The 144179-nt window shown below is 40.5% G+C and overlaps 1 protein-coding gene and 1 long non-coding RNA gene across 2 annotated transcripts; one reads left to right on the plus strand and one right to left on the minus strand.

The window, feature by feature from the left end:
- Positions 1–1817: 1817 nt before the first annotated feature.
- On the minus strand, positions 1818–58904 carry LOC137227025 (uncharacterized). The gene is made up of 3 exons (XR_010944655.1): positions 58869–58904; positions 4457–4518; positions 1818–1916 (listed from the first exon to the last, which is right to left on the minus strand). It is a non-coding gene; the product is annotated as an uncharacterized lncRNA (long non-coding RNA).
- Positions 58905–110904: 52000 nt separating this feature from the next.
- LOC137227026 (S-adenosylmethionine decarboxylase proenzyme-like) lies at positions 110905–111919 on the plus strand. Its single transcript, XM_067742414.1, is given in 3 exon segments — positions 110905–111020; positions 111102–111624; positions 111626–111919. Coding segments are annotated over 3 exon segments (933 nt in total).
- The last annotated feature ends 32260 nt before the right edge of the window (positions 111920–144179 follow it).

A 144179-nucleotide genomic window follows, 5' to 3' on the forward strand; every position in this document is an offset into this window, starting at 1 on the left:
CTCAGTAGTTGTGGCTCACGGGCTCTAGAGTGCAGGTTCAGTAGTTGTGATGCACGGGCTTAGTTGCTCCACGACATGTGGGAACTTCCCGGACCAGGGCTCGAACCAGTGTCCCCTGCGTTGGCAGGCGGATTCTTAACCACTGCACCACCAGGGAACTCCCTCAAGTGATTTTTTTAATATGTTAAGTTTAAGATGCCTATCAACATTTAAAAGAAGATGTCAAGTGGCACTCAGATCCAGGATCCTGGAGTTATCAGGGAAGTCTGGTTTGAAGATACAAATTTGAAAGAGATTAGCATTGAGATAGATACTTAAAGCCACAGACCTAACAACATTCACCCAAGGAAATGGTCAAGGCAAGAGGGCTCTATACCAAGCCCTAGAACACCAAAACATCTGAATAGTCATGAAGATGAGGAGAAACCAGTACCGAAGGCTTAAAAAAAGAAAAAGAGCATTGTACACCCATCTGTGCCTGTGAAGGGAAAGCATGACCAGTCAGCAGAAAAACCCACTTTAGCAATGTTCACAACATTGGCTTTGTCTTCTCTAAGCAGTTTTCCAGTTCCTCTCTGAGTAGATGATCTTGGATTTAAGCTTATTACATAGCCCTGGAATAAAGAGAGCTTCCTGGATGGAAACCCACGGACCAATCTAAACGAGACCAGACAACTTGGACACATCCTTATGTTCACCTGGGGAAAACCCCCAAAAGTACAAGGGGAGGAGGAAAAGACGGAGGGAGGGAGGGAGAAAAGGAAAAGAGCCTAACACTCAAGGTTGGAGTACTTCCCTGGACTGTCTTTTTTCGGGGCATTGGGCTTCCTTAGCCCCTGTGCCTTGCTCTATGGTTTCTCTTAAGCTGATTCCTTCCAGACCCAGTAAGCCAGACGAAGGACCCTTGTTGTCATGAAGCCGGAGATACTGACCAAACATTTTCATGTGATCTGTTGTTCTTACTGTGTTGCTTTTTAAGTTCTCATGTCCTTGAATCAATTTTCTTATAACTAATTAGCATCCCTTTCAAAGTTCAGAAGCTTGGAAAGAGGGTTAGTGAGACCAAACTACAGTGAAGTAGCTAATTTCTGTCTTTTGATTTTCCATACACACATCTGCTACTTTGTGCTCTATCAGATTTCAGGCAGTCCAACTAAGATGTGATTTAACTAACAAGTGTCCAAGCAAGAAGGTATGGTTTATTCCTGTTCTCAGCTCTGACATTTGAGGAAGACTGTGCGATTAGAATCTTATGATCACACGGATGCCGGAGTAATTCTCTACAACTATTTATTGAGATAAAGATTTATGAAAATAATCCATTAGCTTTGACCGGTTCCATTTTCTTTAAGGTTCTTTTGAAGACTGTCAGGAATATGAATGCCTGTTGTCACCACTTAATTCTATACTGTTTCTTTCTCTGCAGTATCCTTTTTGAAATTCACAGGGCAGTCCCTTCTTACCAAATTCGCCTAGAAGAATTGTGATTCTCAGGGCAACAGAGATGTTGTTTAATTAAATTTTCTTATCAACAAGGAGTTAACCCAAAACAAAGCAAACAAAATGGTGAAATGCCTCCTCTTCTTATTTGAAACAGTAATCCAGACAGTGATATTCCTGGCTGCCTCAGGAAAGCTTTTGTGCTTGACGCTAACAACAAAGGAGGAAAGGGTGGAAGGCTCAATGCCCAGATAAGCCAGCATTTAGCACTGCAGCCAAAAGGAATTACTCAACCACAGAAAAGAATACCCCATCAGAATAGTTCAAGCATTCAGGAGTTTATTTTTCTCATACAGCAAGAAGTCAGGAGGAAGGTCACGGCTGCTGTGGGTTCTGGGCCTAGGCCTTAAGAGATCTTGCAGCTTCTCTTTTGCCCCTTGGAAGCCAGCCATCACGTGAAGAAGTCCTGTCTCCTCCTGCAGGACAGGCCGCATGAAGAGAGAGTCCCGAGCATGAGAAACCATGTGGAGACAGAATCAGTATGGAGCAGACGGAAGGGCCCCAGCCAAGAGCCAGCAGCAAATCCCACACACGTGAGTAAGGCTTTCTTGGATCCTCGAGCCCAGCTGAGCTGCCCAGTTGACTCTATGCGAAGCAGAAGTGAGCCAGTCCCCACTGACCCCACCATAGTTCCTCACTCACAGAATCATAAGCAATAAAACGCTTATTGTCTTAGGCTATCCAAGTTTGGGGTGGTTCATTATGCAGTAATGGAAAACAGAAGCAGAAGGTTTGCGTAAGTTCTTAGAGTGATGCGTTTCCCCGGTAGATCTCAGTCTTTTATAGAACTCTAACTCTTTGCATCAGCAATGCCCATCTAGATTGTGTTTAGTGTGAGCAGATCCACCAGTCACTAGAAATCCAGTGTGCATATGTGTGTACATGTGTAGGTTTGCGCACGAGGCATACGTATGCTTTGAATTAAGATCAAGTACCTGTCGATCTAGCAGTGAAAGCCAACAGCAAGGAAAAAAATAATGATAAAGTCCATGTGTTTATTACACTTTTGTCTAACTTCCCAGTCTCAGGAACAAATGACTTATTTAAGGATTACAATCTTGTTTATATTAGTAGCAATACCTGGAATGTTTTTCTGAAACTTCTCTTCTGCAGGCTCCGCTCTGCATGAGGTAGGCACTCACTAAGTAACACTGATGTCGACGATTAGGCCTTCATACTTTACTTTCAAGCCACTAACTAATGTCTTTTCATTTTTTATCGGGTAGGGAAAAAAAAAGGGTACAAATGAACTTATTGTCAAAACAGAAGGAGAGTCACGGATGTAGAAAACAAACTTATGGTTACTAGCGGATAAAGGGAGGGGGGAGGGATAAATTGGGAGGCTGGGACTGACATACACACACTACTGTATATTAAATAGATAACAAATAAGAACCTGCTATACTGCGCAGGGAACTCTACTCAATACTCTGTAACGGCCTATACGGGAAAAGAATCCAAAAAATAAAGAGTGGATATATGTATATGTATAACTGATTCACTTTGCTGTACACCTGAAACTAACACAACATTGTAAATCAACTATACTTCAATAAAAATGAAAACAACAAAACAATCTTATCAGGTAGAAGGTAAAGATTTTATTATCCCCAGTTTGCACATAAAGCAAGAAAGATATTGGACACTGCAGAATGAATATAAGTATATTTAGCTACTTAGCAACAGGCCTTGCGAGAGTGAAGTTAGTCACAAACCTACATCACCCCCTTTGAGTGTGGTGCCCTTTCACACCACTGTTAGGAAATGGGGCACCTAAGTGTGCTGATGTATCTCATGGCCCTGTTTGTGTTCGCAGGAGAATCAAATCCTTCAAAGAACAACCTTCGTAAAGCAACATTATGATAAATATAAGCCTTTTACCTCAGTACGAAATACCTATAAAATAGTTATGACCTGCATCTAAACACTCAGCGTCCAACACAGTTTTAGTAGCAAACCAAATCAGCTCAGCCTTGCAAAAGCTTTCCAAAACTATTAGACCTGCCAAAATGCTGACCAGCCTTCTGTCAGCAAATTCTGATCTTACCTACTTATAGTCACCCAATTTTCTGCTCTTTCATTCTGTCCCACTACATCTCCACGCATCCATAAACTTCCAGAGAAAACTCTGACCCCCAAACAAATACAACTGTTAACACAGATTCCCAAAAAGGAAGGGGAGAGACAGACAGGATTAACTTTCCTTTTGGCCCACTGCCTGATTCTCATTAAGCCCACTGTGGTCACATGATACAGGCCACAGAATACATAAAAGTTCAGTTTTCATTTTACAACTATGGAGAAGAAACACAGCATTACATTTGTAACCCAGATGCAATTATGAAGATGACCGCTTAGATGTAAAACTGAAGCTCGGTTTTTCACAACTTTATTAGTCGTATGAAGAAAAATGATTAAGCCTGACTTCTATTAAGTTTGTTTTGATTTCTTTTAGGCCCTGGGAACGTGAACTAGTGTTTGTTTTCATGGCTGCCAACGTTTAAACGTTCCAAGCAATTTTGGATTCAACAACTGAACACATTAAACAGCTAATGTATAACACACACCATGTTCCCAGTCGAAAACCCACAGCAACTCCTGAAACATTTTAAGGCGTAGTTTTGTCATGAAACTATTGTAAATCTATGTTTGAAATCTTGTTTAAGTTTTGTTTAAACCTTTCTGCAGGAGGACGCCCTTTTAGAAAATGGTTTCTGGAAGTGTTTATATCAGAGGCACTTATTAAAGCCTGACCCATGGCCATTGCTAGGAATTTAGTACGGCAAACCACTTTATTTCAATTTTGGAGGCAGTATTCCTCCATGTACTAACCTAGGTGCTAAGTGGAAAATAAGTCCTCTGATTAAAGAGAATGGAAACAGGATGTGAATAGGAGAGATTCTCCAGTTTTCAATGGAATGACACTTTCCTCCTTCTCACCTACTCCCCACCTCACCTTCTCTTCCACGTCCTCCAGTCTCTGTCACGCAGGTCAGATAACAGTGCCCAGAACGGAAGCTGCTTGTGAGAAAAGATGGTCATAAGATTCATTCTTCACAAGAAAATGGCAGGATGCTGATAATTGCTGAAATTGGCCGAAGGATACATGGGGGCTGTGTTGTCTGAATTTCCTACTTTGAGATATTTTTGAAAAATTCTATCATAAAAAGTAAAAAATGTTTCCTCAGGCAAAAAGCTGTAAGCAAGGGTAATGCTATTGGTGATGATACCTGAATAACAGAATTAACTCTGTTTTCTACTTCCTACCTGATGAAACAGACAGTAATTCTGATGTACCTAAATCTGTACTGTCAAAAGCCACAGAAGATTTTAATGTCAAAATGACTTGAAGGCTATTTGGAGGATCATTTGACTCCAAAAGTCCGAGTTAAAACCATTTCGTGTAGGTGACAAGGAATGTTTGTATTTATTTGTTTGAAGATTATTACGTTTTTAGTTCGGGCAGTACCTAAAATGCTAACTTACAATGTGTTCCAGTTATCTATTGCTGCAAAACAGACTGCCCCCAGATTTCGTGACTTCAAACAACAACTATTTCATTTGTTGCTGAATCTGTAGATCAGGAACTTGCACAGCAAGAGTGTCTCAGCTTCAGGATATCTGGGGTCTTAGCTGGGGTGACATAAATGAGAATGTCTGAGAATGACTGAGAATGACTGAGAATGAGCTGGACGGTACAACTGCGGTTCTAGGTCTGGGGCCTCGCTTATTACTGTTGGTGGGGCTTCTCAGGGCTCCTCCCTGTGGCCTCGCCACATATCTAACTGGATAGATTCACCGCGTAGAGGTATGGGGGTGGCTGCATTTCTTACATGGCAGCAGGTTTCCATAAAGAAAAAGAGGAAAATGTCAGGCTTCATAAAGGCTAATAAGCCCAGAACTGGTATTATGTGATTTTTGCTGCATGATCAAAGGAATCAGAGGGATCAGCCCAGATTTAAGGAGATGGGCGTCCCTTGTTAATGGATGAATCAGCTCGCCCACATAGGGAGACAAGGGATTGCCGGCCGCCATCTTTAAAGACTATCACATATTGTACTTTAGCTGGCCTTGAAAGAGCTTTGTATTTGGCATCCATCTTAGATTTAGAATCTTGAGCCCATTGGAAAACACCATTATCTGGAGGCAACATATTCTTATTTTTAGAAGATACCTAAAAGCAGAAAAAAGTTTTGGGGTAATGAAACAGTAAACGACCTCAGACTATAAAATAATACCTTTTCTCATAAATTAAAGAAAAATTACTAGAGTAATAAAGGCACAGCGTTTAATTCATACTACAATGCGGATGTAGGCAAAAGTGTAATTTTATTATTCAGTCTCTAATCTGGCTTGTTCCCCAAATGCCTACCCACTGGTGAGCAGGGAAAAAATGTATTCAACATGCAGTCTGGCTTAAAGCAATGACCCGTGACCTGAACAATCCACTAGGCAATGTTCAGCCTCTTTCCATTCCTCTGTTTATCTTCCAAAGAGCATCTGAGTATATGGAGAGAGAGAGGGGGCCTCACGTGTTCCCCTGACGCTGAGGGAACAGAGTTCTTTGGGCTTGTGCTGGTCCTTGGCTATTTGCCTGCTGGAGGGATCGCTCTTCTCTTCCTGGTCATTTTGCCTCCTACCGGCCTCTGGTATTGTCTGTGGTCCATTCTTTTGCTGTGAGAAATGCTCTGGATGGAATTCCCCAGGCAGCTTGGCCTCGCCCTTACTCCTGCTGGTTGCAGACCCTGACTCTGCTGAGTCCTCCCTCTCTGGACCAGTCAACCCCACCCACCCCAGCTTCTCCTATGGGATCATCCATCCCTCCTTGCACAGCTGACCCTGTGGCAGTCCATGGCCTTGTAACGCAGCACCCGTTCTTCCTGAGAACTGAAGGCTGCCAGGAAAGTCTATCATTAGAGCCTCTCTGCCTAACTGCACAAAAAAAGAGTTACAGCAGGCCTGAGACAGCTACCCTAAAGGCCTGCTTGCAAGGGCTGGTGTCTGTGAACTTGGATTCAGGGAGAATTCCTACCATACTAACGAATAAAAATGAACCAGTGTCTCTAAACTCTTTGTGCAAATAACATGGTTTATGCTAACACCTGCTTTCCTTCCAGGAGTCTGGTATTTAGGTACGTGTGGGAGAAGGATGCCTTCATGACCAGTCCCCAAGAAAAACCTGGGGCACTTCTAAGTGTTCTGAGTCTCCAATGTGCTTCCTGGAAGACAACATTTTACAGAGCTGCTGGGGGAATCAAGCACATCCATGTGACCTACTGGGAAAGGACTCTTGGAAGCTTGCATCTGGTCTCCTCCAGACTTTGCCTTAGGTGCCTTTTCTCTTTATTGATATTGTCTTGTATTCTTTCACTGTAATAAATCACAACCAAGAGTATGACTATATGCTGAGTCCTCCTAGCAAATCATCAAAACTGGGGGTGGTCTTGGGGACCCCAGGCACATGCTCTGCCACCATGATTACTTTGATGTGGTGGCACACGCTTGAGTACACACACATAACCCCTCAGGCCAATAATATCAGATGAGTTTCTTTACTTTTCATGTGTTTGTAATTTTACTTCATAATTTTCATCTTTTGTTTTTCAATTTGGAAAAAGAGATAAATTCACCGAATAGGAAGCAAACCCACTGGCATATTTTCCTTTGTAAAGCAGTTTTAAATAAAATACTGGATTTAAAACATCACAAAAAGGGGATACTTAATGTTGTGCATGATTTAATAAAAATGTTTTACTTTACTGTCCCAAAGGTAAATTTTCTAGATGATGCTAGAAATAATAAGCAGGCTAAGTCATCAGTGTCACCTGGTCCAGGGAGTCTGAATGGTGTGGGTGGCATGAACACTAAGAAAAGGGCACAAAAGTAAACCAACTAACGACAAGCACATTCCCGTGATGGCTAGTGGCCACATCCCTGGGAGAGCACGTAGCCCTGTAGTAATCCCTTCTTTTTTTCCCCAGCTTTGTTGAGATATAATTGACATATAATATTGTGTAAGTTTAAGGTGTACAATGTGTTGATTTGATACACTTATATATTGTAAAATGATTACCACAATAGCATCAATTAACACCTGCATCACATCAAGTAATTACCATTTTGTGTGTGTGTGTGTGTGTGTGTGTGTGTGTGTGTGTGTGTGGTGAGAACATTTAAGATCTATTCTCTTGGCAATGTCATCCCTTCTTCTGACTCACTCTCTCCTTACCTGAATCCCCTCAGAAACAACTTTCTCCCCCACTTATTTACCAAAATAAATTAGGTAATAAACAGGACTCAGGCAAACAGACATTACTTGATTTTCTACTAGGATCACCCAACCCCGAATTTCACTAACATATGAGGTAAAAAAAAAAAAAAAAAAGCTGGGTAAGGGTCTTTCGGAGGAGGGTAGTTGTTCCCATGCAGCATTGTCTGATTTTATTATCAAACTGCTTTTGTCTGGAATGAAGAGGAATCCAAAAATAAATGAACTGGCTCGGAAACACTTGATGAAAATAACGTTGAAAGGCCCTATCGCTGGCCACTGTGCCAAGGAACTGAGCCCCAGCCTCCACCTCCCTCTGCCATGTCCCCTCCCACGTGAGAGCAGCTCACGTCTGCTGCTCGTGCCTGTTTAACATGGAATTCTTCAAGTACCACTGCAAAGCATCCAGCAAACACACCAACTCTAAACTTAGCCTTACATATGTAGCCAGAGACATGGATAAATATAGAGACCTAGAAATACATACAGAACTCCAGAAAAACGTGTTCTCAGCCAGAAACATATTGTGAATATGCAAATAACTCAGTGTCTGGTACCAAAGCTTTGCCCTTTAGCACTTGCCTAACTCCATCTTTCTCTCTTTTTCCCTCTCCACCATGCCCCGCTCCACCAGTATCTTCCCATCTGTTTATTTTTTCCAAACTTCCATTTAAAAAAATATGGTATCACCTCTTAAAAATAAGAAAAATATGGTGCCACAAATACCACTGCCAGGTGTAACATATGATGCTGCTTCTGGGAGTTGGGGAACAAAATGTAGAAAGGAGGCTGCATTCAAATTTTCTTAAAAAGGTTACCGGAAATGGATTTTATCCATTTTGTCTGAACTCTGTTCGTTCCTGGTTAGATTTCAGGCCTACTTTGTACTTCAAAGAAATTGTATAATCCAGGCCTTGTCATCAGCTTTCTTAATTTATTTCCCTGAGATGACAGGCCCGGCAGAGGCAGGCCTGCCTCTCACATGTCTGGATTACAGTGTAGCTATGGAAACAGGTGTTAAAGTGCCTTGAATGTCAAGTGACACTGGTACTTTGCACACTGCGTTCTATATGGACGGCATGTTATTTTACATGCTGACCAGCGCAACTGCATCCCTCTCCCCGATTTACAGAAGATCGTCATCAGAGAGGAGATTTGCCCATATGAACCCCGAGGTATTCTCTGGGAAGAGAACGAAGATGGCAAATTTGTTGTGTTCTCTAAAGCTCTGATTGAAGTTCTCTATTCTGCCAAAAAATTAAAATAAAATTAAATTAAATTGGATTAAATTAGATTACATTAAAATAAATAAAATAAAATAAGAGAGAGGGAGGGAAATCAGAACAAATTTCTTTTCTATGGGCTAATGATATTTCCTTCTCTTGTCTAAAAGGGAGAAAAATGAGAAGAATGTTATAAGAAAAGATCCTGCTCTAACTCATGCCCCCCTCCTCTGTAACTTTCATGAACATTTTTATTCCCAGCATTAAAGATCTAGTGAATTTCAGCATCATTATGTAGAAGTAGCTATTTTCAATAGCTTGCAAAACGCATTGCCCATCATTAATTTGACATGCTCAGCAAGAAAAAGGAGCAAAGGAATGGATGGTTCGGGAGTAGCCACCATGTGCTGGCCTAGCGATCAGACATGAGTTATTTTATTTCATTTCATTTTTACAAACAGCAGTGCAGGGGAGATATAACCCCTGTTGTATGGGAAGGGAAACTGAGACTCAGAGAGGTTAAGTAAAATGCTCAAGGCCTCAAGGTTATAAATGCAACAGCCAGAATTCAATCTGAGGTTTGTCTACAAAGCCCATGTTCTTCCCACTGAATCAACCTAGACAGCAAGTTTAGGGCATGTAAGGCCAAACTGGCATACCCTCTCCTTGGCATGTTTCCCCCTTCAGTTTAGCTGGTTTAAAAAGACAAGGCTTCATATCTCCGGTCAGGTCACAATAATTAGGTGTGGTCCCCTGACACTCAAATCATGTTGGCCTGGCTCCAGCTTCTATAGTAGCATTACTCAATTGAAATTTTATCCAAACCCTGGTGAGTTATTAAATCAAAGTCTCATTTAAATGGATGGTGAGAAACTCTACACTTTTTAAAAAACAGCGGTGTAAAATCTAATGGATCCTATTTGCTCCTTTTATAAATACTTACTGTGATTTCTGATGCATCACTGGCCTTACGGTAGGCAAAACAGGAATTAGAGAAGGGATATTCCTAAACTCACCTCTATGTAAAATAAGAAAAAAATATTTTTTTAAGTTTGTGCTTCTGAAAGGCCATGGTGAGATACGTTTGTATTTGACGTAATGTGATCATTTACATGTACAAATTGTCAAATACAGACAAAGCTAAATGACTACAGGTGTCTATCCTTGTGATCTCATGAGCAGATGAGAAAAGAACTTCAAAATAATGGAACCCAAAAGAATAGCAAGGATGTTGCAAATTGGCTCCTGAAACTAGCAGCAACTGGAGAAGTTACAGCACATTCTGTTAAACTACTGTCGCCGCATACTTAGAGGTTCTTTTTCAAATCTGTACTAATTCATAGGAAAGATGTAAAGCGATATTACTCTTAATGTATTTTGGCTGCAAGTTACAGTATTCAAAATCCAAAAATTTAAATCCTGAGGAATCGTCGCCACAATCCAGGCAATGTAAATCCAGTTCAAAGATGCAACTGTACCTCTCCAGAAGAGACACAGTTTGTCACATATGGACTTGGCGTAACGTGATTAGATCCCAAGTGAGCTCTTGGCTCATCTTACTTTTGTGCTAAAAAGAATGCAAAAAAGCTCTGGTCCTCTCTCCTAATTTCGTCTCTTTCCCCAAAGGTCTTGGTGACCACCAAATCTTCCCCCAGGAAGTACTGATTTCACACATTCCTTGGGCTACATTTCCCCTCCTTCCACGCAACAGAGACCCCACCCCATCAGTATAAGCCATTCAACATGTGTAGGTATCCACATATCAGGAAGTGATGAATACAGACTATATATATGCCTCTGTATAATACTAGATTATGACAAGTCTATTTACAATTATAATCTCCTTGCCATTTGGTATCTGAAATTCAGTTGGTATCTAGAATAAATTTTCATTCAATCCACTGATACATATAATTGGTATACGTGTCCCCAAAAAGCATCTCTTTCATATTTCTTATAAAAATAAATACCTTGTGATACTATGAATAACATTGAAATGTATCCCCCCGCTTTGTTATTCTTAAAGATCACATGCTCTAGAACAATTATACCTGACTAAGTATGTGAGTGCTGATGTAAAGATGACTTTAAACTCAGCCAGGACATAGAAGCATTAGGTTTCGTTCCCTGGACCCTTTTTTGTATTTTGAACTGACCACACTTGATTTACTAGCCTAACTTACGAAGTCTTTCCATTTATCCACTACCTTCCAGTCACCCTCAGGTGCTACTGTGCAAACCTTGTCCTTTAAACAGAAAAACACTTTGCTGTTCTGGTCAAATGGAGGCCTGCAGTGCATACTTCGGGTGGCTGAAGTTTCCTCTGAAATGAAATATAGGAGCCATAACTCAGTTTCTCTGGCAATGAACCACAGAAGCCATTTATCAGGATGTGGCAGACACTTATCTCCTCAAATACTCCAAGGCAGATGGAAATAGCATCTAGCCTCCTGTCAGAATGAATAACCCAAATATTGCCCCCCACCCATGAAAAGACCCAAACAGATCAGCGGCCATAGATCAGCTAGAGGCATACCAAACCAGTCAGCTGTAAACCTTCGCTCCCACTCCCTTCGCGGGTTCACAACGGGCCCACATTCTAGAACCCAAGCCTTCTGGCCTCTGGGCTTTTGTTCTGACCCTCTTAAGCTAACGTGTTATTTTCTACTATAAAGTTCCAATCTTGCCCTCTCCCGACTTTACCGGGAAAAGGATTTTTTCCATTTTCTAACCTAAATACAAACATTTAAAGAGTACCTCCTCCAAAGGACAGTTTGGGACAAGCTGTTTCCCTCATTTCAAGGCAAATCAGTCATGTACTGATTTTAAAAATGGTTAAAATAGTAAATTTTATGTTATGTGTATTTTACCACAATTTAAAATACATTTTTTAAATTAAAAAAAATCAGTCTTAAACTCTAGAATAGATCAAATTAATAAGAATGCCAGGTTTTTAAATGTTGGACTTTCTTGATTGTATCATGTTTATAACAGACCTAAGTCCTCTGGAAGATAGGCACAGTGGTTAAACTAGCTTCCCCCCCCCCCCCATAATGCTGGCCTTGTGTTAAAATTGTTTATTAAGTCTCTGAGGCACTCAAAGCTATCGATACATAGTGATAGTTTAATTTATGAAGTTTATAAGCATGGGTTATTCTAGACCTTGAAGAGGCTAACCTAAGCCTAAACAGATTAACCTAAGAATTCTACTCAGCCCTTCCTCACTCCATTCCTAAAGAGGCTTTTTGATCGATATTTTGCATTTGCAACTTTTAGCTGTTTTTTTGTTTTTGTTTTCTTAATGAGAAAATACTCATTAGACCTTTTGTGTCTGAGCTAAGAAAATCTCTGATTTTAAAACCGAAACGTCACAAATAACCAAGGCATTTCCTTTTATTTTATGTAAAAATCTGGCTTTTCCCCCCAAAAGTTCACCCTACTTTTTATAAAGTAGTCCCATCAATGATTCTGAGAGATTATTAACTTTTTAAGAAAAGAAGGTGATGATAGCCACTGTAATGCCACCTTCCAGAGCATGCTGCCATGTCCCTAGCAGGTGTTCATAAAGGCTTATTGGATCTATTTGCATTGGCAGGACAACTGGACACTTCTAAAAAGTAATTTGGGAAATGACAAAAGTAAAGGCATTCTCCTAGACGAATTGGTATCCATTTAGTAGTCAAACACTGTCCCAGAAAAGTGAAACATCCAGAAAGACGGCCAGAGGGTTTTGCCTGGTCAGATGCTTGAGCATCTCTTTGTAAAAGGAATAGACGGGTACAAAAAAAAAAAGAGCTTAAGCATTATCTTCTACAAGTGAACTGGAAGAGATCTGTAGGTGCCCAACTATTCAATGAAGGAACCCCAGATTATTCCCTTGGAGACTAGATCCTGGGATACTGACTAAATTATTTTCAGCAGTTTGGGGTTTTCACCCTAATATGCCTTTAAAAATCTAATATTGAGAAATGCACACACACAAATGTTCTGAGAAGAGCTTCTCTTCTTTTAATATGGAGTTTGGAAGCTAAAGAATCATTTGAAGCTGGATTTCTCCTGAAGAGCTAGGTAACTCCTGGATACAACATGAGTATTGAAAATCCTTCAGTGGTCCTCCAGAATCTGTAAGATCAAGTCCAAGCTTTAGGCTCTGATTCACGTCCACCTCTCTAGCTTCTTACCTACAGCTCCCTCAATCTGCATCTGTGTTTGTTACTTTCCAAGCAAGCCATATTCTCACACCCTTGTGTCTTTGCACGTGCTGCCCTTTTATATACAGTATTCTTTTCAACATTGCCACCTGGAACACACCTACACACAATTTAACACACACATAGTGGTCTGTGAGGCTTTCCCTGACTGCCTGGTGAGACTCAGGGGATCTCTTCTTTATTCTCCCCATGAGCTCTGAGTGTGTCATAGCCAGAGCACTTCTCATCGTGTGACAACTGTTTGTGCAAACGTTTGTGCCCCACTCCCTCTAGATTATGTAGTATCTACAAGGCCAAGAGTCTATTCCTCGCTTATCTTTATATACCCAGGAAGGAAGGGAGGAGGGAAGGAGGAAAAGACTCACATATACTAGTGCTAAACAAATGTAGACCATTCATTCATTCATTCACTCACTCTCCTATTCACCTGAGAGACTTCGGTCTAGGATGGAGCTCAGAGGACTTGAGAGAAAATGCAAGTTGGTGTCTTACAGCCAAAAGATAAGATAGAGTCAGTGAATCACTGCTGTCAAGGTCAAAATCAAGCTAAAGTCCAGAAACCCAGGAGGCAGTGGAGAGGCCTGAGTCAGGGCTGGATCATGAGTTTAAAGGTGAGACCATTCAGCCAAATAGCCCCTACTCACTTCAGATGGGACATGTGTGGTTTTCAGTTTTCTGCAGTTCCTACAACTCCTTAATAATTCATCTACCTAGATTCATTCAATTATACTTCCAATCTAGATTCTGTAGGTGTATGGGTTTTGGACCTATGACCTAAGGGAGCCATTTAACAAATGATATTTTTGGAACTCATCTGATCCACTGGCTTGGATGCCAAGAATTTAGACACTTCTAAAAGAAAAATTGCTTATTACTGACAATGTTTTTAAGCCACAAAGCCATAAAGCCTTTGGTAATATCTCTAGCTTCATTCATCAAACCAGGCATTCTAATAGTCGCTTGAGGGCAAGGAGCACTTGATGACAAATGACTGGCAAAACACGTAAACACACAGACATACGCATGGCCACCACCACCCTCACCACCACCACCATAAGAACAACAAGAACAAAATAAACAAGCCCTTTTCCCTCATGACACTGAGGTCCTTTATTCTACTCTCTCCAAAGAAGACTTCATAATTTTGTACACTTTACAGAGCTCCTGTACAATACGAGAAAGGGCCTTTTCTTAGTTCTAGCCTAAGAAGAATTATGATCCCGTAGTTCAACACCAAAATCAGCTGCTGTTGCAGGAGTGTTCATTTTCAAGCAGACCTGAAAAATGGTTGTGCTTAGTTTTTTTTGTTTTTTGATGGAGTGGTGTCTCTTTTGGCCTCCTTTAGAGGCAGGGCTAGAGGAGATGGCAAGAAGTCCTTGAAATCAATTAGCTCTATGAAAACGAAGGATCTAAGTCATCCTTCATTTGCTCTAACCATAATCCACTGGACTTGCATTTTGTGCTCTGTCTATCAAATCTAACCTTCCCCAAGGAAAACCTGATTCTTTTAGGCCCAGTCTGTGCTCTGAGAGCACAAGCCACATGGCCTACTTCAATAAGTCCCCATTACTGCCGACTGCACTGCTTTCGGAGCCAAATCCCATGGGCTCTCAAGATGGATCATTCAATCTTCTGAGTAATCAATCCCGAGAGCCTGCCGATCTGGCCCTGCTCGGCTGAGCTGGGGAGAGGCCTGCCTCGTGGCCTGGCGGACTTGGACCTAGGGAAGCAGCAGCAACATATAACCTCCAATTTCAAAAGCCTCTCCACAGATACTTGGAAAGGGCAGCAGGAAGGTGTGAAAAACAAAAGCAGGGCTGGGGGAGGAGGCTGGGAGATTTGATCCTAAACAGGTTTCGCTTAAAAAAAGAAAATGGTTATACGACTCTTTGCAAAACCCTCACACTCTGTGGTGCCCTTTGGGGAAACTTGAACCTCCCAACTATGTTGTCACACATGGAACCCACACCCAGAGTGTTAAGTATCATTGGCTCTCAGACAGAAAAATGTCATCATTCCCTCCTCCTGGCTGGTGTCTTTAAATAGCTCCTCTTATTTACGGGTGTACATAGTGTTAACGTCCTTCAGTTGCTCTATTTTCAAGGATGGAAAAGCAGTTGCTAAGCATTTCTAAATGATAGCCCTAGGGTTCATTAAAAATATGGCAAACATTTGCTAAGCTCATTAAGTGCAATTTTTGTGTGTGTGTGTATCAGATTCCTCCTCTGCATGTTCTGCGTGACCAAACATCTATTAACCCTAATCCCATTGATGAGTCTGATACATTCAAACCTGCAATTAGACAAAACAAAAGGGATATTTATGGAGAGACTCCTAAACGGGCTTTCATATGGGTCTAAGCTGTTTCAAAACGACAGTTTAATTCCCCTCTGTTAATCCCTTGCTTCCAGAGCACTCCCTTTGTTTGATTATAGGCTGTCAGATTCAGGGATTCTGACTGAATCAAAATTTGAGGCACACTAGAAACACATAATAATTACGCTATTTAAGCCCCGTTGCCTACTGTATAAGCAGACGAAGTGCTCTATGCATGAAGACTCCTTGGCACAAAAGGGTTCTAAAATGTGCTGCTTGTACAATTAGAAGCTATAGAATTTGAATTAGGTGGTTGTTTCCCCAGATCCTTTAGAAAATCCTCCAGTTGATGAATTTGGTGGTAAAATACCATGCATTCAATCCGTTGACTAGGCAAAAATATTTTAGGAAGGGCTTCCTCTGCTCTCCCTCCCTCCACCCGCTCACCTCCCTCCGCAACCGCAGCTGTGGACTTGTCTGACCCACAGTGGTTAATCTGAGCGCCGGCTCTCACTTGGCCGTTCCAGCTTTCCATTAACTCAGGGCCACGGTGGAGGTATTATTAGAGGCGGAAAGGATTCTGCATCACTTACATGGTGTAAAGCTGGACAAATAAACAGGTACTGACTATGGATGTCTCCCAAACGCACTGGGCCTCAGTTTTTGAATGTGCTCTTTCAAATGGCAAAATGACCCTTCTCTAGCTTGTAAAACCTCTCTTTGTTTTCCCTCAAAGAGAAGGAAACTCACCCAGAGGAGTGGACTTTTGACAGAGTTCCCCAGCAGTAACATCATTTTCAAGTGGCTCTTGACCAGCTGAGCTTTTTCAAAGTGTAACTTTTATAGCCACAAAGGATCATGTCTTATTTGGGTTCATTAAATTTCCTCCTACTTTGCAAAGGGCTGACCAAGCTCACAGCTGCCACGAGAGAGAAGCCAGCCCTTCATCATTCCTCAAGTCGATTCAGCACTGGTCAGGGCTCTATTTGAAAGCTCTACCCAGATTTAGACCTCATAATTTAGTCTCTGTTAGAAAAGAACAAACAAAAAAGAAGAATTCCCTTGTTCTGGTTAGAGATGGATCTCCTTCTGTTTCTGGCGAAAGTTCGAATGTTGCCAGTGTTAGCGTGGCAATGAGAATCCACGCTGACTTCTGGGAGCGTTGCGTGAGAGAGACCGTGGTGCCGGGGCTCACAGTGAGAAACTTCATCAAGCAGCAAAGAGAAAATGAACCTGAGTTTAACAAGAGTCAGACTGTGAACTCAGAAGCCTCCTCGCCTCCTCTTGCTCTCTCCCCTGGGAACTATAGTTCCCAGAATTCTCTACCACCAGGATTTGGGGTTAGACGTTTCCAAGGAAAGGTTCCCACTCGGGGTTTGGAAAGCAAAGAGGAGAAGCCTCCTCTCTCCAGCAGCAACTGAGGCCCCAGTGACTTGAGGTCTCAGTGTCCTATCAAAAATCACTTTGAGGCTGCCATAGCTCTCCTCTGCTTCCTACACGCTTAGATTTCCGGAGCACCAGCAGTTCCCTCCTAGCCCTGGCTCCCAGACCTTCTCATGGATGTGCAAGCCTCCAATTTCTGTGTTAAGGTATTTCCTGCTTCAAATAACTGGCTGGACCCTGATGGATACCGGTAATAGATGCCCGGAGCTAGGAAAGAGAGCTGAGCTGACTGAGGGCAGATCACTTTGAAGGATGGGACCTGAAGCTTAGTGTGGGGAGCAATTTCATTCATGTGTGCAAGCACCCTTTCAACAAATCCTCAACTGTGCACCTACAAAATCCTAAACCCTCTGGCAGAAAACAGTGATAAAGAGATATGCTCCCTAACATGTAGATCTTATAGCGTAATAATAAGGGGAAGGGGGCAGAGAGCTACAGCTGCCATTTACGGGGAGAAGCAAAGAATAATTGACAAGCAAAGAATAATAGGAATGTAATTTAGGGGAAAAAAAAGTTAGCTGGGAACCTAATAGACCCGAGGTACAATCTCAGCTCTATCATTTCCTAATCATGTGGCCTTGAGGCAACCAAATGAGTTTACTCTCTGAGTGTCTGCTTCTCGGTTCTCATTTTACAGGATTGTTATGCAATTAGAGACAATGCAGGTAAAGTACCCAGCATAGTAACTAAAATATAGTAGCCACTCATCAAAGGGTATTTAAACCTTTTTCTCCCCACTACGCGCTAAGCTTCCTAAAAGCAGCCGCCGTGTCTCACTATCGTGGTGGCCCGAGGATTTACCCAGCACAGTGCCTTAGGTTGAAAGGTGTTCAGTAGCTCATGAATGAATGATGGGGCAAGTGAATATACGAATAAACTGTGTGGCACATAATGCATGCTTAGTAACTGAGCTATCTGTATTATAATTAAATATAATTAATAGACTGTAGATACATACTAAGTTCAGTGGGGAAAAAAGAGAAGGAAGTCTTGGGGGAAGTAGAGAGGGAAGACAGCATTTGAGCTGAGACTTGACGAATGCAAAGGAACAGGTCCTACCATTTGGACATGATGATGACACCAATACAACCTGCTGAAAAGAGTGCCCCGGGCACTCCCTGCCCGGGCATCTTCCGGCCTCCCATTCTAGATGATGATGGAGTCTTCCTACCTAGGGCCAGGCTGAGCCTCCTGTGACTTTTAACTACTAGCCCTGTGGTTCTATGAGCTCTCAGATAGGAAAACCCACACATCACACAAGAATGCCCTGTGAGCGACGCAGGCTCTCATTTCTACTGAAGGAAATGAATTCAGAAAGAAAATGATAATCTACAGGGAGTAACACCCACACAGTTATCACTCAAGCGATCCCAAAAGGATCTGAACCTGATTGGAGCGGTGCTGCATAAACTTCCTTTCAAGGGGCTTCTTTGTCATCTCAGTAATTATGAAAGACTTTTATAGTCTGATTAAATATGTTATAATCCCTGTTCAATTTTATACTTATTTTAAAACTATACCTGTTGTTTCTCTTTTTCTAATTTTCTTTTTCTTTCTCTCTCTTTTATTTTTTTTTGGCCTATGCAGTTTTAATTCCATGGATTTTCCCCTTTTTTCTCTTTCCCACCTCCTCCTTCTCAAACACCCTCTCTAAATGTCAGTAAAATCCCAAGATCATTTCTAGGTGATATCTTCATTGGTGGCACATTTTTCCTGGTCTTCTTCTGGAGGAGTCTCAGATCAGTGCAATGGCTGCAGGCCTGGCTAATTTCCACACTCATTCAATCATTTCATCATTCATTCATACACTCCATAAGGAATGGAGCTCTAGGCACTGAGGATATAGCAGTGAACAGATCAAGAGATCAGGCAAGGTCCCTGCTTGTGGAACTTACCTTCTGATAGGAGCACACAGGTGCCCTCTGGATAGATAAAGTAAGTGAAGGGAGTAATTAAAGTTTGCCACTGGAACCTTCTCACTCCCCATTTCAACAACTCTTTGGTCCTGTGTTGCTTCCTCTACCCAGCTCACTGGCAAAACTTCTCTCTACCTGGATTCCCTGCCGGGTCCTCAGTGGAGGCTCACAGGCAAGCATGCCCACTCCATGTTGGACCTAATCCAAATCACTCAAATTAAGTCAATCTGTTCTGTATCCTAATGCTTCTCAAATTAGGATATGTGTACGGTATACCAGGAGACTGCAAAGCTACAGGAAAATTCTACTGCATTTTCCTGGAGCATAAAGTCCACCAGATGATAAATAGGATATAGCAGAGGGTAGAACATAAAATTTTAGATATAACAAGGGAAAAGAGACATCATGTGCTTGGTGCTTTGAACTACGTACCAGAGTCCTCAAGAGCAGTAAGAAAGAGACAAATGGGAACAGAAGAGAAATCAAGACAGAGATGGAGGTGAGCCGGGGAGCAGGGAGGTGCACATTCACTCTCTAGATACCATCAGGAAACCTTTGAGAGCCATGCTGGACGCCACTTCCACAGGGCCTGGGTCTCCAGCCTTACAAAGGAGCTGCTCTCCTGCTGAAAGCCCTCCAAAGGCTTCCTGTGGTGACAAGAAAACAGCCTCTGCCTGCTCTGCACCATCTGTGCTTGCCCACCTCTCAAAGCTCGTATACTGGGCTTCCCTGGTGGTGCAGTGGTTGAAAGTCCGCCTGCCGATGCAGGGGACGCGGGTTCGTGCCCCGGTCCAGGAGGATCCCACATGCCGCGGAGCAGCTGGGCCCGGGAGCCATGGCCGCTGAGCCTGCGCGTCCGCAGCCTGTGCTCCGCAACGGGACAGGCCACAGCAGTGAGAGGCCCGCGTACCGCAAAAAAAAAAAAAAAAAAAGCTCATATACTACCTTTTCCCCCTACATGTCTTTCTTCCGCCACCGGGGCCTTCTTCTCTTCCTAAACGTATCCATCTTGCTCTCTCTCTCTCGGGGTTTCTGCACGAGCTGCAGCTGTCTTTGCCCTCGATGCTTCCCACCTCACCTGTCCTCACCCACATGTCTTCACAGGGTTACAATCTTCTTCCCTTCTTGTCATTCACTTTTTGCTTAATGACAGCTTCTCTGAGACATGTGATAACACCGATCCAAAGGAGCCTTTCAGCAAATTGCTCCGATGTCGCCCTGTTTTAATTCTCTATATAGCACTTATCCCTATCTGAAATGATCTTATTCTCATATTTGTGAATTTAATGTCTATCTTGCCCAACCTAGATTACAAGTCCCATGAAAGCAGAGACCTGGCCCATCTTATTTCCTGACACATGCATCCCCCAAAGTGTCTGTGATAAAGCAGGTACTCCATTAATGTTTGTTTTGTCATTAAAGATGGAGGCAACAGACTGCATAAGCCTTTCCTAAGAGAAAATGAGGGGAATGGTATTTAAAAAAAAAAAAAAGGAGAAAAAGTTGTACAAATGAAGATTCTTTTCCCTTGCTTTTTAGTTTGTCATAGAACTTCACCAACATAGCTCTTTACATGGGCAACTGATCATATGTACAAATTCCCAAGAACAGCCCATTTACTGTAGTGAACTTTTTAATTTAGATTTCTTGTTCTAGACACTGTCAGGCACTGAAGACCTAGAGATGAATGCTACATTATTCATATCTTTGAGAAAGTAGGGAGAAAGTTACTAACAGTATGGAAAGTGCTTTGGTGAAGTTACGTACAAATTATTTTGAGCAGAAAGGGTACCAGCTAAGTCTGGTCTAGAAGAGTTGCAGAAATAGCACTAACATACGTTCTGGGTTTGAAAAGATAAGACGATGAAGGGAAAGTTCATTCTAGGTAGAGGGGCAAGAACACATACGATAAAGTAAAGTTTTAAAAGATGCTGCTTTTATAATCAGGTAAAAGCTGAGTGTTTCCCACATGGTGGGAATCCAGGGAGCAGAGAAAGGTGGTGGGAAGGGTCCAGTGAAGGGTCTTTGCTGTCAAGATACACGCTTGGACAATCCTGTGATCACTGAAGAGTTGTGGAATGGTTTTAAGGGGGATGGTGACAAGATGAGAGCCTTATTTTAGAAAGGCAAGTGGAGGTGGTGTGAAGAAGGCTCGTCCAGTGGCCCTGGCAAAAGACCCAAGCCCACTGCACTGATACAAGCAAGAGATGATCAGGGCAGCACACTGGATGCAGAGACATCAACCCAGAGCTAGGAGTGACAAGACTCCCTTCCTAATTAGATGTGTGTGGTGAGGCGATGAGAGACATCATGGATGGTGGTCATGGCAGGAACAGACAAGGAACATGGGAGAGAGACAAGTTTGAAGGGAATTCTCTCAGGTGCTAATACAGTTGAATGTGTGATGCATTCCAGCAGCCTTGGCATTTTATTGGTTGTTACAGTCCTCTAAGCCTTGGCCAGCAGGTATTTAAAGGCTGAGATAAAAGCATCATGACAGGCCAGCAGGGTAGGTATTTTTAAGACAGGGTCAGAATCCCCAGAATCCCCGTCAGTCACCCACAGAGACCGCTGCCTTCATTAACTGCACGTGGGTCAAGCCTGCTGCCAGCCACCACTAACACCCCCTCCCCAACATCCCCATTGTCATACATTATAGGTCGTTTCGATGCATCTAACATAATGAGACCACTTTGCAATTCCATTATGATTCACTCTCAAGTTGAAAAGCTACAGTCAAAGCTCCACGAAGGAACAGCGTTAAGGAAGTGCGGTGACATCCTTTGGGTCCCACATGCCTCTCTGGCCAATCTTCTGAGCATACCTCTTAAAGGATATTTGCCAAACTCTCTCTCCAAGAGTAGTAGTAAAAAATCTATAGCTCTCGGCTGGATACCAAATGCAGCGGCCACATTCCATGCTGGTACCAGCAAAGTACTTCACACAGGCAGACAGCTTTCTGAGGCTGCTTTATTTCTGGTCAGGCTTTCAAACCTCACTCCAACAGAAATCTTTTGTATTTAAGCTAGTGGCCACGAAACCAGAATGTGTCTTCTGGTCAAATGTGCCTTTTACGTGTCATACCATGTTGCTTCTCCTCCCTGATTTTTTTTTTTTTTTAGGATGGAAAAACTGCAGTTGGCTTTTCCTGATGCCACGTTCCCTACAGTCACAAACATCCTAACAGAAGCATATCTGTTCACATGGAGCCTTCCTGTGCCCAGAGAAATGCCGTTCACAATTCAATAACTGTATCTGCCTTATCGCCTTTGAATACAGGCTTCCTTAGTTTAAATTTTCTGTGAAGCCACTAACACATTGTCAGAGTCCGATTAGTAAAATGAACCAATAAATCTCTTCTTTTTTCAACAACACTTTGTGTAGTCCCATTCTCAACCTGTCTGGGGTAATGTTTGTACAGTTTTGAAAGAAGAGCCACGCGCATTCTTCTTCAGCCCAGCACCTTCTTCTACCACCATATTGAAACTGAAGGTTATGGGTTTCCAGATCAAAGCTCAGAACTGGCAGGAAGCCTAGCTAATTACTCTGCTGGCACTGAGCCCCTTGGGAGATCAGATGGGCCTTCCTCACCTTCAATACAGCTCAGAAACGGGGAGTTAAATACTGGATAAGGAACTGAGAGGGGTCATTCACTGCAGACAGAGTTGAACAGAAGTGTCTGTTGGAGAACAGGACCCCTTGGCACCATATCTGAGGCCCACAAATGACAAAGCAGATGTGAAACTCTCCTGGGGGGGAAAGGATTGGGAAAGACCTGAGGGACCTTTCGGAGAATGCTAAACCTCCCTGAGAGGGTACGGTTCAGAAAACGGAGAAAATTTCCTCCAGCCAGCAAACTGAGCACATCAAACGTGCAAAACTTTTGTATCTGAATCACAATATTCCTCTAAAAATGATTTTTAAGGGCATTGCTGTAACTCCTTTGGCTATCCCTTAAAGAAAACTCTCCAACATTTCATAAAACAGATTATCTGTTCCTTTTTTCCAATGAACACTTTGTGTTGTGCTATGAGGTCTCAAAAAATCACCAAGTCACAGTGCCTGCCCTTGACAGCCTCACAGTCTGGGGAGACAGACAGCCATATCATTATAATAATGTATACAGAGGTCTTTGGAAGGAAAAGAGGTGGTAAAAAGGATCTAGAGGTGGTGAAAGGATCTAGGTGTCAGAGAAGAGGGGATATTTGATTTGAGTCCTGACTGACTGATTGATTATTTGAGCTTTAGCTGACAAGGTAGGGAAATGGAAGAAAATTGAACCTGGAAGGAACAGTAAAAGCAGAAGGAAATACTTGAGGAAGTTCAGGACATGCTGAAAGAATAGTGAGTAGAACTGGTATATGGAATGCGTGCTTGAACTGTGTGAGGAGTAGAAAGTGGGAAATACAAAAGGTAAGGCCGCCTTCAACATCTAAGAATTGGGGGATTTCTTCTGTATACAGTGAGGAGCCATCGAGTAGCTCTGAGAAAGAGAAAGGTGTGGCCAGATGCCAGCTATAGGACGACAGTGGGAAACAGTGGGTATACTGGATTGGAGGGGTGAAGTTCTACAGTTAGAGGTAGCATTATAATAATCCAGGCATGAGGTAAGGCAAATCTGATGGTAACAAGATAGAGGGAAATGGTCAAGGATATGTGTGGTAGGCTAAATAATGGCCTTCCAGAGATGTCTATGCCCTAAATCCCCAGAACCTATGTATGTGTTACCTTATATGGCAAAGGGGACTCTGCAGATGTGATTACAGATCTTGAGATGGGTAGATTACTCTGAATTATCAGGGTGGGCCCAATCTAAACACAAGATTCCTTATATGAGGGAGCCAGGAGGATCAGAGTCGGAGAGAAAATGCAAGGATGGAAGCAGAGATCAGAGAGAAGATGCTGCCCTGCTGTCTTTGAACATGGGGTAAGAGGCCATAAGCCAAACACTCGTGCAGCCTCCAGAAGCTAGAAAGGCAAAGAAGCAGACGCTTCTCTAGAGCCTCCAGAAGGAATGCAATCTTGCTGACACATTGACTTAGCCCAGTGAGACCCATTTTGGACTTTTCACCTCCAGAACTGTAAGATAATAAATTTGTGTTTTAAGCCACAAAGTTTGTAGTGATTTGTTAGTACAGCTACAGGAAACTAATATGAAGTCAGACACATTTCCCAGGTAATATTAATAGTATTTATCAACTGACTGGATATGAAGAATAAGAAGAATGAAAAATTGAAAATGGCTTAGCAAAATCATCGATAAAATTAATTAACCATTAAGAGAAAGGAAAATTGGGCAGAGGAGAGTATGGTGAGAGAGAATGAAATTCAGAGGGAAAGAGAGTTTAGAATAGAACCTTGAAGAACAGTATATCAGTCCTTTAGAATGAGGTTGACAGATGCCTCCAAGGAGGGGAGAAAAGGGAACTAACCTCCTGGGTCCTACACTATGCCTAAGACTAAGCTAGGCGACTCACATTACTCATCTTCTTAAAGGACTTATAATTAATCACTTGGGGATCTTATAAAACTTATGCCAGGACTATTCCCAGCTTAATTTTCGCTAGATTCCTCAGCATTCTGTGTCCCTTTTCGGGAATGTTTCTTCTGATTTATTACCCCTGTTATGTGAGTAACTTAGATTTCCAATTCCCTTTGTCCTTCTTTTCATGCTCACCACAAACCACTTGGCAGTTCTATTTAAACCCATCTGCTCTCTAAACTCTCCACCATGTTAAGTCACCCTTACCAGATCCAGCTCTCTTGGAACCTGTTCCCTCCTACCTGGATGTTCCTATAGGAATCTCCTATTTCTCACCCTTCTGTTAGGTAAAGGAGCGCACAATCACCCCACCCCCCGCCATTTCGGAGACCTGGGCGTCAGTCGACATTCAGGCCCCGGAATCCCCACTTCATTCCCAGGTGGCTTTTCAAAGAACTTTCCGAACAAAGACCTGCCCTACCTCTAAGGAGGTATAAAAGAATAACACTTCCCTCAGAGCATCACAGGTATATTTGTGGCACACAACCTCCTTTGTGGAACAAGGCTGAGTGCAAATAAATAAGCACCTTTCTTGCCTTGACAAGTAAGTGCCCAGAATTTCCAAGTGCTTCTTAGGGTAGAAATCTGTCTGTCCGGTAATCAGAAGACATTCAACTCCTTCCTTTTCCTTCTGTTGGGAATACAATTAAGTAAATTATAGAATCAACGTATCATTGTAAAACTGAAGACAAGATCACTTGTTCACATCTTTCAAAAACTTTCCTTCCAAATTGCACCCAACTGTCTAAATAAACTGGTTTAGCAACTATCTTCCTTGTGATGGGCTCAGCTGGAAACAGCTGCCTTATCCAACTGGCACTATAGACACAGTGACAAGAGCCTGTGAGCTATTCAAGGACCCATGAAAATGCTGGAGACCTAATAAAGGGTTATTGTCTCTAAAATACAAAAAGAAGATGGAAATTCAAAATTAATAAATGTTTAACCAAATGCCTATAGAAATCTTATACTCCTATTCACCAATCATTACATTTAATATTTGCACAATTTCACTCCAACTTGAAAACAATCAGTAGCTTGTATTTTCTCACTTAGTGAGAATTTTGAATGCACAATGATTTCCAAAAAATCACAGTCGGTCGTAAAGTAAATGAGTTATCTGATATGAAATAATTTTCAATTATAAAAATCTTGTCTATAATAAAATTTGTATTTCACTTCGGATGTTGAGATATATTAATGTTGGATGCTGTGTGGTATGGAAAACCCCAAAATAAGATTCTTTACGGTTTATGAAGACTGAATTATATTAAAACTTTCTAGTGGCTAAGAGCACGCAGGCTAGTGGGATGTATGGTGTGTAACTGGACCCACTATCATTCCGAGTTTCAAACTTACTTGGACTTTTACGCCATGGAAATGTACAATCCAGACTTTTGAACAGAGCCTTACATACCCCAAGGCCTCCATAACTAGAGCGCGAAGTATATTGCTTGCTCCTCCTCAGGGCACCCCAGCTCCCAGAAATGCATTTTCTCTGGGGTTCACTGGTATGACTTGCAGCCTTCCAGAACCAGCCTTCGTTTTTGTTCCTGCTTTAATTTTGCTGGCCTGCCTTTCTCAAGCACTTGGCAGAGGGAATGTTATAATCCCAGTGGCCTGGGAACCTCCATCTGGATGTTTAGCTTTCTAGTCGCTCTCCTGCACTGGCTGCTGTTAAGTGGCTGGCAAGTCTTCTTATAACCCTTTCTCCTGTCTCTCCCCTTCCAGATATCTATTTTTCAGCGTCAAAAACAGCAGAACCTTTTCCCTTCCAAATCCATCTTCATTTTCATAACCGACTCGACGTTCCTGAGGTGGTCAGAAAATGCCTGTTTTTATCAGAAGTTTAGTATTCCAGTCAAATTCTTGCCAGGCTCTTAAGATGTGGATTGTTTGTTCACTAATTCAGTGGTGGGGCACATTCCATCTGGGCTGAAGAGAGAGTTGCCTTTGGATTTTCTCCTGGATTCTTAGTGCTTAAAGGGATTTGAGTTAGCTGACTACCTGTATCATCATTCCTATGCAGAATTTCTAGACTAGAGATATTAAGCTGACTGTGTCCTGGGAGGAAGACTTGCTCTCCCACTCCCCTCCCCCACTTCGGTCTCCACTTCAACTACTGGAAGAAAACAATAAGAGAAAGGAAACAGCGCTATGAGTCTTCTAGGCCAACCAATTGCAAAAGTAGGGAAATAACAAAAGCTGTTACATTCGACTCACTCACTGAGGAGCAGACAATCATAAATCAGGCAAAAATACATGCATGAAGCAAGGGAGTGATATACTATGGAACATGTTATTGTAAATGAGGCAATTACCAGCAGCTCCAGAAACGGCCTGCAGTGTGCTCCTCTTACGTGGCCAGGACGTGGCCACCGGATGGCATAATTTTGGTGAACTACAGGAGGTGGTAATTACTTAGGGGTCTTATTCTTCCAATGCTGTTGATACGGAAGCTTGTCTAGAGCTTGAGTAATGTTTTCTTGAGAATTCTATATCCTCTATCTTCCATGCCTTTACAGTCTCATCTTTTCTTTAAATATTTGAAAGCTTATGAACCTACTTCCTACAGGCAATCTATTCATCCCTATAGGGCTTTTCAGAAGTGAGATCAGTATAAGTGAATGGATAATATAAAATATACCACAAATCTTAGGCAGTGTTATATTTAGAAATATAGGTGGACTCTCCAAGTTATACTAATTTGCATTAAAATGTGAAATGGGCCTTCGTCTAAAGAGCTTCTATGCTCTTTCCACAGAAAATCTTTGGCACTTATTGAAATAGTTAAATTAGAAAAAACTTTAGAGACTCCTCCTAATATTGCCAAAAGATTTTAACATCTTATGTAACAGCATCTTAAAACCGTTCCCAAACCCTCAGTACAGTTCCCAAAGCCTAACCCAAAATTATGCTCTTTCACTCATTTTGTAAATCCCAAATTTTGAGGCTAACAAGAAAAGAAGATGCGTTTAGGAAGTGAATTACACAATGAAACAATCAATGTTTTTAAGTTCTGAATTCCATGATAAAGAAACTCTTCCTTTATGAGGAAATAAAAACACATCGTGGCAGGTGCCATGAAAGAAATTTTCACTTTATACCCAAAGCTTGGAAACAACATCTTTCTAAAATCATAAGTTCGGAAATAACATGTTAGAAAGGAAGGGAACAAATAATAGGATTTATTGGCAACGTTTTACTGCCAGTGGTGGAGCAGAAACAACGTATCTGCATTAAAAGCGCACTGTTTTTAGGCAGCCAAGCTGCCAGCCCCTAAGGCCTTCAGGCTCAGTGATTCCAGAAGACTTGGGAGATTTTCCCACTGGCTTGCTAAATCTGATGCTAGCAGGAGTATCCTTCAACTTGCGTAGCTCTCATTGAAATGCATATCCTATTACAATGGAACAGCAAGTTTCTAGATCTTGACCAGGCTGGCATTTTGCTCCTAAGAAAAACAGAACAAAATGGTCCACAAAGGGGCCATTGATGTTCAACTGGGTCTAGCTAAAATTACAAACGGCCTGTTAGGAGCAGATGATCAGCCTTGGTTTCCTGAGCTTGCGTGAGCACCAATCTGTAAAGGACATGGGGCCAAAGAAAGAAGGGGATGAATGCCAGCCCCTCATCATGATCCTTCTACAAAAGAGGGGCCCTGTGTCAATCCTTGCTCTTACCTTGAGAAAAATTAAACTACCCTGGGGAGTTTAAAAAAAAAAAAGTCTTCGACAACTAGGGCGCCTGCTGGCCACTGGTGGGGGACTCTGATGCCCAAGGAGACGGGAGGAACCCCAAAGTGAACTGGTAGGACGTAGGGGGAATGAGGGGGGCAGAGAAGAAGTGGAGACCAGACAGGATCGGTGCCCCTGAGGCCAGGGAGATCAGGAGAGGCAGGCGGGAGGGGCCCTCCCAGACCAGAGGAGCGAGAGAGGAGAGGAAGGCATTTGCCCTGCCTACTTGAGCCCAGGAAGCCTGCTGGGCTCCCAGGTGAGGTCGCCTGCCCTCTGAGACCAGGGGTGGGGGGCACACCTCGGCCCCTTCTGTTCCTTGAGCCTAAGTCCCACCCCCCACAGCCTCCAGGGCCTTTTCCAGCCCTGTGGGCCCTGAGCATTGGCCTCACCCACCGCCCAAACCTTGCCCTTGCTTAGGCCCCGCCCTCCACAGCCAAGGCCTCCCCCCACTTTTTATTTTTTTTCCTTTTCCCTCCTCCTCTTTTTTACTATTGTGGTACTGATGTACCTGCCAGTTGTTGATTCATCTGTATTTTTATTTTTATATTCTTCCTAACATATCTGTTAGTTTCCGAGTCTAATTTTATTTTTTACCTTATTGTTGTGTTTGTTTTGTTTTGTCACCCCAGGCAGCTTGTGGGATCTTGGTTCACGAGCCTAGGGTCAGGCCGAAGCTCCTGCAATGGGAGCTCTGAGTCCAAACCACTGGACTAACAGAGAACCTCAGATCCCAGGGAATATTCATCGGAGAGAGTTCTCATGGAGGTCCTCATCTTAGCACCAAGACGCAATAGCCTACAAACCCCAGTATTAGAAGCCTCAGGCCAAACAACCAGTATGACAGGAACACAATCTCACTCATTAAAAAAAGAGATGGCAAAAAAATATGTCACAGATGAAGGAGCAAGGTAAAAGCCTAGAAGACCAAATAAACGAAGAGGAAACAGGCAGTCTACCTGAAAAAGAATTCAGAGTAATGATAGTAAAGATGATCCAAAATCTCAGAAACAGAATGGAGGCACGATTGAGAAAATACAAGAAATATTTAACAAAGATCTAGAAGAACTAAAGAACAAACAAACAGAGATGAACAACACAATAACTGAAATGAAAAATACACCAGAAGGAATAACAGAATAACTGATGCAGAAGAACAAATAAGTGAGCTGGAAGACAAAATGGTGGAAATAACTGCTGAGGAGCAGAATAAAGAAAAAAGAATGAAAAGAATTGAAGACAATCTCAGAGGCCACTGGGACAGTACTCAATGCACCAACATTCGAATTATAGGGGTCCCAAAATAAGAAGAAAAAAAGAAAGGGTCTGAGAAAATATTTGAAGACATTACAGTGGAAAACTTCCCTAATATGGGAAAGGAAATAGTCACCCAAGTCCAGGAAGCACAGAGAGTCCCATACAGGATAAACCCTAGGAAAAACACACCAAGAGACCTATTAATCAAAGTAACAAAAACTAAATTCAAAGAAAAAATATTAAAAGCAGCAAGGGAAAAACAAAAAGTAACATACAAAGGAATCCCCATAAGGTTATCAGCTGATTTTTCAGCGGAAATTCTGCAGGCCAGAAGGGAGTGGCAGGACATATTTAACGTGATGAAAGAGAAAAACCTACAACCAAGATTACTCTACCCAGCAAGGATCTCATTCAGATTCGATGGAGAAGTCAAAAGCTTTTCAGACAAGCAAAAGTGAAGAGAATTCAGCACCAACAAACTAGCTTTACAACAAATGCTAAAGAAACTTCTCTAAGCGGGAAACACAAGAGAAGAAAAGGACCCACAAAAACAAACCCAAAACAATTAAGAAAATGGTAATAGGAACATACATATCGATAACAACCTTGAATGTAAATGGATTAAATGCCCCAACCAAAAGGTACAGACTGGCTGAATGGATACAAAAACAAGACCCATATATATGCTGTCTACAAGAGACCCACTTCAGACCGAGGGACACATACAGACTGAAAGTGAAGGGATGGAAAAAAACATCCCATGCAAATAGAAATCAAAAGACAGCTGGACTAGCAATACTCATATCAGATAAAATAGACTTTAAAATAAAGACTGTTACAAGAGACAAGGAGGGACACTACCTAATGATCAAAGGATCAATCCAAGAAGAAGATATAACAATTGTAAATGTTTATGCACCCTATAACATAGGAGCACCTCAATACATAAGGCAAATGCTAACAACCATGAAAGGAGAAATTGACAGTAACACAATAATAGGAGGGGACTTTAACTCCCCACTTACACCAATGCACAGATCATCCAAACAGAAAATAAATAAGGAAACACAAACGTTAAATGACAGAACAGGCCAGATAAATCTAATTGATATTTATAGACTGTTCCACCCACAAGTGGCAGAATACACTTTCTTCTCAAGTACACATGAAACATTCTCCAGGACAGATTACATCTTGGGTCACAAAGCAAGCCTCAGAAAATTAAAAAAAATGAAATCGTATCAAGCATCTTTGCTGACCACAACACTATGAGATTGGAAATCAATTACAGGAAAAAAACCTGTAAAAAATACACATACATGGAGGCTAAACAGTGCACTACTAAATAAGCCAGAGATCACGGAAGAAATCAAAGAAGGAATAAAAAAATACACAGAAACAAATGACAATGAAAACACGACGACCCAAAACCTATGGGACGCAACAAAAGCAGTTCTAAGAGGGAAGTTTATAGCAATACAATCTCACCTCAAGAAACAAGAAAAATCTCAAATAAACAATATAACCCAACACTTAAAACAACTAGAGAAAGAAGAACAAAGGAAACCCAAAGTCAGTAGAAGGAAAGAAATCATAAAGATGAGAGCAGAAAAAAATGAAATAGAAGTGAAGAAAACAATAGCAAAGATCAATAAAACTAAAAGCTGGTTCTTTGAAAAGATAAACAAAATTGATAAACCCTTGGCCAGACTCATCAAGAAAAAAAAAGGAGGATGCAAATCAATAAAATTAGAAATGAAAAAGGAGAAATCACAACTGATACTGCAGAAATACAAAAGAATATAAGAGACTACTACAAACAACTATATGACAATAAAATGGACAACCACGAAGAAATGGACCAATTCTTGGAAAGGTACAATTTTCCAAGACTGAACCAGGAAGAATTAGAAAATATAAACAGATCTATCACAGGTAATGAAATTGAAACTGTAATTTAAAACCTTCCAACAAACAGAAGTCCAGGACCAGACAGCTTCACAGGCAAATTCTAACAAACATTTAGAGAAGAGCTAACATTGATCCTTCTCAAACTCTTCCAAAAAACTGCGGAGGGAGACACACTCCCAAATTCATTCTACGAAGCCACCATCACCCTGATACCAAACCCAGAAAAAGATATCACAAAAAAATAGAAAATTATAGATCAGTACCACTGATGAATATAGATGCAAAAATCCTCAACAAAATACTAGCAAACAGAATTCAACAGCACATTAAAAGGATCATACACCATGATCAAGTGGGATTTATCCAAGGGATGCAAGGATTCTTCAATATACGCAAATCAATCAACGTGATACACCATTCCTTAACAAATTAAGGAATCAAAACCATATGATCATCTCAATAGATGCAGGAAAAGCTTTTGACAAAATTCAACACCCATTTATGATAAAAACTCTCCAGAAAATGGGCACAGAGGGAACCTACCTCAACACAATAAAGGCCATATAAGACAAACCCACAGTAAGCATCATACTCAACGGTGAAAAACTGAAAGCATTTCCACTAAGATCAGGAACAAGACAAGGATGTCCACTCTTGCCACTCTTATTCAACATAGTTTTAGAAGTCCTAGCCACAGCAATCAGAGAAGAAAAAGAAAAAAAAGGAATACAAATTGGTAAAGAAGAAATAAAGCTGTCACTGTTTGCAGATGACATGATACTATACATAGAAAACCCTAAAGATGCCACCAGAAAACTACTAGAACTAATCAATGAATTTGGTAAGGTTGCAGGATATAAAATTAATGCACAGAAATCTCTGGCATTCCTATACACCAACAATGAAAAATCAGAAAGAGAAATTAAGGAAACACTCCCATTTACCACTGCAACAAAAAGAATAAAATACCGAGGAATAAACCTGCCTGAGGAGGTGAAAGACTTGTACTTAGAAAACTATAAAACACTGATGAAAGAAATCAAAGATGACATACGATGGAGAAATATACCATGTTCTCGGACTGGAAGAATCAATATTGTGGAAATGACTATACTACCCAAAGCAATCTACAGATTCAATGCAATGCCTAACAAACTACCAATGGCATTCTTCACAGAATTAGAACAAAAAATTTTACAATTTGTATGGAAACACAAAAGACCTCAAATAGCCAAAGCAATCTTGAGAAAGAAAAATGGAGTTGGAGGAATCAGGCTCCCTAACTTCAGACTATACCACAAAGCTACAATAATCAAGACAGTATGGTACTGGCACAAAAACAGAAATATAGATCAATAGTACATGACAGAATGCCCAGAGATAAACCCACGCACATATGGGCACCTAATTTACAGCAAAGGATGCAAGAACATACAATGGAGAAAAGACAGCCTCTTCAATAAGTGGTGCTGGGAAAACTGGACAGCTACATGTAAAAGAGTGAAATTAGAACACTCCCTAACACCATACACGAAAATGAACTCCAAATGGCTTAAAGACTTAAATGCAGGACTAGATACTATAAAACTCTTAGAGGAAAACATAGGAGAAAGACTCTATGACATAAATCACAGCAAGATCTTTTTTGACCTACCTCCTAGAGTAATGGAAATAAAAACAAAAATAAACAAATGGAACTTAAACTTAAAAGCTTTTGCACAGCAAAGGAAACCATAAACAAGACAAAAAGACAACCCACAGAATGGGAGAAAATATTTGCAAATGAAACAACAGACAAAGGATTAATCTCCAAAATATAAACAGCTCATGGAGCTCAATATCAAAATAACAAATAACCCAATCAAAAACTGGGCAGAAGACCTAAGTAGACATTTCACCAAGGAAGACATACAGATGGTCAAGAGGCACATGAAAAGATGCTCAACATCACTAATTATTAGAGAAATGCAAATCAAAACTACAATGAGGTTATCACCTCACACCAGTCAGAATGGCCATTATCAAAATCTAGAAACAATAAATGCTGGAAAGTGTGTGGTGAAAAGGGAACCCTCCTGTGCTGTTGGTGGGAATGTAAACTGATACAATCACTACAGAAAACAGTATGGAGGTTCTTTAAAAAACTAAAAATAGAACTACCATATGACCCAGAAATCCCACTACTGGGCATATACCCTGAGAAAACCATAACTCAAAAAGAGATATGTACCACAATGTTCATTGCAGCACTATTTACAATAGCCAGGACATGGAAGCAACCTAAGTGTACATCGACAAATGAATGGATAAAGAAGATGTGGCACATATATGCAATGGAATATTACTCAGCCATAAAAAGAAACGAAATTGAGTTATTTGTAGTGAGGTGGATGGACCTAGTGTCTGTCATACAAAATCAAGTAAGTCAGAAAGAGAAAAACAAATACCGTATGCTAACACATATATATGGAATTTTAAAAAGCGGTACTGATGAACCTAGTGGCAGGGCAGGAATAAAGAGGCAGACATAGAAAATGGACCTGAGGACATGGGGTGGGGTGGGAGGGCAAAGCTGGGGCAAAGTGAGAGTAGCATCGACATATGTACACTACTGAATGTAAAATAGTTGGCTGGTGGGAAGCAGCAGCGTAGCACAAGGAGATCGGCTCGGTGCTTTGCGATGACGTAGTGTGGTGGTATAGGGAGGATGGGAGGGAGGATCAAGAGGGAGGGGATATGGGGACATGTGTACGCATATGGCTGACTCACTTTGTTGTGCAAGAGAAACTAACACAGTATTGTGAAGCAATTATACTCCAATAAAGATCTATTAAATTTTTTTTAATTAAAAAAAATAGTCTTCAAATTTTCAGCCTCATTGCTAACATCAAATAACATTTTCTGCAGCATTTGTTTTTTGCTCTTTACCAAGCATTCTGGTTGAAGTAGCACTTCTGTGATGTGCTATGCAGCTTCACAAATATTATCTTGTGTCACCAGCCAGTAAAACTATAAAATAGGCTCTCATATTCCTGCTGTGTAGATGAAATATAGAATTTCAAGAAGATTAAATGACCTGCCCAAAGTTCACCACTAGTAAATGATGGGATCGGGGTAGAACCTGTGTCCTTAAAGCCAAGTCCCATGTCCTTTCGTCTATGGCCCAACAACCTCTCGATGTCAGTGTACCAGAACACACAAAGCTGCATCAGCAATATTTGAGTCCCACCAGTCCTGCGGGTTGTAAACTGTCCAAAATTTTTACAAAAAATTTTCCTCAGAGCTCCCATGGATCTCTCATGCTGTCACAGAAAACACAAAAAAGCCTCGGATTAAAATTCCAGCTGTGGCACTGGCCTTCTGTGGGTCTTACTCAAGTACTTATCTCTCATGCACTTCAGTTTTGTTACCTTCAGATCGGGGATAATAATTGTGACTAGATAGGGTTCTCTTTATCCCTCTGTCCTTTTCCATTCTCACACCTGGTATAGAGAGGGTTTGCAATTTACATATCCATGCTAGGCTGTGTAAGGTAGCAAATAGTAAGAGAAAGATTTGTTTGTTTCATGCTTGAGACTGTGAGGACCCTCCTGATTATAATACAGCAACTGTGAAAATATTATGACTCAACACAGAAATTTGAACACTACCTTTGTATTTAATGATATTAAAGAATTAGTGTTAAAAATTTTTAATGTGCAATAGATTTTATTAATATAAATTTCCTGGTTGTGATACTGTACCATGATTATGCAAGATGTTACTATTGGGGAAAACTGGGTAAAGGATATACAGAATTTTTTTGTACAATTACATATGAATTTATAATTATCTCTAATTTAAAATCGGTTTAAAAATTTAGATGTGATAATGCTATTATGGTTATACTAAAAAATCTTTAACTTTTAAAGATAAATAATGAGGTATTTGTGGATGAAATAATTTAGAAATACACATTTGGCAAAAAAAAAAAAAAGAAAATTTAAATGCTGTTTTCACATGATATACCAAAATAAGATCTGATTTTTAAAAGAAGGAATTAAAGAAAATTACTAGTATAAACATCTACCAAACTACTAAAAGCTGTATCATAATCCTAAAAATAATTCATGCCTTTGATCTCAGTGTTCCCATTTTTGTGAATCAATTGCAAACAAACATTATATATGTGTACATATACATATATATATATAGGAATATACATATTTATGAGAAATGTATATAGCACAAATATAGAATCAATCTACCATCATTTGCAAGTATGTCAAAATAAAAAGAAAAATAAGTGATATGTGAATAAAAACAGTGTACACTTTTTTATCGACAGTACGATTAGAAATGTTGAAAAGCAAAAGCAAGCATATAAAAATATATTTCAACAAAATTTTTTTTAAGAATTCAAGGAAAATGAAATGAGACTTGCTGGCTCAGCCATGAAGTGATGGCAACTTGCACTTTGGTTTCAGGGAAGAAGGGAAAAAACAAAAGAATCCAGGCTCGAAGCTAAATGCTTTATATGAATTATCCTTATTTAATCTTTACAATAGCCCCAAGAGGTAGGTAGTACTACTGTTACACCTATTTCACAGATGAAGAAACTGAGACATCAAGAGGTGAAGTAGTTCACCCAAAGTTACAAAGGTAGTAAATGACTGAGCTGGGATTCAAACCCCAAGCAGTCTGGTTTCAGAGCCTATACTGACAGGCAAGACAGCTAATATCAGCAAGAGAAAGGTTTGCTCATTCTGTAGGGTCTCCTCTCAAGGATTTGAAAGACTTAAAGCTTCTTTCTACAGTGCACATAAGGATATTGCATTGTAATTTAAACTAGAATCTATTTATCAGTTGAAGTAGAAATTTCCAATGGGAAGAAGAAGCACACATACAATTAAGGACTCTGTGTCTCCCAAATCAATAAGAATTGACTGAAAAATAAGCAATTGCCCTTTATCTGTTACAGTCAACTGCAGTCCCTCTTTCACTAAATGGTAATGAGAAATTTAGATTGAACTCGATGGTTTCTCAGAAAATAGACACATTTCCAATGTGAACTGGGATGATGGAAACACAGGCAACCCACTTTATTTGAGTGCTAACTGTCTCTGGCTAAGTTTCCACTGCAGAGAAAGGCAGCAAAGCGTTTCCAGAAGGAAGGGAGGGACAAGTTCCTGGTTCCCTACATTTACTCACCCATTCGTCCCCTTTGACCCTAAACAAGTGTGAAGTAGGTTAATCGTCCATGCAAAAATGAGGCCCTACATCATTTAGGTGCTGCAGGAACACTTGCTGGTTTTAGTTAATTTCTCATTCCAGAGCTATCGTTTCCTTTGTGTTTTGGGGGTCACCCCTTACTCACAAAGAGGCCCCAAAGTTTCCAATATTTGGATATTCTCTCCTCCTTACCACCATTAAAATCTTGCTCACAGGAAATTCTCTGACCAAGCCACTTATCCCAACCTGCAACTAACTTTTCTTATGTTTGAACATTTTAATAATAAAATTGGGGGGGGGATATAAAAGAGGTTTCCAATTTAAAATATTATCAAACACAGGACACTTCTGGAAGGAGCTGCCAATGGTCAAATCTGGGTCACTTTGATCTTGGTCACAAAATAAATAATAATTGTAATGAACATCTGTGAGTGCATACTGTATAAATAAAGAGTTGTATAAGCAAATAAATGGAGCAGAAGGGAAAGTTTTCACTACAATAGAATTCCAAAAAACAGATTTAGACTGAATATTTAAAAATCACCAATTCAGCAAACACCACAGTAATAAATGCTTCAGGCAAGATTAATCAATAGGCATTAAAACCGGTGTCAGTACCATCATTGATGAATGCTAATATTAGTGAGCAAAGGATGCAACTAAGTATACTGACATAGTCTCAGAGTATCTTCCTCAAGACACTTATTAATTACAAAGAGAAAAACAGTCACTCTACAGTGGAGAAATCTGTAAGACACCATCTTAACCAGTCACCAAAGTGATCACCAGTAATGAGACGTCAACAGCATATGCCTCTGGATTATGAGGTACTGAGAAGGACACAACATCATTTTGGTGATGCTCTTGGACAAAATTCATAATTTGAATTTACTCATGAGGCAATATCACAAAAATCCAGATTGAGTACTGGCCAGTACTCTTTAAATGTGTTATGGTGAGGAAATACCAAAAGACTAAGGAACTGTCGCAGGTTAAAGGAGACCAAAGAGATATAACAACTAGAAGGTACATGGGATCCTGGATCAGATCATGATCTAGATCATTCTCTTTATGTCTACTGTATTCTCTTTTAGCCTTATGACTTTCTGCTTTATGAAACATGAGCGTATACTGAAAAGGCAATAAGCCAAGTTTATTTATAATTAATATAATAATTATAGTAGATGCAAGGCACAGATTTCAAGATAAAATAAAATGTTAGATAAGAAAGTGTTAAGAGGAGCTTCAAGATGGTGGAAGAATAAGACGCGGAGATCACCTTCCTCTCCACAAATACATCAGAAATACATCTACATGTGGAACAGCTCCTACAGAACACCTACTGAACGCTGGCAGAAGACCTCAGACCTCCCAGAAGGCAAGAAACTCCCCACGAACCTGGGTAGGACAAAAGAAAAAAAAAAAAAAAAAACACAGACAAAAGAATAGGGATGGGACCTGCACCTCGGGGAGGGAGCTGCAAAGGAGGAAAGGTTTCCACACACTACGAAGACCCTCCGCGGGAGGAGACTGAGGGTGGCGGAGGCGGGGAGCTTTGGAGCCACGTAGGAGAGCGCAGCAACAGGGGTGCGGAGGGCAAAGCAGAGAGATTCCCATACAGAGGATCAGTGCCGACGAGCACTCACGAGCCCGAGAGGCTTGTCTGCTCACCCACTGGGGCGGGCGGGGGCTGGGAGCTGAGGCACGGGCTTCGGTCGGAGCGCAGGGAGAGGACTGGGGTTGGCGGCGTGAACAGAGCCTGAATGGGCTAGTGCACCACGGCTAGCCGGGAGGGAGTCCGGGAAAAGGTCTGGAGCTGCCAAAGAGGCAAGAGACTTTTTCTTTCCTCTTTGTTTCCTGGTGCGCGAGGAGAGGGGATTAAGAGCGCTGCTTAAAGGAGCTCCAGAGACGGGCGCGAGCCATGGCTAACAGCGTGGACCCCAGAGACAGGCATGAGACGCTAAGGCTGCTGCTGTCACCACCAAGAAGCCTGTGTGCAAGCACAGGTCACTATCCACACCTCCCCTCCCGGGAGCCTGTGCAGCCCGCCACTGCCAGCGTCCTGTGATCCAGGGACAACTTCCCCGGGAGAACACATGGCGCACTGCAGGCTGGTGCAACATCACGCTGGCCTCTGCCACCGCAGGCTCACCCCGCATCCGTACCCCTCCCTCCCCCCCCCGGCTTGAGTGAGTCACAGCCCCCGAAGCAGCTGCTCCTTTAACCCCGTCCTGTCTGAGCAAAGAACAGACACCCTCAGGTGACCTACACACAGAGGTGGGGCCAAAGCCAAAGATGAACCCGGGAGCTGTGCAAACAAAGAAGAGAAAGGGAAATTTCTCCCAGCAGCCTCAGGAGCAGAGGATTAAATCTCCACAATCAACTTGATATACCCTGCAACAGTGGAATATATGAATAGACAACGAATCATCCCAAATTGAGGAGGTGGATGTTGGGAGCAAAGATATATATTTTCTTTTCCCTTTTTCTCTTTTTGTGAGTGTGTAAGTGTATGCTTCTGTGTGAGTTTGTCTGTATAGCTTTGCTTTTACCATTTATCCTAGGGTTCTGTCTGTCTGTTATTTTTGTTTCTTCTTAAAATTTTTTTTAATAATTATTTTAATAATTTCATTCTATTTTATTTTACTTTATTTTACCTTCTTTCTTTATATATTTTTTCCCTTTTATTCTGAGCCGTGTGGATGAAAGGCTCTTGGTGCTCCAGCCAGGTGCCAGGGCTGTGCCTTTGACGTGTGAGAGCCAAGTTCAGGACACTGGTCCATGAGAGACCTCCCAGCTCCATGTAATATCAAACGGCGAAAATCTCCCAGAGATCTCCATCACAACACCAAGACGCAGCTTCACTCAACGACCAGCAAGCTACAGTGCTGGGCACCCTATGCCAAACAACTAGCAAGACAGGAACACAACCCCAACCATTAGCAGAGAGGCTGCCTAAAATCATAATAAGGCCACAGACACCCCAAAACACACCACCAGACGTGGACCTGCCCACCAGAAAGACAAGATCCAGCCTCTTCCACCAGAACACAGGCACTAGTCCCCTCCACCAGGAAGCCTACACAACCCACTGAACCAAGCTTAGCCACTGGGGACAGACACCAAAAACAACGAGAACTATGAACCTACAGCCTGTGAAAAGGAGACCCCAAACACAGTAAGTTAAGCAAAATGAGAAGACAGAAAAACACACAGCAGATGAAGGAGCAAGGCAAAAACCCACCAGACCTAACAAATGAAGAGGAAATAGGCACTCTACCTGAAAAAGAATTCAGAATAATGATAGTAGAGATGATCCAAAATCTTGGAAATAGAATGGACAAAATACAAGAAACGTTTAACAAAGACCTAGAAGAACTAAAGAGCAGTGATAAACAACACAATAAATGAAATTAAAAATTCTCTAGAAGGGATCAATAGCAGAATAACTGAAGCAGAAGAATGGAGAAGTGACCTGGCAGATAAAAGAGTGGATATAACTACTGTAGAGCAGAATAAAGAAAAAAGAATGAAAAGCACTGAGAACAGTCTCAGAGACCTCTGGGACAACAATAAACGCATGAACATTTGAATTATAGGGGGCCCAGAAGAAGAAGAGAAAAAGAAAGGGACTGAGAAGATATTTGAAGAGATTATAGTTGAAAACTTAAGGAAAGGGGAAAGGAAATAGTTAATCAAGTCCAGGAAGCACCAAGAGTCCCACACAGGATAAATCCAAGGAGAAACACACCAAGACACATATTAATCAAACTATCAAAAATTAAATACAAAGAAAAAATATTAAAAGCAGCAAGGGAAAAGCAAATAACACACAAGGAAATCCCCATGAGGTTATTAACAGCTGATCTTTCAGCAGAAATTCTGCAAACCATAAGGGAGTGGCAGGACATATTTAAAGTGATGAAGGAGAAAAACCTACAACCAAGATTACTCTACCCAGCAAGGAACTCACTCAGATTTGATGGAGAAATTAAAACCTTTACAGAGAAGCAAAAGCTAAGAGAATTCAGCACCACCAAACCAGCTTTACAACAAATGCTAATGGATCTTCTCTAGGCAAAAAACACAAGAGAAGGAAAGGACCTACAATAACAAACCCAAAATAACTAAGAAAATGGTAATAGGAACATACATATCGATAATTACCTTAAATGTAAATGGTTTAAATGCTCCAACCAAAAGACACAGACTGGCTGAATGGATACAAAAACAAGACCCGTATATATGCTGTCTACAGGAGACCCACTTCAGACCCAGAGACACTTACAGACTGAAAGTGAGGAGATGGAAAATGATATTCTATGCAAATGGAAATCAAAAGAAAGCTGGAGTAGCAATTCTCATATCAAACTAAATAGACTTTAAAATAAAGACTATTACAAGACACAAAGAAGGACACTACATAATGATCAAGGGATCGACGCAAGAAGATACAACAATTGTAAATATTTATGCACTGAACATAGGAGCACCTCAATACACAAGGCAAATACTAACAGCCATAAGAAGTGAAATCGACAGTAACACAATCATAGTAGGGGACTTTAACACCCCACTTTCACCAATGGACAGATCATCCAAAATGAAAATAAATAAGGAAACAAAAGCTTTAAATGATACATTAAACAAGATGGACTTAATTGATATTTATAGGACGTTCCATCCCAAAACAACAGAATACACATTCTTCTCAAGTGCTCATGGAACGTTCTCCAGGACAGATCATACCTTGGGTCACAAATCAAGATGTGGTAAATTTAAGAAAATTGAAATCGTATCAAGTATCTTTTCCGACCACAATGCTATGTGACTATCAATTACAAGAAAAAATCTGTAAAAAATAAAAACACATGGAAGCTAAACAATACATTACTTAATAACCAAGAGATCACTGAAGAAATCAAAAAATATCTAGAAACAAATGACAATGAAAACATGACGACCCAACACCTCTGGGATGCAACAAAAGCAGTTCTAAGAGGGAAGTTTATAGCAATACAATCCTAGCTTAAGAAATAAGAAACATCGCAAATAAACAACCTAACCTTACAGTTAAAGCAATTAGAGAAAGAAGAACAAAAAACCCCAAGTTAGCAGAAAGAAAAAAATCATAAAGATCAGATCAGATATAAATGAAAAAGAAATGAAGGAAACAATAGCAAAGATCAATAAAACTAAAAGCTGGTTCTTTGAGAAGATAAACAAAATTGATAAACCATTAACCAGACTCATCAAAGAAAAAGGGAGAAGTCTCGAACAAATAGAATAAGAAATGAAAAAGAAGATGTAACAACTGACACTGCAGAAATACAAAGGATCATAAAAGATTACTACACGCAACTGTATGCCAATAAAATGGACAACCTTGAAGAAATGGACAAATTCTTAGAAATGCACAACCTTCTGAAACCAAACTAAGAAGAAATAGAAAATATGAACAGACCAATCACAAGCACTGAAATTGAAACTGTGATTAAAAATCTTCCAACAAATGAATGCCCAGGACCAGATGGCTTCACAGGCGAATTCTATCAAACATTTAGAGAAGAGCTAACACCTATCCTTCTCAAACTCTTCCAAAATATAGCAGAGGGAGGAACACTCCCAAACTCATTCTATGAGACCACCATCACCCTGACACCAAAAACAGACAAAGATGTCACAAAGAAAGAAAACTACAGGCCAATATCACTGATGAACATAGATGCAAAAGTCCTCAACACAATACTAGCAAACAGGATCCAATAGCACATTAAAAGGATTATACACCATGACCAAGTGGGGTTTATTCCAGGAATGCAAGGATTCTTCAATATATGCAAATCAATCAATTTGATACACCATATTAACAAATTAAAGGAGAAAAACCATATGATTATCTCAATAGATGCAGAGAAAGCTTTTGCAAAATCCAATACCCATTTATGATAAAAACCCTCCAGAAAGTAGGCATAGAGGGAACTTTCCTCAACATCATAAAGGCCATATATGACACACCCACAGTCAACACTGTACTCAATGGTGAAAACCTGATACCATTTCCACTAAGATCAGGAACAGGACAAGGTTGCCCACTCTCACCACTCTTATTCAACATACTTTTGGAAGTTTTAGCCACAGCAATCAGGGAAGAAAAAGATATAAAAGGAATCCAAATCGGAAAAAAAGAAGTAAAGCTGTCACTGTTTGCAGATGACATGATACTATACATACAGAATCTTAAAGATGCTGCCAGAAAACTACTAGAGCTAATCAATGAATTGGGTAAAGTAGCAGGATACAAAATTAATGCACAGAAATCTCTGGCATTCCTATACACTAATGATGAAAAGTCTGAAAGTGAAATTAAGAAAACACTCCCATTTACCACTGCAACAAAAAGAATAAAATATCTAGGAATAAACCTACCTAAGGAGACGAATGACCTGTATGCAGAAAATTATAAGACACTGATGAAAGAAATTAAAGATGATACAAATAGAAGAAGAGATAGACCATGTTCTTGGATTTTAAGAATCAACATTGTGAAAATGACTCTACTACCCAAAGCAATCTATAGATTCAATGCAATCCCTATCAAACTACCTCTGACATTTTTCACAGAACTAGTACAAAAAATTTCACAATATGTATGGAATCACAAAAGACCCCGAATAGCCAAAGCAATCTTGAGAACGAAAAACGGAGCTGGAGGAATCAGGTTCCCTGACTTCAGACTAAATTACAAAGCTACAGTAATCAAGACAGTATGGTACTGGCACAAAAACAGAAATATAGATCAATGGAACAGGATAGAAAGCCCAGAGAAAAACCCATGCACATATGGTCACCTTATCTTTGATAAAGGAGGCAGGAATGTACAGTGGAGAAAGGACACCCTCTTCAATAAGTGGTGCTGGGAAAACTGGATAGGTACATGTGAAAGTATGAAATTAGAACACTCCTTAACACCATGCACAAAAAAAAAACTCAAAATGGATTAAAGACCTAAATGTAAGGCCAGACACTATCAAACTCTTAGAAGAAAACATAGGCAGAACACTCTATGACATAAATCACAGCAAGATCCTTTTTGACCCACCTCCTAGAAAAATGGAAATAAAAACAAAAATAAACAAATGGGACCTAATGAAACTTCAAAGCTTTTGCACAGCAAAGGAAACCATAAACAAGATCAAAAGACAACCCTCAGAATGGGAGAAAATATTTGCAAATGAAGCAACTGACAAAGGATTCATCTACAAAATTTACAAGCAGCTCATGCAGCTCAAGGTCAAAAAAAAACAAACAACCCAATCCAAAAATAGGCAGAACACCTAATTAGACATTTCTCCAAAGAAGATATACAGATTGCCAACAGACACATGAAAGAATGCTCAACATCATTAATCATTAGAGAAATGCAAATCAAAACTACAATGAGATATCATCTCACACCAGTCAGAATGGCCATCATCAAAATATCTGCAAATAATAAATGCTGGAGAGGGTGTGGAGAAAAGGGAACCCTCTTTCACTGTTGGTGGGAATGTAAATTGATACAGCCACTATGGAAAACAGTATGGAGGTTCCTTAAAAGAGTAAAAATAGAACTACCATACGACCCAGCAATCTCACTATTGGGCATATACCCTGAGAAACCATAATTCAAAAAGAGACATGGACCAAAATGTTCACTGCAGCTCTATTTACCATAGCCAGGACATGGAGGCAACCTAAATGTCCGTCAACAGACGAATGGATAAAGAAGATGTGGCACATATATATAATGGAATATTACTCAGCCATAAAAAGAAATGAAATTGAGCTATTTGTAGTGAGGTGGATGGACCTAGAGTCTGTCATACAGAGTGAAATCAGAAAGAGAAAAACAAATACCGTATGCTAAAACATATATAAGGAATCTAAAAAAAAAAGAAAAAAAAATGGTCATAAAGAACCTAGGGCAAGACAGGAATAAAGACACAAACCTACTAGAGAATGGACTTGAGGATATGGGGAGGTGGAAGGGTAAGCTGTGACAAAGTGAGAGAGTGCCATGGACATATATACAGTCCCAAATGTAAAACAGATAGCTAGTGGGAAGCAGCCGCGTTGCACAGGGAGATCAGCTCGGTGCTTTGTGACCACCTAGAGAGGTGGGATAGGGAGGGTGGGAGGGAGGGAGACGCAAGAGGAAAGTGATATGGGAACATATGTATATGTATAACTGATTCACTTTGTTAGAAAGCAGAAACTAACACACCATTGTAAAGCAATTATACTCCAATAAAGATGTTAAAAAATTTAAAAGAAAAGAAAGTGTTACAACTAAATCAAATTTAGACTGGCCAAGCTTTTAATTATTAATGGTGATAAAGGAGAGATTGATATTGCAAATAATCAAAAAATCAAAGTAAAAGGCAAACATGAGAAACACTGTCTAAATTTTGTTTTGTGTGTGTGGTACGTGGGCCTCTCACTGTTGTGGCCTCTCCCATTGCGGAGCACAGGCTCCAGATGTGCAGGCTCAGCAGCCATGGTTCATGGGCCCAGCCACTCCGCGGCATGTGGGATCTTCCCGGACCGGGGCACGAACCCGTGTCCCCTGCATCGGCAGGTGGACTCTCAACCACTGCGCCACCAGGGAAGCCCCCAACACTGTCTAAATTTATAGAGGTAGAGAAAAGAAAATCTTTGAAAGAAAATGACAGATAAGGAATGAGAAAGTGGAGATCAAACCTATTAATTATATATGTTCCCCAGGGGGAAAATGTACATGATTCGAATAGAGGCAGAAATCACAGATGAAGAATGCATTCCATTGCTAGTTTTAAAAACTGACTGAATATACTTATCAAAATTATCAAGGTCATGAAACACTGTCATACACTGGAGGATTCCAAGGAGGCATGACACCTAAATGCATTAAATCCTGGAAGAGAAAAAGAACAATGGTGGAAAACTGGTGAAATCTAAATAAAGTCTGTAGTTTAGTTAATATATTGCATTAATGTTAATTTGTTAATTTTGATAAATATAATAAATTAACATTTATGGTTATATAAGATGTTAAAATTAGGTAAATCTGGATGAAGAGTACATGGGAACTCTGTATACTACCTTTGCAACTCTTCTGTACATCTAAAATTATTTCAAAATAAAAAGTTTTTGTAAATAATAGGACAGTCAAATCAAAGGAGTTGATTGTGTTCCTAGAAAAACTGTTGAGAAGAACCCCACAAATGTCTATGTTCAGGCAAATGTTAAATTATTTAATTAAAAAGATAAAAATAAAACCTTATAAACATCCAGAGGAAATAAGGCAGTTAGCTCCAAAGATCTAACTAAGTAACAAAGCTTCGAAACACTACAGTTAAAAACTAACAGAGGGCCTCCCTGGTGGCACAGTGGTTAAGAATCCGCCTGCCAATGCAGGGGACGCAGGTTCAAGCCCTGGTCCGGGAAGATCCCACATGCCACAGAGCAACTAAGCCCATGTGCCACAACTATTGAGCCTGCGCTCTACAGCCCATGAGCAACAACTACTGAGCCCACCTGCCGCAACTACTGAAGCCAGCGCGCCTAGAGCCCATGCTCTGCAACAAAGAGAAGTCACCGCAATGAGAAGCCCGCACACACAACAAAGAGTAGCCCCCGCTCGCCGCAAGTAGAGAAAGCCTGCATGCAGCAATGAAGACCCAATGCAGCCAAAAATAAATACATTTTTTAAAAAAAAGAAAAGAAAAAACAGACACTCCAGGAAAACAATTATTATGGGAAATTTTTATGTACCCCTTTTTTAGGTCTTTTGAGTCTAAAATATGTTTTTAAAAATAAAGATATAATTTGAATAATGTAGTTTTAAAAAGCTACAGATATAGATATATAATAAATAAAATATATATGCATACCTTTGTTTGTATATAGATATATGTATATACAACACATACATATATATAAAACCTTAGATTTTCAAAAGAAACACCTTCCAATTGTCCATATTATTTATAAAATTAGAACATTAAATTGCAAAATAAAAGAAACCCATGGATCATAAAAGAAATCAAGAGGACAGTTACAGACTGTTAGAAGAGTGAAAATGGGAGAACTGTATATGAATTTACATACTTAATTCTCTTGAATATTCTATCCAAGTTATAGACAAAAGTAAATTCATGATCATTAAAACTTTTATTATAGGTAAGAATATACATGAAATAGCATAGAATTTAAGATATTAAGTAACTTTAAAAATTTTACTATAAAAATCAGGATAAAAAGAATCCTTTTTTTAAAAGGAAAAAAAATAATGAATTATAATACTGTAAAACAGCTAAATAAAACCCAAACATTGTTTCTATGAGAAAAAATGGTTTAAAATGAAATATAATAAATGATGAATACAATAAATAATAAAGGATAGACTTGCCTAATAAATATTAAAATAGAGGTTAAGAAAATAGAAACTACTCTATGATTCTAAAAATAAGGATACTTTTTTTTTGGCCAAGCCACACGTCTTGTGAGATCTTAGTTCCCCAACCGGGGATCAAACCTGGGCCCCAGCAACCAACAAAAGTGCCGAGTCCTAACCACTGGACCGCAAGGGAATTCCCAAAATAAGAACATCTTGATACAGTACTTGGGTTTAGGGGATAATAGTATATTATCTTAAATGATTCAATTAAAAAATTTAAAATATGAAAAGACTATCACAGGGAAATTATTTAAAAGTTTATCTAAAAGCTACTTTTAAAAGTAGTTTATCTAAAAATTATACAGATTTTCAGAAAACAGATCATTCTTGTGCTACAGAAAGCACTCAATTTTTTTATAAGCTAACAAACCCTAAGGCCAAACTAGACATGAAGAGTGCATGCGCGCACGTGCACACACACACACACAAAGACACAAATCTTACTTATTAATATAAATACTGCAAACTGAATTCATTAGTACAAAAGAATTAGCCACCGTGACTAAGTAGGGTTTATCCCAAGAATTCAGGCACAGTAGTGGGAAATCTCTTAACATAATTATTCAAAAAATAGGCCTAATAAGAAAAAAAGATAAATCATTTAATTAAATCATTCAGATGTTTCAAAGGCATTCAACAGCATTCACTATCCATTCCTTATTTTTTTAAATGTTTTTAAAACCTTAGAAAATTAAAAATAAAAGAATAGTTTTCAACATGATAACTTGGATAGATAATTCAATAATACAAGAAGCAGGCAAAAAGAAAAGAGATGGCTATTGGAAAGGAATATTTTTAATCATCATCATTAAAGGAAAAAATATTTATTCAGAAAGCCCAGCAAAATATACTCTATAAATCTTAGGATTAATAACTACAATAAAATATAATACCATACAATAAAAAACAAATATACATGATTCAATTGTTTTTCAGACAAAAGATCAACAATAACATATCAACAAAACACAAAAATATTCTGGAAAAAATCTTTTTTTTTTTTTTTTTTTTTTTTTTTTTTTGTGGTACGCGGGCCTCTCACTGTTGTGGCCTCTCCCGCTGCGGAGCACAGGCTCCGAACGCGCAGGCTCAGCGGCCATGGCTCACGGGCCTAGCCCCTCTGCGGCATGTGGGATCTTCCCGGACCGGGGCACGAACCCGTGTCCCCTGCATTGGCAGGTGGACTTTCAACCCCTGCGCCACCAGGGAAGCCCCTGGAAAAATCTTGATTAGAATGTTGGGGTGTCAATGTCAGGAAAATTTAATTTTCTTGAGAAATATAAGACCTATTTGTGTAACCAGACTGGACACTGCAAGTATTTTCATTCATAGCTCTGTTAATTGGGTTCTTCTCATCCTATTTTAGTCATACCATGATTATACCTAGCAGACATACCTTGGGGTGGGATCCTAAGGGAGGTACCAGAAGCCCACAGTCATGGGAAGGTGGCTGCTCTCTGAGATTTAAACTACACAATTGACTACCAGTACCATTTTTATCGAACTAGAGATCACAAGAACTTGCCAGAGACTGTGCAGGAAAATATGATATAGCTTTCCTGAAATATGAGTTTCATTCATTATTTCGAAGCATTATTGTTAGTGGACTGTGGAGAGCTGTCTTTGTTTTTAAGAAACTACCATATTAGACCACTCTGATTTTGATGGTAGGGTCTTGAGGAAATGATATGGAGGCAGACAGGGGTAACAGAAGAGAGTCAAACTGTTCTGAGATTCAGAATGTTCTACGGACTCAAAGATGAGTCATTAGGAAAATTCCACGAAGAAGTAGCATGAAATAGCAGTTTGGAGTCCAGTGAGGAATTCAATTCATGATAGGCTCCTGAAGCACTTTTAGGACACAGTTGTCTAATATTCCATCCTGAATGCTTTGCTATATGCTTATCCTATCATCATCCTAAAATTTCAGGAAACACCAGCTACAAGAAACGTTTTAGGTAAGCGGTTTTGATGGAAATTAAGAAAAGTGTCTTTGCTCTACATACAGATCAGAATGGAGCAGAGAGAACCCGTCAGAAAAGGAGAAACCCTTCAGAACAAACAAGAAATCAGAACCACTATTTGACTAGAATAGCATAAACATCCAAGAATCATACCATTCTTGAGGAGGTCTTAGACTTCTGCGTGGCCCAAGAAAACTAACTCAATTTTATATCAATCTTAATGGACAAGGGGACAAGAACTGATAGGTGGATAGCATTATTTAATGGAGTAGGGTCTAAGGTTTTAGAATAATGAAGAATAAGAAAATAAATTTTAAAAAATGTTGAACTTCCCACATATTCTATTAGGCCTTCTCATATCCACAGATGAAAGTCCACTTCCCCTACTTTTAAGCTTTGTAGACATGTCTGTGATATACTGAATTAGATCAGCACAGAATGGCCTGATGTCCAGAGCAAGCCTTGCTTTCAAGTTGTCTAAATATCTTAACCTATTCTAGAAACCATCTTGCCAACTTGGTGTGTAGAAAAACATGCTAGGCAAGCACATTTTAGCAGTGTCTATCCGGCACTACTTAGCGAGCAAAGATGATCCTGGTGAAGGGGTGGGAGCACACATGCCCTTTAAGAAAGGTTCTCCTCCAACGGAGGTGAGTGCATCATGCCAGCCTATGATCGAAATTCCTAAAATTTGATGAACTTGTCTTGCTCAGGCCACACTCCCTAAGCAAACTTTTGATGTAATTTGACATTATTTTGGTTTTCATAGCAGTTTGCCTACTGCAAGAGAAAGTGTTATCTACGGACATGAGAGCAACAGTTCTCTGAACTGTTGTGATTTTTCATGGCACAATAATAAATTTGCATCCAGACTTATTTAACAGTCTCCTGAGGATTCACACCATCCCTGAAAGATGAATGAAACAACAAAGTTTCTGGGTCTGGAAAACTAAGAGTCACAACTAAGTTCATCAAGATTAGATGTCTCTTGGTTTTCTTACTTGTGAATGACACATCCCACTGCCATATGCATTCTTTCAGCTATTTAAAGGAACTCTACTAGCATGTCTGTGTTTGAAGGGTTCAAAAGGGAAAACGGGACAAGAAAATCTATCTCAACTCTGCAGCTCTGTTAGCATAGCACACTAATTCCTTGTTTGGATCAAATTCCATTCATAATATGGAGCAGCAGTTCTCAAAGTGTGTTCACCAGACCTTCCGCATCAGCATCACCATGGAGGTTGTTAGAAATGCAAATTCTCAGGCCCCACCCCAGACCTCCTGAATCCAGAACTCTGGAGACGGGGGCCCAGAAGTCTGTGTTTTAGCAAACGCTTCAGGTGATTCGAGCATGTGCATGCAGGAGTGTGTGAAGTTATGATGGCCTTTGGATTTTTTCATTAACTTCACTTATCGCACGTGGCAAAAGCACCACTCTCTCTCTAATATCAGAGTGAATGTGCCCTCCCTGAGGTAGTTTGTAAGCATAGGGTCATTAATTTAAACTCATTTGTCTCTTAATGTCACTTGTCACCATTAGCAAACCGAGTTGTGTGCCCCAATGGGAGAGAAAAAAATCAATCACTACTGCTTGGTTGGAAGCTGAGTAGGCATTGTAATAAACTACAATCTAGACACCCAACTGATCCCTGCAGCTCAACAAGAGATCAAAATCTAGCCAGAAGATGAAAATGAGGAGTTGCTTATTTTGAGAGGCAGTGAGGTGGACTGAAAAATCACTGAACAAAAAATCCAGAGACCTAGATCCACTGTACTTTATCTCTTTGGGCTTCAGTGCCTTTATTTACTTAACATAATAAGTTGAGCAGCACATTAATATGAAAATAACAATTCTCTTTAAAAAATCAAGCATAGGCTCCTAGTTCCTAAATATCTTTAACTTGTGATTTCTGTCAAACGCACTTAAGTGAGCGGTTCAGTGCCTTAACTATTATGTGGTTGCTGGTAAACATCAGAGACAGTAGAGAGGAATGAAGAAATACTGTGCAGGAAAGTGCAGATCCAGCTTGACTCTCCACACATGACTAAAGCGGTGTGACGAAGAGCAAACATCAACTCCCACGGGCCTTCCCCACTTCCTGCTGATGGACAGAACTCTTTCAGTTGCAAATAAACAGAGACTCAACTCAAGCCTGGCATGTAGAAAAAAAGAAAAGTGTGTGTGTGTGTGTGTGTGTGTGTGTGAGTGATTTCTTGATTATGTATCTTCAAACTCTAGGACGAATAGGACAGCTGGATGCAGGTGCTTAAATAATTCATTAGCATGCAGCTCTTCTCCACTCCTGGATCTGCCTCTTTCGGCTGTGGATCCATTCTCCTGCGGGCTGCCCCACATGGCCGTCCTGGCATTTTCAGGCTTCTATCCTCACTGTTCCAACTGCACCAAAGAGAACACACTGCTTTCCCAAGAGACCCAATAACTGCCTCTTCGTGCGGGGAAACCTCTTTGACCAGGCTTGGGTCAAACGTCCATCCCTGGAGACAGGGACTGGGTCAGACTCACTGTCTCTAAACTGGGCCAGGACTAGGGTCCTGAGGCAAGCAAGCATCCAGGGCACATTATTTAAGAAGGCGCTCTCTGTTATTGCCAACCCTGTTCATGCACAAACCTGAGAATGAGGGCCTCCTAACTGCACCCCAGGTGCCTCAGTCGCCCCATCCTAGTCTCGGTGGTCCTGCTACTGAAAGTTAGGTGGTGGGGGGGCGGAGGGGGGGGAAGGTTCCCCAAAGGAAAATCAGTGTGCCACTATCTAAAGAAGAGGAAGGAATGATGCGGAGACCAACAGGTAATAGATGTTCACTACAATATTATTTTCATGAGCGAAGGCAGGAGATTTGACCTGATCATCAGTAAGGTCCTTCCTTGCTCTAAGATACACAGTTCCACGATCTGTTCTTCAGTACCACTATCTAAATGCAAGAAATAACCAGAGTCAAATTTATCCAAAAAGGAGAAAAGAACAGCAACCCCCTAAAGATGAGTCACTTAGTATCTGGGCTACTTATAAAACACACTATCTTCAACCCTTTCTATTCATATGGAAATTAGATTAAATTCACCAATTTCCTTAACTGGCAGTCATGAATGTAACAGAAATAGATAGCCCAGTCGTTGGATGATTCAAGGTTGATCCTTGGTCCAATGAGGACGTAAACACATCTAACTCCAACATAAGGCAAAACTGTAAGTAAGTGTTGTAATTAGCACGACCATTATAAAGTAATAAAGATGGAACCACAAGCATAAACAGAGACTTTCCAGGGCAAACCAAGACATACGTCACCCTAGTTTAACACAGATTTACATAAAGTGTTGTGAGAGCACAGAGCAAGAGGCTTTAAATATAGGCTATGGAACTCAGTAAAGGAAGTTGTCATCAAGGCTTTGACTCAGTGGATTGTCTACAACGAGGAGGAAAAGATTTGATACCAAACAAAGCACACCGATAGGAGAGAATAAAAAAATAGAATATGTTCAAGACAATATGAGTAGGTGAGGCAAGCAGCAATTTGAGAGAGAGAAAAAGATATGGACATAATAACAGGTTGGGGTCAGATCAGGGAGAACATTAAATGCCGTAAGAATTTTCAGTTTATTCTAAAGACAATAAGGAGGAGAGGAAAAGTGACAGACAAGCAGTGTGGTGAGGGAAACCATAATCTTAAATCATTCCAGGACGAGTATCAGTTTCATCAGAGAAATAACATAGTCACGATTACCTAAAGAAATGGTTGCAAACTTACTGTCCTGGCGTCCAGTTGGGTCCACAAACTTATTCTGAGTGGCCAATGTGATTTTTAAAAATAATTAACTTAAAATAAATTTAAGTAATCGTAGGCATGACATTCTAGTTCAACCACAGACTCTGCCACTCCCAACTGCCTCACATTGAATAGATACATACATTTACCTGATGGGCCCTGAAAGCACTTGTGTTTGAGAGAACACCTCAAAATGGGTACTTCCTGTTTTATCCTCAGGTTATTTTAAAATTTTTCTAGGGATAACATATCGTTTCTTTTCATCTGCCACCGACTTTAAAAATTCACAAGGTCTTCTTCATGGGAGAGTTTATTAACTCTAAGATGATAGAAATCAAGAAATAGATACTTATGAAATTTATTTCTACGGATATATTTACTGTGCTCTACTTCCACAGAAGAAATCATTTCAAAGGAAGAAAGAGGAAGAAAGGGAGGAAGGAATGGAAAAAAAGATGGAAAAGTAAAAGAAGGGAGAGAGAAATCTGAAAGTAAATTCAGTACCTGGGAAATCTAAATTCGCTAGATTGTACTTGCCAAGATAGAATCTCCACACAGATGGAGTTTGGCTAGCCCCAAACACACAATATTTGTATCACAAGATCCCTATAAAACACAGAAATGATGCAAGTATGGGCATAAATCAGTAGAGAGGGGGTGGAAAGCAATCCTGTCTTCCAGATTGAGGAATAGAGTGAAAATAAGTCATTTATCTCAGATTTTCAATCTCAGAAAAATAAAAAGATGTCAACCCCACAGTGTGGTGGATGGGTGCAGAGGGCAACTGGTCAAGGAAAGAGACATACGTCATCAAAAGGACCCTGTGAGCTTGAGAAACACATTTCTGCACACCAAGATAAATACGAGCATAGCTCCATACACTGACAGTGTGGATAGCAAGAGTTACAGGAGACATCCCTGGTGCGCTGAGAGATCTTCAGACATTCCTCAGTAGCACCTGGACTCCTACCCTCACCAGTGGTGGTCCCAGGGGCCTAAGCTACACAGGAGTAAGGATAAATGGTTGACAGAATGCTCCTAGGCCTCTGTAGCCCAGGCATTTGGGGTCAGAAAGGGGCAGACCCTCTAGTTCAGGCACGCTCTGATGCTCCAGTTGAAATGGCCATAAAGGAAGCCTTCTGCCCGGAAACAGTTATTGAGTTCTCAACTCTGCTCAACGTTTTTCTTTCCCCGGCCATCTGACACTTGTTTGGTTTTGGATGCTGGCTGACTGACATTCTCCTTGTCAAAGCACTGCTAAGAGGAAGCTCCACACTATAAATCTTCTTGGGTGGGGCCCAGGACTGGTGCCTACACAGGCTGAAACATGTCACAGAAGAAGGCCATTCTTAAGTCCTATAAGGGCTGTCAGTGGATGTGGGGACTGGAAAAAAAGAAGATGGGGGGCAGGTTTAGAAAGGGAACTTACAGCTAGGTCACTGAATGTTAAGGAGCAAAGAAACTATAGAAATCTTATCCCTATGCAACTGGATGAAGTGATTTTCCCAATGTTGACCAATCAATCATCAACAGGCCTGATATTAAAACTGAAGACCCTTGTCTCTAAATTTAACAGAGCAGTGTGTTCTGGGAAAGGGCATCATTCTGGACATCATGGCGGGCCACTCAAAGCTGGGTGAGTTTGGCTAAGTCACTGATCCCGCAGTGTTTCAGTTTCCAGGTCTTGAAGACAGAAGTCTTCAGTTATGATACCCAAGGCTGCTTTTAATCCCCAAATTCCAGGACATCTTACCGGATATACTGTGCTCCTCATAACTTTTCTCCAGGCCCCAACACACACATATACACACTTTCATCTGGTTATTTTCAAATAGAGTCCGCTGCTTGATTTTCTGTTGGACTGTGAGTTGTATCAGAGGCATGTAACACTTGCTCAGAGGATCATGGGGAACCATGAACTCTGTACACTTTTAAAGGGAGGTCAACAGGGACTTACTTCCCAAGGATCTGGCCTCCTGTGAGTCTCACCAGTTTATTCTGCAGCTAAAGGGCTTGAATTATCTCAAGCCTCTTGCGGGTTGAGTTGTTGTAGAGTTTGCCCAATGGCATTGAACTCCTCTATTATATTTCTGAGTAGGTAAACTCAGTGCCCTCCCTTATTAGAAAGGTGGGAATGGCCCTAAATCCTAAGTGTACATTTGTTAGCTTTTGCTTCCTTCATCTCCACCGCCTCTGCCTTATCCACCTGCCTCTGAAAATACTAGAAATAGTAGTAATAGTAATGGAATAATAGTGATACTACTACTAATTAATATCTAATTCATTAGGTGGTTAAAATGGTAAAACAAATTCACACGTGTAAAGAGCTGAGAACAGTGCCCTGTCCTTAGTGAGCACTCAATCAATGTTATCTATTGTAGGTATCGTGCCACAAGCCTGGAGGGGCACCTATATTCCAGAAAGGAGCAAACGATAGGTGTTTTTAGAGAGAAATGGGCTACGTGATCACAGCAAGTCTGCTAGAAATTTAGGAAAGCTGGTGGGCCTGTGACCTCAAATCACAGGCTTTTATAGGAAAATGTGAATTACTTCTTCCTGTCAAGAAGGTGACAAAAGGGCACCAACCAGATCACCGAAAGAGTCAAGTTTGCAGACAGATTAAATGAGCCAGAAAGGGAGGACCAAGACAGCCCAAGGGATTTAGAAAGAAAAAACTGGGGCCATGTCCTAGATTCAGTCAGAGAGCTAACACACGAAAGCTAGAGAGGTCAGGATGACAACAGTTATCTTGGCTGAGACTCAGAAACTAACTGTGAATATTAGCAGGGCTGTCCTATACAGATGTGTAGGTTGAGCACCGCACAACTCTGCAGGTACCACTAACCACTCACACAGTAGTCGTCATGGATTTGTTTATTCACAATGCCAATTTTCTAGTAGATGGCACTAAAGTGTCACAGAGAAAGGTCACCTTTTTCCTTTTTCTAATCCACTCAAGATGTACGTGCTGGTGGCAGCCTTTGGCATTAGACAGGTAATAGGTGAGGATTTCTATCCTCAATCACAGTTAGCACCCTTGCCTCAGTCAATGGCCAATAGCTGTGGAAATAAATATCCAACCTCACAAAAAAAGAGGAGAAATGCAAATTATAATAATGAGGAGCTGTAATTTTTATTTATCAACTGGCAAAGATGTAAATGACTGTTAATACTTTAATGCTGGTGGGAGTATCAGAACACAGGCGCTCTCATGAAGTGTGGCAGGAATATAAATTAGCACAACCTTTTTGTAAGGCACTTCAGCAATGTATATTATAATCAGAAAAGTGCACGCCATTTGACCTATAATTCCGATTTGAGGACTAGCAAGAAATACTTGCACTGGTATACTTACATACACATATATAAAATATATACAAGAATGTTCACCATAGCATTCTTTTAATAGTAAAAAAAAAAAAAAAAAGTTGGAAACTCACACAAAGCTCATTTATCAAAAACTGGTTGAATCAACTTCAGTACATCCAAACCTTAGAACACAGACCACAGCAGAACCCCAAGAAGGAAGTTACTCTGCAAATGTGCTGAAATGAAAGAAATACTAATACTGAAGAAATACTAATAAGAAACGTTTAATGTTGCCAAGAAGTGTGTATGGTTTGGTCATCTTAACGGAGAGAGAGATGGGTGGAGGAAATGAGAAAAAGAAGGTAGGAATGTTGGGAGGGAAGGAAAAAGGAAAGGAGGATATAGGGTTTCATATGTATAGGGAAACTTCTGGAAGGAAACATAATAAGCTGTTACACGTGGATATCACTGAGGAATGAGAGTATAGGAGGCTTTTATTTTCTGTGCTTTACATTTTCTCATTTCCATCCTTTGCAACATGAATGTGGTAATTCTCCTAGCATGTGTTACCTGTGAACTTGCTATTTCCCACGCAGAAAAGCTCTCCCACCCCAGCTATTTGCACAGCTCTTGCTTTATGTCACTCAGGTCCCTGCTCAAATGTCATTTGTCTTAGAAGACTGCTCTGACCCCTCCCTAAATAAAATAATGCCTTTCATCAGGCTCTATCCCTCCATCCTGCCTCATTTTTCTTTACGGTATTTATCAATGCCTGACAGTACATATTATAACACGTATTTATGTTTGTTTATTGATTCTCTCTTTCCCACCGAAAGTTCTCTCTGTGAGGGAAGGGGCTTTGCCGTATAACCTACTTTTTTCTAGGGCCCCAATGCCTCTACATTACTTTAAGCTACTTGAGCATATCAAGTATGACGTGATGTAAGTGTCACTAGGGTTAGCCAAAGCCTAGGTGCTAACCGATAATGCACAGCGAAGAATGTACAGATGACAAATCAGATAGTACCTTTTTTCTACAATGAGAAAGAGCCGCTCCCCAGGCTACCACAAGCCTAGCTATAACTTAGCACCATCATCAACCAAGGCTTTGCTATTCATTCAGAGTGAAGGGCAGGCATGAGTTTTAATTCTGAAGTTAGCACGGTGAATACGAGAAATAAGTTCTCGAGGTACTCAAGACATGCAGATGAGCTAAAAATACATTCTAAAGACTTCCTAACCCAGGGCATAAGCAGAATCCAAGAATCTAGTGAGTGCACTTACCTGCCCTCAGGAGAACAGCACCCAAGCTTGAGCCTTGCTCAGGCCGGCACCCGGAGAACTTCTATTTGTCTAACACCAGCTAGAAGATAGAGTCCTGCCCCTGGAGCACTGGGTTGGCCTAGAGAGGGTCTTTCATGCAAGGAATGCTGGCGCCATCTCAAAGAACAGAGAGCTGGGATTTCTTTGAGCTCAAGGCAGAATACATAAAAACCTTCTGCGGTGCCAGGCAGAATCATATTGGAGCCAGAGGCAAAAGGAAAAGCCAATAATGCTGAACCCATATTTATTTAATATGTTTACTTTCTTCATCATGGATATATTGCATTAATTTTGATTTTGAAAAATAATACATTCCAATATTATTTATCTTGATTACTGAGTTCTTTGGCACTCTCTTAAACATTGTGCCCTAGGTAAGAATGTTGCTCACCCCACACTAGTCCTGTCCTGCTTTTCGGCTCCTCCTTTGCTAGTGAATGACCGTTCAGTAACTATCTATATATGTAAGAGCATGTGGTCTGAGACTCGCTTCCACTGTACGGGTGGTAGTGTTGTGGGGAGCAGCTAAGCTGTGCACCACAAACTTATCTAATCTTGTCTACTCTATCTCACCAAAAGAACCACGGAATTTTATATGACCAAATTGCCTTAGGTCAGTTCCCAAGAGGCTACCTACCACATAGCTGGCAGACGGTAAGTCTGTACGAAGAGTACAAACACATTTGCTCTAAAGTGAATGAAACAATCTTTAGAGTAACTCACTCATTTGCATGGACCACTACAAATGCTCTGGAAGAAGACCTAGCAATTTTGAGTCATAATTCTTAATGTTTTTTAAAGCGGATACCCCCATTTATAAACTTCAGGGCCCTCAAAGCTTGGATCCATCCCCAAGCCGTGGACATAACCTATTTTTAAGTAAACCAACAGATGACCATTCAGGTTTACAAACATAATAGTCTGTAGAGACTATTTACTTTACAAAATGATAGAAAATGTCATTCTTCAGCTATCTGGTTCCTATTAGTACACTTAAAACTTGATTTAACTTACATACATTGACTTTGTCCCAGTTTATCAATACCATTTATTATGTAGTAAGGCACACCCAGGAGCCTATGCTTAATTGATACAGAAATAACTAGTTGAGTATCACCAACTTCTGTTCATTTAAAGGTTCATGTGAAAAACTTTTAAGTTGTCTAGTTTGAAACTTTTCCTATCTGTTGTTGAACTTTTAAAGTCAACCTTGGCTAAACTGGTTAGATGAACTGATCTAGCTTAAGTATAAATCATCTAAGAGTATAAAAGTTTAATTGTGATGCCTACACAGACTGCAGTACTCAATACACAATTCAAGCAACAAACAATTTATTAAGTGCCTACTAGGTGTGAGCAGGCAATAAAACAGTATTCAAAATCATGGTGAGATTCCACTTGTCACTCCTGACATGTCATACATTATATAAGCTATTTCTTCCTTGAAATGTAAATGGTAATACTTGTCCCGATAACTCACAATTTCAAACTGAAGATCTGCTGAAGTCATAGTTTCTGTTCTTCTTCATTTTCCCTGCCCCCACCTTCCCTGCACTCTCTTCTATACTCTGTGCTCCGGGGCTCTGCATCCCAGTGCTTCTCTTTTGCCAGCTGCCTTCCAATTGTTTTAGGCCAACAGAAGGCACTGACAAGAAACTGGAGAGACAGAGGAGAGAGGCTGGGGGATTTCTTCCCTGCTCTTCCTGCTTTTGAGTCATTTTCTACCAGCAGTGTCATTTTATGGTGACTCTTCCCGTGTGGAATGTGTCAGGATGCCAGGCGTGGCTAGGGGCTGGTAATACTCTTTCCACCGTTTGCCCCCTCAGGCATTAGGGATAAAAACTATGGCTTCCAGCTGCTACTTTCTGGGTGCCTCAACGTCCCTCATTCAATGTGTACTCCATCCCCTTCCTTCACCTCTGTTAACTAGTCCCACCTTTCAAGTTTCCTTGTTTAAACCATCTGAGGGGATTCTGTTTCCTGCTGGGACCCTGACTGACATCACATATGACAAATTAAGGTAAGGGAATGGTTAAAATAAATAACACCACCAGTCAGTTAGGCTTACACTAAGCAAACATCGGTCACTACTCAAACAGAGTAGTTTGTGAGCCCTTTCACTACCCGTTCCATTTTAAAGCTGACTTTCCACACTTGGGGACCTCTCCTTAGTCCCAACTGTGCTTTCACTATGATTCTGAGCTTAACCGCGAACATTCACTGCGGGCTGAAATCTGGCCATGCTAAATCTACATTTATCCTTTAATTTACTCTTCAAAAAATGCTGCAAAAATTATTTTCGGAAGTTTAACACATATGTTTAACTAACAGAGGTCTACCAATTTGAATCCTATTATGCCAGGCTTAACTGATATATTAAACACCTTAATAATCTCCTATCATGTGTGGGAGGAGAATTATTTACAAATTATGAAACATGATTATATTTAATTATATTCAATTATAAATACTTAATATTTATAATTGACCCTTCAGAAAAAAATTGACTAAGTACCCTTGAAAATGTTTGCCTTTTCTGATATTACTGATCTTGCAATATTAACCCAACAAGAGAGCAAAAACCACAAACAAGAAACCCTTTCTCGGGCTTCCCTGGTTGCGCAGTGGTTGAGAATCTGCCTGCCAATGCAGGGGACACGGGTTCGAGCCCTGGTCTGGGAAGATCCCACATGCCGCGGAGCAACTGGGCCCGTGAGCCACAACTACTGAGCCTGCGCATCTGGAGCCTGTGCTCCGCAACGAGAGGCTGCAATAGTGAGAGGCCCGCGCACCACGATGAAGAATGGCCCCCGCTCGCCGCAACTAGAGAAAGCCCTCGCACAGAAACAAAGACCCAACACAGCCAAAAATAAATTAATTAATTAATTTTAAAAAAAAAACCCTTTCTCCAACAAAGAATTGACTGTGAATTCTTAAAAAATATAATAATAGTTTTTAGTAGCATGCTTATGAGTCAGACTTTATTACTTGATAAGTTTGTCATTCTTTGGAATATTAACATTTCTCTGTTTTAATGAAGTCTAAAGCATTGCCACGAATTTGCCTTCAAGAACTTGTGGAGTTTTTCCTTGTTTATGAGTATGGGCTATAAATAGTCCTGTATGTGTATTATATTAATATTTTACATATTATGTAAATGAAATCATATAATTATACACAGAAGAATCTTCATTTCCCACCTGTCTGGCTAGTGGGACTGGACAATCAAAACGTACCACTGAGGCCACGTAAAGTGGTTGCAACAGCGGTCCGTGCCAGGCTAGTACACAACAGTGTCAGTTATTGTTTTCTGTTGGCAAAATTCATTCATTCACTGCACCAGAGGCAAATTTACCTCGAGGTCAATGAGTTTAAGTTTCAGGGCATCTCTTACACTCAAACCTGAGAGTGTCAAGAGTCACTAGGAATTGTGGAATGTTCTAGGTGGCAGGGGAAGCCAGGCTTTAAAAGCAAGCATTTCTATGAAGTCATTTCTGGTCAACTGCTTAAAAGGGCCCGAGAAGTAAAGAGCCTGAATCTCTGAGGCACCAATAATGTGTTGTGATTTCTTGTCTCAGTTTAAATAAATATTCACTTTCTTACCTACTTTTATCTGGAATTTTGCATTATTTTTCTTCAAGACAGTCTACCAAATTGTATAAGCTTCAGATCAGGGACTGCCCAGATCACATTTTCCAAATATAATCGGGTCCAGAAAATTGGGTCTTACAAATTACTTCTATGAATAGAAGGTCTTGTTGCCAAAGCAATGACTTTAAAACTTTATCAGCTTCCAACAAAGAAAACTCATTTGACAGCAAAAGAAACATGACTCAGAAGGCTTCAGTTTTTTAGAGAGCACTGTTGGTAGTAAGAGGAACATCTTCAACCAAAGCCACCGGGTAGTTTGAGGATCTGCCCCGGAGGAGGCGGTGGGCACCTGTCGTGGCCACCAAGAGAAAATGAGAATTTTATGGTTAAATATAAATCGCTTTTGTGTTGAAAACCACAGTTTAAAAGAAGCTAACACCTCCTATGGGCAACCTGAATATTCTTTGGACAGCATAAACCTTGTCCTGCTAGTTCCTGAAAATATCCAAATATTCCTAAGGAATATACTTCTCCATTTATGATTCACTTTTTCATCACACTCAGATTATGATACTGCTGACAGTCAATGGCATTTTACAATGTCTTATTTCACAAGTGAATCAGAGACAAGGAAAGGTAATGTGATGTTCTTGAAGACCTAACAGATAGAGTGAAAATGTTACCTCATTTTCCTCCGCTGCTTCATTATTTCCAACCCACATTAAATAAAGGCAACCATTTGTTTTTGAAAATACTGTAAACCTGACAAAACTTTCAGTTAGTCATTTATTCTGTGTGCATATCCTACAATATTGATTTCTTTGTGCTACTTTATCCTTAGCTTTTAAAAAATAATTGTGATGAAAATGATTTTGTTTATTTCCAAATAAATACTCAAGCATATGCATATACTTCAAAAATAATGAACATATGTGTTTAAATTAAAATGGGATGTGGGGGGAATCCCACGAAAATACATACACTAGCAGCCATTGTAAGGTCTATCTCACCATGTTTGCCAAACTTTGAAGTCTGGGCGAGCTTCCCATTTCTGTGCCCGCTGGAAATCCTGCAAGTAGCTGATTCGTGAGACAATGCCAAGCCATCCAAAAATAGAGGGATGAGATTAGGTTCTGTGTACCACAAATACCGTGATCCTATCAATATGATCTAGTTGCAATCCCTTTGTTTGTATGTCTAGCACATGATTAATATTGTATTTCAAATCTGAAAGAGGAGAGAGATAAAAGTAACACACACATAAAGAAGCTATTACAAAGAGGAGTAGGAAATCCAAGATTTGTTAATTAATCACCTGGACAAACAAGATATTGTCTCCTTACGTTTGAGTTGGTTTTCCCACTCAGATGTGTATTTTCGAACAAGTATCTGGTGACAGACAGGGATATACACAGAGGATCCAGAAGGCATCCTCTCTGAAGATTTTAAAGACATGGCTCCTTTCTTAACTTAGGAGAAGAATGATGAGGAAGAGACTGTTTTAACTACAATGCAATTGGAAGGAATATATATTAAAGCATACCCAGTTGCCTTTCCTTGTTACAAAGAGAATGCAGTTGAAGAACTATAAAAATACATGTGTCTATGTTTTATTTCCAGCTTACTGATCTGCAGTGGGCTACTGGTTTAGCACCACAATTTTCTGCCTCCTATTTTTCACTAACAAGGGTTAAAATCTAGTGCTCCAGTATTCTATTGCAGCATAACAAATCATCCCAAACTTGGTGACAAAAATCAACAACCATTTTATCGTGCTCATGGATTCTGTGTGTCAGGAACTGGGCAGGGCACAGTGGTACGATTTCTCTGCTCCACGATGTCTGGGGCTTCATCTGGCAAGACTCAAGTGGCTTCAGGTGACTCCAACAGCTGGGACTGGAATCCTATGGACGCTTCTTCACTTACAAGTCTGGTGCCTGAAATGGGATGACTCAAAGGCTGGGCATACATGGAACTGTCAACTGGAGTGCCTACAGGTGGCCGGTCCATGAGGCTTGGGGTTCTTCACAGCATGGAAGCATCAGGGTAGTTGCTTTTTACCTGGTGGCTCAGGGCCCCAAGAGTGAATGCTTCAGCAAACAAGACCTTCCATGACCTAGTCTCACAAGTCACATAGCATCGTTTCTATTATACTCTGTTGGCTGAAGCATTACAAGCCCAGCTAGATTCAAAGGGAGTAGACACAGACACCACCTCTTGATAACGTAAGTGTCAAAGAATTTACAGCCATGCTTTAAAATTGCCACACCTGTGCAGTGTGCTACACCTACTCTTAAATATAGCTAAAGTAAGGGAACAAATAGTATTCATTAAGTACCTGTTAACGACCACGCACTATTAGGAGTTTTAAATACATATTTACTCTTCAAAACAGCTCTATGAAGAAATTATTGTTATCTCCATTTGACAAGTAAGGCATCTAAAGCCCAAGGGTTTTATAACTTATCCAGGAAAACACAGTACTGTTCAAAGCCTTGGTCTATTTAATTCCAAAGACTGGTACTTTCTCACTATTCTTACCATTACCCTATGTTTGCTTGTGTTTTTAACAAAAATTCTTTTCCTAATAAAAAAGAGTCTCTCTTTTTTCATTAATTTGTAAGGAAAATACCATGTTTTAACCATCATACTTTAAGTTCATATGATAACCCAAAACTCATCAAACACCAAAAACTAAATAATTTCAATGCAGTTAAGATACTTATAAATAAGAAAACTATTTGTTTCCTATACTGCTATAACAAATTACTACAAATGCAGTGGCTTAAAACAACACAGGTTCACTATCTTACAGTTCTGGAGGTCAGAAGTCCGTAATAAGTCGCGCTGGGCTAAGTCAAGGTGTCAGCCGACAGAACTCCTGCTTCCTTGCCTGTTCCAGCTCCTCAAGGCTGCACACATTTCTCGGCTCATGACCCCTTCCTCTATCATCAGAGCCAACAACGGCATCACTTCAAGCTCTGCTTTTGTCACCACATCTTCTCTGACTCTGACCCTCCTGCCTCCCTCTTTCATTTATAAATATTCTTGTGATAACATTGGGCCCATATGGATAATACAAGATACTCTCCCATCTCAAGACTCTTAAATTAATCACATGCAAAGTCCCTCTTAAATTAATCACATGCAAAGTCCTTTTTGCTATATAAGGTTCTGCAGATTAGGATATGGACATGGGCGGGGGACGGGGTGTGGATTCTGCCTACCACAAAGACTATTACACAAATATAGCATAAGTACACACATCATCTATATTCCCCAATTAAACGGCCGCTATACTCTGTCATCCCCTCACATGAAATGTGTTGTATTTCCCAATTATCGGGCTGCTGATTACAACATTTCCTCTCTTACATCCAAATTAACCATCTCATCAAGCTCACTAAAGCCTTTCATTCAGCGGCCGGGAGGCTCCACACCCTCAGCACCACCGTGGGGTGCAGTGCACTGCGTCCTGCCCTGCAGAGCGCAGATCCCCGCCGCCCCTCCCTCTCAGCTCCCCTGACAGACGGGCACACCTGTGGGCCCAAACAAACTTACCAACTCACGGCGTTCAACCCAGATATGCAGGGGCGCCTCCACACCTCCTGCAGGGTAGAACATGTCTGATCCTGCCCAAGAGGCAGCGAGGAAAGTCGAGGTTTCGAGTGGGGTGTCCTGTCTAAACAGGACAGGTAACTTTGCGCGCTCCTCCACACTCTCCTGTCAGGTATTCTTTTCACCTCCACCCCCGGCTCCAATAAGGATAAAAACGGGGTGAGAAGTCATAGGGTTGAATCGTGAAGCCCGATTTTCATGCCGACGTTCTCGTTTGTTCAAGCTTAGCATTTCACTGCAGGCCATGACTGGAATTTATTAACTTGCTAAAACTGATGCTCTGAGGTCTTCACCCATTGTATGGTGACTGTTTGCTTAATTATCCATATCTAAAGAGTGGCTTTGGCTGATTTGCGGTTCTTTCAGCTTTCTAGGCCTGTGCGGCCCTCTGCTCAGCGACAGCACAGGTCACTGAGTACCTACTGAGAAGCGTCCTCCAGAAACCCTGGAGGGCTCACAGCACAAGCCTGGTACACCGTACACTCGCAGAATGTGTAGCTGCCGCTGCAAAACCAAGAACCCACTCTGGGAGGGCAGTGAGGGGCTCAGAGACACCGGCAGACGCCACAGAGAGGCTGCGCAATTTTATTCCAACTATACTCTTAGTGCCACGATGCCACAGCATCAATTTGTACTTCTGCATGCAGCTCATGCTGGTGTGATGACAGCTCTTAAAATATTGAGTGATTGTGGGCCCGTCAGCATAAAATTATTCTAACATGGTGCCTTTATTAGTGCTTCAATAAATGCCATTCTTCTTGTGTTCTGAGGTGGCATTTGCAAATGAGCTAATTTCTCTGCAGTAAAATAACTGTGTTGCATTTATTTTGCGGGGGAAAAAACAGTGCTATTACATAAAGGGGGCTCTTTTTCCATCAAAACCACATACGCTGTAGTTAGTCAAGTTTAAAAAAGAATGCATTAACTAAATGACTAGGTAATTATTTAAATGAACTTGCTGCTCTAAAAAGCTGTAGATGGGATAAACACCTTAAAAATCCCTTGTTATTTCAAAAAGATGTGGCAAATTGGTCACAGGAGTCTCCATGCTCCAAGTCAGGGGAAGAAGGTGTCTGCTGATCGGTGACAAGCATTTTAGGGGTTGGGTGTGGGTCTCTTGACCTCATGCCACACTGGCTTCATTCTCCAGAAAGAGTGGAATGGGGAGGAGAGAGAAGAATAGGTATCATCTGAATCTTACCCTATGCATTTTGCTGCCTGCATCCTCTGGTCCGGAACCCTAGACTCCTACGGTCTCACTAGTGCGAGGACCCTTTTGTGCATCACTGATCGACGATGCCCGCCCATGATAAGAAAGCAGTGAGCACCACACTCACGGAGGTCTCCGGCAAATCATGCATCAACCCCCTTCCCTTAATTTAGGAGACTGTACATCAAAATTAAGAAATAATTAACTACCTGCCCAGAGTTTTTGTGAACCAACGGTAAGACACTCTGATGCTACTCTCCTTCCAACTAGCAAAAAATTTTTAAAAGGCAGGGAAGGAAAGAAAGGTGACGGGGGGGGAGGGGAATGATTAAGAGCAAGAACAAGAGAGATAACTAATAAGAAAAAAAGAGAAAGTAGGAGGGAAATAAATACAGAAAAATAATCCTGAGAAAATTTTCTCAGAGAAATGACTGAGAAATAGGAAGTTGTATTTGGAGATAAAAGTCAAGCAAATCCCACTGTAAGGACAAACTATGAATTTATTCAGGCTAATACTTCCTAAGGAAATAATGAGGTTACTCACTCCCACACTGCTGTGAAGATCTCTGAAGTTCTTTCCTCCCTTAGACTTTGTTCCTCCTTTAGCCGGGTCTGTGAGCCACACAAAACTAAAAGGGCATTTGGTTTTAAGAAGAATTTAATATGTTTATAAAGGAAATCAATAAATCACAAAAATTTTAAAATGGGAATTAACTAATATTGGATATCTGCCATGTAACCAGGCACCAGGTTAAGCGATTTGCACTTACTCATTTGTTTATTCACCACTACCGACTTATGCAGTAGTTCTCAGTAGCTCTGCTGACACTTCTGGAGCTCTAAAGAACATTTTCCGGGACTCCCCCGGTGGCGCAGTGGTTATGAATCCGCCTGCCAATGCAGGGGACACGGGTTTGAGCCCTGGTCCAGGAGGATTCCACATGCCGCAGAGCCACTAAGCCCATGCACCACAACTACTGAGCTTGCACTCTAGAGCCCGTGAGCCACAACTACTGAAGCCCACGTGCCACAACTACTGAAGCCCACACGCCTAGAGCCCGTGCTCCGCAACAAGAGAAGCCACCGCAATGAGAAGCCCACACACTGCAACGAAGAGTAGCCCCCCTCGCCACAACTAGATAAAGCCCGCACACAGCAATGAAGATCCAACACAGCCAAAAATAAATTAATTAATTTAAAAAAATAAAGAATATTTTACTTACAATCTGAATTTGGGACCAGGTAAGAGGTCAGACTCAGACCAAAATGTCAGCTTCTCAAGTGGATTGAAGAGCACAGCTCACACGTGAGCCTTTAGCACGTTTTCTTAATACTTCACCCCAAGTCATACCTGGCCACCAGCAGGAAAACCACGTGATCAAGAGCAAGAACTGGGACTTGAGACTAAACTTACTTTACACTCCAGGTAAACAGCACAACTTACTAAACAGGGTTAAATTAATTCATCTTTCTTCCTTATGTTTCATTTTATTTTATTGTGAGTAGAAAGTAAAATCTCATGAAGATGTCAAAAGAATTAATGAGAGCCCCTTGTGAATGATGTGAAAGTTATGTCTTTTTTTGATCTTTATTTATTTATTTATTTTACATATCTCACTATAGACATGGGGTGATAGGCAAGTTTCTGGACTTTCCTAGACCTCCTCGTTCTTATTTGTAAAATGAAGGCGTTGACTTAAAGAACTTGAAGGCCTTGTGACCCAGGAACCTGAAGCACCCCCTGGGAGTTTATAAGAAATGCAGCAACTTGGGACCCATCCCAATCTACAGAATCAGAATCTTTACCAAGATCCCAGACCAAATCACATGCAATTTCAAGTTTGAGAAGCGTGGTACTAAGGACCGTTCCAGCGTCACACCTGTATGAATCCATGAGTTGGTTAAAACAACCAACCAGAAACTAGCAAAGAGGAGGCCAAATACTGGCCATTATAAAAAAGCTAAAACATATTCCACCCCTCCCTTGGCCCTCACCTCTAGGGTTTCACTGATGTCTTTTATCTGATAGTTTCCTTAACGTTAAAGATCCAATGGTGGCTGAGTCAGCGGCGATAAGAAAGTGGAGAGAAATCTGTACGTTGCTGTTCCTTTTACTCTTCTGTGCCCAAAGCTATATAAATGTTGCAGTAAAATAAGCAACATATTTTACTCTATGGGTCCATCCTGCACATATTGAGAGAGGCAGCAGAGCAGAGGAATAAGCGGGACTGGCCAGGGAGCCTGATGGCCTGCCTGAATTCCAGTTCTACCACTGACAAGCTGTGTGATTCAGAGTCATTACAGCATTTCAGTCTGCTCATCTGACAAATGGAAACAGTGAGGACCCCATTTCACTAAGTAATTAAATACATCAATATTTATAAAATCCTCTACCAGAGCCTGGCCCACAGTAAGTACTACATAAACCCTTGGTTAAATAAAATCCACCAACATATAAGGAATGTTTCCATTTTCTTATTTCGCTTTTAACAATAGGGAAACCAAGTTCAGCCAACACTATCTCGTGGTACTACCCTTTATCTCGCGGTACTACCCTTCATCAAGGCACAAGGCTTCTGTAATTGGCATTTTGACAATAAACTGGTGATTCTGCTGCTAATTTTTCCCTTCAGATATAATAAAATATGTATATTATATATAAATAATGCAAATGGTTTAAAATAATATGTGCTCTATGTACACTTATTTAATAAGCACAACCTTATGAGATAGATATGATTAGCAGCCCCATGTTACAGATGAGAAAACTGAAGCTGTAAGTGAGTTACCTAAGGTCACACAGCTGCACAGAGGAATTTGAAATCAGGCAGTCTGGCTTCAGAATCTGTGTTCTTTGAGACTATGCTATAGCATACTATATACTATCGATATATACAAAATGCTGTCCTGTGCTGCCTTTCATCCTTCCTGGATTTAATATTTATGTCAGTGGTATCTGTCTTAAATTCATCTTAAATACCATATTGCTTAGGGGCAGAGACGGTTTCTCTACTTTCCTCGGTGTAAAGCCAAATGAAACAACTTGTGCAGCTAGTTAATCGCTTACTAAATTCCTAATAATAACAATGACATAATATATTACCAAAATCTAATGACATCACAGAAAAGAAACCAACAACTGAAAACATCTCTTCCCTCTTAAATTCTCTTGAATGTGACTGCTGCATTTATGCTTCATTTTTTTTACAAGATGTTTATATTAGGTTTGTACAAAATATTTCAAAATCCACTTAGACAAATTATCCCAAAAGCTAGTAAATAACTCTTTCATGCTTCTTTGAAAAGATCAGAGCCAGTAGCCAATCTTTACTAACCTAGAGAAAAAAGGAAAGCAACAAAATGACACTGAAATGACACACGGGGCCTCTAAAGTTATAAGAGAGATGTTTCCCATCTTGTTATTCATACTCTGTCACAGGCAAACGGCTTAAAAACAGGCAAGGGAGCATTCGGGCTTCTTGCAAACACAGGTGGGTTGAGCCTCCAGCGAGGATGGCTGCAGATGGGAAACCGGGGAGGACGAGGGCAGCGGAGGCTCAAGGCACATGCGCGGCAGGGCACATGGCGTCAGCCTGGGTGCACCTGTGCAGAGAACGTCCTGCACCCCCCTCCTGGTTACAAACCCCAACTCCCAGCCCCGGACTTGGGGTGTAGGGCCGCTTGAACACACACAGCATTTAGAGTCTGAACTCCCACTTGGCCTAGCCACAGACCAATGACGCTGTCCGCTATCTCCTTTAGTGGGAGTCAACAGAACTTATTTAAAATGCAGCTGAACTTCACATGTTCAGATTCTAGCCCTGCCACTTGCTACCTGTGTGATGCTGACGAGCTCCTTAACCTTTTTTAAGCCTCTGTTTCCCTATTGGTAGAAGAAGGAAAATAAGAGCTTCCAAACCCTAGGGTGACTGTGAGGACCACTGCAGCTAACGTGTGTAAAGTGCTAAGTGAAGCGCCTGGGGTGTGGTGGGCGCTGGGTGAATGTGAACAGTTTCCGCCTAATTATGTTGTACTTCCTTCCCCTTCTGCTTCTTTCTGTCCTACACAGTGGCACAAAGCGAAGCAATGTGCATAAAGTAGGTGCTCAGAAAATTTTAGAAAGACACACTGGCACATTTTTTTCAGGGCTTTTTCTCAGACTCGTGATTTGCAAATAACTGTCAGAAGTCCAAGGGCCAGCTGCATTCCAATCACTTAGGAAGCTTTTAAAAATACAGATTCTTACCTCCTCCCCCAGAAATTCTAATACTGAATGCCTGAGAGGAGGCACAGGGAAACGTCCTAAAAGTAAAATCAACAACCAACCAAGCAAACTCCCCATGTACCTGAACTCTGGGCCCAGCTGCTCCTCTCAGCAGTCTTATTCTTTCCGGTTTTATATAGCAAGGTACTGACTTGTAGCCTAACTTGGAGGCTGTGAGGGCTGGAAATGAAGAAGGAGGCGGAATAATAAGGAGCAGGAGAGATCAGGAAGGAGAAACCTGCATCCCACCAGGGTCAACAAAAGCACTTCTCATACCGGAGGCCGTGCCTCACCAGGACCCTGTGGCAGCACTCCTTGTTAAAATTGGTCCTGGTGACCACGTTCGTGAAGAGTAGAGGTAATGAAACCATCAGAGTTTAAACAGTGCAGATTTGCCAGACGATAGCAGGGGCCCTGCCCTAGAAAAATCGTGACTGCATGCCAAACACAAAACAGAAACTCTGGGCGAACTTCCCAAGTATAACTAGCTCCGACTTTCTTCTCTAACTCTGGCTCAGGCGTCTGCTCTATCCGCATTCCCCGCAGGCTGAAGGATCTCTGAACTGGCAAAATGAAACCAAATACTGTCCTTTACCCTTCATCTGGGCATAAAAATTTCAAACTGTGCGTCATGTCCATGTCTGATAGAACGCTTCTCAATTCTCAAGCCCTGACAAGCTAAAGTATTCCTCTGCAAAAGGTAACAACTAACCAAAAAAAGTACAAAGCATATATTAAAAAATACACAGTTGTTCAAAAGAAAAGGATCACCATGAGAATTCAGAGCAAATGTCTTCCTATAAAATAATAAATTTATTGCAAGGAACAAGAAAGTGCTTTAGAACCTCCATATGTGTTTACAAGAGGAGTCAGAAGGACCTGTTTCTATGAAACTGTATCAGACATGGAGGTAAAAAGCACAAATAACAAACAGTAAAGTTAATGCAGGCTGACGAGTTAAGTTTTTTCAGAAATCAAATTTGTAAAGCAGTAATCAACTCTGGATTCTTCCCAAACTCAGGGAAAGCATTAAAAAAGATATAAATGGTTAGAAAAATCTAAGAGACATGGAAGACAAATATACGGGAGTCAAGCTGCAAAGGACATCTAAGAAGAATAAAATATGGAGACAGTACTGAAGCTTAAAGGAATTGAACAATTATAGGAATAATGGAAGAAAACTGTTTTACCTGAAAAAACTGATTTTGAAGATTGAAATACTTTGCCAAAAAAAAAAAAAAGAAAAGAAAATTTAATGAGAAGACACCATACCTAGACATATACCAACACCTGGACACACACCAACATTTTTTTCCCATTTAAAATATCCCTAATTCAGCCTGTGTGCACATGGATACACAGGAATAGCTACCATGCACAAACAGATGTACACATACAAAGGAGCAAAAATCAGACAGACATTTGCTTTCTCTGTAATACTAAATGAAAAAAGACAGCAAAGCAAAGACTACTAAATTTTGAGAGATGGTGACTTCAAGTTTTTTCTTTTTTATCAAATCTAAAGGAGACAAAAAGAAAGGACATAAATATGCAAGAGATCAGACAATATACCACTGTGTATGATTAATGCAAGCATTACTCAAAGACGTATTCTAGCTGCCAATAGATGAATTAAAATAAGCCTATTTGACTCATAAATTTCACTAGAACAAATCTACTAATAGTTCCAGATACTTTGAGTTTTTCTGAATACTAAGGTCCCGTGAATGCAGACCTCATTTCAGGACCCTCAACTATCTGTATCCTAATATTAATAAAGACAAAAATATCCTAATTAAAATAAGTGCTTACTATTTGATAGACCCATTGTATTCATTATCTCAAATCTTCACCAAAACCCTGATGTAGATTCCATTGTCCACCTTGCAGATATTTTTAAAAAATCAATCCTTAGGGAGATTAAATAACTTGCTAAATGTACTCTGTTAATAAGCAAAACGGCCGGTATTCACTTACAAGAGCTCTTGGCTCCAAAACGCAAGCATTTTCTACTATCCTATTCTACCTGCTTGTGCACCCACAAGTCTGTCAGTTGGGAGTGGGGATGCTTGCGACTCAGCTTTGGTTAGAGAGAGAATGCATGTGACTAGGCGCCAACTCCTACAGTAGGAATTAGACAGGCTGTGCACCATGGGGCTGAATTAACCATATTTTTAGCTTCTGTAAACTTGATGCTTTAACATCTTTTCTAGGTCTACATGCTAGATATGCCTTGTACTGGACAACCCAAATATGCCTAAATCACCTTGCCCTAGCCCCCTGCCTCCCTCCCCATCTCCCCTCCTTAGGAGGAGTCCCCTTCTTGGGGATATGCTTTTCAAATACAAGCCGATCAATCCAAAGTCTACACCCCCAACCACCTTCCTTATCTGACTCTTACACTCTGGGCCACTATATACCTGTCCAAATCACTCTAGAGGCAAGTTCCAGACAATTAGGGACAGCCCTGTGCCCCAGAGCCCGCTGAAATTATTCAAACTAGTCAATCCCAAGCATGCTGCCCCTGCCTCACGTGTTCCTTCCCAAGGAAACCACAGTGAAGGCTCCTGACCACAGTCTTTTCCTCTCTTTCTGCCTTATGACCAAGCCCAGTAATTTTCTCATGTGGCCACCAGTGATGATTAATTTTGTGTGTCAATTTGACTGAGACACACGGTGCTCAGATATTTGGTCAAACATTAAGCTGGGTGTGTCTGTGAGGGTGTTACTGGATAAGACCAGCATTTGAATCAGTAGACTGAGTAAAACAGATGGCCCTCCCTAACATGGGTGGATCTCATCCAATCAGTTGAAGACCTATATTGCACAAAAAGGCTGACCCCCCCCCCCACACACACACACACAGGGAAGGGGGAATTCCTCCTGCCTGCCTGATTGAGCTGGTACCTTGGTCTTTTCCTGCCTTTGGACTTGAACTGACACATTAATTCTTGGATCTCAAGTCAGCTGGCTTTTGGACTGGAACTACATCAGCTCTCCTGGGTCTCCAGCTTGCCAACTACACATCATCTTGGGATTTCTCAGCCTCCGTAATCATGTGAGCCAATTCCATATGATAAATCTCTTTATTATATATAGATACAGGTATAGATGTGTGTGTGTGTGTGTGTACACACACACACACTATTGGTTGTTTCTCTGCTCATCTGGAGAACCCTAATACAACTCCCTGTGGTGTGGCAAGCTACCTCCTCTTGGGAATTGTGAGTAATAAGCTATCTTTCCAGTGCCAGTCGTTTTCTGATTGCCTCACTATGCCTCAAATTTTCTATTAAGCACTATATTTTAAAGCAGGAAGTGAGGCAGCAGGAACAACCATCTGGCTACATTTATCTCTCACATTTAAATTTTTATAAACTAGAAATAGTATATGATCCCCGCCGGCTAGCTGTATCATGTCCAGGGCATTTATTCTGAAGTGAGGTGTTTTCTCTTTGCAGTTTCACATTCACAGTTAGATCTACGGACTGAGTATTAATGAAACAAACACTGTATATGGCCTCACTTTCCCAATTTTACCTTGGTACATAAGTGTGTCCCTTTACTGAATCAAATCAGTAGTCTCAGGAGCCAGATGAGAAAGGAAAGGGAAGTGAGCTGTGCATGTGCTGCTTTCTTTTCACACTCTGCACCTTGAGTCTCACTGGCTTCAGCCTGTTACACGATGCCCAGGAATGGAAAGATGCTTTGCAAAACCAGGACTTGGAGCAATTGATTCCTTTAAGCCTCTGACAGCCCCAGGAAAGACCATGCACTCAGCTAAGTCAAACATTGATCCATGAGCTCTAAGAGCTATTTTGTTGCCACTTTCACCACTTTCTCACTCGAAGAGTCTAGATATTTTATTGTATTTATAGTTGAGAGTCGCCTATAAATTTGAGGTATTTTTTAATAAAAAGAAAGTATTTGAATGTCAACACTGTTGTATCAATCTAATTCCAGTCAGCAAAACAGAAAGAAAGAAAAATCAGTTATTTTAACAGAAAGAATTTAACATGAGGAATTAGAGGCAGAAAAAAAAGTATAAAAGCAACACTGAAATATCATAGAAGTAGTTATTTCTGGGGAGTGAAAACCAGCTCCATCCTTCATTAGTTTTGAGACACTGGGCATGTTACTTAGCCTCCTAAAGTGGCCTCATAATACATCCAGAATTAACCAAACTGTGAGGTTTGAGGGCAAAGTCCCTAAGACAGCCCTCCCTTCTGACACCAACGGAAAGTTTGGACGACTTCCAAAAGTACCCTCAGTTTTCCAATTCACTAAGAGGACTCCCAGCACTCACTGAAAGTTATTACACTCACAGTTATGGTTTATTACAGGGAAAGGATACAAATCAACGTCGGCCAAAGGAAGAGATGCATAGGACAGAGTCTGGGAGGGTTCCAAACAGGAAGCTGCTGTTGTCCTCAGGACACTTTACCCTCCCTGTATCGACGCATGGCAATACGCATGGAGTACTGCCAATCAAGAAAGTGTGCCTGAGCACTGTTATTCAGTTTTTATTGTTACTTCATTACATAGGCATGACTGATTGCCCACGTGGTTGAACTCAGTCTCTAGGTCAACCAATACCCAGTTACCCAAAGTCTCCACTCTAAATACATAGCTGGTCTTTCCGGTGTGGCCAGCCCCACCCTAAAACTCTCAGGTGTGGGCGTCCACATCTTAAGATCCACTGTGGTCAGAATCTGGTCTAAGCAAAGACATGCCTATCAGGTATGACACAGATTACATTCTAGAAGTCAAGACAAAGGCCAGACCTTTCTTTAAACAAAGCCAAATTCTATACTATACATAATACCTTGTAGGTAGAGTGATGACGTATGTTGGTTTGCCCAGGATGGTCCCAGTTTACTCTTAATGTCCTGGAGTCATATCCTTAAAAATAGAATATTCCTTTTCACTCTCAAAAGTGTTTCAATTTGGACAACAAACTATGAAGCCATTCTACTCGATGGCATAGGTAATATTAAAAATATTTATCAACTGGTACAGTTCAAGCATTAACCAAACCGAACAGATACTGGCAGCAAACAAGATGCTACAATTACACACTGGTGAATATCATGGCTTGCTCATCATGTTGTTATGAGGATTAAATAAGCATGCGCCTGTGAAGTTTAAAAACAGTGACTAGCAAATTTCTTTTAGAGTGAATAATATTTAATGCCTACCAAGCATCCATTTCCCATTTCCATTTTCTTAACAAAGCCCTAATTTTCTTCTGAACCCATGACCGTTTTATACTCAGGACTTTTGACCCAGCAGATGTTGCCCCAATCTCCAGCTTAATGGATAAGTCTAATAAGCGTGGGCCCATGCTTCTCAAATCGACTTTGCATTAAAATCACCTGAGAGCACTTAAAACATCCTGATATCCAGGCCCCACATCCAGAGATTCTGACTTTCTCAGCCTGGGAGGGGCCCAAGTATTAGTATTGATACTTTGAAAAAGCTTCCCTTGTGATACTAATGAGCCCTGAGGGCTGAGAAACAACAGTGTAGCCTGATCAGAGACCTCCCGTACCCCTTGCTGCCGATGGAAGGGGAATGGGCATGTGATACAATGGCAGGCCAATGAGACAGGTGTGACAGGGTTCCTCCTCTGGCTTCTAGAAGAGTTTCCTGCAGTGTCTCTTTGTCTAGCTGTAGATAAGAATTGGCAGTGTTTGACCTAAGTGCTTCTGATAAACATCCTATGACCACAAAGGAAAACACCCTTAGGATGACGCTGACAGTTTGGACATTAGAGCAGAAAGAAAGAACCTGGGCCCTGGATGACATGGCTGAGCCACTGTATCAGCTAATTCAGAAGCTCCTCCTTCCTTTGACTCACGGTTACATGAGCCAAAATATTTCCTTACTGAGTCTGGTTTTCTGATGCAGCTCCCAACTTCTTGTTGTCTTGTGTTTTAATTTGAGTGTGTGCAATTATTCTCTAATTAATCCTATAACAACAAAGGCAGGTTAATGTGATGTCTACAGAACATACTTTATTCTATTTGATAATATCCCATGCTTCAATTTTGTCCAAATTTTATCCCTCAATATAAGGCATACTATTTAGAATCCCTAATGTATGTCCAAGGCATAGTAAGAATTGAGACCAGAAATAATGAGACCATAAATACCAAGCAATATGGGAAATAACTAATACTTCTGTGTTCATTTGACAAATGAGGAGATTGAGGCTTACAGCAGGAATTGCCCAAGGTCATATAGCTACTGATTCACAAAGCTTGGACTATACCTGAAATCTAATGATGTGACCTCTTGGTATGTTTCCACCCTCTCTATATAATTCTCTTTTCACAATGTGTGTATAACTTGCTTCAGACCTTTGATAAAAATGTAATTGTTAAGAACGTGGATTCCGGAGGCTTAACTATCTACATATAAATACTGGTTTCACCACTTACTAGCTGTGCACCTGGAGATGATCCCTTATCTATTTTAATGCCCTCATTTGTAGAATGATAATAATATGTATTTCACTGGAGTGCTCTCAAGGTTAAATGAACTTATATGAGTCAAGGACCTAGAATAGTGCTAGTCACATGTGTATTAGCTATGTGTTGTCATTGTTGTTAATCTTAATCCAAGGGCTCTGTTTAATAGAAATTATATAATTGCCAATATTATAAGGAAGCTGTGTTACCTATCTCCCTCAGCCTTTACTTTTCACCTCAGGAGAAAAATAAAGCTTTAAGTCCTCCCCCTCCCAGAAAACCCAGGCATGTTGCAGGATTCCTAAGAGCACACTCTCCCTTGTGCACATATCTTTAATAAAGAAAAAAAAAAAGATCAAACCAAAAGGATGGGAATTATGTACAAGGAAACGATCTCTAGGGTGCCTGGCTCACAGTGGATGCTCAATAAATTAGCCCCTTGCTCCCACCCTGGCTCCATTTATATGCTCCCGCATGGTGCTTGGTGTGCTTTTCGGAGAACTTTTTCTCTGATCATTTGGTTCTTACTGAGCCTGAAGCTACTGAAGTCAGAAGTAAACCTTCCTCATGTAGAAACTGGGAATGCACAGGTTCTGTCAATGACAGCCAGGGCTGTCCTCCACCAAAGTATCATTCATGTGGGTTAAGACACTGGGTCAGGAGGAAACTTGGGAATTAGCAAAACCCCTGACTGGTGAGCAAATAAAGCAGTTGTCAGTAATTAACACTGTGTATGAATCAGTGTATTTTCCCTACAGGAACACTTTTTCCCTAACGCTTCTACCTTAGTCTCCTGGGAATGGGACAATGTATGTTGTGAGAATACACAGTATCATAGTTCTATTGGAATAGGGAATAACAAAACATAACTCTAGAGTGTACACAAGTGGCGTCTGAGGAAGGCAGGCTGGAGGAAGGAAAGACAGAGGGCAGGGGGCAGTGCATACCAAAACTAAAAGTGGAAAAGGAAACAGCACACATTTCAATGGTATCTCAATAAACCTGAGGGAAAAAAAGAAAAAAGAAAACATCACACATGTTAGCAATTTGTCCAGAACCTCAGGGACAGTCCGGAGTCACAGAGGCAACCAATATCTATGAGTGAACGAACATGCTCCACAGGCTGGCTCCTGCAAGTTGGGAGGATGCCCGCAAATCCTTGCGGGAGTGCTGCCCCGCTCCGCTCCGCAGAGCCTCATTTAAGGCCCGTGTGATCATTTTTCTAATGCTCCCCGAGCTCTTTGCAGCCCCCACCTGCTGCCCTTCACTGTAATGCCTGGCACTGGTGCTCATCCTCGCTCCGAAGCCTTCATGATTCACTTATTCTCTCCTCATTGCTCTCTGAGCCTTGCCCCCAGGGTCCTCTGCCCCAGAACGGACAGGGCTTTCTTGCTCATCATCTTGAAACATCATCATGTATCAGCAGTCAGGCTTCCCTTTCGCTGGGCTGAGCTGGGCTGATGATCTAGTGACAAAATTAAAATGTGCTCCCTGCACTCCACTCCTTCCTTCACGGGAGAGTGGTGACATCTGCCAAGTATGCTTCTTGCGTTTAAAATGGTTTTCTAACAAGTCCTTCTACTCAGCTTTGCCCATAGAGAAAGGGCACTAGGTTTGGAGACAGACGTGAGCTCCCTTAGGAAACTCAACACTAGCCCTCTCACCTCGGGAAAGCCGCAGACCCTCAGGCTCCCTGCCTATACAATGGGGATAGTTACACCGCAGGGTCGTTGTGAGGATTAAATGAGATAATATTTATGGCACAATTTGGGGAATCTGTTGGCATTTAATGTACATAATCGTTATACACGTATGTAAAATTAAACCATTTTAGCCAACATGGAAGGTTCAGTTTTGCTGCCACAGAGAATCTTCTGAGACTGGCAACTCCCGCTGAGTAAACAGTAGCATCCCCACCAACTGGTTGTAGCAGGGATGTGCTCTTGGCTCCAGTTGGGCAAATCATACTCTCTCCCCCAGGAACTGGGAAACAGCACCAATTCATTTAGCTATAGGAAGCTGATATGGGCACTGGGGTCACTATCATGGACAAACAGATGAATGACCAGAAAAGGCAGCAGACGGAAAGAGAGGTGATCAAAACACAGAAGCAGAAGTGAACAATATATGTAAAGAGAGGAAAGAGAAATCACGAAGCCCACCTCTATGACCTGAATCGGTATAATAAATATATTTTAAGCTTCTTTAAGAGTGTTTCTATTGCAATCATACAAACTCCAAGACAGACATTTCCATGCCAGGCCGGCTGGTATCACTTTGCCACGACAGACAGACATAACAGTGTTGCCCTAGGGGCTGTGAGAGAAGAAACCAAATTGGGTGGTGAAGGAAAGTAGGCTATTTTGGGATTGCACCCAAAAAGCAAAAATAGGAACCGCAGTAAAGACCCACAGGCGTTGCAATCGAAATGCATCACACGTATTCCCCTCCGCACGGTCGTCACTCTCCAAAGAGCAAGCCTTGGGCTCAAAGCCTCAGCTTCTCACACAGAGGCAGACTAGCCTCAAGGGCTTTGCGGGGAAATACATCAATCGAGCCATTCCTTGGTAAATGTGAGGAACATGAAGATGTTGGTGAAGCCTGTGGCCTGTTACTATCATCAGTAGTAATGTATGCTTCCACAGAAGTCCTCAGATGAGGGGAATTTTATAAAAACAGCACCATATTATTATATATTATAATGAGGAAGGGAAGGGTGGGGGGAGGCAATTTTTAGAAAGTAGGATGACAGAGATTAAATATTTTCCTTATGGGATGCCAAAAGGAACACGATTGATCAGAAATTGATGAAAGAGGGATGGCAGTGAAGTGAGGGTTCCAGGCTCTGCCATTTACTAGTTCGGTGACCAAAAGCAAGTTACCTTACTACTCTGCCTTGCTTTCCTCCTGCATAAAATGGGGATAATAATGATAAAATAACTTACCTCATAGGGTTGTTTTAGCAGTTAGACGAGAATTGTATAGTAGCTGGCACCTAGCTCACCCTTACTACCCTCAGTACATTTAGCTGTGATTGCTGTCTTTAGTTGAGGTTTCCCCAAAAGTGACAATGAGACTAGGATTTTCACGCAAGTGGTTTATTTGGGAGTTGATCTCAAGGCACATTAACGAGCAGTTATCACTGTGGGCAACTGTGGTTCAATCGTAACAACAGGTCAACTGCCTCGCCATTGTGCCATTTCAGACAATGGGAAAGAGAAAATATTTAGGGGACACTGGAGCCATCTCAGTATCCCAGAAATGTCACTACAGGGCATAGTCCAACCTGCCTTTGATTAACTCTGGCCAGCATTTGTGTTAGGAGAACTGAAATATCATAAACTATAGCTTTTGAGTTTGAAAGTATGACTAATAAAAATTCCAAGCAGCCCAGTTGTTTCAACAAAACATGTCCATCCAATGGGAAAGAAATCACTGAATGAATTCCCAAAGGGAAATTAATATCCCTTAACTTTCTAAACACATTCAAGCAAGGCCTCGTCAGTGTAACTTGAAGTTCCCCATGGCTTTTACCCAGGCTTTGAGGACAATGGGACCACCCTAATATTTAATGACATATATTTCCCTGGACTTTCATCTCTTTTCAAAGTTTTGTTCTGTTTTTCATCCTATTATTTCTGGGTGGGAGTTGTCACATTTTTTTTCTGAATCTGTCAGTTGACAACTCAAACCTGCTGCAGAGCACCTCTCTTCTGATCCCCTGGCCCTCTTCCACTGTAAAAATGTTGATGTCTCTCCCAAAGTTACTGTCTCTGGATGTCCCCAAATGTCCTTTTCTCCAGGCTCCAGTGCAGCTCTGTGTTCCCTACACACTCTATGTCACAGAACCTTGTTGTGCTGTGGCAACTCCATGGTGGATGCCCCTCTCCCTGCTCTATATCTCCCCCCACTGTCTGACTCAAACAGAAAAGCTTGGGTCTCCAGTTCCCACAAAATTCTGCTTTCTAAGCAGCTCCTTCAGTTTCCACCCACAAACAATTTAACCACAGGATGCGTGCACAAGCCAGACAGACACCTAGTGGGCTGCTGTAGCCTATAGGACCATTTCTCCTTCTGCTCTTCCTCTCGCTCACTGGCCCCCTTGACAGTTTCCTTGTTCCTTGATTTGTTTGCTCTCTGTCCCCATGGCTGCCCCACCGCTACAACACAAGAGCCAAATGAGAACTTTGGCTGTTTTTTTCACTGCTATATCTCCACTGCATGGCTTATGATAAAGTCCTACCTTTGAGTAGAAGTTCTAATAGCTTCATAATTGTAAAACTGGTTAGATGTATAAGAGGAAGGAGACCATTACCTGAAAAATCTCACTAAATATATTCACAAATAGAGTAGAAACCAGTATGATTTTTACTTCCTTTGCAAAGGAAGTATACGTTCGTTTATTGAGCATCTACTATAGACATGCCAGGAACTGTGCTGGGCACTTTTACAGAAAGTATCTCCTTAAGACGTGTGCCCAATTTAGTGGACAATTCGATTCAATTCAGCAAACTCGAACCAGATGTCTTTATTTTGAATTTCAAGATCCTACTTGGCCTTGGTCTTGTCCTCTGTAGCCAGAACACAATAGCAGGTTTCTAGAAGGAGAAATGGACTACTTAAGAATCTCCTGATGGAAGCAGAGGATCACAGTCTGATATATTCTCAGAGAGAAGCTCAAGAGTCATATACTTGAGGTTAGAATTTGTGTCTATGCTGATGCCTCATCTTAAACTCAGGAATTTTTGGTTGGCCACCCACCCAAACAAGAATGAAATAATACTAAAACACGACTCTGATGAAGTACCTGAGATAAGTTCTAAAGCTTCACCTAATTTGTACATGGCTTCCTTTTGATGAGCTCCTTTGCTTATTTCAATTACTGATTCCCAGTGAACTATAGTTAAGAGTGCATTGCTTACCCACCTGTGGTTCTCTGCTTCTTCCTAGGCACCTGGGACTACACTTTCCAGGCCTCTTGCAGGTAAATGGAATCACATGACTGGTTGGTGAGTGAGAATGACTTATGCCACTTCTGGTCAAGACTCTTTAGGAGCAGGTGTGAGTGCTCTATGCTTTCTCTTTCCCTCTCTCAGGGAGATCCTGGAAATCATATTTTTGAGATGGCAGCCACACAAGATGGTGAGGCTCCTTCAGCCTAGATCTGAGTGAGAGTTTGGAGCAAAGCCTTCCACTGTAGATGCATGTAGGCTATCCATGTAGGATATACTGAATGAATGAAAATTAAATCCATTTTTAAATTTAAATATTTAAATAACTTAATATTATTTAAGTAACAAGCCACTAAGATGTAGGGACTAATTCATTATTATAGCATAACCTAACTTGTCATGACTAATATCTACTCCAAGATGCTCTTTCCTCATAACAATTTCTACTAACAGGTGAATAACGCTTAGTGAGATTCCAGGTAATGATTTGGAAGGACGCTGCATTTTTCTCTCAGGTATACAAAAGCACTGCACGTGGATTATCTCCTTTATGCATATAACATTTCTGTGATAAAAACCAGAATGATCATTGCCACATGAAAACTAAAGTAAAAAGAAGTGAACTGCTTAGCCATGGATAACTACAATTCATTGGAAAGAGCTAAAAAGAAAAATCCATATGGACCTATTCCCAGCATCAGGACTTTTTCATTCACAAAACAATCTCTTGGGTATTTTCTGGGCTAGCATCCATTGACTGCCTCTTATAAAGCCCCTTACCAGAATACCACAGCGCTAAAAGAATGGGGGGGACAGTATAATAGCTTTTTGGATATAAAACCTTAAGTAACTGTATTGTATGGCACGTATGTGGCCTTAATGTAAATTATTTTTTTCTTTTGATTCCTTCCCATTCTGCTAATAGCATGCCCTCCAGAGTAACCAAGTTATCCAGCCAACTAAGCTCTTGCATTACTAAAAAGTATTACTCGAGAACAGTAGGCAACCACGAAAGCTTTTTCCCCCATCCTGTGAAAAATGTAACACTGGCTAAAAAGGAAAGCCATTCTTGGAACCAGTTTGGAGTTTGTTGAGTTTTTTTCCTTCCCCTCAGCTCATACTAACAATTTAAAGGCTGAATAAGAGTCAAGGATTATATTCAATTTCATTGTCAACACTAACTATTCAACTTCTTTTGACTTTTCAGAATATATATATATATATATATGAAAAATGAATATATATTCAGACACAAATTCAGATATATATATCTTTAAATTTTCCAATAGAAGCCTTTTTAAAAAATAAAATAAAATAAAATTTTTTAAAGTTTGAATAAAAGTGAATAATAAGTTGTTAAGTGGAGCCATTTAACTGGGTTCTAGCCAATGAAACATGGGTCAATCAGGTATCTAGTGGCCGGATGCAGAGACCTGGTGAACTCCAAGACCATGGAGGATGGTGAAGGTTTTATACTGTAAGCAACCTGGGTTCCTGAGCTGCCATGTGGAAGAAAGCTACCTGGGAGACCCATCCAACCACGGACACCTGTGTTGGACTGTTTCAGTTATTAAAATGCAAATGCTGGGTTAAATGTAACCAGAACTCACAGAACCTTCTGGAGTCCACAGAGCAAACTCAGAATTAAATGGAACCAGAATGCACAGAACTTTCCGTAATCCGTGGAACAAACTCTGAATTAAACAGAACCAAAACGCACAGAACCTTCCAGAGTCCCTGGAACAAACTCCCAATTAAATGGAGCCAGAATGCACAAAACCCTCCAGAGTTCACTGATCGAACTCTGCATTAAACAGAACCAGAACTCACAGAACCTTCCGGAGCCTCCAGAACAAACTCTGAATTAAACAGAACCAGAACGCACAGAACCTTCCAGAATCCACTGAACAAACTCTGAATTTAACAGAACCAGAACGCACAGAACCTTCTGGAGTCCACTGAGCAAACTCTGAATTAAATGGAACCAGAATGCACAGAACTTTCCGTAATCCGTGGAACAAACTCTGAATTAAACAGAACCAAAACGCACAGAACCTTCCAGAGTCCCTGGAACAAACTCCCAATGGAGCCAGAATGCACAAAACCTTCCAGAGTTCACTGATCAAACTCTGCATTAAACAGAACCAGAACGCACAGAACCTTCTGGAGTCCACTGAGCAAACTCTGAATTAAATGGAACCAGAACTCATCAGGAGGCTCCAGGCTCACAGCACCTTCGGGAGTCCACCACGCATCCCTCCCCGTCAGGCTTAGCACTCACGGTTGGTCACCGCCAATGTGCGTCCCTGTGCTCATCCGTCCTCGCCGCCTGGCTGCTCTGACCCCTACTTCACCGGGGAGGCTGCTGACGCCGCACTGCTTTACTTTACTGGCTCTCAGCGTAGCGGGGGGTGGAGCCGAATCGTCCTCCTCATTAAGGACCACGTGCCCGCCCACTGGCATCACCTGGATCTTATTAAAGTGCCCCGAATCCTAGGCTTTTGGGAGCGGATTGTTAGAGAATCTGCATTTGATAAGGTTTCTCAATTACCTATAGCTACATAACAAATCACTCCAAAACGCAGATGCTAAAAACAGTAAACATTTATGATCTCACACCATTTCTGAGAGTCAGGGAGCAGCTTCGCTGAACGGCTCCAGCTCAGCCCTTCCTAAGGCTGCAGTAAGATTCGGCCAAGGCTTGCCAAAGGGACGGGAGGGCCCACTCACTGCCTGGTAGGTTAATGCTGGTGTGGCCGCAGGTTACAGCTCCTCATCATGGGCCTCTCCACCCCATGGGACAATTCGAGTGTCCTTACAACATGGCAGCTGGGGCACCACAGCAAGTCGTCCAAGAGAGCCAGGAGGAGTCTCTGTGCCTCCAAGGTCACCTATGTCATTACACAGGTTGGCCCCACTCAGACTGCGAGGGATGGCCGGGGCCATGACTGCCAAGGGACAGAATCACTGCAGCAGACGTGAGGCTGCCGACCATACCCATTACAGTTGGAAAAGCACTAGCTTCTCCCCAGGCTCACACCCCTGAGGCATGGGGGCTGGGGAGGTTTTTGAGATTCGTTGATATCGGTGGCATGCGGCCTCCTTTAGGGCTCTGGGCTGCTCTCACCACCCAGTCCCAGAAAGGCCTCGCTTATCCCCTGCTGCAGACGCCCTTTGGATGAATGCACCACAACTCACAGACCAGCTGATGTGAGGGGCTACCTGAACAACGCGGTGGCCCCAAGGTGCTGAGGTGACTTGCTCTCCCACCGGCCATCTCCATTCCTCCACACCCCATCAGCACTTGGTTTTGTCCAATTTCTATTTTTTACCCATTTGGTGGGTGTGAAATTGATCTCATAGTTCTCATGTGAATTTCCAAGATTACTAATAAGGCTTATTAGCCACTTAGATTTCCTTTGTGTGAAATGCCCATTTTTCTACTACACTGTTTCGTTCTTGACCACTGGCATCCTTTATATATTTTGGATATTAATGCTTTGCAGTCACGTGTTAGAAACTTTTTAAAAAATGCTAATGCTGGGTAAAACTACCAGATACTGGGGGAGATGTAAATGGCTGATCGACTCTCCCCCCATGAGCACTCAAGCCCTGAATAATGATTACTTGGTCTCACTCAATAGCCACAGTCTTGGAGCAGACTCTTCTTTATAAAAAATTAGCATTGCAATACTAAGTGGCACTAAGGTGCCACTTCTACTGTCCCTTGGAGGATATTGCTTCGTTGTAGAGAAGGATTTAAAAGACCCTCTAAATTATGAAAATTTAAGGCAAACAGGCAATCCTTGCCAGTGAAAGTTTGTGTGTAGGTGTAGGTATGTAAAATGGGTGTTTGTTGCTTAGCAACATTTGCCTTTCCCCTTTATGTGCAATGGGGAGATCCCTTGTTGGGATGGGCCGAGGTGGCCCCATGCAGGGGGAGCAAACCAGGCTCCATGGGGAAGACTTATTCCAGCACCTCAGGAGGCTGGGGCTGGGTTTTTCTCCAGCGTGGCCCACCTGGCACTGTGCTAAGCATTAGGGGAAACGGCTGAGCATGTAAGTGTCATCTAAAAGAAAAGTGTCCTCAGAGTTCAGAGGCATGCTGCTGGGGTGATGGGAAGAAAAGAGCTGAATCAATAGGAGGATTGTAGCAACCACGAACAAATTTCCAGCCATCAGAATGTGCAGGGCCACCTGTAACCTCACGTGGCAGAGACCCAAGCCACGGCATTAGTGGGCTGGTCACACTTCCTGATTTTTGCTCACTTCCTGGCTTTTTGCAGCAGGACCGATCTTCTATGAACTAAGTCCCTAGTGTTTCTGCCCAAGGAGGGTGGTTGGGGGAGGCCTTGGGGAATAAGGGGACTTTCCGTCACTGAGGGCAGGTGAGTGCTCAAGCAATACACTGAATAAATAAAAGTGAGGTAACTGCGTTTGTACTCCAAGCTAGTAACACGGATCATTCCGGATACACTATTGACATGGATTTCTACCAAGTGAGTCATTTCTGTTATGGTCTTTCGCTAATTTCTTAAATGTATTCCCACAACACCTACAATTAAGCCCGATGTTTCTGGGAATATAAGAAGCAAAGCACACAGCCTATCAGTGAGAAAAATGGACCCAGAGGGTAATAATGAGAGCTTTGAGAACAGGAAGTCTGCATGTGCTAGTCTGGTTCTCTATGCTTCTTCTTCCTTACATCCTAGCATGCTGACTGTCTGAAGCCATCTCACAGGACTTTTGCAGGATCCACTAGGTTGGCTCTTCCACAAAAGCAAGAGTTCTGCAATGCTTATTGACCTGTAAGAGGGCCGGGTAGAAGCTCAGTAAATATTTATTGAACAAACAAATGAATCTAGTGAGCTAACAGACACGAAAATATCTAAATACTACTATGTTGGACTGAAGACTGATGAGGGTTAATTTCTGTCCACTGACAACACTACCAGGGAGGTAGAAGTCTCCTCAGAGAGGACTGGTAGAGGAAGGAACACATTAATACAAATACCTGGGGAGAAAGCTTGTGTGATGGAGGGGTTCAGTCTAGGTCCCTCTGAGCTAAACTGAGCCGAAGAGCATTTGCTTACTGACGAGTATCCATACCAAGAGGAAAGAGAGAGCTTCAAAGAAGGGGATGTAAATCTCGATTTTCTAGGCCTGATGCCAGATATTCCAGCACATTAAAGATGACAGACAAAGGAGACAACAACACCTTAAGACCTATTCCAGACTGTATATTTCCCTACTTTTGTTAGTTAGCTGGGGTTGAGTAATGTGTGTCCAGGAAGTAATAGAGAATGTGGGGAAAGATGTTTTCTGCTGTTCTCTCTGTACTTTTAGGAGCCACACTGTTAGGGAGTCTTGAGGTCTAAGTCATAACGTGTTGTCTAGACTATGTGAGAAGAAACGGGACGATGGTAAGATGTAACTTATCCAAGGATGCTTGCGGCTGAACGTGTGTCAATGGTTTGATTTTCCCCCAGAGTGACTGAAAACATCAGGGTAGCCTCTACTTACTGGGAAAGAAGAATATTTTATCTTTGAATTTTAAAAAAATGTGTTACCCTGTTAGGAAACTCTACTGTTGCAGGTTTTCTGGGACTTTGTATCATATTTTTTTCCTTATGCTAATGTTGAGAACGATCTAGTAAATATCTGTGTCTTGCTACTTGTAGCATGGGAAGAGTTGCGAAAAATGTATAATTTTGAAAAGGCACAGGGTTTCTCTGGTCTGAAAAGTTTGTACCTAATTCAGACAAAATGGGAAGGCTTTCTGCAAAAGTGAGAATTTCAAAGCATGGGACTTTGAAAGACTGAAAGAGCTCCAGGCTCCAGAAACCTTGAGTGGAAATAAAAACACATTTAGAAAATTTACTCATGCAGGGCTGGGTTCTCACTACTGTAAAAGTAGAGGTAAAGCTCAGCAGGCAGCCACGTTTTACAATTTTTATGCATTTCCTTGAAAGTGAAAGGACCATTTAAATGTGTAAAAAGCAATTTTGCCAAAAGAATAAACTGGTAGATTGTTTTGCACGATTAGCATTATTGATATTAAGGAAACTTAAAGTCAACTAAATTATTTTAAAAAAAGAAATAACTGGAGGGTTAAACAAAATAACTTACTTTTAACTTATTTTTTTAATAATTATCCTATTCCATCCATGAGCTTTTCTGACTCATATAGACTAGATTCGTCCAAACAATAATAAAGCAGACTGGCATTTTAAGAAATCCTTAACTATTATTTCCTCTGAGTATTTGTCCACTCTAACCAATCCAACTCAAGAAGCAGAGCAGGCAGGAGGGAAGCCCCCATGAAACCTACGGTGGAATTCCTATACCTGATCAGTCTCTACCTGAATACAGCTGGACCTCAATAAAATGGGCCATTTGATGCTATGACTGTCTTTTGTATCTTCCCATCTCCTCACTTGTGCTTCATCTCCTATTTCTGAACTCATGCTTGTTTTTGAACTCGATGATTGTGTCTGGCATATTTTGTTTGTTTCTTTCGCTTTCAGTTTTTTTTGCTTGCTCTCAGCTCAGATCCATTTGTCTACCATCCCCTGCTCTGCTCCATTTCGAAGTTTCCTTGATAAATGACTTTTTTCGAGGTCCAGCCAGGTATTCTCAATCTCTCTGTCTTTCTATCTCTCTCTGTCTCTGTCTCTCTCTCCCCTACTTTGGACAGTCTTGAGAAGCAGTTGCATCTCTTTGGTGAATTCTAAATACCGCTAAGAAGCTCCAGTTCCTACAGTCCCCATAGTATTTCCTAGAACTATTATTGTCTTACCTTCCCTATTTAGACCTATCCAATAACAGGTCTTTTTTTTTCCCCTGCAGGGTAAGACCTACAGTGATGTAGGTCTTTTTCTAAATAAGATTCTTTTTCTAAATATGTGTATCTCATGGACTCAGTACCATTTATTGAAAGGACCATTGTTTCCCCCACAGTACTGCAGTATAATATTTTTCATAAATCAAGTGACCTTATATAGATGGGTCACTTTTTGGACTCTGTACTGTTTCATTAATCAGTCTATCTTTATATCAATATCACACTATCTTAGTTATAAGAGCTTTATGATAAATCTTGGTATCTGCTTGTTTAGTCCTGCAACTTTGTTCCTCTTCTTCAAGATCAAATGCTCTTCTTACCCCTTTGCATTTTCATATACATTACAGAATCAGCATGCCATTTTCTGTGACAGACAGATGGGTGGAGGAGATAGATAACAGATAAACAAACAAATCTGAACTTGCATTGAATTTATAAATCCATATGGGAAGGACTAATGTCTTTTTAATATTGAGATTTCTCATATAAGAACATGGTTTATCCTTTTATTATTTTGGTCTTCTTCAGTGTCTTTCAATAAAGTTAGTTTTCAGTGTACAGGATTCTCACATATTCCAGTAGATTTATTCTAGTTATCTGATGTTATTTGATGCAACTATAAATCATGTGTTTTTTACTTTATTTCCTAATTGCTTGGTTAGTATAGAGAAAAACAACTGCTATCTGGGTATTGATATTTTACCCAGTTTTTTGCTAAATTCACTCTTTAACTTTTTGTTAATTCTTTCGAATTTTCCACGTTCACATTCATGTCATCAGTGAACAGTGAAAATTTTGTTTCATCATTTTCAAATACATTTTTTTTTCCTTGCTTACTTGCAGGAGCTAGGATCCAGTGTTGTTCCTGATACAAGAGAGAAAGCTTTCAACATCTCACCACTAAGTATGATGTTGACTCTAAGTATTTTGTAGTATACCTGCTTAGTTCATTTAGGCTGCTATTACAGAATACCCCAGACTGGGTAATTTATAAACAATAGAAATTTACTTCTCTGGAGGTTCTGGAGGCTGAGAGTCCAAGTCCAGGGTGCCAGCACCGTCAGATTCTGGTGGAGGCCCTCTTATGGGTTATACAGACTGCCAACTTCTTGCTGTGTCTTCACATGGTGGAAGGGGTAAGGGAACTCTCCTGAGTCTCTTTTACAAAGCTATTAATCACTTCTCAAAGGCCTCATTTCCTAATACCATCACATTGGGCATTAAGATTTCAACACATGAATTTGGGGAACACACAAACATTCAATCTATAGTAATACTCTTCATCAGGCTGAGAATGTTCTCCTTTATCATTGGTTTGCTAGTTGCTATCAAAGTTTTCTATCATGAACCATTTTTTAATTTTATCAAATAGTTTTTCTGTCACTACTGAGGTAAGTATGATTTTTTTCTTCATTTGGTCAATTAATTTCAAGTATTTCCAAATGTTAAGTTAATCTTATATTTTTTTGAATAAACAACTCAGTTGTGATGTATTAGCCTTTCCATACGTCATTAACTTACTATTTAAATATTTTTGCTTAGGATTTTTACATCTATGTTCAAGACATTGATTTATAATTTTATATGTTTTGTTTTCTTTGGCCAATTAGGTATCGACAGTGTATGTTGGCCAGATGAAAAATATAGAGAAGTGTTTCTTTTTCAGTTTTTGGAAAAGTTTGTCTAAAATTGATGTTAACTTTAACCCCAGCTCAGTTGTACATCTTTTATAAAAAAGGATTTTTTTGAAGCATTATACCTAGCACTTTTAGCATTCTCTACTGTAGAATAGACTAATACACACCAACTATTAATACTGCTTATGGGAAAGGGAAGAAAAGGAGAGTGGAGAGAAAAATTACTTAGTATTTATGTTGCTCTGAATTTTTTATATACATTTTATAAATTTGGGACAGAAAGTTAATGAGATTTTTGCAAAATAACTGTAATACAGAGAAACCATTCTAAGAAATCGTTATGCAGTTTATTAACTTTGCTAGGTACTTATACCTTGAAGTGAGCTGAACTACCAGAAAGTTACATATTTGGCATGCATTAGAGTTATTCCTAAGAGAGTAATGTTTACCTTCAGTTTTTATCAAATGTCATCATATAGTCTTGAAATTTAGTGTTTTCTAAGTTACAAAAATGTGACTAAGGTCATTGTCTATTACATCACTCACTGCCCTCAAGGAATTTTATGATGGCTCGGAGCCAAATTCACAAGCCAGCTACGGCAACAAGGTTTGAGCCTTATGATGTGTATAATTATGCTCTTTTTATTTGATCCTGATATTTTATTTCTTTTTTGTCAAGTTCACTTTGGTTTGCTGTGTTATAAGCTGCCTCAAATCCCCAAAGGAAAATAAAAGCAAATAGATTATTTTTAAAATGTGCATTGGACACAGGAAAATTCTGGATTTTAAAGTGAAAGTTTTCTAAAATATTATCAAGCTGAGAAATAATGATTGACCCACTTGTCTTATGGGTCTTTGAGGGTCACAGACAGTGACCAGAAAATCCAAGGACCGGTTTACCACGACCTACATGGGCAGGTCATGTAACTTGATCATGCCTGGATTTCTTCATTTGCAAAATAGAAGTTATTCACGTCTCTTCTTCTTCCTCACAGGATTATACTAAAGAAACACACACACACAGACAAAGAAGATTGTTCTGATTCAAATGTAAGGGAAAGGAAATAAGATTTACTGTTAATTCTGCTAGATGTTTCATCTACATCATCTTATTTAACCCATACTGCAACCCTATTAGGTAAATACTATTACCCCCAATTTGCAGACGAGCAAACAGAGGCTCAAAAGTTTTAGGCAGTTTGTCCAAACTTGCATAGTTATTAATCAGCAGTGCAGGATTTCAAACTACATCTATCCCAAATGACTAATACATTAGTTGTAGCTGGTGAAGTTCTTCATAGAGGAAAGGTGCTCAATATGTGTTTGGGGCTTTATTTATTACTTAATAGGGAAACCACTGCCTTACGTTGATCAATTATATTTGAGTTTCTACTCTACAACTTATAAATCTTCTTGAAACTTAAACCTTTAGTGCCAGTTCATGAGTCTAAGATTTTAGTGAGGAAGGACTTTAGTTAGCATAATAGTTTTCAGTTGTTGCCGTAACTACAATTTAAGGGAAATGGAAACAAGCTTGTCGCTACCAAGGGCAGAGGTTGAGTTATGTCTCTAACTATCCCTAATATAAACCGATTACTAAGACTGCAATTTAGGAAGTCAAGTAAGGGTTTTTAACGTTGGAACACCACCATAGTTTCATGTTTAGAAGCTGGCTTGTGAGAACCAACAGAAAACCTCATATCAAAATAACCATTTCCCAAGTCTGAGAAGATACCCTCGTCCACATACCTCCATTGCTTTTTCCAAAGGGCAGGCATGACAATAAAAATTCTGAGTGGAAAAACATAAAAGGGAGTTTCATCACTGACAAGTGGTAGAAGTTCTGACCGTGAGCTGGGAGACGACAGCCTTGGAACCCCTTCGGAAGCAAACCCAGGTGAGAAAAGCAATTGGTACCAGGTAGAGAGCATGCCAAGTCCCCTTCTCTTCAGGCCTCTGCGGGAGCTCTTTGCTAAATCTTTTAATAGCATCGAGCTTGAATTTTTATTCTTTTTATACAAGAGCTTGAAATCAACTTATTGTCAGGCAACAGTGGTAGTATTTATCCCTTATTTCCCTGGGAAAATGGCTAATACCTGAAGATGTTGATAGCTTCTATTTTCAATGGGAAGGTTTGATAAAGCACAGTTGTATGTATGTGGAAGAAGGAGGACAATGAATTTTGAGGCAGGCCAGCCCTGTCAGGAGCAGCATCACTTCTAATCCTGCCCAAGCAGACAACGTGATTGTATATCCTCATTAATGCTATAACTGGTATCTGGAATCTGTTCAAAAATGCCGATTTACTTTGTAACAGAGGATTATGGCTGAATTTGGAGTTTTTTATGGTCTGCAGATGCTTGTGAAATTCAAATATAAAAACTGTCAGTTAAACATCTCATGAAAAGCTGTACCTTATACTAATCCAAAGGAACACGAACAAGTGCTCGAGGGGAGGAAAATCCACGATATGTTTCAGTAGCGAACCACTTACAGAAACATTAACATTCCTGGACAGGGTTGCTCATGGAGTTTCTAAAGTAACTTAGGAGCTATCAGGATTCAGTTCTTAACAGACTTCAACACAGTAGGGGGAAAATTGTCAGTCAGCAGCCTCCAGTATTTATGAATTATTAATGTTGGCTTTCTGGGTATTTTTTTTCAAGTTTTGCTTTTGTGTGCATGTTCAGCTGAGTAATTCAATAGACTGATGGAGACATGAATAGATATGCTAACTAGCACCAGGGTTAACCTTTAAAGTTCGTTAAAGCTGTCAGCTTTCAATGAAATATTTTCACGTTCCTTTTTTTTTCCTGTGAACTGGAATATAAACATTATTTGTACACTGGGATCAGAGGTGCTTGGAAGAAAAGAAGACTCCACCCTGGCATCACATTTTTTCAATCAAGACAACACTAATGGATTCATCAAGAAAGGCATCTTTTAAAAAATTTCTCACTTACAAACCACACCACCAAAATATATTCAATGGCCTACCTTTATTACAGTGTTTTCTCAACCAAAAAAAAAAGTGATGACATGTACCTATTGCTACAAAAGTACTCAGGAAAAAAGGGCTATGATGTGGAGAGGAAAAGGATAGGCTTTTGGAGAGGAAAATGGAGATTAGGGTAGAGTGCCACATCGGTGTGTGGGTTGCAAAAGGAATGAAAACCACAACTTACTTTCATGGTAAAGATGGAATTTAAGGCTGGTAACAACCTCTTGTCAAAACAGGGATTCTTTTCGGGAAGAAAACAGGGAAATGAGGGAGGCTGTAACCAACTATAGTTTTCAAAATTTTCCAAGATTTTGTGTCAATGTGTGCTTGCTGAAGAAGTCTAAATAATAAAGCCCTGTAATGAAATCATCCTGCTCTGAAATCTTTCCTGTTACTCTTTAAAGTGCTCTACTTTTTCTTTTTGAGGTTTGGCCACCATATGGAATCATCTGTCACCTGATATCACATGCCAGGACTCTCCTACTGCCCTGCCTAATGACTGTGCGTTTCTAAGTCCTTCTCAATCCCGATCAAAACAAGAAGTGAGGAAATGTGAAATGAGACAGGAAAAGATACCTCTTTTCAAAGTCTATAACTGGACTCCAGCTTGTAAGGGTTCTATAATAAAGGATACAGAATAAGAAAGTTGTCCATTCTTGATGTGTAACAATAAATGATGTAATCAATTTAATATCCCAACCTTCTAAATGGATCTCTATTCTTCTTCAATCTTTTTCCCCACCACATTCCTTTGAGGTCAGCAAGAAAGACGTGAGAATGGCTTTAACAAAGTTTGTAAAAAAAAGAAGAAAAAAACTTGAAGCAAAGAAAATGTGGATTACTTGGATTACTAATACTCTTAGAAATACTTGAACTCAACTCTTGAATCCCTTACCAAAGACAACCAGCTGATAGCATAATCCACATCTAATTTTCAAAGTAATTCATGTGTACCAATAGATGCCCCAAATTAGGGGCACTCAAAATATGGCCCAGATACCAACTATTTTTTCTCAGCATCTATGCCTTTAGGACCAAAAAAATCAGTTTTGAGCACCTGGAGTTTACTGTTTACTTTTTCTTCTCTCCTTTAAGGCCCCTTTTTCCTTATTTTCTGATATCTCTCTTTTATTATAATTTATAATATAGCAGTATATATTGGAGACAGTTTTTAAATTATTAATGTGCTTTATTTGTTTTGCATTTCCAAGTACATGTCCTAGAGCAACCATCTACTTTGGGAAATGTGGTGAGGAGAGAAAAACAAAAATAAAGACTGATGTACTATTTAACATCTCACATACAAAATAGGATTTAGCAGAAAGTCAATAAGCTTAGAGCCATGAATTTTTTAAAAAGAAAGGTTTTCCCAAATGCTCTTATTTCCTTCTTTAGGGTATCAACCAATCCGGGAACACCCAGGCCTACTGAGTTCTTCTTAGTGCTGAGAAAATTCCATTTCCACCTGTGAATGCAATGGCAGGAAATCTCTTGTTCAGTTGTAGCAAGATCAAAATGTAGGTAAAGAAAAATGAAAACCTCCCCATTTCCAGCTTGGGGAATTATAGGGAACAGAAGAGAAAGAAAAATGAGATTCAAGTGTTCATTCTTATGTCTCCTGATATTCCCCTCTCAGATTTTTGCCTAGAGAGGGTTATTTGTGTCATATAAGGGAAGAAACCTCAACGAGAAGGGACCTTTGCTCCATTTTCTTCCTTTGGGATTCAAGGAGGAGACGACCAACATAGAGCCACTCAGCCTAATAAGAAAAGCAGACCATGTTGTTAGAGAATTATCTGGATTAGTACTTCTGATCCTCCTTCAAGACCCATGGTGTGGGGGCGTCTGGGTTGAGAGCCAGCCAGACTGATGTGGGGACTACTGTGCTGGGTAGGGCAAAGTGACACCACAGTAGAAGGTGGAACTGGGTGGCCTGGTCAGAGGGCTAGATGGGAGGCAAAGTAGAGAACAAGGGTCCAAAACCAGTGATAACTCAAGAACAGGGGCCCCTCCACCCACTACCATGGAGACACCTAAGCCTCTTCATGTATCCAGGTACCATCCTAGGAAGGAAAATAAAGGGAGATGGGACCTAAGCAATTTTACCTAATAGGAATTGAAAAGTACATAAAGGAACAGTTGAAAGTTTTTTGATCAGATCAAGCTTACTCTAAATTGGATATTTTGTTACATTTCCCTACTCACTCTCAAGAAGAATTTCAGAATTAGTTCCTCGGGTGATTCTTTTGCACATTAAGTTTAATAACTATTACCCAACTTTCTAGTCATGTTTGCAAAAATTAAAACTAAGTTAAATCTTCTGGATTAATTGATCATGAGAAGAACAGATATCCTTGGTGCTTAAATAAGAAATTTCTCCCTAGGGTTCTCCTAGCAAAAATCTCATGCAATGTTTTCAGTAGCAAACTTTCAGTGGACACACAAATGTACTTCTTGAGGCTCTTCTAGAATATTCTTTAGTCTATGCTGATGACACCCCAGCAAAAAGCACAATCTAATGCTAAACCAACATTATACAGCAGAGGATCCAGCTTACCAAAGGATGGAATTTGTTCAGAGGTAAGCTTTAGAATATCTATGAAATTGATAATCATGAAGGCCTTTAATCAAACTTCCCTTCATAAAATCTGTTCAGCTAAATTTTTGCTAAATGGTGGGTGGGCCTCAAGTTCAAGTGGGTAATCATTGTGGGGCTAGCTTATGTCACTTGTTAAACACAGACATATATCTAAGCAGACAGTAGAGATTAGTTTGGTATCATTTTATAAAAATTGAGTCATTTAATAAGAACAATGCTGTATAGGTTTCCTAGCGTTGTCATAACAAAGTGCTACAGACTAGGCGTCTTAAACAACAGAAATTTATTTTCTCATAATTCTGGAGGCTAGAAGTCCAAGATCAAGGTGTCAGCAAGGTTGGTTTCTTTTGAGGCCTCTTCTCTTGGTTTGCAGATGACTGTCTTCTCCCTGTGTCTTCACATGGTCTTCCCTCTGTGCATGTCTGCGTCTTAACCTCTTCTTACAAGGACACCAGTTAGACTGGGTTAGAGCCCACCCATATGACTTCATTTTACCTTAATTACCTCCTTAATGGCCTTATATCTCAAAATACAGTCACATTCTGAGGTACTAAGGGATTAGGACTTCAACATATGAATTTGTAGGGAGGGGAGACAATTCAGTCCATGACACATGCCTAAATAGGAGATCATACTGCTGACTACAGGGATGGGTGCAGGAGTAAGCATGTTCCTCAAAGTCAAGCCAATAAGATTCTATTTCTCTGTGGAAAATAAGAGTCTCTTTCCATTGGGATTATCAGTTGTGGGAATGTAGCCAGGAGTTGGTCCACTATCCACCCCATATCTGGGGTAGGCTGCAGTCCACCCACCTGAACGTCATGGAGAAAGAGTGTGGGGAGAGTATGCATACAGCTGTACGTGATCAGGGCACAAAGGCACAAGCTGAGTGGTGAAATGAGAGGATGATGGTAGGATGTGGTCCAGTCTCCAAATCAGGTACCCTAGATTGGATCATCTGGCTGAAAGGAGCATCTTTCGTACATTCCCAGAGAGTCGCCACAAGCTCTACAGCCCTGGGAGACTGCAGGCATTTACTAGGCAGGCAAAACTACCCAATGTCCACTACTCGTTTCCATAACCTTTCTGTCCTTCCTACAGTTTCTTATATGCATATTCAATGTATGGGCCCTACATTCATAAACTTTGGTCCACTAATTTCAAAAATACAGAGCTCTCTCTCTGTTATACTACTCAAAGCCTTTGTATCTGGAATTGTGCTCCATGTTCCCAGGTCCCTAGGGTCATTCCCCATCAGGCCCCTAGGGATAGTCCCATCATTTTTTTCATACGTCTCACACATCTTGCACATCGGCCCCTATACTAAAGTCTCTTTCAATCTCCACTGGCAATCCATTCTTCAGTGCTGAGGCTTTGCTACCACGTGCATCTTCCTGAAGGTTTTTTTCAGGTTCAGTGTGTGTGTGTGTGTACATTTTTTTTCTTATTATAGCCATCAGCATTCGACTAAAGAGAAACAGAACTGCTAAGAATGGTCTCCAAAAGAAATTTATTATAGACGTTAGACTGTACATAATCATGGAAGCTGAAGGAGTCTGTGCAATTACTCGAGATCAGCCAGAAAGGAAGCTGGATGAGGATGAGAAATGGATAAATGGAAACTGACACCTGCTTTTCACCACCTCCAACCCTGGTGCCTTGGATGAGCTACAGGAAAAAATGTGCTCTAACCATGGAGCTGCATATATTTGTAGCCCATGATTCAAAGAGCAGATCTGGTGGGAGCTGGGAGCAGGATGAGTGTGGGTCCTGTCCCCCAGCAGCAAGGTGAGCTGGCAGACCAGAGACAATGTATGTGAGCTGCCACCATGTCTGGTATGCTGCACCAGCCTTCCAAGGGAGAAAGCTTCGGAGCCACGGAGGAGAGTGCAACAAGAGGGGTGCAGAGAGCAAAGCAGAGAGATTCCCGCACAGAGGATCGGTGCCGACCAGCACTCACCAGCCCGAGAGTCTTGTCTGCTCATCTGCTGGGGCAGGTGGGGGCTGGGAGCTGAGGCCTGGGCTTCGGAGGTCATATCCCAGGGAGAAGACTGGGGTTGGCTGCATGAACACAGCCTGAAGGGGCCAGTGCGCCAAAGCTAGCTGGGAGGGAGTCCGGAAAAACGTCTGGAATTGCCTAAGAGGCAAGAGACCATTGCTTCGGGATGAGCAAGGAGAGGGGATTCAGAGCACCGCCTAAACAAGCTCCAGAGACGTGCACGAGCTGCTGCTATCAGCGCAGACACGAGAGACGGGCATGAGATGCTAAGGCTGCTGCTGCAGCCACCAAGAAGCCTGTGTGCAAGCACAGGTCACTATCCACACCTCCCCTCCCGGGAGCCTGCGCAGCCCGCCACTGCCAGGGTCCCATGATACAGGGACAAGTTCCCCGGGAGAACACACGGCCCGCCTCAGGCAGTTGCGATGTCAAGATGGCCTCTGCCACCACAGGCTCACGCTGCATTCCATCCCCCTCCCTCCCTCCGGCCTGAGTGAGCCAGAGCCCCCTAATCAGCTGCTACTTTAACCCTGTCCTGTCTGAGCTAAGAACAGACGCCCTCAGGAGACCTACACACAGAGGCGGAGCCAAATCCAAAGCTGAGCCCCAGGAGCTGTGCGAACAAAGAAGAGAAAGGGAAATCTCTCCCAGCAGCCTCAGGAGCAGTGGATTAAATCTCCACAATCAAAATGATACACCCTGCATCTCTGGAATACCTGAATAGACAAGTTATCCCAAAACTGAGGTGGTGGACTTTGGGAGCAACTGTAGACTCGGAGTTTGCTTTGGGAGCAACTGTAGACTTGGAGTTTGCTTTCTGCATCTAATTTGTTTCTGGTTTTATGTTTATTTTAGTTTAGTATTTAGGGTTTATTATCATTGGTAGATTTGTTTATTGATTTGGTTGCTCTCTTCATTTTTTTTTTGTATATAGATTTTTATTTCCTTTTTCTCTTTTTGTGGGTGTGTATATGTATGCTTCTTTGTGTGATTTTGTCTGTATAGCTTAGCATTTACCATTTGTCCTAGGGTTCTGTCTGTCTTTTTTTTTTAGTACAGTTTTTAGCGCTTGTTATCATTGGTAGAAAAATTATTTGATTTGATTGCTCTCTTCTTTCCTTCTTTTTTTAAATTACTTTAAATTTTTTTTACTTTTAGTAATTTGTTTTATTTTTATGGTAATAACTTTATTTTATTGTATTTTATCTTTTTCTTTCTTTCCTTCTTTTTTTTCTCCCTTTTCTTCTGAGCCATGTGGCTGACAGTGTGTTCGTGCTCAAGCCGTGTCAGGCCTGTGCCTCTGAGGTGGGAGAGCAGAGTTCAGGACATTCGTCCACCAGCGACTTCCTGGCTCCACGTAATGTCAAACGGCGAAAGCTGTTTGGACATCCCAGAGATGTCCATCTCAATGCTAAGACTCAGCTCTACTCAACAACCAGGAAGCTACAGTACTGGACACCCTATGCCAAACAACTAGCAAGACAGGAACACAACCTCACTCATTAGCAGAGAGGCTGCCTAAAATCATAATAAGGTCGCAGACATCCCAAAATATACCACCAGACAAGGTCCTGCCCACCAGAAAGACAAGATCCAGCCTCATCCACCACAACACAGCCACCAGTCCCCTCCACCAGGAAGCATACACAACCCACTGAACCAACCTTAGACACCAAAAACAACAGGACTACGAACCTGCAGCCTGAGAAAAGGAGACCCCAAACACAGTAAGTTAAGCAAAATGAGAAGACAAAGAAACACAGCAGATGAAGGAGCAAGGTAAAAACCCACCAGACCAAACAAATGAAGAGGAAATAGGCAGTCTACCTGAAAAAGAATTCAGAGTAATGATAGTAAAGATGATCCAAAATCTTGGAAATACAATGGAGAAAATACAAGAAACGTATAACAATGACCTAGAAGAACTAAAGAGCAAACAAACAATGATGAACAACACAATAAATGAAATAAAAAATTCTCTATAAGGAATCAATAGCAGAATAACTGAAGCAGAAGAACAGATAAGTGACCTGGAAGATAAAATAGTGGAAATAACTACTGCAGAGCAGAATGAAGAAAAAAGAATGAAAAGAATTGAGGGCAGTCTCAGAGACCTCTGAGATAACATTAAATGCACCAACATTCAAGTTATAAGGGTCCCAGAAGAAGGAGAGAAAAAGGAAGGGACTGAGAAAATATTTGAAGAGATTATAGTTGAAAACTTCCCTAATATGGGAAATGAAACAGTCAATAAACTCCAGAAAGCGCAGAGTCCCATACAAAATAAATCCAAGAAGAAACATGCCAAGACACAAATTAATCAAACTTTGTATTTAAAAAACTAAATACAAAGAAAAATTATTAAAAGCAGCAAGGGAAAAACAACAAATAACATACAAGGGAATCCACATAAGGTTAACAGCTGATCTTTCAGCAGACACTCCGCAAGCCAGAAGGGACTGGCAGGACATATTTAAAGTGATGAAAGGGAAAAACCTACAACCAACATTACCCTACCCAGCGAGGATCTCATTCAGATTTGATGGAGAAATTAAAACCTTTACAGACAAGCAAAAGCTGAGAGAGTTCATCACCACCAAACCAGCTTTACAACAAATGCTAAAGGAACATCTCTTGGCAGGAAACACAAGAGAAGGAAAAGACCTACAATAACAAACCCAAAACAATTAAGAAAATGGTAATAGGAACATACATATCGATAACTATCTTAAATGTAAATGGATTAAATGCTCCAACCAAAAGACACAGACTGGCTGAATGGATACAAAAAGAAGACCCATATATATGCTGTCTACAAGAAACCCACTTCAAACCTAGGAACACATACAGATTGAAAGTGAGGGGATGGAAAAACATATTCCATGCAAATGGAAACCAAAAGAAAGCTGGAGTAGCAATTCTCATATCAGACAAAATAGACTTTAAAATAAAGACTATTACAAGAGACAAAGAAGGACACCATATAATGATCAAGGGATCAATCCAGGAAGATATGACAATTGTAAATATTTATGCACCCAACATAGGAGCACCTCAATACATAAGGCAAATGCTAACAGCCATAAAACGGGAAATCGACAGCAACACAATCATAGTAGGAGACTTTTACACCCTACTTCCACCAATGGACAGATCATCCAAAATGAAAATGAACAAGGAAACACAAGCTTTAAATGATACATTAACAAGATGGACTTAATTGATATTTATAGGACATTCCATCCAAAAACAACACAATACACATGCTTCTCAAGTGCTCATGGAACATTCTCCAGCATAGATGATATCTTGGGGCACAAATCAAGACTTGGTAAATTTAAGAAAATTGAAATTGTATCAAGTATCTTTTCTGACCACAACACTATGAGACTAGATATCAATTACAGGAAAAAATCTGTAAATAATACAAACACATGGAGGCTAAACAATACACTACTAAATAACCAAGAGATCAATGAAGAAATCAAAGAGGAAATCAAAAAATACCTAGAAACAAATGGCAATGAAAACACGACAACCCAAAACTTATGGGATGCAGCAAAAGCAGTTCTAAGAGGGAAGTTTATAGCAATACAAGCTTACCTCAAGAAACATCTCAAATTAACAACCTAACCTTACACTTAAAGCAATTAGAGGAAAAAAGAAAAAAAACCTCCAAAGTTAGCAGAAGGAAAAAAATCATAAAGATCAGAGCAGAAACAGATGAAAAAGAAGTGAAGAAACAATAGCAAAGATCAATAAAACTAAAAGCTGGTTCTTTGAGAAGATAAACGAAATTGATAAACCATTAGCCAGAATCATCAAGAAAAAAAGGGAGAAGATTCAAATCAACAGAATTAGAAATGAAAAAGGAGATGTAACAACTGACACTGCAGAAATAAAAAGGATCATGAGTGATTAGTACAAGCAACTATATGGCAATAAACTGGACAACCTGGAAGAAATGGACAAATTCTTAGAAATGCACAACCTTCCGAGACTGAACCAGGAAGAAATAGAAAGAATAAACAGACCAATCACAAACACTGAAATTGAGACTGTGATTAAAAATCTTCCAGTAAACAAAAGCCCAGGACCAGATGGCTTCATGGGCAAATTCTTTCAAACCTTTAGAGAAGAGCTAACACCTATTCTTCTCAAACTCTTCCAAAATACAGCAGAAGGAGGAACACTCCCAAACTCATTCTATGAGGCCAACATCACCCTGACACCAAAAACAGACAAAGATGTCACAAAGAAAGAAAACTGCAGGCCAATATCACTGATGAACATACAGGCAAAAGTCCCCAACAAAATGCTAGCTAACAGAATCCAATAGCACATTAAAAGGATCATACACCATGATCAAGTGGGGTTTATCCCAGGAATGCAAGGATTCTTCAGTATACGCATATCAGTCAATGTGATAAAGCATGTTAACAAATTGAAGGAGAAAAACCATACGATCATCTCAACAGATGCAGAAAAACCTTTCAACAAAACTCAACACCCATTTATGATAAAAACCCTGCAGAAAGGAGGCATAGAGGGAACTTTCCTGAACATAATAAAGGCCATATATGACAAACCCACAGCCAACATCGTCCTCAATGGTGAAAAACTGAAACCATAAACTCTAAGATCAAGAACAAGACAAGGATGCCCACTCTCACCACTATTATTCAACATAGTTTTGGAAGTTTTTGCCACAGCAATCAGAAAAGAAAAAGAATTAAAAGGAATGCAAATCGGAAAAGAAGAACTAAAGCTGTCACTGTTTGCAGATGACATGATACTATACCTAGAGAATCCTAAAGATGATACCAGAAAACTATTAGAGCTAATCAATGAATTTGGTAAAGTAGCAGGATACAAAATTAATGCACAGAAATCTCTAGCATTCCTATACACTAATGATGAAAAATCTGAAAGAGAAATTAAGGAAACACTCCCATTTACCACTGCAACAAAAAGAAAAAAATACCTAGGAATAAACCTACCCAAGGAGACAAAAGACCTGCATGCAGAAAACTATAAGACACTGATGAAAGAAATTAAAGATGATACAAACAGATGGAGAGATAGACCATGTTCTTGGATTGGAAGAAACAACATTGTGAAAACGACTATACTACCTAAAGCAATCTACAGATCCAATGTAATCCCTATCAAACTACCAATGGCATTTTTCACAGAACTAGAAAAAAAAATTTCACAATTTGTATGGAAACACAACAGACCCCGAATAGCCAAAGCAATCTTGCAAAAGAAAAACAGAGCTTGGAAATTAGGCTCCCGGACTTCAGACTATACTACAAAGCTACAGTAACCATGACAGTAAGGTACTGGCACAAAAACAGAAAGATAGATCAATGGAACAGGATAGAAAGCTCAGAGATAAACCCATGCATATATGGTCACCTTATTTTTTTTTTTTTTGCAGTACGTGGGCCTCTCACTGTTGTGGCCTCTCCCGTTGCAGAGCACAGGCTCCAGACGCGCACGCTCAGCGGCCATGGCTCACGGGCGCAGCAGCTCCGCGGCCTGTGGGATCTTCCTGGACCAGGGCACGAACCCACGTCCCCTGCATCGGCAGGCGCACTCTCAACCACTGCACCACCAGGGAAGCCCTGGTCACCTTATTTTTGATAAAGGAGGCAAGAATATGCCATGGAGAAATGACAGCCTCTTCAATAAGTGGTGCTGGGAAAACTGGACAGGTACATGTAAAGGTATGAAGTTAGAACACTCCCTAACACCATCCACAAAAATAAACTCAAAATAGATTAAAGACCTAAAGGTAAGGCCAGACACTATAAAACTCTCAGAGGAAAACACAGGCAGAACACTCTATGACATAAATCACAGCAAGATGCCTTTTGACCCACCTCCCAGAGAAATGGAACTAAAATCAAAAATAAACAAATGGGATCTAATGAAACTTAAAAGCTTTTGCATAGCAAAGGAAACCATAAATAAGACCAAAAGACAACCCTCAGAATGGGAAAAAAAATATTTGCAAATGAAGCAACTGACAAAGGATTCATCTCCAAAATTTACAAGCAGCTCACGCAGCTCAAGGTCAAAAAAAACAAACAACCCAATCCAAAAATGGGCAGAAGACCTAAATAGACATTTCTCTAAAGAAGATATACAGATTGCCAGCAGACACATGAAAGAATGCTCAACATCACTAATCATTAGAGAAAGGCACATCAAAACTACAGTCAGAATGGCCATCACCAAAAAATCTAGAAAAAATAAATGCTGGAGAGGGTGTGGAGAAAAGGGAACCCTCTTGCACTGCTGGTGGGAATGTAAATTACTCCAGCCACTACGGAGAACAGTATGGAGGTTCCTTAAAAAACTAAAAATAGAACTACCATACAACCCAGCAATCCCACTACTGGGCATATATCCTGAGAAAACCATAATTCAAAAGAGTCATGTACCACAACGTTCATTGCAGCTCTATTTACAATAGCCAGGGTGTGCAAGCAACCTAAGTGTCCATCGACAGATGAACGGATGAAGAAGATGTGGCACATATATACAGTGGAATATTACTCAGCCATAAAAAGAAACAAAATTGAATTATTTGTAGTGACGTGGATGGACCTAGAGTCTGTCATACAGAGTGAAGTAAGTCAGAAAGAGAAAAACAAATACCGTATGCTAACACGTATATATGAAATCTAAAAAAAAAAAAAAAATTGTTCTGAAGATCCTAGGGGCAGGACAAGAATAAAGACACAGACATAGAGAATGGACTTGAGGACATGGGGTAGGGGAAGGGGAAGCTGGGACGAAGTGAGAGTGGCATGGACATATATACACTACCATATGTAAAATAGATAGCTAGTGGGAAGCAGTCGCATAGCACAGGGAGGTCAGCTCAGTGCTTTGTGACCACCTAGAGGGGTGGGATAGGGGCGATGGGAGGGAGACTCAAGAAGGAGGAGATGTGGGGATATATGTATATGTATAGCTGATTCACTTTGTTATAAAGCAGAAACTAACACACCGTTGTAAAGCAGTTATACTCCAATAAAGATGTTAAAAATAAATAAATAAATGCATTCATTTGATTATAATGCAGTTGTCCACTTTTTAAACTGCATTGTACACACAAGTCCATATTAAGGCTCTTCTAAAAAAGATATACTCAAAATAAAACTGTATAAACCTTAGTGAATAACTAAATGCTAATATCTTTAGCTGGAAAGAATAAGTTTATGTTGAAAGATAGTAATTTCTTAGCCTAAATGTGTCGTACTTTGTACATTTGATACAGTTACACAATGGCTTCACATGGATTATTACCTAAACATCCAGTCATCCCCCAAGATCTGTGGGGTCCAAGGCCTCTGACCCAGTGTGTATTAAATGTGTTTTTTTAAATTAATTAATTAATTAATTAATTATATTTGGCTGTGTTAGGTCTTCGTTGTTGCATGCAGGCTTTCTCTAGCTGCAGCAAGTGAGGGCTTCTTCCTTATGGTGTGCGGACTTCTCATTGCGGTGGCTTCTCTTGCTGCAGAGTACGGGCTCTAGGCATGTGGACCTCAGTAGTTGTGACACACAGGCTCAGTAGTTGTGGCTCATGAGCTCTAGAGCACAGGCTCAGTAGTTGTGGTGCATGGGCTTAGCTGCTCTGCGGCATGTGAGATCTTCCTGGACCAGGGATCGAACCCGTGTCCCCTGCATTGGCAGGCAGATTCTTAACCACTGCGCCACCAGGGAAGTCCCCCACTGTGTATTACCTCCCAAGACTCTGGCCCTATCCACTTGGGTCTTCCACAGGTTACATTCTTATTAATAGCTTTAGGAAACTTAAAAGGTTAAATCTGTTTCCATGTTGATATGTTGGTGGTGGCTTCCCATATAATGTAAATATCCAATTATAGGGGATTAGTTAAACACATTTTGATTCATCTATATAATGGAGAACTATTCTGCTTTTACAACTGATATTGTAGAGCAGCATATTTAATTACTCAGTACTATGTTCATTAAAATAAAGCAAGTTACATAAGAAGACAGTCTCATTTTTGTAATCCGTGGCACATATGTGTGATAGAACTGTCCACATGCAGATACACTGACTCGAGGTGCTTGGCTGGAGTATTTGTTGCTGGCAGCCAGGAGTCATAGGAAGCAGACACACTAAGTGTATGATATGAACTAACTTAGGAACTTGGTTTGTCTTTTATCCTTTCACTCTCTTTGGCTTTAGAAACTTCAAAAGCTGCAAGACACGTAAAGTTTATCTGGATTATCTTGTCATTTGGAGCACTCGGGTGTCTGCTTCAATATGCCTTAGAATCACAATTGCCAAATGAGAGCGATACTTTGTGCTTCTCACATAGCTTCTTACCAAGGATCCCAAAGCACCAGAGAAGTGTTATTTTTGCCTTCCTTCACTTCTCTGAAGAAACTCAGGATAAAGTCCTGGAAAATTTGACTCATAAAATGCATCAATTAATCCAAAGCCAAACTGTCCAGGGCATGCATCTACAAATAAATATATTTTCATTCCTAGTTCATGCTCTCAAAAGATATGAATCCCACAGAACCATAAGAGGAATATGGAAATTAATAAAAATGTAGGTTATCTTCAGTCTAAAGATTACATATCTACATAGAAGATTAAGTACTTGTATCTGAAAGCAATACCAAACTTCTTGGCCTCTTATGGAGCACACTGTATATTTTTTTCCTTTCTGCGTCTTTGTGCTGGCCTTTCAACTTTTAAAAGCAAATGACAGTCCCTTGCTATTTAAATTCATAACAGGAATGCAACCAGAGATAAATTATTTCCTTAAATATAAGGTTATAGCTGTGTGATCTGATTTAAATCAGCTTTAGTGATTACTGGGTAGAAGCCATTCATTTTAGCCCCCATCTTCACTTATCAGCATGAGGCATCTACCCGGTACACGTCTTGCCCAAGCTTAGTCTGCAATCAGTGGCAATGACTAAAAGAAAGACGTTGGTCTCCTCACCCTCACCCCATGCTGCTACATACCAAACTATTTTTCCCTTCATTATTTTAATTCCCAAGTTATGATTTGGTCACTCAAGTTTCATATAAAAATTCATTTTATGTTGAAGTCCAGGATATTTTGAAAGAGTGAATCATTCTCATTTATAGTCAATACTTTAAGGCATTTATTTAGTTAATTGCTGCAATGTATCATTCTTTGGTTAATTTTTGCTTCTATGAAAAATTTGCATTAGATATTTGTTTATTCACATGCATAATTTTTAGAGCCTGAGAGATCTAAAAAGCCAAGGATTACTAACTATTATCTGGACATATTTAAGAGATCTACTCACTAATTTAGAGAAATAAATTACAATAGGATTCATACATATATGAATATAGGTTATATTTTAAAAACTGGGATTTTTCTCCCTAGCATGTGGAACTTTCTGGTTTTGTTTTTATTCTACACATTTAACTCTGAAATAAATAGGTTGCTACATACCATAGTAATTGTGGATGGACAAGGGTCAGCAGTAAACAATAAACTGTCAACACAAACTAATGACAACTGAGCATGGGTAGCAAGTAGGACATGAGTGTTTTATGAGGAAAGGTCAGGAGGTTCCAGTCACAGGGAAGAAAGATAGGTTTTGCCATCCAAACTGAACACACTTTACAAGTTAATTAGGCTTCTAGAACTTGTTCCAGATGGTGGAGAAATCGTGTGGGAGACAGATATATGCCAGTGACAGAGAAGTCAGGGATGAAACCCAGAGCAAAGTCTGGTTTTGGGGAGACCAGGGAACAAGTAGATTAGGGAGAGGAGAAAACAGAGAGGTGGGACATGGAGCGATAAGAGGAGATGAGGACAACATAAAGCCAGAGGTGACGTTGAGGGCTTCCACGAAGGACAGGGAAATGGGAAAAGCACAGTGGTCTCGTCTCCAGGCAAGGCCACACCACCAGGCACACAGTTAGTGTCTTCTTCACCTGCTCTTTGTGGCCACCCAGCGCAGATGGAGACAGCCACTAAACCTCAGAGCCAGATGTGGTGCAGTGCAGAGGATTCCCCAGCCAAACGGAGAGGTGTTGAGTCAAAAAACGATGTGCAGACACATACTCTCTCTCTGTGTCTCATGTCTACTGACTCAAAATTATAATGACCTTACACTTTTTAAGTATTCCATGAGGTCAAATTAATTATATATACAAAAAATTATATATATAAAAATATATATTATGCAAAATATTTATCAAAAGAGTTCATATCCTATATAAACTAAATTATAAAAATGATACATTGCAAACATTTCTTAATAAAGTGCTGTGACTTACCACTACATTGCGAGACAAGGCTGGGACCAGGGTGAGGAAAGTTAGGCACTTGCTTTAGGCACAAAATTTAAGGAGCCTTCCAAAATCTTAGCAATCAAGAGAAGTAACATTTTAATGCAGTATTTTTTGAAATATAAAATTTAAATTGTCCAGATTTCAGACAATACTACAAAGCTACAGTAATCAAAGCAATGTGGTATTGGCACAAAAACAGACATATGGATCAATGGAACAAAATAGAGAGCCCAGAAATAAACCCACACACCTATGGACAATTAATCTTCAACAAACGAGGCAAGAATATACAATGGGGAAAAGACAGTCTCTCCAGCAAGTGCTGTTGGAAAAGTTGGACAGCCACATGTAAGTCAATGAAGTCAGAACACACCCTCACACCATACACAAAAATAAACTCAAAATGGCTTAAAGACTTAAATATAAGACATGATACTACAAAACTCCTAGAAGAGAACATAGGCAAAACATTCTCTGACATAAATTGTACCAATGTTTTTCTTAGGTCAGTCTCCCAAGGCAATAGAAATAAAAGCAAAAATAAACAAATGGGACCTAATCAAACTTATAAGCTTTTGCACAGCAAAGGAAATAAACCATAAACAAAAAAAGACAACCTACAGAATGGAAGAAAAATATTGCAAATGATGCAACCGACAAGAGATTAATTTCCAAACTATACAAACAGCTCATACAACTCAATAACAAAAAAACAAACAACCCAATCAAAAAATGGGCAGAAGACCTAAATAGACATTTCTCCAAAGAAGATATACAGATGGCCAATAGGCACAGGAAAGGATGCTCACCATCACTAATTATTAGAGAAATGCAAATCAAATCAAATTACAATGAGGTACCACCTCATACCAGTCAAAATGGCCATCATTAAAAAGTCTACAAATAATAAATGTTGCAGAGGGTGTGGAGAAAATGGAACCCTCTTACACTGTTGGTGGGAATGTAAATTGGTCCAGCCACTATGGAAAACAGTATAGAGGTTCCTATAAAAACTAAAAATAGAGTTATCATAGGATCCAGCAATCCCACTCCTGGGCATATACCCGGACAAACTATAATTCAAAAAGATACATGCACCCCTATGCTCACAGCAGCACTATTTGCAATAGCCAAGACACAGAAACAACCTAAATGTCCATCAACAGATGAAAGGATAAAGATGTGCTACGTACATATATACAATGGAATATTAGCCATAAAAAAGAATGAAATAATGCCATCTGCAGCAACATGGATGGAACTAGAGATGATCATACTAAGTGAAGTTAAGTCAGAAAGAGAAAGACAAATACCAAATGATATCACTGATATGTGGAATCTAAAATATGACACAAATGAACATATCTACGAAACAGAAACAGACTCACAGACATAGAGAACAGACTTGTGGTTGCCAAGGGGGAGGGGTGTGGGGGAGAGAAGGATTGGGAGTTTGGGATTAGCAGATGCAAACTAGTATATATAGGATGGATCAACAACAAGGTGTTACTGTATAGCACAGGGCACTATAATCAATATCCTGTAATAAACCACAATGGAAAAGAATATATATATACATAAAATTAAATCACTTTGCTGTACCAGAAACTTACACAACACTGTAAGTCAACTATACTTCAGTAAAATTTTTAAAATATATTGCTAAAAAAATTAATTTATCCATGGTGAACAAAGTATCCAAATGGCCATGATGAAGAAAATATCAAAATTTTAAATAAAGATCCCACGCACAGCTCACCTCCCTCCCTCACCCTAATCCTGGTTCTGTTGAATCCTGATTACCGAGGGATTTTTTGGCACCTCTGTAAATTTTCTGCCCGAGACCAAGTATCTCACTCACTTCACCCTAGTTCTGGCCCTAGCATGAGGTCTTTGGTAAAAGAATAGGCCACTCTTAACCATCCTCAATCCTCCTGTCTCCCTCGCTGTGATGCCCACTGCATTTCTGCAAAGCTACGACAGCTGAAGGGGCAGCCTTTATACATCCTCAGATTCCACAGTCCCCTCGAAACTCCAGTCCCTGGCTACTCTGGGCCTCACAGAGATAGTGCCCTCACTCCAGAGACAGAACCAACTGACAAGATTAGATTCTGCTGATACAATATTACCTGAGGCCTGTGTTCTCCCAGGAGCCCATCATTTCCAGGGGGATTTGGCCCCCCTGTCTTTACTCTCATTATATCCCCAGCCTCTACCACAGTTTCTGGTACACGGCATGTACCCCTCCCAAAAAACTTGTTGAATTAACAAGGAACTCCTTTAGATTACACACAGAGGTGAATAAAAGCAACCCCCAAAATAAAAGAAAGAAATTAAAGGTAGTTGAAGAAATGAATTAGTGTTGCGTAAATTACAATTTAAAGAATCTGGATTCAGAAAATCCAAATAGCTTAAAAAACAAATCAGCAGGCTCCCACAGTATGGCCAGCAACATTAGCTAGCGCTCGCTCTACTCTCTCTAATGGGGAAACAGCAGACTACAAGAGACTGAGCTGTATCAGCCTCTATTTCCAACAGACTAACGTTCAACTTTCGCTCACAAAAAAAAAAAAGCTGGGAAAATTTTACTAACCCTTTTTTTTTTTTAAAAAAAAGTTAATATAAAATTATAGCAAAGGGGCTTCCCTGGTGGCGCAGTGGTTGGGAGTCTGCCTGCCAATGCAGGGGACGTGGGTTCGTGCCCCGGTCCGGGAAGATCCCACATGCCGCGGAGCGGCTGGGCCCGTGAGCCATGGTCGCTGAGCCTGCGCGTCCGGAGCCTGTGGTCCACAACGGGAGAGGCCACAACAGTGAGAGGCCCGTGTACTGCAAAAAAAAAAAAAAAAAAAAAAAAAAATTATAGCAAAAAAGGAACCTGAACTTTAGTAACACAGCTGGAACAATCCGCAGCAGCGGTGGCAGCGCTGGGAGAAGAGATTTAATTTACTTGATTTTCTGTGGTTTTTGGTTGTTCACTAGTCTCACGGTGATGGAAGCTGCACATTTTTTCGAAGGGACGGAGAAGCTGCTGGAGGTTTCGTTCTCCCGGCAGCAACCTGACGCAACCCAAGGATCTGGGGATCTTCGCACCATCCCAAGATACAAGTGGGACATACTTCTGAAGGATGTGCAATGTTCAGTCATAAGTGTGACAAAAACTGACAAGCAGGAAGCTTATGTACTCAGTGAGAGTAGCATGTTTGCCTCCAAGAGACGTTTCATTTTTAAGACATGTGGTACCACCCTGTTGCTGAAAGCGCCGGTTCCTCTGTTGAAACTTGCTAGGGATTACAATGGGTTTGACTCAATTCAAAGCTTCTTTTATTTTCGTAAGAATTTCATGAAGCCTTCTCACCAAGGGTACCCACACGGGAATTTCCAGGAAGAAATAGAGTTTCTTAATGCAACTTTCCCAAATGGAGCTGCAAATTGTATGGGACACATGAATTCTGATTGTTGGTACCTGTATACTTTGGATTTCCCAGAGAGTCGAGGAATCAATCAGCTATATCAAACCCTGGAAATTCTGATGAGTGAGCTTGACCCAGCAGTTATGGACCAGTGCTACATGAAAGATGGTGTTACTGCAAAGGATGTCACTCATGAGAGTAGAATTCGTGATCTGATACCAGGTTCTGTCATTGATGCCACACTGTTCGATCCTTGTGGGTATTCAATGAATGGAATGAAATCAGATGGAATTTACTGGATTATCCACATCTATCCACATCACTCCAGAACCAGAATTTTCTTACGTTAGCTTTGAAACAAACTTAAGTCAGACCTCCTATGATGACCTGATCAGGAAAGTTGTGGAAGTCTTCAAGCCAGGAAAATTTGTGACCACCTTGTTTGCAAATCAGAGTTCTAAATGTCGCACAGTGCTTTCTTCGCCCCAGAAGACTGAAGGTTTTAAAGGTCTTGATTGCCAGAGTGCTCTATTCAGTGATAACAATTTTGTTTTTACCAGTTTTGCTAAGAAGCATCAACAACAGCAGAGCTGATTAAGAAAAATGATGGAAAAAAGCAAAAAGAGAACACACATAGAAGAAGGTGGTGGCTGCTTTTTAGATATTGATACCAAGGGCCATGCTTTCCATAACCACCCCCTTGTAGGTGCAGAAAGCCCTAGATGTAATGATAGTGTAATCATTTTGAATTGTACGCATTATTATATCAAGGAGTTAGATATCTTGCATGAATGCTCTCTTCTGTGTTTAGGTATCCTATGCCACTCTTGCTGTGAAATTGAAGTGCATGTAGAAAAAACCTTTCACTATATGAAACTTTACAACACTTGTGAAAACAATTCAATCTGGTTTATGCACAGTGTAATATTTCTCCAGGTATCATCCAAAATTCCCCACAGACAAGGCTTTCGTCCTCATTAGGTGTTGGCCTCAGCCTAGCCATCTGGGACTGTTCTATTCAATTGCTACCAGGATTTTGCATCCAGTTACCTCCACTTACTAGAACATATTCTCTACTAATGTTATTGAAACCAATTTCTACTTCATACAGATGTTTTTGCAGCACCAATCAAAGTTCTTCCACGAGTCGAGTCCTCTACGAAAATGACCAGTTATCCATTTCATGTATTACTATCTCACTGCTTCCTATACTTGTAAGACTTTAACTGATTCGTTCCTCACCACGGTGTCTCCCTCCCAACCACACCCCCTCCATAAAGCAATACACTGTTACACTGTGGGTTTACACTAACCTTATACCCTAGAGGGGGGATGGGGGATGGACCCTAGGCTTAATTTTCTTTTAAGGTCAAGGGAGTTTGGCATTTTTCGTTACCATGAGCTCTTTGGGAATAAGCTGGTGTTGATTAGCAAAGAAGGTGTAGATTGATACTAGGGAATACTGGCAGAACTGTATGGAAACTGTATGCCATTCTGTGCCCCCCATTAAATGAGATGAGCTTCTCATGAGTACCACGCCTTTATTAACTTGCTAAGTAGTAGTATAAAAGAATTATCACTAAATTTGTTAGCAAGGAGATTTCAGATAAAGGTTGTATTGGATTCAACAAGTCAAGTTAGCTCAGATGATTCACCTTAACTTTTACTTCTGTAGCCATTTCCACTAATTTCTATTAATAAAATGCCATAAACTTTGGTTCAAAGCAGAACTGATGTCTTTGCCATCTTGTGACTTAAAAAGTTCTGTGACTTTGTGATGCATGTGATAGTGTTCTGACAGTTCCTCTTACTGGCATTTCTTTCTCCATGGAGTAACATCAAGTGATGAATGAGAACTGTTTAGGTTATTCAGACATACTACACAGTGAAGCAGAATGCTATCCGTAAAACATAACACACAAAATTCCAAAATGGTCAAGGGAAATGCCTAGAAATACAGGCTTAAAAGAGTTTTTAGCCTTTTAGCTGTATTTGCTAATACGGACAATTCAGCAGCTGATAAATGAGCAAAGTTGACACAATTTTGTATTTCTTCTTGTCCTCAAACAAGTTTTGATTCTTTCTGGATTGATGCAGAGATGTTTTTGTTCCTTCTGTATTTATAAATGAAACACTTCTTTTTTAGTGTTTCTAAACATAAATTCTACTTGGTTTGAAATCAAGTGGTTGGAACACTTTTGACTTTTAAACATGTTGCTGATTCAAAGCTTCACTGAAGAAATTTCAATCAATGGATCAGTCTGATTCTGTAATTAGCGCACAGTACCTTATGTTTTGGTGCTATTATGAGGACCAATGCTCAAAGTGGATTTTGCTCTTGAACAGTGTCCCAGTCGATTTGATCAACATTTATTGGCTTGAGGTCTGATTTCCACCCCCCCCAAGAGATTTAAGACTTCTATTTAATGTTGAAAAACTGCACAAATTTTTATGGAACAAAGCCTAGAAAAATGAAAACTATAGATTGAATAGTAATCTAAATTAATCCTAGTGTGTATGATAGAGGAGGGAAAATTTTGGTGCCATAATTTCTCTCGTCATGGTGTTGGACTTAAATCAATTGAAATGTATTTCTGTAGCACAATTTAAGCTTCAGTAAAGGTTTGCTTAATTCATTGTCTAGTGACATTCAGAAAGTTTTCTGTTGATGTATTTTTTAAATAGTATACATGACCAAATACTAGACCTCTAAAGTTTTTATAATTAATTGAGTAAATCAATATTTAATGATCATTTTTTTAAGATTTATAGGAGTTGTCATAAAGATAAGATCTTTAAGCTCCTGGGAGAACAGATTTAAACATTTTTTTTGTCAGTGGTTTCATACCTGAAGCTCAAAGGAAATCATCTGGGCTATATACAAGGATATTAAAGAGTAGAAAGGGTGTAAGTAGTAAGAATAAGAATGCTAGAGTTTGGAGCTAGAAGAGTGAAAAGTCTGAAGGTGGAATAGTCCAACATTTATTATGAAAGAGCCTCTTGATGGTGGGGTGGGGGCAGAGTTTAACTCATGGTTACTTCTATTAACTAGAACAGAGTTATAAGCTTTTCATCATTGTGCCATTCAGGTACATATCTCATCATCTGGCAAAATTTCAGTTCTTCATCCACAATAAGCTAAGAACTGGAATCTTATAAAAATGTGTATTTGGATCTTTCTCAGAATAAGCTTATCAGAATATTGTCCAAAATCTGAGTTAAAAAGGGTTGATCGTAGAAGAGCAGGTTGTTACATATGTGTGCAATACCTATAGCACCAGATTCTCTTACATGAACTGGTAACTGAGTTTGGCAGGCACTTGGTGTTAATCAGATTCAGGGACATAATCTGAAAAATATGGTAAATGTGGTATCACACTATGAAAGATAAAAGGCTTTTATTGTCCTAGCCAGATAACTCATCATTTCCTGGCTACCCACCTTCAGACTTTACATTCCCATCTACCCTTCTCTTTCTGTCATAATGGAAGAAGTATTGGTCCTTTGGATTCCATCCACCCACTCCTACCTTCAGAGATTTTGTAACTGAGTTCACTGTAAGCATGTCCACTGTTGATCACCATCAGTTTGTTTGACTTTTCTAGTTTTTTCCCACTTGCGTTTGCTCCTTAGGGTCCACTTTGTTAGTCCTTTACAAGATCCTTTACAAGAACTGACAAGTGTCAATCCTTATCCCCAAACTGAACCCTCTTCAGACTACGTCTTGCAGTCCAGAATTTTCCTGAGTTGCTCAAACCAGAAACCTAGGATGAAATTGAGGCGGGGTCATAGAGGTCTGTTATGTGACTAAGATTGGAAGAAAACCACTGGCAGTGTCAAGAGCTGTCCAATATGCTGTTGGATATCTGAGCTAGGAGCCCATAAAAATAGGTCAAGATTTGTAATTAAACATCTTAATTGGATGTATATTAAAAAAAAATAGTACCTTGAACCTTCACACCCTAGCTTCAACAGTCCTCAATTCTGCTTTGGTACATTCATCTGTCCGCTGTACACACCTCTTATTAGGTAAGCTTTATAAAATTGAAATATACAAATCTTAACTACAATTTTGAAAATGGATACTTTTAGCCCACAGCCATATCAGAACAAAGGAAGGTTCCCTTATACTCCTACCTAAGCAACAAAGCACTACCACTACTTTAGTTGGTACTTTAACTACTATCCATATTTTCACCACAGACTAGCATTTCCTTCCTCTGCAGCTCTGAAACTAAATTGAATCACTTAATGCTTTCATTAGTGTAAAGTTTTGAGAGGTTGAACCATGTATTTCTTTTTATTGCTGAGTAGTATTCCATTGTATGAATGTACCACAATTTGTTTGGCTATTCTCCTGTTAATGAACATTTTGTTTCCAATTTTGGGAAAATATGAATAAAGCTGCTATGAACATTTGGAAAAAAAAAATCAACAAACATGGGTTTAACACATCTGTCTAGAGCAGGAGTCCTTTTCTTGGGGTCCAGTAGGGAAATGGGCTGCAAAAGTAGAACCCTCAAAACTGATCACACATCCTATACGCATTTTTCAAAGTCTTCTTCAGATTTCGTTAATAAGCATGTTCTAAAGACTTATAAATGGCAAAGCTCATCCCAGACTTGGCTCAATAAAGCATTTTCTATAAAATAAAAGATCACTAATTATGATGTATTCCACTTCAACCTAGTGGGCTTTTCACCAATCTGGAGGATTTCTGGCGGCAACAATGATATTGCTTTTAAATTCTCTTACTATTCTCAGGCCAAGTACACCTCTGCCCATAAGCATTCTGAAGTCGATTATTCAGCTTGTGTATGACAGGCTGGAGCCCTGCCAGAGATGGATAGCAAAATCAACTACCCGATGGTAAAGCGCTTCACAAGCAGCCGTTGCCTCCAGCCATTTAGTGACTTAGCAGCCCTTGGAGGACAAATGTCTGCCTGGGACCTCTGACAATGCTTTCTTTACCTGTTAGTCCGTTTTCCCCTCACCCTGCTCTTCACTTTGCCCCCAGAGTTCCTGCACACTCAGACCTACAAGTATTCCCAAGTATATAAGATTTAATGATTTTAAGCATTGGCAGGAGTCTGGATCATCTAACCCAAAGGTTTCCACAGAGAAGAAAGGGATCAGCAGAATATCAAATGGGTCAGATTTTACTTCCCACCCTTGCTGCTGCCTCCTTTCACATACATGCCAGAGAAGTATCAGTGTTCTATGTAATAGTTAATTTGAGGAAAAATCATTTCCATTAGAAGAGCACACTCATTTTGCAGAGGAAGACAAAGCATTAAGCCATTATATTACTCATGACTCTTGGTAGCAATAATAGAAATGCAAGTCAGGCTGCCTTAAGGTTGAAGAAAGAGTGGAGAGACTTACTGGCTTATTAATAAAATGACAGGGTCCCAGGGATCATTAGCTTCAGGCAAGCCTGCATGAGGGCTCACAAAGGATCCTTAGTACTAGTTCTCTATCTTGTGGTTTGGCTCCCTTCATGTGAGCATCCTTCTTAGCCTGGCCTTTCACTATGGCTGCCAGAGCTATAGCAAGCCCGGGGCACTCGCCTCCCATACCTCAGAAGCTTCAACAAACGGAGAGCTTAATTGCTCAATACTTCCAAATTAAGTCCTGAAATCGAATCTCATTGTCCAGGTCTCTGTCCTATGTCCCATACTTGAGCCCATCATTGCAAGCAGAGGGCATGAAACATAATGATTGGCCAGATTCGAGTAACATGCCCACATCTAGAGCAAGGGCATTAGAACAGCCTCACACAAACTGTGGGGACTGAGAACAAAGGGCAAGTATTCTCCTGGAGAAAACCCAGGGTGCTGTTAGCAGAAAAAAAGGACCTGATGCTGGGCAGTCTGATATAAACAAACATACAAAATCCAGACCTCATTACAAATGGGAAGATTAAGTGATATACCCAAGGTCAAATATAACTCAGGAGTGACAGAAACAGGACAAAAACCTGTATTTCCTTTTTTTTCAGATTGGAATATATTTGACCTACATTTCTTTACATCCAATCTAGGTGGATACATTCATTTGCTAGCGCTGCCATAACAAAATACCACCAACTGGGTGGCTTAAACAACAATTGTGAGAAATTTATTTTCTCACAATTCTAGAGGCTAGAAGTCTGAGATCAAGGTGTCAGTAGGGTTGGTTTCTTCTGAGGCCTCTCTCCTTGATTTGCAGATGGCCGTCTTCTCCCTCTGTCTTCACGTGGTCTCCCCTCTGTGGGTCTCTGTGTCCTAATCTCCCCCTCTTATAAGGACACAAGTCATATTGGATTAGGGACCACCCTAATGATCTCATTTTAATTTAATTACTTATTGAAAGACCCCATCTCCAAATATAGTCACATTCTGAGGTACTGGGGGGTTAGGACTTCAACATATGAATTTGGAGGCAGGGAACACGACTCAGTCCATAGCAATGGGCTTCATTGCACCAAGCAAGTTGTATGTACTTTACATAAATAAGTGAAGGTAAACACACAAATGGTGACCCCATACAGATATGGGTGTGAATGCACCTCTGTCCTGGCAATATAGACACAGGGGCACACATTTGCCATTTGGGTATCTTAGTGAGTGTATATCCACCAAGACGACCTAAACAAGTCAACAGCCTTTGTCCATCACAAATTTGATCAAAAAAAGATTACATAAACTCTACTTGCAGCAATTCTAACATTTTTTCCAAGTAAATTACTTTAAAAAATAGCAAGTTCTCCTGAAATTTTTATCAAGTAAGACAAATCTTTTACACCATTTATACAAATGTCAGTTTCAACATTATCTTTTTCACACTCCTTATGCATAAGGCAATAAGGAATGGAAAGTACAGAGATTAATTTAGGTAACAATTACCATAATTCACAATTGCATTAGCACCTATTAAGGTTCATTGTTCTGTGGAAATTTTAATGATACATTCCTGAGTGAATAAAAGCAGAAGATGATTGGAAGTAAAATTGTTTCCATGTATGCTGACAGGACTGCTGAGTGTAATTATACATTTCAGAGGCGACCTGTTTGGAGTTTACTCCATAATTTTATGTAAATGTTAAATAACTTCATGTGTTCTTCCTCCCGGGTTAAATGCTAATTTGTGTTATTCCAACAAGGGGAGTGCTGCAGGGTTATTAACGGACTTGCTCTGTCAATGAAGCTGGCTTCTGAAAAATAGCTCCATGTACTTCAAAACGATAGAGGTGTCTTTGGTTTCTCTTCATTTTACATCTTATTGGTGGGCTGCCAAACTTTTAGTTCTGAAAACAGCTATTCATTGTTAAAATTTGTAGCAAAGACGCAAGAAGTGAGAAATTATTCTCCTAAATATAATCAAGTTCATTCATGGTGCTGGTTTGCATCAACTTCTTAGTCCCAAAAGAATACAGGGAAATAGGCATAATAGTTTTAATATGTAGATACACGTGGCTCTCTATGTGCAGATTTCTCCCAATTCCTAGAAACTAAAGCAGAACCAGTACATAGTAGGTGCCCTTAATTATGTGCTGACTGTTGGAAAAGTCCCAGTCTTTACAAACCCTCATGAAACAAACAAGAATAAAGTCTGCTAAAGCACAGTGGGCCTGTGGTGCTTCTGCAGAAATGCTCGCCCTTACTGCGCACGTATATATGGCCCCAAACCAACAGAAAACCAGAAAAACAGATGGAAAAGGGAGAGGATATAAAAAGCAGCACATCCATTTAAGAGAGTTGAAAAACAATAATATGTTCTCCTCCAACTTCATTAGCAGATCCCAATATAAGACAATCAAAATACTCTGCTTTAATATTACAAGATACTTTGGAGAGGAGGTTGGAAAACAGTCAAATCATTTGTTTGGCCTCTGAGTGTCACAGAGAGGAATTGCAGGATGTGAGCTTTTGAAGGGGCCCATGAAGTCATCTGGTGAGGAAACACACCTAGTATGTTTCACAAAGACAGACCAGGTAGGCTGAGTACCAGGTAGAACGAGTACCTGCACTGCCTAACTCCCAGGCTTGTGTCCTCACTTCCATACACAGCCCAACCCTAGGATGATCAGGCTTGAAAATTCTCCTAACCCTTTCTCCAGGGGTCGGTGTTTTGGAACAAAAAGAACAGTGGTTGTAGGTTCAGACCAGTTAGGGTGAGTCTCAGCTCACTTGTCCAAACTATACCAGCCCTTTATCAAGGACATGTGAATGATCAATAGGCTTTCTTATTATGAAATAGCCAGTAAGGATCTGGGTGGCCTGGAATGGACTGAAAAAGCAAAGACACTAAAAAAAAAAAAAAAAAAAAAAAATCCTATCTTTATCTGCTGAGGCTCCCCTGGGACTGGTTCATCTTTTGGTCACAGAGGGAAGAGGGAATGGGAATTGGTAGGATAATTAAAAGGCTTAATATTTATTTGAATTCTTAAGAACAATCATTAACAAAGCATTTTAGGAACTGCTCTGATGCTCTGATAGCTATCCAACATTAGGTGTACACAAATCTATATTGTTCAACAGAGGATAATCTGTACTATGATTTTCTTTATTTAATTCTACAAAACTGGAGACTCGTATACTACGCTTCACAATTACTTAATCATATCAATGATTTCTCTTCTTCATATGTCAATATCTAAGTGTCAGAGCGTCCATCTCCCTATCAGTGTAAAAGTTTGCTGAATCAAGTCCCATTTGAGAAACATTCCTCAAATAGAATGTCATCATGAGTACTACCATCAAAATCACCATCAATAAACATTAACTGATTTTCCTCCACTAAACAAAAGCTTTATTTCTAAAGGAGATTTTAATCTATTTGCTGGAGACCAAAAACTACAATTAGAAGTCTATAGTTGTCTAAACTCCAAAGGTTGTTGCCTGAATGGCATTTAAGTTCCCAAATTGCATTTGACTTTCCTTTGTGAGATCTTATTTCTCCAATATCTCTCCGTCTCTCTTCTTCCCTCTATTCCTAACGTGCTTATGCCTGCTGTTCTACCAACGCAAAAACATGTTTCATAGAGAGTTTCCTCCATCTCAAGTTTTGCCAACTTTATCCCAGTTTCACAAACACATATACAGAGATGTCACATGTAGTGATAACATGGCCTAGAGTAAGATAAAACATAAGCCAATAGTGGATAAATTTTAAAACAAGGCACTATTTTGGTGATTCAGATAGCAGATGTCAACTCAGAATACATAGTGACACATATCAGGAGGCAACTGCTGTTGAGAATTTAGGAACTACAAATAACTATTGAATCATTTCCCAAACAACTCACCATGCTAAGGAAGAAGTCAAAAATAGAAGTACGTTAAGTACTTCAGTTTGTCTCCAAAGTAAGGGGCACTGATTATACTTATTTTTATTCTTAAACACTCTTTTACTAATACGAGCTAATGTCTGTGTTTATTGCCACCAGACCTAAAAGCGTTCCTTCCTGTCAGTATCTGTCTCTTTACCAGTTTTATTTTCCAACAAAGTACTTAAATTCTTGAAAATTTAATAAAAATTTATTTTTAATCTATCTGTCTTTCCCATTAGAACCAAGCTGAAAGAGAGAGAGCAGGGACTATCTCTGTCTTGGTTATGGCTGTATCTCCAGGACTAGAGGAGTCTCTGACATGCAGTAGATGCTTGAAAAATATTTTTGAAAGAACTGAAGTGTGCATACTACATAGCGGCAAAAGAATTACTTAGTGGCTAAGTGGCTCTAAGAGTTTGCTTGATTAATTAACTGAAACCTGGTAGGCCACACTAAACCAAGATGAAATGCCAGGGCTCGGTTTGTGTGTTGTAGAAGACAGTCTCCAAGACCCAGGGAAATTGGAATGCTAGAGTAGATTTGTCATCTAAGAACTGCTCACCCAACCCCTTCCTATACCCAAATAAGTTCTACCAAGACCCTTCACCAGAGCAGTGAGAAACACAACTGTCAAGGGAAGACCCTCGAGGGTACTTGCTTCACCATACTTGCCTTTGAAGCCTGGAGATTCTCTACCTATTCAGTCCAGGAACATCATTACTAATGTGCTGCTTGGGCAGGCCTCACCTATAGAGGCTCTGATTCCCAAGCTCCTGGAGCATCTAATTTCAGTGTTTTGACACCCAAGAGTCTTCACCATCTGTCTCATTATCTCCAGCATTTATTTCTCTTTCAGTTTCTAGTCATGTAGGACATCCTATTGTAAAATGATTAAAGTCCCTATTGAAACAACCCAGTCTGTTCCATCCAGAGCCCTCTGGATAAAAGACCAACCTTCAATAGAATTGATGTGGGCCTCCAGTGCCACAATTCTTTAATTTCTACTGACAACGCTCTCTTTTTAGCAAAGTGCTTAGGCAGTCTAGGAAGAAAGAATACAAAGTATATTCAGGATCACAGCCTGACTCTGTACCCAAAATCACTGCTCCTGTTTGAAGGTCTCATTTCTGAGTCAGCCCCTGTATACCCAATTCCTTCTGCACATTCAGAAAATTTCTGCCACTGCTATTCTCTGAAATTGACTTCCATCGTGACCTTTCCAATTCACTAGTTTGTCTAAAACCCAGTAACGGTCATGTCCAAGTTCTTTTCCTTGAACATCCTGAACCCCAATAAAACTGGTGAGTGTGGCTTTTTAACTGTCAATTAATGGTACTATTTGTCCAGTCACAAGGAGGAACTTTAGTGGGGTGATGGCTATCCATAAATAGGTAAATCTAAGTCTCTGGTCCAGCCCAGCTAAAACTCCCTCATGTGCATAATTTTACCCAGGGTCAAAAATTCCTTCCTGAGGCCTCCCTGGTGGCACAGTGGTTAAGAATCCGTCTGCCAATGCAGGGGACAAGCGTTCAAGCCCTGGTCCGGGAAGATCCCACATGCCGAGGAGCAACTAAGCCTGTGTGCCACAACTACTGAGCCCGTGTGCCACAACTACTGAAGCCTGCGTGCCTAGAGCCCGTGCTCTGTAACATGAGAGGCCACCGCAGTGAGAATGCCGCGCACCGCAACAAAGAGTAGCCCCCACTCGCCGGAACTAGAGAAAGCCCATGTGCAGCAACGAAGACCCAACACAGCCAAAAATAAAAATTAATTAACTAAAAAAAAATTATTTCCTTGTAGTAATTAAATTCATAGGGGCACTAGTGCATTTTTCAGAATGCTGGGATGCTAGCAGTTTTGTGAATAATGTATTTTAAAATACTTTATTATGCTTACTCCTAAGAGTGGCATTGAAACTGGGCAATGCAAGTACCATATTATTTGAATATTTTTAAGCTACATTGATTATTGGGGGATATAGCAACATATGTGTAATGATGAGATGATACAGGTGTTGATTCACTATCCAACAGCATTTTATTTACCCCTCTTAAGATATTTTAAAATATCACAGTAAAATAAACTTTATGTGAAAAATGAAATACTTCAGAATCAGAGTAATTGTGTACATTAAATTTCTAAAATGTACGGTTAACCCTGAAAGTTCACTTAGCAAATGTTTCTGTATATTTTTATAGTGAACACAAATCTAACATAGTAATGCCCCCCTTTTCTCTTTAATAGTAAAAGTGGATACACAAAAATTCAATTTATTATATTTTTAAAAATTCATAAGCATTATTTAATTCTTTAAAAGTTTCTTGAATTTTGCAAAACCAGCATTTCTGTTAAAAAGGCATTCTATATAACTTGAGACTTTTACTGTAGCTTCTTACTGGTTAAAAGCTTTTTGGAAGGGAATAGGACCTACAAATTTGGTAACTTTATAAGTAAGAATTAAAAAGGTTTCATTGTGATTATATTTCAATCTAAACATCTCCATTGTCAGCTGTGAAAACACAAAATACAACTCAAATCCTATAAAACCTATGATAAATTTTTCCCCCTATACATTAAATTGACTTAGTAATATTCTCTTAGGTAGATGTTTTCTTCCTTCTCCTTGGTGCACTAAAACTCGACGTTAAATCAAAAAAAAAATCCAAATGAATTTTTAAATGTTCTTATGCCCCCATAAGTTAATAGGTACATGGAGCACAGGACAATTGTAGAAGCCAGTTTTTAAGAAAAGTCTTAAATTCATATAATTCTAATCTTTTTTTAAAAAAAAATTTCATCAAATGTGATTTAAATTTTATATCTTTCTAAGACTTCTTATATAAATAAATTCACAAAGCAGAAAATGATCCTTTGACAGACCATGTTCACTGGCTTACAAATAAATTATGACTCTCTTCTAAACAGGGCCAATTAGGGTCACTTGCTATCACTCAGCAAATAGATAGCCATCCATGTTTCCCAGAAAATGCTTCTGCTGTATTCGTATAAAGCTCGGCTTTTTAATAAAAATTCAAGGACTTTTCCAAATTGAGCTTGGAAATCTTAGTTTAAACTGTCCTTTCGGTCCTGCATCTAATCACATGGCGTTCTGGTACCTGAGCCCACATAAGCACCAATATGGATTTCTACTGCCACAACCATTTGCATTGTATCAGCTTTAAATCTTGTTTAACTGAAGCTCAGACACCGAATGCCATTCCCTTGTTTCTCCATTCCAATATGAACCTTAACTGTTGATACGCTGCACATGGTTTTACATTTATGTTTACTTTACAGTCACTCGTTTGATAATATATTAAGCTTGAGAGTAAACAGTCAAGAATTAGGCAAAGCACAAAACAAACTTTCAAAAATATTGCTACTTCCTATATGAAAACACATATGCACGTGCATGCACACACAAACACACACTCAAAGAATGAATTGTTTATTTTGATTACTTTCTATAACATCAAATAATGACTTGTTTATTTTGATTACCTTTTCTTAAACTAACTCTATCAGATGCAGGCATGCTCATGTAGGCCGGTAGTGAAAACTCAAAAGGACCATTCCTTGTTCCCTGCAGAAACTGTCAGTGGGACAGCTCACAACTCCAAGTCAATGTCCCCCAAAGTATGTTCCATGCAATTGCTGTTAATAAGTGTGTTAAGTGGCCAAATGATCTGCAAAACACTAGATTATCTAAGTTAACTGTTTATTACTGCAGTTCTCAGCCTGTAATAGGGTAGTGTGTGTTGTGATTCTGCAGAAGTGCTTTGAAGATGCAATGTGTCCCAGTTTTGTTTTACTTTAACCCAGAGCATCTTGAGAGTCTGAGGAAAACCCACTCTGGGAAAGAATGAGTTGAATAGACTTTCTAGGGTTACTGAAATAACTAGATAAGATAATGCATGTAAGTGCTTATCACTGTGCCTGGCTCATAAATGGCTTTATGATTAAAATTTTAGATACTATTATGAAAAGTTGCACCATTTCACATTCACACAAGCAATGTGGAAGGGTTCCAATTGTCCCACATCCTCATCAACAAGTGTAATTTTCCTTTTCTTTTATTATTATAGCAATCCCAGTGGGTGTGCAGTGGTATATCACTGTAGCCTTAATTTACATTTCCCTAATGTCTAATGATGTTAAGCATCTTTTTTATGTGCTTATTGACCACCCATATATCTTTTTTTACAGAAATGTCTTCAAATACTTTGCCCATTTTAAAATTAGGTTTTGTCTTTTTCCTGTTGAGTTGTAAGGGTTCTTTAATGTTTTGACTACTAGTCCTTTATCATATGTGATTTGCAAGTATTTTTTCCCAATCTATGGGTTGTCTTTCTCACTTTCTTGAGAGTGCCCTTTGATGCACAAAAGACTTTAATTTTGTTAAAGTCTAATTGATCTATTTTTTTCCTCTAGTTGCTTGTGCTTCTTAGAATCCTCTGATTTTATAGTTCTTCCTCTCACACTATCCAGTTGCTTCTAAATGAGATCAGTTATGCAAAGTCCCTGCCACAGCATCTGACACATCATAGAATTTCAATAAATTTTAGTTCCTTCTTTCCATACTCAGGAAGCCAAGAAGAGAAAGAACTTGGATGGGACAAATGGCTAGACTCAGATAAACTGAGAGAAACGTCCAAAACCTAAAGTGAGGACAGAGGGAATAGGATAGTAGAATCAACGGAATGGGACAGCTGATTAGACATAGCGTAAAGACATTCACAGTTGCCAAGCTTTCTTGACCAGACAAATGGAATGTTTTGTTTGTTTGTTTGGTTTTGGTTTTTTAACTGAAGTGTAGTTGATTTACAATGTTGTGATCATTTCTGGGGAACAGCAAAGTGACTCAGTTTTATATATATATATTCTTTTTCATATTCTTTTCCCTTATGGTTTATTACAGGATATTGAATCTAGTTCCCTGTGCTATACAGTAGGACCTTGTTGTTTATCTATTTTATGTATAGTAGTTTATATCTGCTAATCCCAAACTCCTAATTTATCCCTCCCCCACCCCCCTTCCCCTTTGGTAACCATAAGTTTGTTTTCTAAGTCTGTGAGTCTGTTTCAATAATAAGTTCATTTGTATCGTATTTTAGATTCCACATATAAGTGATATCATATGATATTTGTCTTTCTCTTTCTGACTTCACTTAACATAATAATCTCTAGGGCCATCCATGTTGCCGCAAATGGCATTATTTCATTCTTTTTTATGGCTGAGTAGTATTCTATTGTATATATGTATCACATCTTCTTTATCCATTCATCTGTTGATGGACATTTAGGTTGCTTCCTTGTCTTGGCTATTGTGAATAGTGCTGCTATGAACATAGGGTGCATGTATATTTTCAAATTAGAGTTTTTGTCTTTTCCGGATATATGCCCAGTAGTGGGATCACATGGTAACTCTAGTTTAAGTTTTTATAGGAACATCCATACTGTTTTCCATAGTGGCTGTACCAATTTACATTCTCAGCAATAGTGCAGGAGAGGTCCCTTTCCTCAGAATGGAATGGTTTTCAAGAGGAGTCAACTTGAGATACAGATTGAGATACCAGGAGAAGCTATGGAGAAGTCAATTAGAAATAGAAAGCCTGTGCTAAGGAATAAAGAGATTTATTTATGAATTTGAATTTGAATATAAATTTCAAAGGTCACAAGTGGAAAGTGATGTGATATCTTAAAATCATGAATAAAATCTCATCATTTCCTTGCTTCAAAATCATCAGGTTCCCACTGCACTTAAAACACAACCAGGGGACTTCCCTGGTGGCGCAGTCGTTAAGAAGCTGCCTGCCAATGAAGGGGACACGGGTTTGATCCCTGGTCCGGGAAGATCCCACATGCCGCAGAGGAACTAAGCCAGTGTGCCACAACTACTAAGTCTGCGCTCTAGAGCCCGTGAGCCACAACTACGGAGCCCGTGAGCCACAACCACTGAAGCCCGTGTGCCCTAGAGCCTGCACACAGCAACGAAGAGTAGCCCGTGCTCGCTGCAGCTAGAGAAAGCCCACACGCAGCAACAAAGATTCAACGCAGCCAAAAAAACCAAACAAACAAACAAAACACAACCAGGTACATAACCTCAGTTCTGCCAATCAGATATGCCTATGGAAATTTTGGAAGTGAGCAAGCATCAGATGGGAAGATCATCCGGCACCCATGCAGGTAGAGTGTGGCAGGTTTTCCTGGGGTAGCTGTGGAGGGCTTCTAGTATCCAGGCTCTAGTACACTGGGTCTTAAGTGGAGGCAGTGGCAGTGGTGGTGCTCTACCAGAGTGATATGGAGGGGTACACTTGGCTGTTTTTTTCTGGCTGTGATGTTTCTGGCTGTGTTGCTCCCAGCAGTCTCCCGTAGATTCCATAAGTTACCTAATATCCCTTTCTGGGAATATTCATTATCCCTTGCTGCTTAAATAGCAAGAATGGATTCTGTCATTTGGAACCAATTATCTTGACCAATTTTAAACCTCTTATAACATATATTATGAGGTAATTACATTCTGCTTATGTATCTGTCCCTGCCGTTAGACCTGAGAGCAGTGGTTCTCATCTGGGGGTGATTCTGCTCCATCCTAGCATCGACAGACACAAGAAATCTTGATCTAAAGTACTCAAGGGCAGAAGTCACAAGGGTGACTTGTTCATCATTGTATCTCGAGGATAGTGTGTGGCACCAGAAGGCATTTGATACATCTCTGGTGAAAGAACAGAAGAGGACCAAAGGAATACTTTATTGAAAATCACTGTTTAGGGAGTGGTTGGAAAGAGCATACGCTTCTTCTTCATCTGATTTTTACATCATTCACAAGATTCTCTTCCTGTTCGGTCTATTAAATGTTAAGTGTCCCTGAGGATTCTCTCCTTGTCCCTCTTCTCTTCTCTCTTATTTCCTCTTTTCCTATTCTCTTTGGGGTTTTCTCTTGCTCACAGACTTCCTAAATAATCTTTTTCCATTTGCATAACTCTCCTGTAAATATCCATCAAAAGATCACAACATTTTATTTTTAGCTCAGACATCTCTCCAAGACTCCAGAATTGCCTATCAACACATGGATGTTCACAGACACCTTGTGATACCAAAGCCATGATGCACACTACATGTCAGCAGAGGCACCAAATTGTATCTCCTTCCCAATTCACTCTTTCAGCAAATGAATGGCCAAAAACCCTGTTGCCCAGACCAGGCAGCTGGACTTCTCTCTCAACTCCATTTCAATCCTGACCAGGTGTTGTAAATTCTACTTCTTAAATAATTTAAATTACAGTGAATTTATACCCTGCTCTCAAACTTTACCCCAAAACACATTTCCAGCCAGGATCCTGTCCACTATCTCTTAGTCAGCCTTCTTGTCTCCAGTTTTGCTTGTCCAGGCCCTTTATATAGTCACCTGTCTGATCTTTCTATGACATATCTATGACGTATCTTGTCATATCCTTTGCTACCTTAGAATCTCAAGACTCCTCTATCTGGATAAAATCCAAACTGTCTCGTTCTAAAACAGAATGGTACTTATGATTTTGCCTCTGCCTACTTTCTCATCTGCCTTTGTAACCTTCTTCTCCTTCACTCTAAGTTTCTTCCAATTCCTCTTTGCATATGGCGCTCCCACTCTCTGAAACGCCTTTCCCTGACCATCTGCCCAGCCGCTGGAAAAAGGCAGACAATCCCCCTTAATTTTTATGTGTCAAATTGGCTCAACTCTAGTACCTATTCAAACACTAATCTAGGTGTTTCTGCAAAGATATTTTGTAGATGTGACTAATATCTATAATCAGTTAACTTTAAGTAAAGGAGATCATCCTTTGGACAGGATAATCTGGACGTGACTGATCCAAGCAGTTGGAAGGCCTGAAAAGCAGAACTGAGGTTTCCCTGAGTAAGGAAAAAATTCTCCCGTGGACTGCAATATCAGCTCCTGCCCCAGAGTTTCCAGCCTTCCCTTCCTGATGGACTGCCCTAGAGATTTCAAACTTGCCTCACCAGTCCCCACAATTACATGAGCCCATACCTTGCAACAAATATCATTTTACACACACACACACACACACACACACACACACACTCTACTGGTTCTCTTTTTTTGCTGGAACCCCGACTGATACACTGCTCACGCCTCTCTATCTGGCATTCTGCACAAATACCACAAGTATTATGGTAAATACTTGGTGCTTTCCTGTCCCCTCTCTTTCTCTAAGTTTCTCTGCCCCATGGGAAAAGTAGTGGCTAATCCATACAGTCAGAGCCAGATATTCAATGGTTCACATTTTACTAATTCACAGTTACTGTATCTTGTTGTTGTAAAAAGACCAGCATCTTCTTTCAAATCTCAAGCCCAGGCATGCCCACCCAGTGGCACCCACAACCCGCCTTTTGCAGCAAGTTTCTAGTCCTTGCCTATGGAACTGTTTGGGTCAGTGGACCAAACATTCATTGACCACATATAGTAACTGCCAGGATTATCATGTTCTTTGAATGTTTGTGCCCCCCCCAAATTCATATGTTGAAATCCTAACCCCCAAAGTGATGGTATTAGTTGGTAGGGCCTTTGGAAGATGAGTAGGTCATGAGGTTAGAGCCCTCCTGATCGGGATTAGTGCTCTTATAAAAGGGCCCCAGGGAGCTAGCTCATCCCTTCACCATGCGAGGTTGCAGTGAGAAGACAGCCATTAATGAAAGCGGGCCTTCACCAGACACCAAATCTGCCAGCACCTAGATCTTGGACTTCCAGCCTCCACAACCACGAGAAATAAATATTTGTTGTTTATAAGGCACTCAGTCTATGGTAATTCATTATAGCAGCCCAAATGGACTAAGACACCATGTCTCCAATGCAGAAACTAAGCCATCAGCTTCCTTTTTCACTTTTCATGTGCTCAGAAGCAGCACCTGCTTCCTTCTTGTTCCGTTACTTATGGTGACTGAGATGCAGGCCACATCCTTCTCCCTCTATTCCAGTTCCTCCGCCTCTTACAAGTGGATGGCTAAAGCAGGTCTGGGATGTCAGGGCCAAGGAGTCTGGACTTAGTAATCACAGGCCCCAGCAACTGACAATTATCTGCATCCATGCCCAGAATCCTCAGGTGGGCAGCCACCGGAGGAATTACCACTGAAAGCAACCCACTGTTGACTCAGAGCCTCAAAATGAATGAGCAGGCATCTGGTGGAGAGCAGAGACAGAGATTTCTCATCTGGCATCAGTAAAGACTTCTCTGGGTCACCTCACTTAAGACACGTAGGAGTTCAGGGTCTCACAGAGCTTTTGACATACCCATGGCCCTGGAAAGAGTAGGGTCCTTAATAGATGTAAGGAGCTTCACCTCAAAAAGGTCTGGGGATATGTGTGGAGACATGAATGCATGAGATTTTTGGAGGACTGGGCATACAAGACACAAAGGATATTTGCTTGGTTCTTCCCATTTGCCCACAGCTGTGGCCTTAACGTACCAGGAAATGGGTGTTTAACAAGGGATTTCTGTGTTGCCTCTTGAGCAGTTAAATTTATTCACAGCCTCGAGAATTAAGAAAACAATTGAGAGAAGGAAAAGCTTTGGGGGTGCACTGAGGCACAGGTATGGGGGATTTCGACAGCCACAGAGAGGAATCCACACCCGTGAAGGAATCCACAGCTACCGCAAGTTTGGTGGGACAAGCATGCAGCAAACAGAGGTCTTTACTTCTCAGAATTCTGAGGAAGAAAGTTCCAACGGCAGTGGCTCAGGCAAGAAGCTCTGGCCTTATGTAAGGCTCAGGGAGAAGCATATGGCAGTATGTTGAAGCTCATGATGGAAAATTTTCCCAACTGAGTTTAAGTGAACATGTTGTATACTCCAGACAGCTGGCACCCTGGCAAATCTAAAGACAAAATGATTTTTTTCCTTCGTACTTTCTTTTCTCTGTGTTACTTCCTCCACCAACTCTCAGCTTTGATCCATTGCTGGCTCAGAAAATAAGGGGAACACTGCCTCTATCTGTGACATGCTGTCTCTGGGGACCATCCGTGAATGCTATTTGTATAGATCTGTGGCTATCATCAACCATCTTAGGAATCAGATTGACCTTCTGACTCTTTGGGGACATGGGACACCTTAGAGTCCTGGGGCTGGATGGATCCAGTCTCAGGAGGATACAGCCCCTGGGGCAGCTTCCCAGGAAGACGGCACAGGCTGCAGCAGCTGCGTGAGGCTCTCTGACTCAGCAGAACGGGAAATGGAGGAGGGAGGCATTTTAGAATTAAGTGTCTTGGTTTACAAGGGAAAGGTGATTTCCATTTGGATTTCACTTTTGAACCCTAATTTCTTCTAGGACTTTAAGAAGTGATCCATTGTTCATATTTGGGGAATCGATACTGTATTATTTGGATCCATTCCATAATCTCTGGTGAGCTATTTTGGCTAATGTGCTTGGGTATAGTTTGAGATAAGAATCAGCCTGAAACTCAGCTTGGCCTTTGAAATAACTTCATGTTCTTTTATGACCCCTCTATATCATAAAAGCTGAACTACACAGCTCACTTGTGCCAGGAAATGATCCTCAGTCTTGCTGGGTGCTGGGAGTGGCACAAGGGGAGCTGGGCTGCCCTGACATGCTGCTGGCCCCTTTCCTCAGGGGACAGCCTTGCCCTTGGATTTCACTTTTGAACTCTAATTTCAACAGACAACAGAACAGAACAGGAAGCTAAGGAGAATTCAGGAATACCTCACCACCTCTCCCTATGTCTGTGCCTCAGGTGCAAAGGAGGGATCTGCTCTGTCTCGTCCTGTGGAAACGTGCTGGCAGAAAGGATGCTGTTGCTTTCTCCACTCACACCTTTATCCACTCACCCTTCAGGGAGAGAGGGGAAGTCGCTAGTCTTAGAGGGAAGAACTTGAGAGACTCAGCTTCACTGCACCGGTGACTGCACTTACTGGGCTCACACTCCCTCCCCCAGCCTCTGGGCCTAGGCAGGTGGGTGGTGGGAGATAGTAGGAGATTTCCAAGCTTGCCAGGAGGAATGTGGTATCACGGACACTGTCTAGAATTATCAGCACATGATGATAATTAAAAGCAGAAGACTTTTGGTCGATGTTATTAGTGCCTTTAAATTCTCTGTGGACAGTGCATCCCTTATTGGATGGATCACTCCCACCACCTCTTGGTACACCACTGGGGAGGGGTCTCCTAGGCTTCCCTCACTTACAGCAAACCACATCCCAAATCTGTTCACCTCCCTCAATCTCCACCTCTACACTCTAGCTGACACCATCACCTGCTCTTTTTTCTGGACTTGTGTGAAGGCTTCCTCATGTCCTTTCTACCCCTTGTTTGCCCATTCCATTCCTTTCTCATCAAAGCAATCAGAGCAAGATTTTTAAATGTTACCCACACATACCTTCCTATCACACTTAGAATGGAACCCAGCCTCTTAACCTTGGCCCTCAAAGCCCTGTCATCCTGGCTCTGGCCGCTGCCTACATCGCAGACTCCACGTCTTCCCTTTTGCTTCCTCGTCACTAAGCTTCGGCCACACTGGTTGTCTTAGTGTGCTCGAGCTGCAATAACAAAATACCAGACTGGTGGCTTAACCAACAGGTGTTTATTTTCTCATAATTCTGGAGGCTAGAAGCCCAAACCAAACAGGCTTGGTTTCCCTTGAGACCTCTCTCCTTGGCTTGCAGCGGGCTGCCTTCTCCCTGTGTGCTCACATGGCCTTCCTCCTGGGCATGCACATGCCTGGTGTCTTTTCCTGTTCTTATAAGGATACGAGTCATATTGGATTAGAGCCCTGCCCTTATGACCTCATTAACCTGAAGTACCTCTTTAAAGGCCCTTTCTTCAAATACAGTCACATTGGGGGTTAGGGCTTCAACATATGAATTTTGGAAGGACACAATTCACCCCGTAACACTAGTCCTCCTGCCTGCCCCAGGACCTTTGCCCATGCTGTGCTCTCTGCTTAGAGGACCCTTTCTAGGTCTTTGCATAGCCACCTCTTTCCTGTCATTCATCATTCAGCTTAAATATCACCTTTTCGGAGAGACTCTCTGGCATACTACCTAAATAGCCCTCCAGGCACTTGCCACCACTGTTTTGTTTTGTTACCTGTTTTGTTTCCACCACAGTACTTGTCATCTCCTGCTATACATTATATATCTGACTGTACATTTGCTTGTTGCCACCTTCCTCCATTAGCATACAAAATCTGTGAGAGCACAAGCCTTGTCTGTCACTCGACTGCTAGTCATCACTATGTCCCCCACTGTGTTCCCACTGGCATATAATAGATGCCTAATAAACATTAATTAAAGGAATGAAAAAAATGCCTTCAGACTTAAACTAGTTAATCGATCCATAATGAGGTAAGTCAGGCAGCTTTCAAAACTGAAAAATAAACTATAATTAGTTTAGCCTAAAGATCTTTCTCTAATCATGTGAGCAGAGTGTAGGTCCAGGCCAAGTGGCAGGGCATTCGGGAGTAAAAATATTGGCAAAGCTATTGCTGAAGCATCTTCCAAAAAAAAGTGATGATCACTTACACCACCACCAATATCACGTGCCTGTCCTGGGTTCCCCATCCTCACCAATGAAATGTGGGATCAGACTTACAAGTATTTATGAACTTTATAGGTAAAATAGTATCTTGTTTTAATTTTCATTTCTTTAATTATGAGTGACTTTGTGTATCTTTTCACTTGCTTATTAACCAATTGTATTTCTTTTCCTGTCATATACCTTTACCATTACTTAGTTTTACATATTTTTTCATCTTCTACTTATTGATTCTTAAGAACACTTTAAACCTAAAATAAAATACTTTAACAAGCTAAAAAAGTATGCATGTATTCTTTGACCCAGGAATTACACTTCTAAAAATTTAGCCCACAGATAGACTTGCCTCAGTGCACAAAAATACATGCACAAGGATATTAACTGCAGCAACTGTTGTAATAGTCCAAATGAAGCCATTTAAGGGTTAATAAGGATAGGTTATATAAATTATGCCATAAGTATACACAGAGCATTAAACAACTGAACAAAAGATTACAGTAAAACTTCAGGTCCAAAGCACATTAAATTGAAAAAAAAAATTGCAAAGTAACAGATATAGGTTGATTCCATTTGTGTTTTTCAAAATGATATTTTCTAAATATAGAAAATATCGGTAAATAAACTAACAGTGGTTGGTGGTAACAGTAATAAAAAGAGAAGTGAGTGAGAAAATGATTGACCTTCCTCTTTATTTTTTTTTCACATCTTTATTGGAGTATACATGTTTTACAATGTTGTGTTAATTTCTGCTGTACAACAAAGTGAATCAGCTATATGTATACATATATCCCCATATCCCCTCCCTCTTGAGCCTCCCTCCCACTCTCCCTATCCCATCCCTCTAGGTCGTCACAAAGCAGCTTCCCACTAGCCATTCATTTTACATTTGGTAGTGTATATATGTCAATGCTACTCTCTCACTTCATCCCAGCTTCCCCTCTCCCAGCCCACCCTGTGCCCTCAAGTCCATTCTCTATGTCTGTGTTTTTATTCCTGCCCTGCCATTAGGTTCATCAGTACCGCTTTTTTAAATTCCATATATATACGTTAGCATACGGTATTTGTTTTTCTCTTTCTGACTTACTTCACTCTGTATGACAGACTCTAGGTCCATCCACCTCACTACAAATAACTCAATTTCATCCCTTTTTATGGCCTAGTAATATTCCATTGTATATATGTGTCATCTCTTCTTTATCCAATCATCTGTTGATGGACATTTAGGTTGCTTCCATGTCCTGGCTATTGTAAATAGTGCTGCAGTGAACACTGTGGTACATGACTCTTTTTGAATTATGGTTTTCTCAGGGTATGCTCAGTAGTGGGATTGCTGGGTCATATGGTAGTTCTATTTTTACCTCCTCCTTCTTTAAGGAACCTCCATACTGTTCTCTATCGTGGGTATATCAATTTACATTCCCACCAACAGTGCAAGACGGTTACCTTTTCTCCACGCCCTTTCCAACATTTATTGTTTGTAGATTTTTTGATGATGGCCATTCTGACCAGTATGAGGTGATACCTCATTGTAGTTTTGATTTGCATTTCTCTAACGATTGGTGATGTTGAGCATCTTTTCATGCAATTGTTGGCCATCTGTATGTCTTCTTTGTGACCTTCCACTTTAAAGGTAAGGCTTCCTTTCAGGTTTAAAGGGGTTTTTTTGGTTGTCATTTCATGTTGGTTTTTGTCTTCTTCTGTTTCTTAGGAGAGGCCTTGGAGAAGCAAATCTCTTTCTCTCATCCCTCCAACTCGCTGCAGATACTCAAAGTCGCCAGAAGCTGTCCAGAGCTTCCTCCGTTACCCATTTCCTTGAAAATATATAAGTCTTCTTTACATTTTTCTAGAATCGATCTTGACGCATCAAGAGGTATTATTTTTGCATCAGTCCCTTCCCTTGCTGTACATTAAGCCTAGCTGGGGGTGGGGAAGGGGTGCATTTTCTAACTGGACCTGTCAGTCTGCATTCGATATTCTGCCACTAAAGACACATGATAAGAATTCTAATTGCATTTGAGCATTTCCACACAGAGCAATGGCTTACAGTGTGAAAACAGTGTGTACAGCCTAGAGACCTTGGATTCTTGCCATATTTGAAGAGGCTTCCACTGGAGTTAGCTGTTCTGAAAGCATGTGGCATCTAAAACAACTGCTTTTTTGGTAGTCCCCATCTCTGCATCAGGTGTGCATCCCCAGAGAAGTATGAATTATTGCATCCTAGGTATACTCCTCACACCCAGGACCTGTGCTCAAGCCATCAAACCATGCTGGGTCCTAAGAGCATCTCTTCACCAGTAAACAAACCAAATACCTACACATACAGGAACATGCCAGGGGAAATGAATGGGGCCCCAACATGGAATAAAGTGGGCTCTTTTGCTGGGAATTATACCAATGAATACACCAGAGGTACGATCACTTGATCTCACAAAACTGAAGGGATAAATGGATACAAATTCAGATACTTTTTAATCTCCTTTTTTTCTTTTTCATTTGCAACGTTTAAAGAAGACAAGAATAGGTAAGTGGAACTTGCATGACCACCCCATAACTCTCGAGTAGGCCATGGTTTAGGGTGTTGAAATTATAGTAGCCTTGACTCATCTGCTCTTCAACTCATTTCCAACACCATTTTCAAATAGATACTTTCAAATCTACTCTGACTGGAGAGCCAGCCTTACAGGGGAGAAAATCACCTTTCCCTGGCCTCCACACCTCTCGTGGATCTCCAGATACGTACTGAGAATAAGGCCGCCCATCCCTGGTCTCACACCACCACTGGCAGGAGTGAAAGAGAGGGCCTCAGGATGCTGCTGGCAAGACCACCACGGCCCACTGCCCTACAACACTCCCAGCCTTGTGCTCAGTATCTACGTTGAGAACATCTAGGCAAACCTCATTTTGCCACGTGTTCTGATGGGTGTCAGGCCCCACAAGAAGCCAAGACTTTCAATCACCTCTCACCTTCCTGGATGCTTTCCTCAACCATCTCTACAGTTCCCCTTTTCTTATCCACTCTACACTCACCCCCAATTCCTGGAACCGTTCCACACTGTCCTCTGGAATTCACGCTCAGTTCTTCTCCGAACTTTCCTTTCGCTTCTTTCTCTAAATGAACTGAGTCTCCTCTTAGGAAACTACTTGCTCTTCACCCAGCCCTCTCAAGTGATAGTTGTCGTGCCTTGCAAGACTTGCAACACCAGGCCTGCAGGCGGGGTAGGTGTCCTTCTGGTTTCATACTGCCTCCCTCCCATCACAAGAACGACAACAACAAAAATCCCCATCCTTGAATGTCATATCATTAGTTTGTTTTTTTGGGTTTTTTTTGCGGTACATGGGCCTCTCACTGTTGTGGCCTCTCCCGTTGCGGAGCACAGGCTCCGGACGTGCAGGCCCAGCGGCCATGGCTCACGGGCCCAGCCGCTCCGCGGCATGTGGGATCTTCCCGGACTGGGGCACGAACCCGTGTCCCCTGCATCGGCAGGCGGACTCTCAACCACTGTGCCACCAGGGAAGCCCCAGCTCATTCTTGATAATACTCCAACTCTAAGAAACTTTGGCCCCACCAGCAGCTATCAGGCATTAATCATATATTTTCACAGTCCCTGGGCTTCTCATCTCACCTAGCTTGTGACAATGGGCCCATCACTATATTATATCCTGGCATATATTCTTAACAATCTTGTCTCATTGTTCTCATCTGAAAAAGACCCAGGCCAGATCAAATCTACCTGGCTTGCTCTGTCCACCCACACAGATGGCCATGCCTGGAGAAAGCCACACAAGCTTGCTGACTCATCTCATTTCAAATTCCTGACCACTGTCCTCAGGGAGGTCCTTCTTTCTACCCATCAGTCATACAACATTTCCATAATCCATCACTCTCCTATTACCCTGAACAAGTGGTCACGGAACTTGAGACTACCACAGAATCACCTGGAGGGCACGTGAAAACTCAAACTGCTGGGTCCCCTCCCAAAGTTTCTGAATCAGTTAGTTTGGGGGTGGAGCCTGAGAAACTATCACTAACAAATGCCCAGGTGATGCTGATGCTGCTGGTGTGGACCACACTTTAAGAAACAATGCCCTAGATGACTATCTCAAGTGTTTTTCTTTCTCCTCAGACTTCTAATACATATTCCCCATCTTTACACTCAATGACTTTTTTTACACACACACACACACACACACACACACACACACACACACATAATCAGAAGAGATTTTGAAGCTCCCAACACTAATCTCCTTTGTTATCTGGAGTGTTGCCTTTGTGCTTTCCTCCTGCTATAGTGGGTAAACTCTTTAGGCTCCTCTCTATAGCCAACACTTCCCATGTGTACTAGACCATATCTCCCCTCTCTTAGCCATTCTAACTCCTGAAACTTCCTCTCCAAGTCTTCTCTCTACATCATGAATTTCTTTCTTTCTATTGGGTCATCCCCGTTGGTGTCAAGCATCTTGAAGAAAACCCTCTCATGACCCCACATTTTCTTCTATCGCACCATTTACAGCAACATTCCATGAAAATCTGGTCTCCTCAGTTTTCTTTAAACTTGCCAGGCACCCTCTTACCTCACAGCCTTTAACTTGCTATTATCCCTACCCAGAAGATTCTATGAGGCTGACTTGAACTTCTCATTCATGGTCTTGATCAAATGTCATCTTCTCCATGATACTTTCCCTGGCCCCAACTCCTCTGTCCCTCACTGACCAGCAGTCCCCACCCCTCTTCTCTTGTTTATTGCTTGGGATTTGAAATTCAGCCTCAGTTGGATTCAGGTAATAATTGACATTCGTCAAAACCAACAACATCTTTCAGAAATGGCCACTGAGAACTCTCTTTGACCACATCTGTACTGTTAAGGCCTTCCTAAATAAAATGTGTTTCTGCTATGCCTTCATCCTTTTTGTTTCCACATTTTGTGATGAGTTTTAAGACCAACTGGGCATTTTGCAGCTTTGTCTTGAATGATGTTTAAATGTCACAGGATCTTGGATACCGGCAGATTTCCCCTGAGACCACTTCAAATGTAGTTTAATCTTTAATGTTCCATGTGAATAATCTAAAACCCAGATCTCTGAGACCTACACCTCATCCTCTTTTCTGTTCACTCACTCATCTGTATATTAATTCCTACCTAGATAAGCCAGGCAGAAAGAAAAAAAAAAAAGACTGTAGCATGTCTTATCCTAAAGGAATCACAATGTCAATGGAGTTAAAGGAATTCCTATGTCATTCAAGAGGTGCCCCATTGCTCTTAGGCAATCCAGCATTGGCTACAAGCAAACTCCCTGGCAAGTCACATTACTAGCAACACAGGAAACCAGACGGGAATGAATCTAGCTGAATCCAGCAGAAAGTGTTATGCCGTGTAGTACATGGGAAAGAAAATAATCAGTCAAAGTGACACGACTGATGAATTAACCTTAAGACTGAAGGACATGCAATTTCTCCTCTGCGCAGTGCCCAGGTAAAGAAGAGGTCATACAAAAACTCTAGTAATTGAATAATGAAAGAATCACAATTGAAATATTTGTGGAATTTCCCTGTAATTAGAACTTGACTACTTTGGCTTCTGAAGATAGTTGCTCTGTAATAAGAAAAATGAATTCTCTGTTTAAAGGATGAAAAAGGAAGTGGATTTTAAATACCACGGTTTCTCAAGAGAAATCTAAAAAATAATGAGTAAATAAATAAATAAGGACTCAGTGAGGCTCTGAGTGCTGTGTGTGCCCCCAGGCGGAAAGATCAGGCTTGGTTAAATCATCACATAGTCCATCAACCATGTGTCACGTCGTTGAAGGCATCATGGAGAGAAAAAGAAATATGTGTCTTCCTTCTTGTTGGCCGAGGTGACAGAAATCAGTATTCAGAACTGAAATCATGAAGCCTTCACATTAGAAGAATGTACATCTTGAACAGTTTGCCCTTTCAGTTCTCTCATGTTAAAACAAAATAAATAAGACAAAACCCATAAATTTTAAAAAGAAGAAGAAAATGTGGAGACAATTTGATCAGGAATACTAGATCTGCCCTCTGGCACTGTCTGGGAATGTTCTGCAACAGAAGTGCTGCATTTGTCAGAGGAGTCTGTTTTCCCAGTTCTTTTCTCTCAGGGAGCATGTGTTTCCCCAGCAGATATGAGAACGACCTGGTTCTCCTAAGGTAGCAAACACTCAACTGAGGCTCTGTTGCAGTCGCCTGTAGGAAATTTCCTTTCCATTACTGCATCAAATGAGCATTGGGGTAATCAGAACCTCTTGGGAAAGAATCAAAAATAAAAAGCACCCATCTCCTAGAGCAAGGCTCTGAGCTGCTTTGAGCTGCATTTACAGCCTTAATATAACCCAAGAGATTTCACAATCCATGTGGGAAACCAAACCCTTCTTCTAATGGAATATTTACTAGAGTTTACCATGGAGAAAAGGAGGACACATTTTGATAAGCATATTCTGCTATCTATCGTGCTCATTAAAGGTGCCAATGAGAGGTTTCAAAGTAATTTTTTTTTATTGTTACTCGGACAAAGCATGTAATTTTCATCATAAGCAAGATGACCATAAGTAGAATACAATTCTTGCCTCCTGCTGCCCAAGGGTTCGATGAAGAGGAAGAAAACATGTGTCACAGGCCTCCTCCTGCATCTTAAAAAAAACTGACGCACCCTTACTTTGCCAACCAATGCTTGGTGTGGACCTTCCCCATCCTGTGGCTGAGTGAAGGATTTTATTAAGCCAAAATAACATGACACAAACAAAGCCAGCAACTAGTGAAAAACACAGGAGATGGTGAGCTGACTCTTGGAGACGTGACAACACAGAGAGTGGCAGCCAAGTGGTCCTTGGCCTCCAAGAGACCAGACTCCAACTCACCCAGAATAGGGAAGGGAGAGTTTAAAATTCCTCCCATTTCATGGCACTTTTATCTCGATTGGTATGTCTTTACCCCTTACTTTACACTGAGAAAAAGTAACAGACTTCTCCTTTTATTACAGGCAGATATTCTTATTTCTTCTTTTGCTTTGGTGAAAAGCTTGCCGATACAGCATTGAGAACTCAGCCTCCAACTGCCATCTCTTCTCCCAAGGGATAAGAAAGATGCTATCACTTCCATGCTAATAATAGAAAACCAGGCATAACTGCCTTCTGATCTTTCAAACCACTTCAATATTTTGAAAAACAAAAAATAAAACCCCCAGGGGAAAAAGAAAATAAAGACTACAGTTGATCAGATCCAAACATTTCTATGTAACAAGTAATTGTCCTTTTTTCCTGTAATATATATATAAAAAAAAAATTTGCTCTCTCACTTTTGTTCTATCAATTATAAAGACACTGAAAAACCAGCATTATACCCAACAAGGCTTCCTGCATTTCCTGTGCATTCCACTAGGCTATCATTTAACATATTTCTTCCTTGGACAGAGACTCTTACCTAGGAAATGGTGTTATAAAAGAAGTTCAATTTATAGAAATATTCCTGTAATGCGTAAGGAGTCTGCTAAAAAAGCAGATGTAAATTTTAGGTGTGTCTATGGTTCACATTCCAAGTAAGTACAGATCACTGGGTCACACAAATTCTTTGTCCACTAGTATTAAAAATTAATATTATATGGAAATATAATCATGACACCATTTGGAATCTAGATAATACTTTTTCTCTTTAGAACTCAACAAACCTGTAAATAGATGCCCTTTTTTTCATCTTCTTTATATTCTTATAAGGTAGAAGAGGCGCACCAAAGTCAAAATATTGCCTGCAAAATTTACTAAACTAAGGCTCCTCAATCATTTATTGAGTTGAGAGTTTGTAATGACCCTCAAGTGGTGGTGCCGAAAGCTTATTCCTCCAAAATGTCCTCAACCCCCCAGATGAGCACATTTGCAAATGTGGATTTTCTGACCCAAAGAAGGAGCAGCTGAACCAACTGAATTAGAGCTCTACACGTTCCGACTAGCTGGCCTCAGCGCTGCTCCCTCGGGGATGTCCCGGGATGCCACGCTCACTTAAGAACCTCACCCTCACTGGCATGATAGGAGGGGAGGAGGAGAGGTGGGAGAATCATTAAGCTCTAAGCGTGGAACTGAAGTGATCTGAATATTCACTTCTCATTTCTTTTGCTTCTCAAATGTTACTGTAAATGAAAATAAGTCAGAGTACAGTACTAATGAAATGAAATGGTGTTTTTTGTTTGTTTCCCTCCTGCTTTACCCTGGCCAGCTGTGGTTTTCCAACACAGATTTAAGAAGCAATGCAGGTATGCAGTCATTACCCTCAGTCTGCAAGTCCTTTTGATAAAAGAAGCCCTTTGCAAGAAGCATCTCTCTCCTGTCCTTATAAGTCAAATAAATAAAAATAAAACTTTCTGCCAAGCCATATGCTTCTGTTCCTATCCTTCAACTGGCCTAAAATAAAAAAGATTACTGTTTTCTGTTCTTTTTCCTATGCCTTTATTAAGAAAAACAAAAGGCAAAAACAAAACAAAAGAGCTAGAGAAAGAGAAAGAGAGAGAGAAATCAAACAACTGTCTAAACAAATCAATCCAACATTTCCAAGGGCTTTTGACCTGCGGCAATGTCAATTCCATCTTTCCCCCCCCTTTCTTTCTTTGAATCAATATAACCTATGATTCTGATCACTCCAATATGTCAGTGCCTGCTGAGTGCACCTTTTATTGTTCATAACGCCCCAAACGATAATGAAAAATAAGCAAGAAAACGATAAATTCATCAAAGCTGTGAGAATATTCGAGGAAAGAAGGAATTTCCTGAGGTAACTGTCCTTGACCTGGCTCTTTCATCGAGTGAAATTTCATCACTTTATCTAATATCATGCTTCATGCTTCAGGCGCCCAGCAATTCTATTTTAGTGTGGTCTAATGGGCAGCTGACACATCCACTCAGCCCCAGACTGCATAACATGTGCTGACATACTGTGTGGCCAGCAGCCTTGCAAGGGCTGGTTATTTGGGCCTCACCAGGAAAAATGTCATCGTTCCTAACAATTTTGGGCTCAGCTTTGCGGGCCTCAGTGGACCTCACATTTAAGAGGTACAGAGCCCTTGATTTGAGTGGCTGTGCGTATCTGACTATAGGTGAGAGGTTAGAAAAGGCCCCGGTTACGGTTGTCTGAAACCCAAATCTAGATAGTGTAATGAAGAGTTGTCATTCTAACTGCTTTGCAGGCGGCTCTTCTCAGAACCCTTGATTCAATTTGATATTCTGAGGTTAACGTACTGTACTGGGCCTGAAAATAGGAATGCACACGTATAAGCTTTTATATTTATTCAGTTCAGTAAGCATGGCAAACTCATCAACAGCTATTTGTACACTGTAGGTATGGTGGGACTTACTTTGATGTTCTGATTTATGTTTGCTATTTTCCCCCAGTATCACTTTGGAGTTGAAATGTATTTTTTTAAGTCAGCTTTTGACATAATAGCTAAGGATATTATCGTAAATGAAGCAACACACACACACACAAACACACAAATATAGAAATGTCACAATTTCCAACACAAACTTCAAACTTTTTCTGAAAAATATTAAGAACGTAAAGAGATATGATAACTACAGAGATCAGATTGGTGGTGGCCAGAGGCAGGGGGGTGGAGGGTTGAAGAGTGAAATGAGTGAAGGTGGTTTATTATAAAATAAACAAGTCCTGGAGATGTAATGACCAGCTTGGTGACTATAGTTAATAATACTGTGTTGCATATTTGAAAGTTGCTAGGAGAGTAGGTCTTAAATGTTCTGATCATAAGAAAAACATTCTGTGACTATGTATGGTGACAGATGTTAACCAGACTTATTTTGGTGATCATTTTATATACAAATATCCAATCAAATATATATATATACAAATATCGAATCATTACGTTGTACACCTGAAACTAATATAATGTTGTGTGTCAATTACACCTCAATAAAAAACAAGAGACATGATAAGTATATGAAATATATGACCCCAGACTGAATTCAGTACTAAAGAAAGAAAAATGCCATCAAGGATGTTAATGGAACGGGGGGGGGGGGATGGTGGGGGGATGAACTGGGAGATTGGGATTGACATATATACACTAATATGTATAAAACAGATAACTAATAAGAACCTGCTGTATAAAAATATAAATAAGATAAAATTTAAATGATAAAACAGTTAAAAAAGGATGTTATTAGAATAACTAACAAAACATGGATTGTAGATTAAAGAAAAGTACCATATCAATGCTAAATTTTCTGAATTCAATAATCTGCCATGGTTATGTAAGAAAATGTGTTTTCTTTCACAATTCACAGTGAATTAAAGGTATTAATGGTTATAGGAGCACGATGCATGCAAATTATTCTCAAAGGGTTCAGAAAAATTTAATTAGAGAAAAAGGGAATGATAAAGGATTTGTGGCAAAATGTTAAAAGTCAGTGAGTCATCACAGCGAGGCAAAATAATTCTTGTACATAAATTCTGTCAAGTGGAGGTGCAGCTGACTTCCTTCCCCCTTTGTGGAAGAAGCCAGTTTTGCATCCATTTGCAAATTCATATCCATATTTCTGATCTATAAATGAACCTTTGAACCGGTTGTGACATTGCCTTTTTCCCTCGTTAATAATGAGTTAAAATATTTAACGTGTTCATTCAAAACAAAATTGGTGAATTTGGGTAAAAGCTATATAGTTCTCTTAACAAAGATTGCAGCACTTCTGTAAGCTTGAAATGTTTGCAAAATAAAAAGTTTCGAAAATCACTATAAACAACAAATGATAGTAGGTGGAAATTGGTGCAAGAATGAACCAATACCTGCTGTGTGCACGTACTAAGCACAGATGTTCTTTACAGGAGACAGCGTGTTCAATCCAGAATCGTGGCAAGGGTTAGGTTGAGCAAGCCACCATCAGTCTATTTCTACCATTACTCTCATCACAAATAATGAAGCTCTGTGATTTGTGGCCTCATTGGAACTCTGAGATGTCTGGTTAGATCTCCCTGTATGC

Source organism: Pseudorca crassidens, chromosome 7, assembly GCF_039906515.1.
Source record: "Pseudorca crassidens isolate mPseCra1 chromosome 7, mPseCra1.hap1, whole genome shotgun sequence".
In the NCBI taxonomy this organism is placed as follows: Eukaryota; Metazoa; Chordata; class Mammalia; order Artiodactyla; family Delphinidae; genus Pseudorca; species Pseudorca crassidens.